Source organism: Eupeodes corollae, chromosome 3 (genome assembly GCF_945859685.1).
Source record: "Eupeodes corollae chromosome 3, idEupCoro1.1, whole genome shotgun sequence".
In the NCBI taxonomy this organism is placed as follows: domain Eukaryota; kingdom Metazoa; phylum Arthropoda; class Insecta; order Diptera; family Syrphidae; genus Eupeodes; species Eupeodes corollae.
The window spans coordinates 22,528,736-22,639,835 of record NC_079149.1 but is presented as its reverse complement, the minus strand read 5'-3'; the positions used below and the strand labels follow the sequence as shown (position 1 = coordinate 22,639,835).

General features: G+C 34.5%; 2 protein-coding genes across 2 annotated transcripts; one reads left to right on the top strand and one right to left on the bottom strand.

The window, feature by feature from the left end:
* Window positions 1–1,727: 1,727 nt before the first annotated feature.
* On the bottom strand, window positions 1,728–85,705 carry LOC129948953 (uncharacterized). Its single transcript, XM_056060108.1, has 3 exons — window positions 83,404–85,705; window positions 5,251–5,337; window positions 1,728–5,154 (listed from the first exon to the last, which is right to left on the bottom strand). Exons 1-3 carry the CDS (start codon window positions 84,670–84,672, stop codon window positions 3,112–3,114), a joined length of 3,399 nt encoding a protein of 1,132 aa, XP_055916083.1. The 5' UTR covers window positions 84,673–85,705; the 3' UTR covers window positions 1,728–3,111.
* Window positions 85,706–90,232: 4,527 nt separating this feature from the next.
* On the top strand, window positions 90,233–100,340 carry LOC129952569 (J domain-containing protein CG6693). The gene is made up of 4 exons (XM_056065204.1): window positions 90,233–90,537; window positions 90,612–90,881; window positions 90,947–91,075; window positions 99,811–100,340. The coding sequence occupies exons 1-4, from the start codon at window positions 90,444–90,446 to the stop codon at window positions 100,209–100,211; spliced, it is 894 nt and encodes a 297-aa protein (XP_055921179.1). The 5' UTR covers window positions 90,233–90,443; the 3' UTR covers window positions 100,212–100,340.
* Window positions 100,341–111,100: the final 10,760 nt, after the last annotated feature.

Here is a 111,100-nt window from a genome sequence, read left to right as displayed (position 1 = left end):
GCGCAAAAATACTTAAAGCTTATTACTTAAAAATAGTAAAGCTTATTACGGGACACATTTTTTTTCATTATAAAGTTTTAAACTTAGTCATGAAGTGTGAAAAAAAAACGTAAATAGTCTCGAAGGGAAGTTTTGTAGCATGCAGTTCTTTTGAGTAAATTCTAGACCACTTTTTCCCACATTTCAAACAGAATCTCGGCCATTTGCAAGTGTAGTTTAAGGGTTATAAGAGTAAATATGTAGGTACATTCTTTTTCGCAACCCTTTTAATCATCGGCCTGGAAAACTGCACTTAAACGTTCAACTTTGGTAAATCGATAAATTCGGTGTATCATCAGTAAAATTTGGAGATGCTTACGATAAGGCAATGTAATTGTCTCTCTTTAAAATTTCCGCAATTGCATGTGCGCAGTCGGCCAGTAATCAAGACAATAATCATTTCATAGAAAAATAAAAACATTTCAAATAACAGCTGAGTTTGATAGGTGTCAAAGATGTAACCTTAAACTTGCGCATGGAATGAGTGCCACTGTATTCTGTACATTATATAAAAGCTTCATGCATTTTGTAGGCGATACAAGTGATTGCCAAAGACACCAATTGTTGAAAGTGAGTTGAGGTCATTGCATTAAATACGAATATTCCTTTTGGGAATCCTGATTCTGATTAGAATTTTGTAGGTGGTTAAAGGTCTGCCCTGCTTTCCTATATCTTATTGAAATATGTATCATTTCAACATTAGGTCCTTAAAGCCTAAAAACATGACCCCTCAAAAAGAGCCCAATTTGAACTCTCTGTAAATTGTAGTTGTTTATGTATAATTTAACATGGCTCTACAAAAAGTATCCCTAACTATCAAGTCACATCTACTTATGTCAAAATGACAGTTGATCATGCACTTTCATTCAAATGAAAGCTGAACTTTATTAATTTATTATAAGAAATATTTAAAATGAAAATCGTGATGGACGATATACGAGTAGCTTGCCTGAGAAGTCTTTTCTAGACAATAATCAGCCCTATCATGAATTCCATCGTAATCGGAAATTTTTACGAATTCCGAAAAACTGTATCATGAAATCCGTTCGTAGTGGAAAATCTCATACAATTTTGAATTACGAACGGATTTCATGATACAGTTTTTCTCGATTCGTACAAATTTCCGATTACGATGCAATTCATGATAGGGCTGAATGTTTTTGATAGATTTTGTACGATGAACTGAAGGTGAAGTAAAGTTCCAAGTATGAAATGTATGACACTTGAAAAAAAAAACTAACTAGTTGCCTTGGTCAAGATTTACTTTCAAGGAATGCAGTTGACTGCAAATTAAGTCTTTTATTTTGTCTGAACATGTCCGTTGTAAAAAATAAAAGTTCTGGAAAATAAGGGAATAGTCTAATGATCCGTATATAGAAATACCAAAATATAAAAGCATCAAAACTACAAATGGAATTTTCAGAATTTAAGTCTAATAAGTATAAAGTTAGAACTTCTTATCCCACCTATACAGTCAACAACAGATTATTTATTTGCAATGATCCCCTCTGAAGTTCAAATTACGAAAATGTAGCCCTCATATAATTTTGAAAGAAATTTGGTTGAAACCAAGAAACTCGAATTCACACGCGGTTCATTTAAACTATTAACAAAAACTTTACATTTCTAGACAATTAATAACACATTCTCTCAAAATTCGAGACATTATGCAATCAAAAAATCAAACATAGTTTTTCTTTCGTCAGCAATAGCGTTTACCTTTACATTTAATACACTTTTCATTTTTATTTTATCATTCTTCTCTATACAAAAACTTAAACAAGACATGTAACTATTATTTTTTTGTTTGTAAAAAATAAAAATCATAATTTTTATTTTATTTATAAAACTAGACTTAAAAAAAAGACGTTAGTTAAAACTTAAAAAAAGAAAATACATTTATTTTTATACAGAGTGTCATGTGGTATTGTGTGATTATTTATTGTATTTTATTTTATTATATTATTATTATTATTAATACACTTATCCATAAATAATTTAATATATATTTTTTATTTATCAAATACATTTAGGCCATGTAAAGTGTGTGTACTTTTTTGTTTTTTTTAATATAAATTTTATTTATTTTAATTCCGTACAAAAGAAAAAAATACAAAATATTAGAAATGTTACATTTCTCTAATTAATTAAATTATAATTATTTTCAAATAATTTGTTTATAATATATATTTACATAAATATTCTCTTATAAAATAAAGAAAATAATATATTTGTGTTTTTTTTTGTTTGTTTGAATGTGATATTAAAGGCAATTTACAAAATATTGCTATGAAAAATAACAAAAAAAACAAAAGAAAAATTGGTGATGGTAATTGTAACACAGTGAATGAAGAGGAATAACAACAACAAAATGTGATATGATTTTTCTATAATATTTATGTCGCAATCAGTCACTCAGTTCCATGTTTTTTTTTATTAAATGTTTTAATTATTAAATTTGGTTGACCAGTGGTACCTTTGTATATCCACAAGTAAAATATTTTGGAGAGTTTTCTCTTTGATTCTGTTTTTTTTTGCTAACAAATAGATAGAAAGTGAGATGTTTGGCTTGGAGTTGCATTGCAGCCTAGAAATCTTAACGATGGCAATGTCAATAAATTACAATTTTATAGTTTCATGATTTTTAAAAAACAATGTTGCTACTATAAATCGCAATGGCGATTAGTAAGTTATTATTAAAAAAAAGTTATACTGAAGATTATCCACATAAAAGATTTTTCTTTTTCTTTACCTATCGAATACTTTAATTTCCATTTAATAAAACAAAAACTAATCTTTCTTCAAATAAATACGCTTGCAAGCCTTTACTCCAATATTTTTCGTGTTATGAATGGCATATTTCAATTATATTGGAAAAACAAAAAACAAGCTCACTTTCTTCAAATCAAACACGACAATCGTTGCAAGATCTAGAAATGCAATATTTGAATTATATTCAACTCTTATGACTCTTCATAGTCCGCAATGCGCATAACATTACTCGCCCTCCCAGAATCAGTTCCAACTATTTTGTTTTCTTAATTTTTTTCCGATCACTTCCATTAGTCTAGCTTATTCAAAAAACTCTTTCAATCTTTTCTTAAAGCTTTTACTTTTACTCTTTTTGAAAATGTTCGAGCCCTTCAAAATCGATTCCATATTCCGTGTCTTAACATTACTCTCACTTTTCTCCATTAACCTGGCATCGAATGTATTATAAAACTCTGTACTAGTATCACATACCACATCACCCAGTTCCGTTTTATATCGATTATTCACATAGCCCCGAAACATTGAAGTTTCCACAAACCATTCTAGGAATAGTTTTGCGTTTTGGGATTTGTGCGATTGGATGAATTGCTCCTTGTCAAAGTATGCAAGTCGATAGTTACCGAATAATTCAATGAAAAAACGAAGGAATGCCTCACTAATCAGCACTGAGGAGAGTTTCTTTTCTTTGTCTATAAGTTCGACCATGGCTAGGGAGACTTTGAGAGATTTTCTCAATGATGGCGGAATTATGGTGCCCTCGTCACCACAAGTCTGTATGATTCGCTTCGTGTCAAGATTCACAACAGCACCGTCCTCGATTTCAAAAGGGAGAGGATCCAGAATCCCGGCTAGCACAGGGAATGGGGCTTGGCAGATTTCCAGCAAATGCGATGGTACAATCGTCACAATCGTGTAAGGCCATTGAAACGGATACAGCATTGTCTGCAGGGCCAGTATTGCTTTAGATAGCAGAGAAATATTACAACTCTGGAGGATAACTTTGCGCTCAAGTAGCAGGTTCGAAAAGACATCAATTAGCAGCTCGGGACCAAGGCAAATAAGCAACTCACTTAATTCTGTATTTTCCAGACGTAAATCAGTCGGTCGCTGGATAAATATTTCATCATAGCGAGGATCCCTGATTAGACTGCGGCCAACCAAAGGATCAAATGGCTGTGTTGGGCCTGCACCTAAAGTTCTTCTGCTATCGTGCGAGAGTGTGGCCGACGAACCTTCTGACAAAGATTCTTGTTGCGTCACCATTAGCGACTCCCTTAGTCCCTTGGAATTGGGTCCCAAACTCATATGCTTCGTCGAGTAAAACATCACAGGTCTTGAGAAAAGTGGAATCTTTATGTGTAAGCACTTGCCAGCGGCTGGAATATCAGCTCTCTGTAGATTGCTGAATAGCACATTCATTTCAGTCTCTGTCTGCCCATGTCGGGACTCGACTTCCTTCAATAGTTTCTGGTAGAATCCCAGAGCTTTACATTCGCTTATAATACAATAACATAATGGAAGACATGTATCTGAATTCTCCGGCAAAACACGCCTACAATAGCCGTAAATCTTGTAGTTTTGGTCGTCGGTCAGAATCAGACAGTACTCTTGATTCTCCTTCCCCGTTCGCACAAGATCGATGTGAGGGAAGACCAACTGTTCAATATTATCGGGAATGGCTTCGTTTGGCGGGTATTTCGATTTCAAATACGCTGTGTTCGTGCTCATATTGTAACCAACCAGCATACAGACTTGAAATAGTTTTGGACTCTGTGACTCGGCTGCCTCTTTTTCTTTCTCAGCTGCGGCAGCTGCTGCTTCAGCGGCTTTTTTTGCAGCTTCTGTCGAATCTACCATATCATCGCCAGGTGGTTTTATAATTTGAGGACTGTCTGTAGACCGTTTGGGACGCATTTTTATGTTATTATTGTTGGTCGTCGTTGTCATTGTTCCTGGTGGTGTCTTATTTTCCTCGATGAGTTTATTGAAATGCTGAATTCGTTGACTAGTCGCCGCCGTTGGTAATGGTGGTATCATTGAAGGCTCGTCGTCATCGTCTTCACTACTGGAATCACTTGATTGGTCATCATCGTCGTCTTCGCCCTCTAATTTAAAAGAACTCAGCACTGGAGCCTTCAAAGTTCGATGCAAGGTTCCGTATTTCGATATCGATGAATAACTATCTGGAATTTCTGATATCCTTCGCACGTAATCCTTTCGTTTTTCGGTTAATGTTCGTGACAGCCTGACTGAAGATTTACCATCAGAGTCAGTACTGCGATTTCCCATTTTTTGTTTAGCCTTGATTTTATTTTGGAAAGCCGCATCGACAAGGATTGTTATCTAGAACACCAAATGAAATCAAACAAACAAAAATGACGTGTGAGTAATATTATGAGCATAAGGAACGAAAGCAAGCTCTAAAAATATCTAAATTACCTCATCGTAGGATTTTCCAAGGGATATATTCGTGCCGTCGGTAGTTGAACCTTCCGAATCTTCAATGCTGTCGTCGATAGCTGTGCACTATGAATGGAAAAATAAAAAAAGGTAATTTAATAAGTAGGTCGATTAGGTTAACATATATACAGATATCGTTTGGTAAATGGTTTATGTTCGGTTTAAGTTAATAGTATACAGTTTTAGGGGAGGACGACATCAATATTTGGTGTTGATGGTAGTAAATGGAAAATATCGATTGTAATTTTGTAGTTTTTCTGTGAAAGGCGGAAAGGACATTAAAAATTTGAATTTTTATATTTGTTTTCTTTTCGTTGACAGACTTTGTTTTAAATAAAATATAAATGCTATTGGGAGAACTTAAATCAAAAAAAGTAAATGATTGATGTGAGTAATGATGGTATTTCCTCTAAGTAGAAGTCTTGTTCGACGTTTGGTATGTCTAAGTCTTAAGTCTTTTCGCTAAAAGCTGTCGCCCAAATTAAAAATGTCATAGTCCCAAAACAATTTTATTAGATTTTAATTTTGTAAGATTTGGGCGATTTTACCGTGCCCTTGGGCGTTAAAACTTGTTTGGGTTTTATGACATTCCAAATAAAATGAACCACTCGGTCTTATTGCTCAATACAATTGCCTAAAAATGTCCGTATCGCTAAAAAAATTTTCAAAAGAAAATGCCACAAAGCCCAACATTAATTTTAAAGTATCATAAACCCCAAATTATTAACTGATTAGGGATTCTAACAAATTTTATAATAATTTTGGAATCACTAACTCGCTCAAGTACAGGCGGAGTCATAACACTCACTGGCAGCATAGAATTGGCGGTGAACTGAAGCGTAGGAACCGATGAAGAGGAAGAATTCGTCATGTTTTTTAGAAGTTACGAAACATTTTTACTGCCTTTGGGACATTGCAGTATTTTTGCCGTAATTTTTGGCCATGTAAAAATTTAGTCCGCCGAATATGGGCGATGCAGGCCTTCCTGGCTTGTTATAACTTTTTCCGGCTTGTTAGAACTTTTTCCGGAACGAAAACTTACCTCTTTGGCTTAATAACCTCTGCGTTTTCCTTGGGTCTGATAATTTTAACCCAGTTCGATATTTACTGATATAACACAATGGTCAGATGTGCCCAAAGGAGATAGAACACTAATAGTGTACTTATCAGGGTCAGAGGTAAGAAACAAGCCAAGCGTGTTTTCTGCTCGACCTTCAACGTCCGATATTCGGGTGGGCTCGTTGACCAGCTGAGTTAGGTGGTTCAACTCATCGAAGATTTCTGCACACGCTCCATCGGGTGTTGTCTGACCTGAATGCCTTGCATAAGAAACAATAAAAATGCCCAAAATAAGTGTCACAAAGCCCAATCCCTATGTCATAAGACCCAAATTAAAAATTTTAGCCGTTCTGGGTTTTTGGAATTTTTTAAAAAACTTTTTAGGCTCAGTGATAAATTTTAGGATTTGGGCGTTATAGTTTTGAGTAAAAAGAACTAACGCCATGTCTATAATAAGATGTCCTGTAGAAAAAAATAGGAAGGAATTCAGTGCCTTAAAAATATCTGTTTAGTTATTTAATTTTATTTTTTGAAAAGCGTATAACTTGTTTAAAAATCTCCTTTCTTGGTTCATAACATAATTTTAAGTAAATAGTGTAGGGTCATTAATTGTTCGATTTCAAGCTGAATTTTTGTAATGCATTATAAAGTTTGGACTTACAGCACGCCCGAAATTGGATACAAAGGGTGAGCTGATGAGCATTTCTAGAAATACGGGTATTACGGTTGAATTGTTTGAGGGGAAAGAAATGAAATTGACTATTTCACTCGAGTATTGCTTATAAAAAAAGTCCATCCAAGAGATTCAAGTGAGTTATTGCGGAACATGACGAAAATATGAGAATTAATCTCGATTTTTGAACGAATAAGGGATTTATTAGTATTTTTCAGTGACAAGTTCAGTCCAACAGTTGATCACAACACAAAAGAGATGTTCTGTGATGCACATACCAAAAATTTGAAAACTGCTTATTTTCCTCGATGCAAGTACAGCACTAAGATTTTGAAGCAATCAATTCTACCTGATTCTTGATTAACAAAGCCCTCAAAATAAAAATTAAACAATCTTATCATACTTTGTTGTCCACATCTGAAGGACAAAGATGTGGCTCCGCTAAACATGGCCGCATGGAGAAGATTCGCAGCATTGTTTGATATAATTTGAACTGCTTATTCCAACATTTCAAGCGATATCTCGGCCATAACTTGACGAAAGTGGACGCATGCAAAGACAAAAGTGGAAACATAATAGCGGAACCGCAGTCAATGCTGAGGATATGGAAGGGTCACTTCTGCAGACTGTATAACAGCGACGACGAACCGAATTGCGGTGTCAGGCAGGATGATCCATTCAACATAGACGACGAAAGCCAACGATTCCGTCCTCCCGACTTAGACGAAGTAAAGATTGCCATATCTAAGCTGAAGTCTAACAAAGCCGCTGGAGCAGATGGCTTGAATGCCGAGTTCCTTAGATCAGCTGGAGATAAGTTGGTTAGGAGTATGCACCAACTTATATGTAAGATATGGTCGTAAGAAAACATGCCCGAAAGTGGAACCTCAGTATTGTTTTCCCGATCCTGAAAAAAGGAGACCCTTAATTGCACCAACTATACAGGAATAAGTCTACTTAACATCACCTATAAAATCTTCTATGCAGTAATATGTGAACGTCTAAGGCCCACCGTCAACAACCTGATCCTTAACAGTGTGGTTTTAGATCAGGAAAGTCAACTATCGATCAAATATTCACATTACGGCAGATCCTGGAAAAACCCAAGAACACCAAATCGACTACCACCATCTTTTCATCGATTTCAAGGCCGCATATCACAGCATCTACAGGCACGAGCTGTTTAAAGCCATATCTAGTTTTGGCATCCCTGCCAAACTCTTTCGTTTGTGAGTGAAGTTTTAAATAAATTAATGTTTCTTCTCAATTTGGCAGCATGTTTTTAGAAAATGGCAATTTGTTATGAGAAAACAGCAGGAAAGGTTATATTTATTCGTTTTATTGATTCAACAACTAGAGTGAAATTTAAAAGTAAGGTTAATCATCTTTACTTTGTAAATGATTGATCATCATTCATCAAATAAAACCGTAGATTTATAGAGTCTAGCGCAAGTCATAAATATTTTCGTGTATGAATCATTCGACTTTCAAACTAGAGTCTTCTAATATTATTCTAGATCTCTAGTAAAATAGATAAATAAATCATTAAGTTCGTAATTTTAATTATTATTGCACAATGACAAATATCGATCGCATCACTAATTTATCTTCTCTAATAGTTTTCTTTATAATATATCATTAAATGTTATTTATAATGTGACCTACTATTTTTACAGCTCAGTGAATATTTATATTTTAATATTTTTTTTTTGTTTTCAACTCACATAGCAACCGTTGATAAAGAAAGAATTAAAATATAATAATGGATAAGAGTACATGTTTTTAAATAATAACAAACTTGTTTATCATCCAAGGGAAAAAAATAAATAAAAACAAACAAATAAAATACAAACTTTTATATAAATACATAAATATATACGTAAATTATACAGATGAAGGGAAGTTAATTTCCAGTTTCAAATTTTAGCTTAATAAGCTTTTATTTAATCGTCACTGTCTTGTGAATTGGGGCGTTTGGTTGTGAATACCTTAAATCTCACTTACTTAAAGTATACACCAATTTAAAATTTTCAAAAATTAATATAAAAAAAAGAACAAAATCTAAAGTTCCGACCAGACTTGATTTGATATCATAGGAATAGATACGTCGATGAAAAAAGGCATATCTATTTTCAAAGAAGAAACAATCAAATTATACTTTTTCCTAGGTTTTTGATGGTCTTAGTTCAAAGACTTACAAACTAATCTATAACGTCAGGTTTTTGAGATATAACTTCTTAAGTCGTGAAAAACCTCATATTAGGTAATAGAATTCGTGGTGATTATTTTAATCCCCTTATTTAATATTTAGTTTTTTTTTATAATAAACACACACTCAAGGGGATATTACTACCCTTATTATGCAGAGGCACGGTGTGAGCACTAGGAAGAGGAGAGAGGGTTTAAAAGGAGATATCGGTGCACATTGGTTTTAAATTCCTGAATATTGCAATGACTTCACATTCGCGTATTACGGCTAAAGAACGAACCTCTGTATTTGGCAGTACAACCGAAGTTGGGCTCGAGGGTAAGTATATTAAGTATATTTGGAATCTTATCTACTTTTCAAATCTCCTTAGCTGTTAGTCTTCAACTACCCGCTGAAGCATTTAAGTTTTAACAGAAAAACACATGGTTTCAAAGTAAAAGAAAGGTTAAAAGAATTTTAAATAAATGTATGTATTGGAAACAAAATATTGGAATAATATTGGAAGCGGGTATTTTTAAAACTGAGCATTTAATACAAATAAATCAATCATAAATTCGGAATCAGAATTAAAAATCAACTCTAAAACGTTCCCATTATCAAAGAAGACTCTTTTCGAAGTCACTACAGCTCAAAGTTGTATTTCGCGCTGCGTGCATCTTTAAATAAAATCAATTTATTGAATTGACAAAGAAAAACGCATGACCACCCGCTTCACTCTGGAGAGCTTGAGGATCCAGCAGAAAATTGATAAGACGATGAACCATCAGGAAGACGTCGACAACATTAGTGCTTTGTATAGTGTTGTTGTATTAGTGTTTTTTTTTTTTTAAAGCTGGAAACAACAGGCGAAACGTAGGGTAAAACCAAGATGGATTAGTTTTAGTTTATTATTAGTCGCATCCAACTGATTGATCATCAAAGCCTAAGAAATAAAAAAATTCTCTAAAACGTATTTTTCAAGACCTTTAAAGCACAAGGTTCATTTATAGTCAAATGAAGGTTCATAATTCATTTCAAAAGTAATGACAATTTTCAAAAACTAAGTGGAACACTAAATTGTTTTGAACTTTATTTAGAAGATAATGAAATTGGATATTTTTAAAATCCTCACACAATTTCAGAACACCGTACTTATTACGTTGTCTACGTTTTAAAATACAGGGTCCGGCAAACCTCCCGTATTTTTAGACGTTTATATTAAAGCTATTTATAGATAAAATGGTATTCCGGGTATAGATAAATTGAGGATCATAATGGCGTGGCACGGTGAGGAGCGCGCATTTGTCGTAGAGGAATATTAACTTCCCATAGGAAGTTATTGTAATGGGTCCGATTTGTCAAATTGAAAATTTTGACATTTCTCGACGTTTCAAGGTCTCTAGAGTCGAAATAAAAGATTTTTAGAGAGATGTCTGTGCGTGCGTGTGTACGTACGTTCGTACGTCCGTACGTCCGTACGTTCGCGACGTTTTTTTCGTCGTCCATAGCTCAAGAACCAGAAGAGATATCGACTTCAAATAAATTTTGTTATACAGATAATAAGGCAGAAAGATGCAGAAAGGGCTCTCAAGAAAATTGCGTGGGTGGTTTTTTTACCATAGCAGTTTGAAAAAAAGGTGAAAATTTTGGTTAACCCTAAATATCTTACGAACCAAAAACGCTAGAGACTTGAATTAAATTTTATATAATATATTGTAACGTGATACCAAACAAGTATATTTTTTGAAAAAAATTAATATAACGGTTTTTTTTATAAATCAATAAAACTGAAAAAAAAAATTTGTCACCTCCAAAATTGTACGACTGAAATATGATTTCATCTCCAAAACAATTTTGTGCAAAGAATAATAATGTTTTTGATATCTGATAAAATTTTGAGAAAAATCTAATTGACAGTTTTTTTATAAAAAATAAAAATCTAAAAAAAAACATTACTCAAAGTTGGTAAAAATTGAATATCTATTCAAATATCTTTTCAAAAACTTAAAGTTTAGGATTCAAACTTATTTTATCTTATGAGGAATATTGTTTTCAACATTTTGAAAAATTTTGAGAAAAATCGAATTGACAATTTTCTTACAAAAAATAAAAACCTAAAAAAAGAATGTATAAAAGTTGGTAAAAATTGATTTTCGACTCAAATATTTTTCCAAAAATTGTAGATATTGGCTTTTAACAACTTTTATCTTTCAACAAATATTTTTGTCAACATTCAATAAAATTTTGAAAAAAATCGAATTGACAGTTTTCGTGCAAAAAATTAAAAACCTAATAAAAATTTACCAAAAGTTGGTGAAAATTGATTTTTGACTCAAATATCTTTTCAAAAACTTGAAATATTTTCTTCAAACTAATTTTATCTTATAAGAAATATTGTTTTTAATATTCGATAAAATTTTGAAAAAAATCGAATTGACAGTTTTTTTTACAAAAAATAAAACTCTAAAAAAAACAATTCTAATACTTGGTAAAAATTTACTTTCAATTTAAATAGGTTTTCAAAAATTATAAATATTGGCTTCAAACTTATTTTATTTCACAGAAAATATTGTTTTCGATATTCAGTAATTTGTATATAAAAATCCAACAGTCCGTTTTTTCATTAAAAAAATCTACAAAAAATAGTACGCAAATTTGGTAAAAATTGGTACGAGTACATATAGACAAACTTAGAAGCAAGACAAATCGACAGACGGGATGGGAAGTTATCAGTGTGGGTCGCATCCCAGCCTCTTTTATCCGTTATGGTGTCTCTGCGATTACTACTCAGCGATCATTTCACATTCGATTTCAACTTGGACGACATGATCCTGTTCCGGATAGAAAAACAATTCAAGTTTGGTTATCAAACTTTAGAGCAACGGATTCTGCGCTAAATAGAAAATCGTCTGGCCGACCTTTAATCGCAAAAACGCCGGATAATGGGGTACGTGTAAGTGCGTCTATCCAGCAATCTCCGAGGCGTTCAGCACTTAAACATGCAGCTGCCCTTGAATTGTCTGATAGAATTGTAAGACGAATTTTGCACACACATCTTCATATGCATCCCTACGAAATGATGATGAGAGATATTTTGAAACTTGCAGAGCTGTTTGTGAAGACATTCTTCAAAACATTCCCGTTGGTGCTGTTTTAATTTCGCCTGACAAGGCCCATTTCCATTCATCGGGTACTTTAAATAAACAAAATTTCCGATACTAGGCAACAGAAAACCCTCAAGAAATTCATCAACGACCACTTCACAGCCCTTACGTGACAGTTTGGTGTGCTGTTGCTGAACTTGGTGTGTTAGGTACGTATTTTTTCGAAGAAAATGGGCAAAAAGTTACAGTTAATGCGGATCGCTACTGTCACATGATTGAGACCTTCCTCCAACCAAACCTAAATCAGTTTACTAGGAACCACAAAGAAGTCTAGTTCCAACAAGATGGAGCCACAGCACACACTTTACGGCGGCGTTCACTAACCATTTTGAGAGAGATGTTTTTAAGGCATTTTCTTTCTTTACGAGGAGACATTACCTGGCTACCAAGGTCCGGCGATTTATCACTTTGTGATTTTTTTCTTTGGGGACATTTAAAGGAACATGTTTACACTCATCGCCCAAAATCTTTGGAAACACAAAATCTTTGGAAACACTCAGGAAGTGGCAGCCATTACACTACAAATGACTAGACGAGCAATGGAAAACTTCCGGGAAAGGCTTCGTAAATGTATTAATAATAGAGAACAATATTTAACGGATATAATGTTTAAAACTAAGTTATTATTTTATTTAAGTTAAAATGGCATAGTATTTAATTTAAAACATTCAATGAAATTTGTCTCTTAAATTGTTTATTTATTTGTCATTGCCTTTTAAAATATGGGAGATCTTTTTGCCGGACCCATTATGTTCATTTCGAAAACCTGTGTCATAGAGATTTTATAAGGTGTGATTTCAGACAAGTACTGTTTGGTTTGATAGGTCAGGTACATTTTTTGACCAGTATTATAAAATTATCTAATATCGACTAAGCAGATTCTAGTAGGCTTTGAAAGTTAGACAAATTAACTGATGTTTTATAGTTTTAAAAGCAAGCTCATGCGACTCATTTGGACTTTTAAATATCGTAAATGAGTACTTTGCCAATATGTATTATGTTGTTTTGTTGTTATTCAAAACATGGTATTAAATAATCGTTCATTGTGTGGCTTATACTTAGTGCAATCTGCTGCAGGGTGTGTTTAGTGAACGTTTTTTTTTTTTCATTTTTTTGTTTTATTTTTCTCAAGCGTCAGACACTGAAATATTTATTAATAGCTTAATACTTGAAGTCGTCGAACTGTAATCACCATATAGTATATAATATATTATAAGAAAGAAAACAAAAATGCGCTATCATATTTCGTTTCATATGGCAATGGAAAAATAATAATAAGTTCTTGACAATTTACATTGATGTTGTGTTAAATTTTGTCCATTTGGGTATTTTTTTTTAATAATATAAAGATTTGTAAACAATTTGTTTCTGAATTTATATAAGTCTAACTGAGAACATGTGATTTTAAAGTCACGTTTTATTTGAATGACCTACGTGCCAATTAAACTTACTTAATTGCATAATTAAAAAAAGATATTTAATAATTTTTGGGATTCGTGAGAATAGTGTACAGCATATTGTACCCTTTCCTGTGTTCCACTGGAACTTAAATATTTAAGTTTTAATCAACGCGTCATAGACATTTTCTTTTTTGCTATTATTCCTCATTTTCGGGTCAAAATATTTTGTGTCTTTATTATTATTATATTTTTTTGTCTTTTTTAAGTTGTAGCAATATCATAGATTTTTTACATTAAAATAAATAAGGCAACGCAACGGCAACAGTCCGTTGAGAACTAGGGCGAAGTGGCTTACAACTCTCAATGGAGGGGATTAACAGTTTTAAGCCGAATCCGTACAACTGATTTGAAAAGACACTTTTCATGACAAGAAATACTTAAAGACGTTTTGTCAATTTTTCACAAAGAGGCAGGGTCCGTGGAAAAAAAACCTTTAAATAGCACAGACAGAGATTGAATCCAAGACCTCTGGCATGACAGTTCTACGTACTAACATTCATCCCCGGGTACATTATCTTATTAAAAATATAATAAAATGAACAAAATTATATATTTTCCATGTATTACTGCAAGAGCAAACAGTCCCCTTACCTATGGACCATAACGTCGTTCAAGTGACAATCTTGACTGGCTTCTCAGTAGCACATTCTGTTATTTCAATGTTTCATGACCATGTTGATGGTTTCGGGGTTTGCTCCCGGATTTTTTTTAATGATATTGGCCTAAGGTGTTTGAATCGTTTCTGGATTGTTGGCATAGTATCGATTCTTCACGATTCACCAACAAAAATCTATAAAGGACAATCCTTGTTCCAGGTCAGCCAATTTACATCGTCATTGCCAAGACGACTAATGACGATTTGGAAATATGTGATATGTATGAACCAAACACATGTCTTCAATTTCAAATTTCGAACATTAAGAATTTCCAAGCACCGTTTGGGCTGTAAACTCACTTTCAGTAAGTATTTTCCAATGTTTTTGAAGCTTTAAGCGACTCATTTCATTCTGCGGGTTCTGAATTTCTATTAAGATTTTCAGGTGAATTAAGAAGAAATCATTAGATGGCCCACCCTATACCATTTTTCAAGTGGTGTGAAAAACATATTGATTCTTTTCACTAGAAAATTACTTTAACGATTTTGATTTTGTTAACACTTATTTATATTCCTTTGGTAAATTGGGTGGGACAAAATTACAGAATTTTCAAAATATGTAGTACTTCGAAAGAAATTAGGAATTTTGTGTATTACATATTTAAATTTTAACAATACTTTTCGTCTAAGTTAAATGATGTTTTTTGCACAGCGCAAGCCCAAAAGTCTACCTTCATTTATGTTTAGAATTGTTAAACATAAAAAAAACTCGCGTGCATTATTGCACCAATTAAGGTTAAGCTGGCTCAAATAAGAATCCCTTAGTATAAAAGTGAAAGCTTTTAAATGAGTAGGTTTTAACTCAAAAAAAAAATCAAAACACGTAACTTTGTCACCTTACTTCCCACTCTCAAAAACTACCTGCACAACACATACTTTGTAATGTAAATTATAAACTTTTGCCATGTGAGCAAGGTTTCATTGAAAAATCCCGAATTAATTAAAATGCAATATGCAAAAATTTCGAACTGTTCTTTTATAATTTGAAAAGATTCATACATATGTACACATGCACATACATTTTGGTATACGTTGGGTTTTAAGAGGTTGGTGTTAAGTATTTAAAAAGAATGTTTGGTATATGTATGTTTTTAAAGGCAAATTGCAAAAAGACGACATTCTCATGAATTGATTGAGCACCAACTCTGATTTATTAATTTATTTGTATGCAAAAAGGATTATTTGAAATAAAACAAAATTAAGTAGGCACTTACATTTATTGGGATTTAAGGTTATCTAACTAAAAAATAAAAGTAAGAACCAAGCATATGTACATTTTTTCAATTCTATAACTAAGGTAGGTAGAAATGGCGATCTCAAAGCAACCTAGCCTGAGATCCAATTAGCGCTGTAATGCGCCGTTTTGATACCAAAAACTCGTTTGACCATTGATTGAAAGGGACAGATTTATAAAGAAGCTTCATAGCGATTATGTTAGAGCCATTTTGTCGCATTGAGAAAAAAGATTAGGTCTTTAATCTTTGTCTCAGATAGCTCACCAAGTTCGTGAAAGAATGCTTTTCCAAAGTATTTCATTCTAGTGTTAGCCAAAGCAGGACATTTGCAGAGGAAATGGATTATCGTTTCACTTTCTCTTTAATCACTACAACTACGGAAAAAGGTGTTGTAAGAGATACCCAACTTCTCTGCATTAACTCCTATAGGCCAATGTCCGGTACAAACCGCAACAATCCTGGCTATGTCTTGCCTTGGCCTGCATAGAAGATCGTTTGTACGGGTTTTATTATAGGTGGGCCATATCTTTCTAGATATAATGCAGTTGGGTAAATTGCTCCACCTTCGGTTTGATTCAGTTTGGTAGATAGAAAAGATTTTACCCTTCATAGCACCAAGAGGAATGTTAACCATTTCCGCAAGTGAGCTATGAAGAGCCGATCCTTGCCTGGCTAGCTCGTCAGCCCGTTCATTTCCCACGATACCACTATGGCCCGGAATCCAGATCAGGAAGACACCGAGGTTAATATTCAGGTTCGCAAGCTTACCGAGACATTGCTGGACCAATTTAGATGAGGATATGGTCGAGTTAATGGCTTTGCCAGCTGCCTGACTGTCTGTGAAGATAGCCGCATTTCGGTTTTGGTTTGGACTTTGTTTAAGTATCTTGCATGCCTCCCTTTTTGCCCGCAGTTCAGCCTGAAAAGCTAGCAAAGTCAGGAAGCCTAAAGAATTTAGCTACATTTAGTGACTCAGAAAAGATCCCAGAACCAACTCAGCACTCCATCTTTGAGCCGTCAGTAAAGATGGTTGTGCCGAAACATATCGACACGATGTCATCCTCCCAATCTTCTCTCGATGGGAAAATAACTTTAAAACCCTTACTAAGGCTCAAAGTAGGAGTGCAGCAGTCAGTGTCTACCGAGATAATATCTGGGGGAATCAATTTCGTTGTGTTGCTGTGACCATAAGGTTTTGACAACCAGCTGTTTGATTCCTTCAGCCTAACAGCGCAGGAAACTATGTATTTAATAAAAAGGTCGATTGGTAGAAGATCCAAAATAACGTTTAAGGCGTCCGTTGGGCAAGTACGCATGGCCCCTGTGGTGCCCACGCAAGATGTTCTCTGAACCTTCTTTAGCTTATCAATATTATAGGCTTTGCTAAGAGCAGGCCACCACACAATCGAACCATATGTTAAGATTGGACGTACTACGGCTGTGTACGTCCATAAAATCATCTTCGACTGAAGTCCCCACTTTTTGCCGAAAGTTTTGCTGCCGGCGTAGAAGACAACACAGGCCTTCTTAACCCGTACTTCAATATTTAGTTTCCAGGGAGTTATACTCGCTCCCAAATATTTTGCACTGGAAGACAATGACAGGATTTGACCGTTGAGTCGAGGTAGCGTGAAGGGCGGTACTTTAGTTTTGGTGGTAAAGAGCAAAAGTTCAGTTTTACTTTGGTTAACTCCTAGTCCACAACTCGTGGCCCAGGTGCTAACTTTCTTCAAAGCTGACTCCGTGATTTCACTAATCACAGAGGTGTACTTTCGTGACACCAATAGCACCAAATCACCGCATAGGCTACCGCCTTCACTCCACATCTCTCTAATTTAACGAGAATTGTATCCATGACCAGAAGCCATAGAAGAGGCGAAAGGACACCACCTTACATTTTCCAAACTATTAACTCAGCTAATGAATGATATTTATTGCAAATATTTTTTAGTGTCTTTGGAATGTAACTTTACAAAGTTTAGTGAAGTAATTTGAAGTATAGCGAAAGGATGATTTCCCTAAATAACGTTATTTGCTGTATTGATTATTATCAGCGCTTAAGTACTTGGAATTATTCAAAAACCATAACGTTACAAATAAACAAAAAAATCTTATTTTTATCTTCACTTTTTTCCTAAATTTTGATTCAATTTCTTTTTTTTTTATAAAATTATTTACCAAACAAATTTACATATAAAACGATATTTTATTTTATTTGCTTATTTACATTCGATTGGGTACATTTCTTTTGATATTATGCCAATATTCACATGACTTTACCATCAAATGAATGGTGGGATGATGACGCTTTTTGTGATAATGATAAAATACATATCGATATTTAAAAATCAATATTATAAAGATTTTTCTCAAAAATTGTTTATTTACATTTTTTATTTTATTTGCATGAAATTCTCTTCAAATAAATAAAAAGCTTTACAAAATATTTGGTTTGATTGTTCAGCTGATGTTATTGAATGATTATACTTTAAAAACTTCGTACAACATGGTGACACTTTGGTTTAAATGAACCTTAAAATTTTAGATGCATAAAATTGAAGATGAACAAATTTGCATTGTAGTCTTTACAACATGGTGAATTTGTTAACAAAATAAGATCCGAATATTCATCAGAGGGGCATTCCCATGGTTAAGAATGAATTAATAATTAACTATAAACAAATTCTCAGTTCACAGATGTTCAGTTGGACCTTGAAAATTCATTAAGTTTTACTTACAACCGATTGACAAAAATTTTCGGGGAATAAATCAGCTTAATAATTTCTTCTCAATCTACAATTGATCGCCTATGCGGGCGACATTGCTATAGCAGTTTCAGAAAAGCATCTAAACACTTCAAAAAAACTCTTACAAAATTCCTTAGACTGATTAATACTTTGTTCTGATCGGTGTGGACACATAAACCGATTAAGTCCAATTTTTGAGGAAATGCAAAATACCATTTGCCAACCCTTCCTATATTAAAGTAATCCAATTAAATTTCTCGGACGGAAAGAGTAAAAAAAACTACTATAGCTCTCTTTTCTTGCAAAAAAGCTATTGGTAAAATATGGGGCTTACAACCCAGAATCATGCACATCGGTAATTGGACCGATTTTAATTTACGGTGTAGCATTATGGTGGACTGCTTTAGAAAAAGCTATAAACCGTGACAAACTAAATAAAATCTAACGTTCAGTTTGCCTATGTATAAGCGGATCGCTTTGCACGACCCCATCTGGGGCACTGGGCACCTTACTCTACCTAACAGCTCTTGACATATTTACCAAACAAATATCTGCAAGCTTTGCTATTCGCCTCAAAGCTTTGTCGCAGTGGACTAACAACAACATTGGCCACTCCGTAATACTTAAGTATTGAGAATCAATTCCAAAGCACACAGACTACACCATCCCCCAACTGGAATTCGACAGAAATTTCCAGATTTCTATACCTCCCAGATTTTTTTTGGGAGGATAGAACATTCCCGGAACATGGGTCCATCCATTTTTATATAGATGGGTCAAAAACAAAAGAAGGGGTTGGTGGAGGTGTGTACTCTGAGCGACTGAAATTAAGTTTCTCATTTCGCCTTCCCAATCATTGTAGCGTGTTCTAGGCGGAACTTCTGGCGATTAAAGAAGTCTTGTCCTGGCTTATAGAAAACGTGATATCAACATCTGATATTCGTATTTTCTCAGATAGTCAGGCCGCTATCAAATCAAACTCTATAACAGTCCATACCTGTCGATCATCTCTAATCGAGATGGCGCAACAGTTTAATATTCATCTTTGCTGGGTGCCGGGCCATAGCGACATTCCAACAGTAAAGCAGATGAACTCGCCAGGAAAGGTACAGTGCAGCCCATCCTCCCACGTTTGGCGCATACTGGTATACCAATTGCTACTTGTAAACTGTTGCTTATGCAAGACGCCGTGAGGAGGGCAGGCACCAGGTGGAACAACATCTCCACGTGTCAAGCCACAAAAAACATCTGGCCAACACTGGATATAAAACGTTCAAGGTGCTTGCTCTCTCTAAGCAGATCGCATATAAGCTGGATAATAGGTGTCATAATCGGACACTGTCTAATAGGAAAGCACGCCACGCGACTAGGCGTATTCTCAAATGACTTTTGCAGAAAATGTATGAACAAGGAAGAGGAGGAAACAGTTCTGCTCTGGCTCGAAAACGCGAGAATTCTTCTTTAACAATCCAAATCATATCAACAAAATCAGGCTCTCACGTTTCGTAAGGGACTCAAGCTGGTTCCATTGAGCTTAGGAGGAAGCCTTAAGATTCATGTGGTATCACAATGGGCCATTAAACTGGCCTAAGTGTGTCCGTTTCCATCTTGGACAGCCACTTTAACCTAACGTAACACAACCTACAATTGAAAATAAAAAAAAGAGGCTGGGATGCGACCCACACTGATAACTTTCCATCCCGTTGTCGAAAATCAATTTTTACCAAATTTTATAAATTTTTTTTTAGGTTTTTATTTTTTGTAAAAAAAACTGTCAATTAGGTATTTCTCAAAATTTGTCCTAATGTTGAAAACAATATTTTTTATAAAATAAAATTAGTTAGAAGCTATTATCTCAAAGTTTTGAAAAGATATTTTAGTCGAAAATCATTTTTTACCAGTTTTTGTTAATTTTTTTTTTTTCGTTTTTTAATTTTTTGTAAAAAATCTATCAATTCGATTTTTTTTCAAACTTTAACTGAATATTGACAACAATATTTTTTGAAAGATAAAAGTAGATTAAAGCCAATATCTCAAACTTTTGAAAAGATATTTGAGTCGAAAATCAATTTTTACCAACTTTTATAAATTTTTTTTAGGTTTTTATTTTTTTGTAAAAAAACTGTCAATTCGATTTTTCTCAACATTTTTCAAAATATTGAAAACAATATTTCTTATAAGATAAATAAGCTTGAAGCCTAGATTTCAAGTTTTTGAAAAGAAATTTGAATCGATATTCAATTTTTACGAACTTTGAGTAATGTTTTTTTTAGATTTTTATTTTTTATAAAAAAACTGTCAATTCGATTTTTCTCAAAATTTTATCAGATGTCAAAAACATTATTTTTCGTTGCACAAAATTGTTTTGGAGATGAAATCATATTTCAGTCGTAAAATTTTGGAGGTGACAATTTTTTTTTTCAGTTTTTTTTTATTTATAAAAAAACCGTTATATTGATTTTTTTTCAAAAAATATACGTGTTTGGTATCGCGTTACAGTATATTATATAAAATTTAATTCAAGTCTCTAGCGTTTTTAGTTCGTAAGATATTTGGGGTTAACCAAAATTTTCACCTTTTTTTCAAACTTCTATGGTAAAAAAACCACCCACGCAATTTTCTTGAGAGCCCTTTCTGCATCTTTCTGCCTTATTATCTGTATAACAAAAATTTATTTGAAGTCGATATCTCTTCTGGTTCTTGAGATATGGACGACGAAAAAAACGTCGCAAACGTACGGACGTACAAACGTACGTACACACGCACGCACAGACATCTTTCTAAAAATCTTTTATTTCGACTCTAGGGACCTTGAAACGTCGAGAAATGTCAAAATTTTCAATTTGACAAATCGGACCCATTACAATAACTTCCTATGGGAAGTTAAAAATAATATAGAATGAGTGGCTAATAAAAAATTTTATCTTAAGAATGAAAATATAGTATAGACACCGATAACTTTTCCATCTCCATCTCAAAAAAATCTTGACAAAAAGTCAGTAGCAATCTCTGTAAAATGCAATTAAGCGCTATATGCTTGGAAAAATTTATTTCCAAAGTTAGTTCTGTGTAGCCAAAACAGTGAGCAAGAAGTGAAGAACTCACCGTTTTGTGAGGCTCAATTCACCCAAAATAAACCTGCCATCGATTTCAACAGCTCACTATTTCATGAACTTTAGTCTGAAGGGAATCCTGCACAAAGATCTCGAATTATTTGTTTTCAAGATCTTATTGATTCAGCAGTTGAAAGCGGATGACCATGAGCTTTTTTATCGATTCGCAGTTTGAATGGGACAACATTTAAAGCTTATTTCCAAAGTGAGTGCTGTGAAGCCCAAATATGGCGTTTTTTTTAAAGAAGTGAAGAGCGCACTGGTTTATGAGATTAAATTCACTCAATATGAACTTGCCATCGATTTCAACAGCTCACTATTTCACGAACTTTAGTCTGAAGGAAATCCTGCACAAAGATCTCCAATTATTTGTTTTTATGATCTTATTGATTCAGCAGTTGAAAACGGTTATCGCTTCGCAGTTTGTCCCTTAGAGCAGTTTGAATGGGACAAAAAATTTTAATCCACAAATTTACTTTTCTAATGAGGAGCATTTTAATTTCAGCAGCTACGTTAACGAACGGAATTGACATTTAAGAGCTTAGAAAGCCAGTACGTTTAAGTCGAAAAACAAATGCATCTACAGGGAAAACAAGTTTGTTGCGGATTATAGAGTGGTAACATGATTGAACCATTTTTATTCGAAATTGCGACTAGACTCATTTGACAGGTTCAGGCAACATCAGGGACTTCATTTGCATTCAACTGCATTCACTGAATGTACATACATTTTGACCAAGGCGACTTGTTAGTTTTTCAAGTGTCATACATTTCAGAACTTTACTTCACTAAAATTTCCCTTCATTTCACCGTGCAAAAACCACCAAAACATTATAATTTACAAAAAACTTCTGAGGTAAGCTACAAGTCGATCGTGACTTGGACATCTGGCCAATCAGATACTAGAAACTTGCTTTACTTTCAAATCACTTATGTCGTCTGAACCTGCTCAATGTTCCTCTTAATCGTTATTTTTGTATTGTTGCTTGATTTCAAGGCACGGATTCTGATGACATTTGTTTCATACAGGATGGCACCTCATGTCACACAATTCATGAATCTTATTATTAATCGTCTTGACGATATCAATTGGCTGCGATTTGAATTCCTTCGATGTTTGATTCAAGCAGTTAAGACCAACATCAAAAAATTAGACAGCTACAACCTTCAACAAGGTTTTTGAAATTTGCAGTGACAGACGACGATGTTGTGTTCCATAATAAATCGGAATGTTTGTCTTTCTAACAAAGCTAAATACAAACAAAAAACTTGAATTTGGAGCACCCTTCTTTCTTATAAGCTGGTCTTATTACTCTGGCGTTAACTGTAGAACAAAATGTACATACATATATGCACAATAATTTTAAGGAATGCATTTGATTTGCTATTGATAAATTTAATGATTGCAGTCTTATTTGTTTGGCATTATCGATTAATGCTCTTTCGTTTATCGGAATGTAAATTAGATCACAGAGGCAAAGCAATTCATTTCGTTATTTTTTATTAGATATGTAGTTAGGTAAAATGAATTTCCACTGAACTGAGAGCTTGTCTGCGTCTTTTAATTGAAAGCGTATTTTTTCAAGAATTTCGATAGCGTCACGCTTGTAATTATAATTAAATTAATCATTGTAGGTATATCAGTCTGAATTAAGCAGAGCAGTCAGCTAAGTCAATTCGGTTTCATCATTGTATTTCATTAGAATTAAGTTGGGAGCTTATTTATTTAGTGCCAAATAAAATAAGACAAAATATACAATGCATTTCTTGAGTGACTTTAATCTCCTTATTGTATCAAAGCTATGGATTTTGTTTTTAAATATGACCATCATTCATTAAACTTTCGCTGCATCAACTAAAAAAGAAAAACAATAAACGTTAAAGAAAAAATGCAATAAACTTTCTTTAAATTTATCTCAAGTTATATACAAAAAGTGTTCAACCGCAAGAAACGCAATTCGAAAATAAAATTACAACAACAAAAAAATTAATAAAGGTACATAATCACGAAATATATTACTAATACAACAATGTCCCAAAAGTAGATCAAATAAACAATAATATGTCGATAATGCTAATTATGATAAGACCTATTAAAAGTAGGTGGATTTTGAAAATGTTATTAATTATTATATTTAATCAATGAACGATGAAGATTATGTCCTCATTTTCATTGGTTTTTTGAAACCCAAGAGTTAGAAGCTTATGTTTAGAAAATCAATCCTTTTAAAATTTAATTTATCCATTAAAATATTTATCAAAGTCAATGAAATGGCAATCAACCCTTTTACAAACGACGACACTCTAAAGTTGTAAACAATTGTAGCTATTGTCTTTGTAACTTTAAACAATAACAACAACAAAAACAAGATTGAAAATAATAAAACCCCTATAGTATGATAAGATTGTTGTTGTTTTTTTATCATCAAAAGGCTTTCAGATGTTTTCTTGGAATTAGAATTTCCAAGACCATCTCATCCATAAATTTATATGCACTCACTGAACATTCTTGACATTAACACTGGGTCTTTGATAAAACTTAAAAAAATAAGAAAGCAAAGAAAAAAACAACAATTAAAAGAAAAAATATGGAACACATTTTTTCCGTTCACTATTTTTTGTTTGTTTTTTATTTTTTAATTTGTTATTCATCATTATTAATTTTTTTTTTAAACAAACAAGTAGCGATGATTCAGTCTAGATTGCGTGATGAAGTCTGTGAACTGCAATTGTTCCGGACTATGAACGGCGGCGTTGAGCGGGAACGATATGGCGCACAGTGGCGACGAATTATTCTTTGTCACATTTGGAATTAATTATTGATTTATGAATTCATTGTTGTGATTAAATAAAATAACTTGGATTAACTTTCAGCTTGTATTAGAGAGTATATGTATTTTTATACAGCTTCAATCAAATCATAACTACTTTTGACGTATGTAGGTACCTATGTACATAAGATATAAGTTCAGTTTGAAGATTTTGCAAGAGAGAATTTTTCATAAGTTTATAATTTTAATAGTTATGTTTCAATTTTTTAGAAGAGACGACAAGTTTCCAAAAATATTATATTGTAGCAAGTCTTAAGATCTTTTTATATTGTGAAAGAGTTAAGGAATACTTTAAAAATAAATAAGGTCATTTCATGGATTTTTACTGCTCTAAAATATATATCCTCAGTTTTTTTTCAACAAAAATCTGAAAAAGTAAGTAGACAAGCTTCATCACAGTGGTTCAAAAATGACATTGGCCACTCAAGTATTTTTAACTCTTTTTAACGATGTAGACTACAACACGACCTCATCCATAATTTAAAAACAACTTTCACGTGTCTATGCCTACCTCTGCTCTGCCACTGTATCATGTTCAAGCAGAAATCCTACTCATAAAGAAGTATTATCTTGCCTCAAAGAAAACGAGCTATCGACTACCGATACTCATTTTCTCGGACAGTCAAGCTCCCACAGAATGCTTGGGCTTTTTCTGCTCCAAATTTACAAATCGTCCTAAATAATTATCGCTCGTCTCTAGGGGAGTTAGCAAAACCGTTCAATTTTAACTTTATTAGGTGCGGTCATGGAGATAAGTTGGTTAGGAGCATGCACCAACTTATCTGTAAGATATGGTCGGAAGAATGGAACCTCTAAACTGCAACCAACTATAAAGGAATCAGTCTACTTAACATCGCCTGCAAAATCTTCTTCGCCGTAATATGTGAATATCTAAAGCCCATCGTCAATAACTTGATAGGTCCTTATGAGTGTGGTTTTAGACCAGGAAAGTCCACAGTCGAACTAATATTCACATTACGGCAGATCCTGGAAAAACCCAAGAACACCAAATCGACACCCACCAGCTTTTCATCGATTTCAAGGCCGCATATGACAGCATCTACAGGGACGAGCTGTATAGAGCCATGTCTAGTTTTGGCATCCCTACCAAACTCGCCCGTTTGTGCAGGATGACCATGGAGAATTCACGCTGCTCCATAAAGGTTGGAAACAACTTAACAGAACCTTCCGATGTCAAAAAAGGTTTTAGACAAGGTGATGCGCTATCACTCGATTTTTTTTTTTTAACATCGTGGTTGAAAGAATAGTGCAGAGCTCACACGTCAACACTAGAAGCACTATCTTTCAAAAGTCTGTCCAATTACTAGCATATGCTGATGACATTGACATAATCGGAAGAACTCAGCGTGATGTCTTTGGGGCTTTAGTGAGTATTGAGGCAAAAGCGGTAAAAATGGGTTTAAAGGTTAATGAGGGCAAAACAAAGTTCATGCTGTCTTCAAGAAAGGACATACAACACCGACGTCTTGGTCAAAACGTCACCATCGACGGACGTAACTTTGAGGTAGTCAAGGACTTCGTCAAGGTCAAGGACTTCGTCAACTACTCTCTCGAAGGACCAAAGTTTCGCAATATAAGAACCTTATCATCCCCTCCCTGGTATACGGTGCAGAAGTATGGACTATGACAAAAGCGGATGAAAGCACCCTGGGTCGGTTAGAGAGAAAAGTTCTTTGTGTGATCTAGTCCCATCGAATGGGAGTGTAGGAGAAGATGGAACGACGAACTGTACGGGCTGCACAGCAACTTAGCCAGATGGTTAAAAGTCCAACGACTAAGATGGCAATGCTCCGGCCCGGAAAGTCTTCGAATCCACACCCACAGGACAGCGCAGTAGAGGAAGACAGCGGATCAGGTGGCGCGCACAAGTGAAAAGTGACCTCACCCAACTTGGAGCGCGAAACTGGAGACATCTAGCTAGGGACCGAGCTAGATGGAGAAGTTTGTTGGGTGAGGCCCTAGTTTACACAGGACTGTAGCGCCACCTTAAGTAAGTAAGTAAGGTGTCGGTCATAGAAAACTGTAGATCTGACGCACTGCAATGGAACTACTTTATCTTTAAAACCTGAGTCGAATATCAGAATACCCTTAGTTACATGTAAACTCATGCTCAAACTCTCTTGGTGGTTTACACATAAATGTCGTAACTTGTAGGCACGCTTTTTGCACTAAACACCCCTGCAAATGATTTTTACAGAAGCTGCATGAATGAAGATAAGGAGAAAACAGTTCTTTACCTTCTGTGTTTATATCTTGCCCGAACTCTACTTAGGAGACTTCTTATGCAGTATCCCCCATAATCTGATAAATTTCGACAATTATTGTCTCTATTGAGTCTATAAGCTCCAAATGGTTTAACTAGTGCGAATGACTCTCAGATTCGTGTGGTATACCAACGGACAACTACTAGTCTCAGTGTGTGCCACTTTAATCTTACATGATCTGAGTAGCAACAAAATTGCTTTTTTGACCTACCTTATTTAAGTCTGGCTGAACCGATTTACTTCAAATTTTGGGTCTTTGATATTCATGAGTCAATGATCTCAAGGCGAACTTTTGTAAAATCGAATCAGTTCTAAAACTTAAATTGGTGAACTTATACGTTCAAATAGAGGATCATTTTTTAACCAAACTTTTACGCCACTTGCGAAATTAGTGAAATCAAAGTTGTTGCATATCAGTTGAATGTTTGATGTGCCATTCATAATGAGAGAGTTGGCAATTTCTTCAAGATTTGAACTCTTTCGATATTTTGCATACATAAACCATTGCCTTAACCTATCTTCACAACTTAGACACATTATAGCCTTGAACTACAAGAGTGAATTAGTGATGAAGATAAGATTAAGTCGTGCATTTGTTCATCACCGTTCCACTAATATGGTATTCCAAAGCCAGTACTTTCGACTTCTCTATCAGCATTTCAGTGTTAATTTTCATCTCGATTTTTGTATTAGCACGAATCAAGCAAAAATTAAGAACCTGATGATGAACAAAATTAACGGTTAAAGGTGTGAAAATTCCATTATTTAAATTCTCAACCACCTGTTTAATTGAATATTTTTCTTTTTGATTTACAGACAAAAAAACCCAAGTTTAATTTCCAAATAAGTTCAGACCAGATAAAATTCGAACGTGTCCACGTGCAAATGTTCAGCTGACCTACATTGAACTTGCTTTAACTGAAATAAAAGTAAATATGTAAAATAAATTATTACGATTTATCAGCGAACTGTGCTTTTGCGCAATAAACTTTAAATTTTATTTTGTTAGTATTCATATTTCGTCTGTAACTAGTTTATATCTTTTATCGACATTTACCTGACTCTGATTTACAATCCACAGTGGATTTTATTGGTGTTTTTCTGCTTCTTTTTTTGTCTGTTAAATCAGTTTCTTGTTGAGTTTTATTTGTATCTCGACGTGGTGCATGCATTTGCACAACTTCTTCAACTTCAAGACTCTTGATTCCCTCTGCGTGACAATTATTATTGAAAACTGATAGCCAGCACAGCCACCAACTATAAAGCTGGGGTAAGTGGCGCATAAAACCGGATAGTTTGAGTTTTGATTGGTAAGAGGTTTGAAAATACAAAAACACAAAATAAACCACAACTTAACTCAAGTCAAGTTATTTTGTTTCTTTTTCTTATTTTTTGCAAAATTGAATCTATGTTCATTAGACTGATTCAAAAAAGACTTAAAAAATCTACAAAAAAGCAATAGCTGCCATTGAAAAAGCTTCTCTACAATTTGTATGGAAAATAGATGAGGAGTGACCTGAAGGTACACATCAATCTAAAGAGCGAAAATTTAGACAGGATTATTATTTCACCAAGTTTTACACTAAAAATCGTAGTTTTGCATTGAAAGTCAAAGACATTTAGTTTTTTTTTTAATCAGTCTAATGTATACTATGTAGACTTATTTCTTCTTTTGTTTGTAATAATTTGCAGTCCATAGGTTGTTTTCTTTTCTTTTTGTATTATTTTTATGTTTTTTTTTTTTTTTTAATTTTTGTTGGCTATGTTACGCATCATGTTTCTTTGAGCCCGGTTTCAGGTTGATGATTCATGAATCATCGTCATATCGGCCTATGATAAACCATTGAATGACGTTATGCTAGGTTAAGAATTAAACTGCGTACTACCTACTTCGAGACTAAGAATGAAAGAAAAATCCATAATTTTATGAAAAGAAAGAAATATGCAAGAAAAAGCAATTAGTTTTCTTAGAAGACAGTAATTTCTGGCTTCCTGGCTTTTTGTTTTTTTATTCAACACGATACCTAACTTTAGAGATAAGTTAGTTAAATTTCTATATTTAATACAATTATCAACTAAAGTTGAATCGGTGATAATTTTGATCTTTCGGAATTGTAAAGAATATTTATATTCTTTTAAGCCCTAAAAAAACAGTAAAACAATATGTAAAAATGTTTACACATTAAAAATAAAAAACTTAAAGGTAAACCTTACATTATTAAAAAATCTAACATTTTAAGCAATTCTAATCAAGATTGAGATAGATTATTATGATTACTTCACCTTTATTCCATTGGTTAAATAAAGTATGAAATAAGAGCTAAACCATCCTTAAAAATGTTTTATTAATAAAAAACAAAATCTTCGTAGAATAGTATAAGTTACGTTTATCGAGAATTCCTTGTTTAGAAGCGTGCAACTTAAAATTGTTGTTTCAAATTGTTGCTGATTGTCAATAATTATAAAAATTTTAAAATTAAATACATTTAGTAATCCTTACTTTTGTGTATTTTCAGTTTACTTAGTAGGTAAGTCGCTATTCTGATCAATTTAGTTATCTCGCCACACTTATAGGCTTTTCACACCAAGTCCAAAACCCGGTTTTCGCGAAATTATCGGTTTTCACCAAAAAACCTACATCGAAAACTCAAGTTTTCCCATACATTTTTGGTAAACCACAAGTTTTCGTAAACCACAAGTTTTATATAAAACCTCTCGAAAACTAGTAGCAATTCAAAGTTGAACTAAACAAACAAACCTTCTTTCCAAACATTCAGCGCTCAAATTAATGTAAAAAAACAGCTGATGGCTGCTGTCAAAACAAATTTTTCATTTTGAAATAAATTTGGTCATGGTAACTAAGTAATATTATTTATACAAATATCTTACAAAATAAGAATTATTGCTTTTTGTTTTTTATTTACAGAATATGGAAGAGAAAAAAAAAAAAAAAACAAGGAAACTTTGGGGGAGCTGAAAAAATTGCGGTAAAATTTGCCAACGTCGAGAACAAAAGCCCCAGTGACTATTTGCGGCACTTGGGGATCTTTCCTGATCCTCCCGAGTTTCAAACGCTCTTTGTTAAGCGAGGAACCGAAATTCACTATGGCTACTGGCGTGACGACCCCAAGAACAAGGAAGGCTTCCTCACACTCGTAACAACAAATATGTTCGACGCTTTCGCATACTACCTGGAGAAAGACTTTCCGGTAACTCCGTTCAATCACAAGGGTTTGGGAGACACGAGAAAGGTAATAAGTTCATTTGTGGAGAAGAAAAAGTATGAAAGAAAAGATGGACAGCGATGCTATCATCAAGATGATCCTTAGATCCTCATAAAAGCTTCAGTGATTGCTGGATGAGTGTGATTTTGGTACGAATCTGGAACTAGGAATTGGCCTTGACCTTTTCTGCTTTGGCCATAAGGACCTATAAGTTACTCGGACGGCCACAATTTATGGCGATTCTGAAGGCACATTTGGCCAACAGAAGCAATAGTCATATGCTCAGTATTTTGGATTGAATTTTTTGTGAAAAAGGAAGAAAATGTTTTAAATAAAATTAGTTTTTATTGTAACAGTTTTGTTTGTTGTTGATTCTATGATATATTTTCTAGACAATTAGCTTAGTGAATTGTTCGGACAGGTTGAAGTGAAGTTGAAGAAGCCGAGCGAGCTTGTAGTTCCTGTTGGTTCATGTCGAGAGCCCATTCCACCCGTCCCCAGAACTTCAGTTGGAACTCTTCTTCTAGAAGAGCTAGTGTTACGGCATTATCTGCGATGATATGCTGCTCTATCATATCACAGGAAAATATTATGGACTAAAGGGTGTCGACGTCAAAGACAAATCCGAGACGACCGACGGGTGGTGATATACTGGGAGTTTTTTGTATGTTAATATCGAAAGGTTTGTTAATCCACAATGTAGATGCCTTGTGATACCCTGAACGTTTTATAACCTCTGTTAAAAGTGAGTGTATAAGCTATGATTCTAGTTGTTGTCATTTTCCAGCCACTTAGAGGCTTGATAAAAACTACAAAGCTTTCAATTTCTTAAAGACAACTCGACGATAATACTTGTCCCAAAATTGATCCAGTCTGAGTTGAATTGACATTGGCCCTGATTGAATTATTCTTTTTAAGATCTACCTTCTAAATTTCTTCGATTTTTTCTTGGATGTGGCCATTTAAAATTTATATTTTAAAATTTTGATTTATAAATCTGATTGCTGAATGAAACAAGAACTTAAGTTTAGGTTAGGTTAGATAATGAGCTGATTGATTGATCAATTTAGTTATCTCGCCACAATTAGATCAATGTAGATGCCTTGTGATACACTGAACGTTTTATAGCCTCCGTTAAAAGTGTATAAGCTATGATTCTAGTTGTTGTCATTTTCCAACCACTAAGCGGCTTTGATAAAAACTAAAAAGTTTTCAATTTCTTAAAGACAATTGAAGAAGTATCTTCCTAAGAATTTGTATCTTGTGTAGCATAATACTGGGAAGTGACATGAAATGTGTAGTGTCCTCGTCTTCTTCTTCATCGTTGCATCCGTTGCATATGCCGTCGTCAACAAGCCACATTTTCTTTCTGTGATATATCAACAGGTAGTGGCCGGTTATTATGCAAACAAGCAATTGTAGAGGTTTTTTGTCAAGGTGCATAATCCAACGACAGGGCCGGATTGGGGGAAGGCAACCGGGTCCTCCACAATAGAGACTTTGGAAATTTTTTGTTTCGAATTCCAACTAATAAACATCTTTTCCTTTGACAGCCTACAGTACTTTGTACATATGTATATGATTATTTACTTTAGGAAATCAGTGAAATATCAAATGATCCTGATAAGAAGCACTTCCAATTCACTACCCATCTTGAGGGAGTACCCTAATCGATTAATGGCTGAGTGGGGTGGTACTTTTTCACAGCCAGTACAAAGCGGCACCGAATTCTGATTGAGAAATTATCGGAGAAGAAAAGCGGCCAGTTTTTAGTCTTGAAAAAGCTCAGCGACACTTGTTGGCCTTTTAAACGGCTATTCTGAAATCGAAGAAGCTCTAACCAGCACATCTTCTAATAAAGAGTAAAAAGACATCGTGAGGAATGAAGCAACGCACCTTCTACAGAAGATGAGTGGTCTCGAAACCGCTTTGTTTACAACATTTTGGAACGATATCTTGGAGCGATTCAATGCTACAAACAAGATGTTGCAGGACCCGAAAATGATTCTTGAATCGGCAATGAGTGCACTAGAATTATTGAAATCATTCGTGGAATCCAAACGAAATTATTTTGATAAATACGAGGAAGCAGCCAAAACAAATATCCCATACTGATGAATATGTACAATCGCGCACCCGCACCCGCACCAGAACGAGAAATGTGAGGTTGAATACCCCCGATTACGGGAAACCACAAGACGCAAATCTGTCACCCAAGAAAAAATACAAAGTATCCGCCTTCATCCCAGTGATTGACAGCTATCCGTTTTTCTCACTGAAAGATTGCATGCCTATGAAGTTGTACGTTCGAGATTTGGATTCCTGAATCACATCGAGAAAATGGATGCTGGAAATTTGCACGCTGCAGCAGAGGCATTGGTAAAAGTTTATTCTAATGATTAAGAACCTAGTCTTGGTAATGAGTTGGTTCAATTTGTGTCTTTGAAGGAAGGAACTATTCTACTACCAAATTCTCAATAACCTACATTTCAGAGCTACATACATTCTCAAGCCTCTTAATTGCATTCATAATGTATTCGGTTTTGATGGTAAGAAATTACACTGGAGAGCGCTCATTTTCAAAAATGAAAACTATAAAAATAGGCTTCGAACCCCTATGGGACAAAACCGTCTTTCGAAGCTTTCTCTCCTGAGCATTGAAAGCGATTTACTCCGAGAACTGGATTCCAACGAAATCATCAACAATTTTTCGTTAACCTTGAAATTTAATTTTAGATAATCCTTTTTTCCGAAATTTGCACGCTGCAGCAGAGGCATTGGTAAAAGTTTATTCTAATGATTTAGAACCTAGTCTTGGTAATGAGTTGGTTCAATTTGTGTCTTTGAAGGAAGGAACTATTTCACTACCCAATTCTGAATAACAAAAATTTCAGAGCTACATTCCCAAACCTCTTAATTGCATCATAATGTATTCGGTTTTGATGGTAACAAATTACACTGTTGAGCGCTCATTTTCAAAAATGAAAATTATAAAAATAGGCTTCTAACCATGATGGGACAAAACCGTCTATCGAAGCTTTCTTTCCTGAGCATTGAAAGCCATTTACCCCGAGAACTGGATTTTAACGAAATCATCAACGATTTTTCAGCGAAAAAAGCTCGACTGGTTCCGTTCGTTATCCTTGAAATTTAGTTTTAGATAATCCTTTTTTCCGATTATATTTATATGTGTTTGTGTAACACTATAGGAATCTACTTGGTTTCACAATAAATTAATTGAAAATAATTTGGGCCTCAGGTTCTTTATTGCCCGAAGCCCTCTAAATCCGGCCTGGCCAACGAGATCTTATTTTTTCATATTTGCGCCATAATTTACTGACGCGACAGTCCGTCAGGCTGCCCTAGAGACTTATAATTCTCAACAAATTCTGTGTGCGAGCAATATTGTCAGGGATGTAGGGAACCTACAGTTTCAAATCCGAATCCGTATTCCTCGCAAGAGGCTCCAACAAAAACTTAAGATTCCACAGGCAGGGATTGAACACAAGACCTCTGGCATGACAGTCCTAAGCACTAACTATCACGCAACGGGTACTACCATTTAAAAAAAACGTGCTTTCCAGATTTTTGTTTGTAATTTTTTAAAAAGTATTTGTAAGTTTTATCCTTTTTTTATATCTTGTAAATTCTGATATTCAATACAAAAATAAGAAATCGTGCAACAATAGGCAGGTAGATGAACACCTATTTAGAAAGCCATTAAATGGACCATGACTATCCTAAGGTACCTTTACCTTCCTATCTTCGCGTCTTGTTGTTTTAAAATTTCAAGTTGAATGTACCAAGAGCCTACCTATTGGACATTGAAATTTCAGAAATAAGAAACTTTTCCAAACCTGAGGCAGATATTCAATTCAATACATTTTAAAATTTAAGCGTTGAGAAAAACAACAATGTAAAAGAAGTAATCTTGAAAGTAGCTACAGGTAAAAAAATATTGTGATGTTAATGACATCTGTTTAACATCTGAAATGTTTCTATAAAAAAAAATATGCAGGTATTTTGATAGCTTTATACTAAGAACACATAAAAGTAGGTACACAGATTAGTGTACTACGGGTAGAAACACCAGGCGTTCTGATATTTGAAGATGTCATTTGCTCTATATGCAAAATACCCAGCTTAGGGTACAAAAAGAATACCCCTACAAAAGTAGGTGTTATATTTACCTACTTTACTCAATGTGAAACAAAGATTTGATAATTTAAAAGGAAATTGTAAAATCAAAGCTGTTAAATCAAAAAAAATAACTGATAGGAACATTTACGTACCTAAATATGGTGCTTGTTTTTTTTAAGTAAATACCAATATAAATAAATACAACTTGTTAAGATAAGCGTTAGAATTATTTGTGTCGTTTTATAGATACCAATATGTCTATAATAATCGTAGGTATTTTTTAATTTGGATACTTATACTAGTTTAGTATTTTAATTTTAATCAAGCTGTCTGTAAAATTATTTTTGATAGAAATGCACCCCACAGGAAAGTGCCGGTTGTATGTACAACAGCCCCGGCAATCCAATGGATAGATACCTACAGCAATTGCATAGCAATAGCAATGTCATGTAGGTTCCTATTTTCATCCTCCTTTGCCTATCCCAATTTACAATTCATTTATTTTGCAAGTCTCTTCTCTCTATTTATAATTTATATAATATACATATATGTATGTACTATGTAGGTACATACAGTGTACAAATAAATAGCATATCGTAGGTCCATTGGGTACAACTGGGTTCTATCTTATATGTAGGTTAAACTGAAAATAGATTTCTTTCTAGAAATGAAGCGATAATCCCTTCCTATGTGCACTTATCTTTAATCAGTATTCAACACCCAACTAAGCTAAAGCTACCAAATCACTTGTTTCAAAGATTACAACAAAATATGTTAAAGAAAAATAAGTGAGTTATTGTCTTTTACTCATCGTGCTGTGGATATAAATGATAATATATTAAACTTATAATGAAACCCATTTAACCATCATCCATACCTATTTCAACTTCGATTTATTATCCAAAATTATAAAAACCAAAATGATATGTCATTTTCTTTTTGTTGTTTAAATGAAAAAAAGCAGGTAGGTATAAAATTTTCACTTAAGTAATCCCTTCACGATCGCCCCTTCCGGTATGCAATTCTTGAATCTCGGTATGTAATGTAATGACAGTTCTTTCTCTTGTCTCGCTCAATAGGATCCACAATTTATTCACTTTTTCACTATTTTTGATACTACTATGAGAAGGCTACGTGGGGAAAATCAATCTTCAATCACAATTTACAACGTATTTCGTTTGTGTATGAGCACTTAATAATTCGTAGGCACTGGTTTTGGGGGTTTCAAATTCGTATTTTGAAGAATTGGGGTTTTTGATATATGTATGCAATTTGCAAAAGGAAAAAGATTCAGTTTTTTTTTTCAAATACGATCCACATTCACTTATGTCAAAATTAACAACACTCAACACTAGTTTAGGTCAAGCAGAGGGTTTAAACGATTTTTTTCACAATAGGTAGGTATGATGATGGTCCATTATATATATATATCTATATGATATGAACACTGTATATATACTATATATTTATAACAACAACAATAATGAAAATAAAAATCGTAACTAAAAACTCAACCTCTCGCAACGACAACGAGGCGACTACAACTTTTTGTTAAACATTTGCTGTTCGCTGACACTGCGTTTGGGTTTGCTACTCGTCGTAGTCGTAGCCGTAGGTACTCACTCCATTGGAAATATGGAATCATGGGATTCGAATTCGAGCGAACAGCAACAGCCACAAGAGTCAAGAAATAATATGAAATGAAGAAAACCAAGGCCGACGAGGAGACAGGAGAAGAGTGAGAAATGACGAGAATCGAATATCGAAGTAGAAAACTAACGAAACGAAGAACAAAAGAAGTATGAGAAACAAGTAGAAGTTAATGAACACAAAAAAAAGTGGATAAAACAAAAAAAAAAAAGATGAGAGAAACAAGGAGGAGGAGGACGGGACGAATAATAAAACAGAAAAAGATTAAACAAATTGTTTAGATTTTGCAAATAAACGAGTACATTCCCATTGCAAAGATAAATGCCACTTTTTTGTTGTTGTTTAATTTTCTGGGATTTTTATGTTTGTTACCTCTTCTTCGGCGCTGGAAGTGGAAGCCGAGGCCGATACTGAGGCAGAAGCTGTTGTCGCCATTTAAAATGTTGTTTCTATTTTTTCTGGACTTCAAATGCTTGTGGTGCCGTGTTTTTCCAGCGAGACCGATACGAGACGAACAGAAACAAGAAAAATTAAGATTATCCAAAAATCCACAAGAGAAAAAATGAAATTTCCCTTTTGTGGGATTTTTTATTTTCACGTTCCACAAGCAAGTATTTTGTATTGTTGTTGTTGTTTTGTTGTGGTTGATGGGCTAAAGGTTTTGTTCACTGATGCTTTGATAATAATTTGTTGTAAGCGCGATTGGTGAAGGTAAATGAAGTGAAGACAATATTTTTTTTTAGTTTTTTCTTTCTTGTCTCGAGTCTGGTCTCACTAAATACAGAGTGCTGACAGACAGACACAACAAAAAAAAAGCTGAGCCCTTGCAATGGACTCTTGCAGTCTTCCTTGCACCACGGCTTTTGCTTCGTTAGGATTCGGATGGAAAAAGATGCGATGCGACCGTATCTGCGAATCAAACTAAAAATTCATTCTTCATTTATCAGGTTTTTCTCTCTTGTATTCTGACTGATGCGGGAGAAGCATCATCATCACAATAATTATTTTCTTTTTTCCCCTTTTTGCTATTGTTATTGGTTATTTTTGTTGTCTTTTTGGGGGATGTAAAGTAAGCGCACAATCATGGTTGCCACTTGGGTAAATTAATAGAATTTTCGGATTCGTAGCATTTCGTTGACACTTCCACTATGGTAGAAATGTCAAAAATGACATTTGATACTCTGTTTGCGGTTTACTTCCTAGATTACGTTTTAGATTTGTTTGATTTAAAATTTTAAGGACTATTCACATGCTAACGAATGAACGAATGTTCGTCCATCATGACATTTCTTTCACATGCCTTGTTTTTTTCGTCAAAAAACACTAGCACATCATTTTTAGGCTAAGAACCGCGCGAACAGTTGACTCGTTAAAGTAAGGATCGTATGTGGAACACGAATTGAGTTTGACAGTTCACTAAAGCATCTTGCGAATTGAGTTTGACAGTTCATTAAAGCATTTTGCACATGAGCTACGAACTGTGGATGTTCGCATATTTTTACTTTTCTTTTGCATGGGCTTTATTTCTATTCGCAGAAGGCGACGAATTGAATTACCCTTTTCTCCATTATTTTGAGACTCACATCCGCGGATGCGGATTTTAGAATTTATTACATAAAAACAATTTTAAGTCCGTAAATAAAGGAAAATTGTATTGATTATCTTTGCGTTTAATAATTAAATTTAAAAATGGGTGAGTTATATCTAATATAAAGCAAGATTGCAGCCTTCTCAGACTGTAATCTGTTTCTTAGTGGATCGTATATTAATCCAGCTCCGCTAAATAGTTGTTCGCTGGAAACGCTGGCTGGTGGAAGTGATAAATACCTCAGTGCAACTTTGGAGAGCCTTTTAAAGTCTGTTTGATGGACTTTCCACCAATCAAATGGATTATTTCCCAATTCTAGTCTTTTTTTATTTCGGTAATATGCTAACTCCCTTCGGAGAAGTACTTCGTGACTATCGTTATCAGATTCTCCTTAACCTTCGTCTTCAGTTGATGAATCTAGCATCATTTCCATATCGCTTCTGAAGCAAGCCTTTGTTTTATGTTTATTAAAAATTATCATGCCTGCATCTCTCTTTTTTTTTAAAGATTTTCATTGTTGACGCACTCAAATAAAACAAACTCTTTTAGGTGGTTTAGCAACGAAGAAGTCGTGCGTCCTTTTCGTGAGTATGTTTTACGACATATTTTGGATTCGGACTTGTCAGGATCATTTTTATTTAAATTAAAATAGATCCAGATGCTGCTTTTTGTTGGTGGCGGCATTTATGTTCTGTATTTGTATCACTTTTTCACTCAATATATATAAATAAACTGTGTCCCCTGGCCACTTAGCAAGAGCTTTTATATCCTCAAATCTGTGACCATTGCATATAACTTGTTGTTGCTTTTGTCGTCGCATACTTGGGACCATGATTTTGATTGGTTTTTTTATAATTTAAATATGTTTTTGTTTAAAATTGACTTTTTGAAATGTCTAAAATTATGTTTGTTCGTCTATTCGTTGTTCGCTTTATGTGCGAAGCCTTTAAGTGCATTTAAACAATTAATTAAATGTTACTTAAGTGTCAAGCAAGTTCTGGAATACGCTTATTTTATTCACATTAGTAAATTCGTTTGGTCGCCGAAGATTGCGAATTGTAAAAATAAATAAATAATCAAAATGAGTGGTAAAAAAATTATATATTTATTTATTAATGTATTCATTTATTTCCAATAATTTTACATTTTTTTTCTAACAATTCGCTTATTTCTTCAATATCAATCGAGCGACAAAATTGAAGTTTTTAATTTGAGGGTAATTTCGAACGAATTTTGTAGTCACTGATTAGTGGAATGCATTCGGTGGTTATCGATTACAAATATACATTTGACAGATCGTAGAAAATTCGTTGTTGGTCGCGTATAAAATATTAAAATTAAATTTTTCGTACTTTAAACTAATTTTATATACTTCACTATTATTTATTTTTAGTAGATGGCATCATTTATTTGCCTTGACAAATGTCCGCTCCAGAAATGTCTTTTAAAAATGTATTTATACTTGGAAGTTGTAGCTCATGCAAATTGCAATTCGCGACGAACAATTTGTTTCTTCAATGTTTCTAATTTTTGCAATGAAAAAGATAATTTTATTACCTAAGGATTAACTAAAGCTATATTTCTACCTTTTTGTTTACTTTTTGCACAAAATTTAGGGTTTTGATTTATTCATCAGTCGTTGGTCTGATGTGAATAGTCCTAGAAAAATGTTCAGATTTTTTTGACACTTACGGTGGTAGAAATGTCAAATGACTTCAACTCCAGGCTTTTCAACAGATTACCTAATAGGTGTACTTGATTTACATTTTAGAGCACAATAAAACGATTATACCTGTTATGGGTTATATATACCTCATAGGTTATAGGTTAAACTATATTGAACACATATTCCAATTTTCGATTTGTTCATTTCTTTAATTATTAATGTAGCACACCTAGAAATCTAGCAACAAAGTGGCAACCATATTATGTACCCTACTGCGAGAGACAGTCAGACTCAGCCATAGACAATGGGAAAAGTTGGAAAACTAAAATGTAATGGCGCATGACCGCCAAACGGTCCGTCGTCGTTGTTGTCGGTGGTGTTACAATAAGATACAAGGGTAACAGAGATAGAATTTGGAACTTATTATGTAGATATAGGTCTTTATAAGGAATTCAGTTCACTTACTAAGCAGCTGGTATTTATTTTTTTTTATTTTAACAGGTAAATAGGCGGGAGGGTTGAAGGGATGATTTTTAATTGCACTCGGTGAACCTTGCACCTTGAGATCTAAATTCATTCTGTTTTTTTTTTGTTGGAATTTATTTTTAAATTCGCTTTTCTTTTTTGGATTTTGTAGATATGTAGTTTATTTTTGTTTGTTGTTATTGGAGATTTTCCGGCGAAAAAATATGTGTAACTTGAAATGTGGATTCAAATACATAGATTATTGGATTGGATTGGAATAGGTAGTAAAAGAAATTACTCAATGAAAGAATTCCATAATGAGTGAGGGTTGATGAGTTTTTATAGGTAGGTTAAATGGGGAATGCTTACTATAGTCTTAATAAGGCAAAGAGTCATTCATTTTTTAAATTTAAAAGTAACACTTAATAAAACACACAAAGTTATACGTTTTAGATGAACATTTTATTGCATTATAGAGTTTGGACTTCTGTCATTAAACGTGAAGATTAGCAGACTCGGTAATAAGCAAGCAATTCTTTTGATGAACGAGCATTGATAATTTTAAAGCATTTTTCGATTGTAAAGCGATTTATTATAAAAATGGCAAACATTTAACTAATATCTGGAATACCACTTTAAATGGCGTTCGAGTTTGACAGGTGTCAAATTCCAACGCTATTTACTTGAGACCACAAAATGAATAATAATATATAACGTATCAGACTTTTAGAGTGGACTTTACACCATAAAAAGGCTTGAACCTCATACATTCGTAGGTATTTATTAAAATTAAAGGTGATTTTTTTGAGGTTAGGATTTTCATGCATTAGTATTTGAAAGATCACGCGGGATTTCAGACATGGTGTCAAAGAGAAAGATGCTCAATATGCTTTGACATTTCATCATAAATAGACTTACTAACGAGCAACAAATCATTGAATTTTATTACCAAAATCAGTGTTCGGTTCGAAATGTGTTTCGAGCTTTACGTCCGATTTATGGTCTACATAATCGACCAAGTGAGCAAACAATTAATGCGATTGTGACCAAGTTTCGCACTCAGTTTACTTTATTGGACATTAAACCAACCACACGAATGCGTACAGTGCGTACAGAAGAGAATATTGCGTCTGTTTCTGAGAGTGTTGCTGAAGACCGTGAAATGTTGATTCGTCGCCGTTCGCAGCAATTGGGTTTGTGTTATTCGACCACATGGAAGATTTTACGCAAAGATCTTGGTGTAAAACCGTATAAAATACAGCTCGTGCAAGAACTGAAGCCGAACGATCTGCCACAACGTCGAATTTTCAGTGAATGGGCCCTAGAAAAGTTGGCAGAAAACCCGCTTTTTTATCGACAAATTTTGTTCAGCGATGAGGCTCATTTCTGGTTCAATGGCTACGTAAATAAGCAAAATTGCCGCATTTGGAGTGAAGAGCAACCAGAAGCCGTTTAAGAACTTCCCATGCATCCCGAAAAATGCACTGTTTGGTGTGGTTTGTACGCTGGTGGAATCATTGGACCGTATTTTTTCAAAGATGCTGTTGGACGCAACGTTACGGTGAATGGCGATCGCTATCGTTCAATGCTAACAAACTTTTTGTTGCCAAAAATGGAAGAACTGAACTTGGTTGACATGTGGTTTCAACAAGATGGCGCTACATGCCACACAGCTCGCGATTCTATGGCAATTTTGGGGGAAACCTTCGGAGAACAATTCATCTCAAGGAATGGACCGGTAAGTTGGCCACCAAGATCATGCGATTTGACGCCTTTAGACTATTTTTTGTGAGGCTACGTCAAGTCTAAAGTCTACACAAATAAGCCAGCAACTATTCCAGCTTTGGAAGACAACATTTCCGAAGAAATTCGGGCTATTCCGGCCGAAATGCTCGAAAAAGTTACCGAAAATTGGACTTTCCGAATGGACCACCTAAGACGCAGCCGCGGTCAACATTTAAATGAAATTATCTTCAAAAAGTAAATGTCATGGACCAATCTAACGTTTTAAATAAAGAATCGATGAGTTTTGCAAATTTTATGCGTTTTTTTTTTTTTTTTAAAGTTCTCAAGCTCTTAAAAAATCACCGTTTAATACGAGAGCTAGTGTTAGTTTGTTTCGTTCCGAAATATACTCGTACATAAAAAGCCAAATAATAATAATAGTTTTACGTATATGTAGATAGGTTTGAGCAAAACTATCGAAAAAGGAGGCTCTATGAGGTTTGTTCTCATACCACGGCAAAAGGCCTATATGCCTGACCAATAGTTTTATAGATTAGGACGTTTAACTTGATATTCTTAACAAAATCATGCTGTATAAGGTAGATAAGGAAATGCCAAGCCAATATGAATTTCATCAACAAAATCAAGACCATGATCGGAAGCGCATCGGTCCAAAATATAAGAGTAGTTTAGAGGCAAAAAGATCTCTTTTATAAACTGGCCTCCCAATGTCCTCTACTGAACACAATAAAGAACCTGAAGGTCACAGTAGAGACTGCACAAAAAATATCACATTACAGTTGCAGACCTTTAAGAGCTTAGTGGATACCATGAAGTGACAGTTATCTATAAGGTGTCAGCAACCAAAAAATAAAATTGTATTTTATTTTATCTTTAACAATGTTTGTATCGCATTTTATTCAAAACTATAATCGAATCTATTTTTCTCATTATTTTGACCGCTACATTGGTGTGGGTTAATAATACACTTTTTATTGGGAACTTTGTATTCCTAATATTTTAGAGATTTATGTATTATCAGAAGCATAAAGATTTTTCAGCGGTCACATTTGAAGCTTTTGACACATATGTAAGCAACGAAACAATGGTCGCATTCACAAAGCTAGTGGCTAAGTGGTCAACAAAAGTAGTTAAAATTTCCCCTCTGACGTAGTGTAAAAAATTCGGCTACAAAGTTAGTGGAGAATAATTTTGACGTTTCACAATCAGCTGCTCGGTAAAGTAACACGAATTCAAATTTAAATAAATTGTTCAATATTTAAATACAAATATAAATAATTCAAATTGTGTCTTAAATTTTATTGAATTTAAAAACCCAAAAGATAAGTTAAAGTTTTCAAATGAAAATTTTTTTCAATAATATGACAGTTCCACATTGACTAGCTTTGTAGTGTAGTTTTGCTTTCACAAAACTATTTGAATTTTGACTACTTAGTCACTAGCTTTGTAAATGCGACCAATTACAATTTTGTTATGTCCCGAAAATGATATCACAATTAAGCTAAGTATTCACCATAAGAAGATCTTCCAATATTGACAAAACTGTCAAAAAAACTCCCAATAGAATCCAATTAGGTGAAAAGTGCCAATTTTCCGTTAATAATATTTGGTTGATTTTATCCAAATATTAGACAATTTTACGGTAGAAAATCGGCAATTTTTTGTTTTCCAATTAATAATTTTCTGCTTACACGGTTGGCAGCATTTAGAAAACAAAAAAAAAATGGTAGACTAATTGGAATACAATTTTCACAACGGATGACAGAGAATATAGTACCCGTGGCATGATGGTTAGTGCGATGGACTGTCATGCGAGAGGTCTTGGGCAAGATCCCTGCCTATGTCACCTAAAGTTTTTCACGGGTACTGCCACTTGCGAGGAATTGACAAATTCTCCAAGAGTAATTCTTGTCATGAAAAGTGCTTTCTCAAATTTGCCGTTCGCATTCGGCTTAAAACTGTAGGTCCCTTCCATCCCTGACAACAGTACTTGCACACAGGAATGGTTGAGAGTTGTCAATAACTAGGTCCTAGTTCCCAAACGGACTGTTGCGCCACCTAATTTAATATTTATTTTTTATTTATAACAGAGAATATCAAAATTTATTCTAGAAGTGAAAGAAACAGGTTGTGCAAACATTTTTTAAAAATATCATGCGTCTAATCATTTTCAAACTTTTTTCGTATAACTTCTTTTTGGTTACTTTGTCAAACAGTGAATTCATATTTTTTTCGATTTTCATTGTTTTAATTTTTTTCAAATCTTGTAAACTTTTGACGTTGTTTGAAAAGAACATCATTCAATATCCAATTAGTTGAAAATACAAGAAAATGGGTGTTTCGACGAGCACGAAGTCGACTAATTGGTTGATAGAAAATTGGCCGACAATCGATTGCTAATTTTTTTTCTGTCACTTTTGACAGGTAAAATTGGATGTTTAAATGGTTGATAGAAAATAGATTAAGATATTTTGCGAAAAATCTGCCAATTTTGTCAAATCTTCCAATCACATGTAAGTTTAAGACTTTTTTTCTTTCGTCGATTCTATGAGATAATTCTCAGAAATCTTTAAAAATAAAATGGCCAATTTACATGAATTAATCCCCGAGAATATTGTCAATCAATGGGTACATATAGTCGAGAGCAAAATAATATCAGTATAATAGGCAAGAACCTATAATTTTTAATAAGTTAAAAATAAAGCCACTTTTTCGCAACTCTACTGTACTTTGGTACTCAAGAGTAATTATGTTTACTGGTGGAAGATAATCTAACGGTAAATTCTCATTGGTTTGTTTAAATAGAGCTTTTCATTATTTTAGGCGATCAAAATAATAGCAGTGATTGAGAAATTTATTTTAAATAATTGTGTTTTGATTTAAATTTTGATTTCAAAAGTGTAAGTCCTCTTATTCTATTATTATAGTTCCATTTAAATTGTAATAAAATTATTGAATTTATGAATTTAAAGTGGGTCGAGGCAAGCACTGTACACTGTAGAGGCGGGAGATTATAAAAAAGCTTGTTTTGGAAGGCAAAACCTAAGAAAAGATTCAAGAATTTCTTGGCTGTTCGGCGAAGATGATACTGAACGCCATAACTTTTGAAGAAAAAGCAGAACCCAGGGGACGGAAACAATCTCTAACACCATCTTTTAAAAAACGTGTGGTTTGCTTTTCAAGAAATAATCCTACAGCAGCAGCTACAGAGATTGCAAACGAGCTTTAGGTTCCGTGCGGTGTGCATACGGTACGGAGATTACTAAGCTCGCAGTCCAAGAAATGTTCCACTTTTAAAGAAGAACCATATAGTTAAAAGGATAAAGTTTGCACGCAAGCATTTAGGATGGGCTTCTGAAAAGTGACTAAATTGGAAACGCAACGTACAGGAAAGAGTCAAAAAAGCTACTGTAGCTCTCTTTTCCAGCAAAAAAGCGATTGGTAATAAATGGGGCATACAACCCAGAATAATGCATTGGCTTTACACATCGGTAATCAGACCGATTTTAACGTACGGTGTTGAGGTATGGTGGACTGCTTTAGAGAAAGGTATAAACAGGGATAAGTTAAATAAAGTCCAACGTTCAGCCTGCCTATGTATAAGCGGATCGCTTCGCACGACCCCGTCTGCGGCACTGGACACCTTGCTCTACCTTACACCTCTTGACATATTTAGCAAACAAATAGCTGCAAGCTCTGCTATTCGCCTTAATGCTTCGTCGCAGTGGATTAACAAATTAAGTCTCTCATTCCGCCTTCCCAATCATTGTAGCGTGTTCCAGGCGGAACTTTTGGCGATGAAAGAAGTCTTGTCTTGGCTCAAAGAAAACGTGATATCAACATCTGATGTCCGTATTTTCTCTGATAGCCAGGCCGCTATCAAATCTCTGGACTCTGTCTCTACAAACTCTATAACAGTCCATAACTGTCGATCATCTCTAAAGGAGATGCCATAGAGACATTCCAAGTAACTGTAAGGCAGATCAACTCGCCAGGAACGGTACAGTACAGCCCATGCTACTACGTTTAGCAAGTACTGGCATACCAATCGCTACTTGTAAATTGCTGCTAATGCAAGACACTGTGAGGAGGGCAGGCACCAGGTTAAACAACATCACCACGTCTCAAGTCATAAAAAACATCTGACCAACACTGGATTTAAAACGTTCAAGATGCTTGCTCTCTCTAAGCAGATCGCATATAAGCTCGATAATAGGGGTCATAACCGGACACTGTCTAATAGGAAAATACTCCACGAGACTTGGCGTATTCTCAAAAGGCTTTTGCAGAAGCTGCATGGACGAGCAAGAGGAAGAAACGGTTCTTAATCTTCTCTGCACATGCCCTGCTATGACTCAAAAACGCAAGAATTACCTAGGAGAATTTTTCTTTAACGATCTTAACGATCTAAATCATATCGGTATAATCAACCTCTCACGTTTCGTAAGGGACTCAAGCTGGTTCCATTGAGCTTAGGAGAAAGCCTCAACATTCATGTGGTATCACAATGGGCCATTAAACTGGCCTAAGTGTGTCCGTTTCCATCTTGGACAGCCACTATAACTTAACCTAACTCTTGTCATGAAAAAGTGATTTCTCAAATTAGCCGTTCGGATTCGGCATAAAATCTGTAGGTCCCCTCCATTCCTGACAACATTGCTTGCACACAGGAATGATTAAGAGTTGTAAGTCAACGGACTGTTGGGCCACCCAATTTTTTTTTTTTTTTTATTTACAATTCTTTAGATTAACCTTTCGACTCTTTCCTTGGATCCTCTGATCCTACCTCCATGGAAAGACCGCCTTCAATTTATTAATTTCAAAGCTGTGGCAGAACGTGGCGAGATATCTGAAAGCTTGTTTATCTTTCTTCTCTTTTCAGGCCACATCTTTACAACTTTTTCTTCTTTAACACGAACTCTCTAAACTTCTTTTCTTCCCACCCACCGTACCACTTATGGCCACAATGAAAGCTATTATGCACATGCAACTTAATGTCAATTTGTTGAAACCCTTTTCGATCTCTACTTAAATATGTACTTTCTAGTTTTTAAAACTTTGTCTTCAAAACCTTCCCTAAAACTAACCTAATCTTTAGCTATAAGTAACTTATTTGTCATCTAGATTAAGTTATTAAGGTTGCTGTAATAAATGCGAGTTTTTTCCCTAATCGAATATTAAAAGCTTTCGGATATTTTAATTTATGAAGAAAAAGATACTCCACCAATAAGTCTTTGATTCACTGTACTCATTCATTAAAAATGTCCCGCTTTTTTACTATAAATTATAAATTACTCATGTCACATGAATCTTGATGCATAGTATTTATTTTCAAATGAAAAGAAACTATTTGCCGTTGTATAAAAGATTGTGTCTCTTTAAGTTTATGACTAAGATAAAGTCTCAAAGGTTACAATTTTATTTTACTTACACTACGTTTCTATACTCCCAATCTTTAAGTTTCTTATATAGAAAACGATATCAGACATTTTTTAATCAAGAATTTCGACTGCAAGCCTTTTATTTTTATAATTTACTATTCATTGAATATTGAGTGGGTGTTTAATTTTATAAACTCATTTGGAAATTAAATCACACGCATTTAAGTGTCGATGAAATCGATAAATGGTTGATTGACTTTTACTCGTTCTGAGCCAAATATCGTCTTGGAGGTGTGACCAAACTGGTTTTCTATTTGCAAAAAGAAAACAAAAATAGCAACCAAAAAGACATGTGACATCTTTAACCATATGTAAATTTATTATTGTTTAGATTTTATTTTTAAATGTTTCTTCAGTAGGTTAACGTTACCTATCCAACTGAATGTTTGTTAAAATATCAACAACGTTAATGATGTTTGAAAAAGAAAATATTTTTTTTTTTATAATAAGCGCACACTCAAGGGGATATATTACCCTTATTATGTAGACACAGTGTGAGCACTAGGAAAGGGAGAGAGGGGTTGAAAGGAGATGTCGGTGCAAATTGGTTTTGAATTCCTGAATATTGCAATAGCTGGGAAAGACAGAGTGTGGCAAGGCATTCCACATTCGCATAGTACGGCTAAAGAAGGAATCTCCGTACTTGACAGTACGACCGAAGTTGGGCTCGAGTGTATATTGATGAGCATTCCTAGAAGCGCGAGTATTACGGTTGAACTGTTTAAGGGGAGGAATGCAGCTGGCTATTTTTCTAGAGCATAAACCATTAAAATAACGGTAAAAGAGGGTGAGACAAGAAACATTTCGACGATGTTCAAGTGACGTAAATGATCTTATGATGGTAATATCACCAATCAGTCTAAATGCTCTACGTTCAATACTGTCCAAGAGGCTTAAGTAAGTTGCAGGAGCACCAGCCCAGATATGGGAGTTATACTCAAGCTTTGGACGTATATAAGTCTTGTAAATAACAGCCAGATCAGAGGGGGAGAAAAACTTCTTGCATCGCCTTAGAAAACCCAAACATCTTGCCGCATTTTTGGCGACATCGCGTATGTGATCGTTCCACAAAAGGTGGTTGGTGATACACATACCAAGAATATCGAGATGTTCAGTTTCCTCGATGCAAGTGCCATTTATGGATAATGGCAGGGGGGGGGGTATATATTCGCTTTAACGATACAAGACAGCATTGCGTTTTCGAAGCATTAAATTCCACGCGGTTTCTTATTCCCCATTGTACAATGCTGTTTAATTCGAAATTTAATGAACTTATCATATTTTGTCGTTGCAGTTCCACATCCGAAGAAGAGGGATGTGAGTCTGAAAACGAATATGAAAAGCTAAGAGTACTATCGTCAGCAAAACAATGTATGGGAATAGATGTTGCAGACAGGAGATCATTAATAAAAATGACAAAGAGTGTTGGAGATAGAACAGAGCCCTGAGGCACACCAGCATTTATTTTGTGGTTTTCAGACCTGAATCCATCCAATACAACTTGTATTGAACGATTCGAAACCGAAAGCACGCATTTTCGATAAGAGAGCCTGATGCCAAACCCTATCAAATGCTTTTGAAATATCTAGTGCAATAATCTTACTTTCTCCAAAACTATGTAAAGATTTGCTCCACTGTTTGGTGAGATGAACCATGAGATCACCAGTGTACCTATTGCTACGAAAACCATGCTGTCGGTCATTAAGAAGCTTCTGTTCCTCAAGATATTTCTTGAGCTGATAATTAATCAGCGTTTCCATGACCTTGGAAAGAAGGGACGTAAGTGCAATCGGTCGATAATTAGACGGTAAGGAAGATTCGCCTTTTTTGGGAATAGGCTGGACAAATGCGGTTTTCCATCCGCTCGGAACGAGACCTGAGGAGTAGGACAGATAAAAAAGCGTACGCAGTTGTTTTGACAGCGATGAAGAACACCTCTTTAGAACAATAGCGGGGATACCATCCGGACCACCAGATTTATGTATGTTAAGATCTTTTAGGACTCTCGCTGCAGTACGAGTGCGAAAAAAGATTTGCCCCCTCGATCAAGTACAGGCGGAGTCATAACACTCACTGGCAGCGTTGAATTGACGGCGAACTGCCTAGCAAAGAGATTTGCTTTCTCTAAAGAGCTAACAAATGGAGTGTCATTCACAACGAGCGTAGGAACCGAGGAAGAGGAAGAATTCCTCATATTTTTTACAAATGACCAAACATTTTTACTGCCTTTGGGACATTGCAATATTTTTTGCCGTAATTTTTGGTCATGTAAAAATTTGGTCCGTCGAATATGGGCGTTGCAGACCTTCCTGGCTTGTTAGAACTTTTTCCGGCTTTCCTCAGTACGGTTGGCTTTATAGCAACGAAAACTTACCTCTTTGGCTTAATAACCTCTTTACAGCTCGCATCAAACCGTGCGTTTTCCTTGGGTCTGATAATTTTAACCCAGTTCGATATAAAAGTTCTCATTCCGAGAAGAATTAAACTTGTGATCATTTCAGCGCTAGCGTCAACGTCACTACCGAGGAAGCATAGTGACCAGTCCCATTTGGCTTTCTCGTATTGCCAAACGGTTCTCTTAGGAGCTCTTTCTTTAACTGAACAGTTTTGACACGAGAGATTTGCTGATATAACACAATGGTCAGATGTGCCTATAGGAGATAGAACACTAATGGTGTACTTACCAGGGTCAGAGGTAAGAAACAAGTCAAGAGTGTTTTCTGCGTCCGATATTCGAGTTCTTGTAAAAAGCGTGTTTTCTTAGACGTGTAGTTTTCAAAAAGAGGGCATATTTATAGATGTTTGCTAAACTACTAAGCAGGTCCAGAGCTAGGCTATTTATAAATAAATTTAAACCTAAGTTTAGAGCTAAACTTGTGGTTTAATTATAAAAATAGGAAATGCTGTGTTTTAGTAGTTATTATCACAGCCAAATGCCATATTTGATTTTTGTTTGTGAAATGAAAAGCTGAAAAGGTAAAGCTACAAAGTTCTTTGTTTGACATTAGCGTTTTATATGTTCCCTTGGTATTCATCTAAAATATTATTGAACGTTTTTTTTTTTGATTTTCTATTTAATTTTGTTTTACTTGCTTTTTTCGACATCAAATTAGGAGAATGACAGCACAAAATAACGAATTTGAAAATATAACAGTATTTTTTTGCTTGGTACTGTCATTTGAAGTAGAATTGTAGTATTTAGAATACAACCTTAAACTGGGGTTTTACTAAACACATCAGGAAAAGAATGTATTGTAAATATAAGGGTTTGCCATTATGTTTAAAAAACGATTTCGGGCAAGTGGCCGAATAAGTAGCACTCGAGATTGCCAATTTCTACCACATTCTTCGTTGGGGCCGTATGTCAGAAGTAAATCTTCGAATATTCTCTTCCAAGGCGTAAAGCGATAGGGGCTTAATATTCATAGACAAGCGACTTCACATAACTTCACAAAAAACAGTTAAGTGGTGTTAAATCGCACGATCTTGAAGACCATGACTCATTACCACGATAAAGCGCTCACCAGAAGTTTCCATCAATAAATTGATTGTTTGATGCATCGCACGAAAGACATCATTGAATTGGTACTAAATTTGCACGTTTTGCAAACGTAAAGAGTAAATCGTTTCCTTTTGAATTGGCAAACTTAACTGATCATTAATAAAGTGACAGCTGTCAAAAAGACCAATTCTGAAAAAAGTGTTGACAGTATTTTCGGGTTTGCGAACCGAACCGCTTGAAACCGCAGAGCTAAACGTAGCTCATGTGGAGCAAGTCAATTCCGATAAAACCAAAGAAAATATTTTGTGGGCCATCAATACTTTTTCTCTGCATACTGCCAGATATGCTTCAAAAGTTGCATAATGTGACAGCTCCATGGCTGGAACAAATTTTCAAAGGATACCTCCTTCTCAAACATGTGCCCATGTCGTGGAGACAGGTCAAAGTAGTTTTTATCCCGAAAGTGGGTAGGCGAGGTCACGAATCTGCGAAGGATTTCAGACCAATAAGCTTAACATCTTTTGTGCTTAAAACCTTGGAGAGAAATCCTAGTTAACCGACCTCTCGAAAGCTTTCAGCATGCTTATCTTAAGGGCAAATCTACGGAGACTGCCCTCCATGAGGTTGTGCGTACTGTAAAACAAACAATCCATTATAAAGAATTTACTCTTGCCACCTTCCTAGACATAGAAGGTGCTTTTAACAACATCCTTACAGAATCCATAAAAGAATCGCTCGTTAAGTTCGTTGTAGAAGACTTCATTCGAGAATGGATTATTTCCATGCTCAGTGGTAGAAAGATTCGAGCCTCTCTAGGCAATACAATCGCAACAAAACACGTGAGTAGGGGAACACCCCAGGGTGGTGTTCTTTCGCCTCTTCTATGGCTTCTGATCATGGATACAATTCTCGTTAAATTAGAGAGATGTGGAGTGAAGGCGGTAGTCTATGCGGATGATTTGGTGATATTGGTGTCAGGAAAGTACACCTCTGTGATTAGTGAAATCACGGAGTCAGCTTTGAACAAAGTTTGAAGCTGGACCACGAGTTGTGGACTATTAGTTAACCAAAGTAAAACTGAACTGTTGCTCTTTACCACCAAAACTAAAGTACCCCTTCACGCTACCTCGACTCAACGGTCAAATCCTATCATTGTCTTCCAGTGCAAAATATTTGGGAGTTATACTCGACCCTAAACTAAACTGGAAACTAAATATTGAAGTAAGGCCTGTGGTGCCTTCTACGCCTTCGGCAAAAAGTGGGGACTTCAGTCGAAGATGATTTTATGGACGTACACAGCCGTAGTACGTCCAATCTTAACATATGGTTTGATTGTGTGGTGGCCTGCTCTTAGCAAAGCTTATAATATTGATAAGCTAAAGAAGGTTCAGAGAACAGCTTGCGTGGGCACCACGTACTTGCCCAACGGACGCCTTAAACGTTATTTTGGATCTTCTAACAATCTACCCTTTTATTAAATACATAGTTTCCTGCAGCACTATTAGGCTGAAGAAATCAAACAGCTGGTTGTTCCCTCAGATATAATCTCGGTAGACACCGACTACTGCACTCCTACTTTGAGCCTTAGTAAGGGTTTTAAGGTTATTTTCCAATTCAGAGAAGATTGGGAGGATGACTTCGTGTCGATAGGTTTCGACACAACCATCTTTACTGACGGCTCAAAGATGCAGTGCGGAGTTGGTTCTGGGATCTTTTCTGAGTCCCTAAATGTAGCTAAATCCTTTAGGCTTCCTGACTTTGCTAGCGTTTTTCAGGCTGAACTGCTGGCAAAAAGGGAGGCATGTAAGGTACTTAAATAAAGCCCAAACCAAAACCGAAATGCGGCTATCTTCAGAGACAGTCAGGCAGCTGGCAAAGCCATTAACTCGACCATATCCTCATCTAAATTGGTCCAGCAATGTCGCGATGAGCTTGCGAGCCTGAATATTAACCTCGGTGTCACCCTGATCTGGGTTCCGGGCCATAGTGGTATCGTGGGAAATGAACGGGCTAACGAGCTATCCAGGCAAAGATCGGCCCTTCATAGCTCACTTGCGGAAATGGTTAACATTCCTCTTGGTTCTATGAAGGGTAAAATCTTTTCTATCTACCAAACTGAATCAAACCGAAGGTGGAGCAATTTACCCAACTGCCTTATATCTAGGAAGATATGGCCCACCTATAATAAAACCCGTACAAACGATCTTCTATGCAGGCCAAGGCAAGACATAGCCAGAATTGTTGCGGTTTGTACCGGACATTGGTCTATAGGAGTTCATGCAGAGAAGTTGGGTATCTCTTACAACACCTCTTAACATTGTAGTGACCAAAGAGAAAGTGAAACGATAATCCATTTCTTCTGCAAATGTCCTGCTTTGGCAAGCACTAGAATGAAATACTTTGGAAAAGCATTCTTTCACGAACTTGATGAGCTATCTGAGACAAAGATTAGAATCCTAATCTTTTTTCTCAATGCGACAAAATGGCTCTAACATAATCGCTATGAAGCTTCTCTATAAATCTTTCTTTTTTTATCACAGGTTAAACGAGTTTTTGGTATCAAAACGGCGCACTACAGCTCTAATTGGATCTCAGGCTAGGTTGCCTCGAGATCGCCATTTCTACCAACCTACCATTGCCAGATTGAAAACTACACGTCTAAAAAAATACCCATTACTTGACGCTTTTGTATTTCCACAAGCAAGGCACGATCTTGATGTATCACCTGTGTTATAGGGTGATTCATTGTTTGAAGCCGAAAAATGAATGACCCTTTTAAAATACAGCAAATTGCTACATATGGTTTGATTTTTCAATTGTTTTTTTTGGCAGATCCTTGGCATCAAGATCATTATTGAACAGTGCGTTGAATATCATTCACCACTACACCTGCTGTTCATCGACTTCGAGAAGGCCTTTGATAGCGTTAACAGGGAGTGTATCTGGTTAGCTTTGCGGAGGAGAGGCATCCCAGAAAAACTAATTGCCATTATTAAAGCAGCATATGATGGATCCAAGTGTCACATTCTGCACGAAGATAGGTTGTCAGATGATTTTGAAATCCGAAGCGGAGTCAGACAGGGCTGTATTCTGTCGATAATATTATCAGGTAGCGGAGGGATCCAATGGACTTTGACATCCTATTTAAAGCCCTTGGATTACTCTCTCATAGAATCATGGATCTCCATCAAATGACAACCAGTGTGGAGAGAGAAGCAGAGTTTGTTGGGCTGAAAATTAATTCTAGACTAAATATTTTCTCGCAACCGGTGGAAAAAGTGGAGAGCTTTCAATACCTTGGAAGTATCGTTTTCATTGAAGGCGGAACAGAACAAGACGTTATCTAACACATCGGCAAAGCAAACGCGGCGATCGGTATGCTGTCAAAAATTTAGAGGAATAACTTTATCAGCTTAAGAATAATGCTACAACTGTTTCGCACAAAAATTTCGAAACTGTGCGTCTTTATGGGTACAGCACTTGGAAGGTTGCTTCAGGCATAACAAGAAAGCTGCAAACCTCCGAGAATAGATGTCTTCTTAACATCCTAAGGATTTTCTGGCCAATCTGTATTTCTTATGAGGTGATGGATTGGTAATACGCTTCGAAAAGGTAACTACTCACACAAGAAGGACGAAGAGCTGGACGACCGAGAAGCACATGGCGCAGGACAGTCGAAGCAGAATCAGCGTCACTAGGCAAGAGTTGGAGGGAGCTGAAACACATCTCCGGAAACCGTACACTATGGCACCTATGCCCCTTAAGGAGCTCCCAGCGGACTTAAATTAACTGACCGCTGTCAAAAAGACCAATTCCGAAAGAAAGTATTGCCAGAGTAAAAATTACACGTCTAAGAAAATACCTATTGAGTCTTTTGTATTTCCTAAGGCAATGCTTAATCGCGATGTATTGCTGTGCAATTAGTACTTTCGAAACCGAAAAATGAATGTTCCTGTATTACTTCAAGAACTTGCTGCATATGGATTCATTTTCCAATCGTTTTTTCTTTTGACAGATTCTTGGCATCAAGATCATCCTCATCACAAGTCAACATTCTTAAAAGTGCTTTATAAATTCAAACAAAATAAACACTCCCAAATGAAAATGTTTATTTGGACAACTTAAGATTGGTCTTCAATTGGCAATTACTTTGAGAAGAGTCATTTTGGCACTTCTAGCAAAAATGATTCTCTATAAATACGTATTTCCTTTTCACTTAATTACTGACGCAATTTTATTTATAAAATCAAATAAAAATATAAAAATAAAACAGATATCAAAACATAGGCGTCAAATCTTTTTGTTTTTGTTTTAATGGCCTTATTATTATTTGTTAGTTTTTCTATATACGTGGTCGTAAACTATGAGAGAGTGACAGTTCAAGGTTAAAAGCCCGCCGCGCCGTTTTGGTTATGAACATAATCATAACTTAGCCAGACATAACAATTTTTACAAGTAACAATTTTACTTTCTTTTTTATGAGAGTTGTTTTCATTTTTAATAAACATTTATTACCATAGACCGCGTTGCATTAAGTTAACTTCTTTTTTCTTTAAACTGGGTTAACTCAAACTGCAAATGGAAAAGTGATGTGAATTACGAGTAAAAGAGTGATAATTAAGAGAGTATAAAACAATAAATAAATAAAGAGTGTGATGTGGATCTTTCTGTAATGTGAGAATTTCTTGGTGTTAATTGATTGTAGTTATATTAATAAATTTTAAAATGCATCAATTTGTTTATGGCATGACAGAGAACTTGTGCGGGTATCGCAAGTTTGGCAAGTCGGGTTTATTTTGAAAGCTTTATTGTTAAATGACGCGAAATAAAAATAAATACAATAAAAAATTGATTCTTTGTTGATTAAAGTATCACAAGAAAACGATGATTTTAATTAAGCTCGCAAAATAATTTCTTTGTTGATTCGATGGAGAGCGCCAATTAACATGGTCACGATTCTTACTTGCTACATATAGGAACTGAATAATGTGGCAAGTATTGCATTCGTAAAAAAATTCGAACTCAAGATTTCAATCAACATGATTACGTTCGTCTTTCAGTATGTCCTTATCTCTACAACCTACACTTGGAACACTCCAAATTTTGACTTTAAAACTATTTTTTTTTTCAAAAACTATGCATAGTTTTGATTTGATTTGAAAACAGGCTAATAGACAAAAATGTTGGCTTTAAAAAAAGGTATAATACTTAGTTGTAAGTATTACCGTTATTTTTTAATTATTTTTTTTCCATTTAATGTACATATTTTTTTAAATGGCCCTACTGCCTAAACGGGGGGAGATAGACCCCCACCCTCTCATAGTAAAAATGCTTGTTTTTAACTGTTCTTATACAAATCCGTCATCAAACTTTGTTGCCAAAGTTATCGTATTCTCTCCGAAATATATATTTAAATGGCAAGTGGCACAATTTTCAAAGACGCGAGATATTTCGTTCACTTAAAGTTTCTTTCAAAAAATTGATCGTTGATTTTCAAACGTTGTTCAGATGGAAGTCTATACTAAATGGCAAACTTAACTAGGCAAAAATCAACTCCGAAAAAGGTATTGCCAGATTGAATCCCACAAGTTATAAAAGAAACACTTCTTACACATAAAAAAATGGGCGTTAGGTCTTTTCGCCCAAGTCCTAAAATGTTAAATATAAAAACGCCCAAGTTATTAGTTGTCATTTTGTTGAAAAGAATTTAAAATTTTAAAATCGGGCTTTGTGATATTTGTTTTGGGCGTTACGACCATTATGATTTCTATCGTTTCTTATGTCTTATTAAAATAACCCTGAATATCAAATAAAAAAAGGCTGGGATGCGACCCATACTGATAACTTCACTACCCGTCTGTGCATTGGTCTTGCTTAAAAGTTTGTCTATATGTTCTCCTATCAATTTTTACCAAATTTGCGTACTATTTTTTGTAGATTTTATTTTTTATGAAAAAACGGACTGCTGGATTTTTATATAAAAATGACTGAACACTAAAACAATATTTTCTGTGAAATAAAATAAGTTTGAAGCCAATATTTTTAATTTATGAAAATCTATTTGAGTCGAAAATCAATTTTTACCAACTTTTGTTAAATTTTTTATGTTTTTATTGTTTTGTACAAAAACTGTCAATTCGATTTATTTTTCAAAATTTTACTGAATTTTAACAACAATATTTTTTGAAAGATAAAAGTAGTTTAAAGCCAATATCTACAAGTTTTGAAAAGATATTTGAGTCGAAAATCAATTTTTACCAACTTTTATACATTTTTTTTTAGGTTTTTATTATTTATAAAAAAACTGTCAATTCGATTTTTCTTAAAATCTTACCAGATGCTAAAAACGTTATTTTTCGTTGCACAAAATTGTTTTGGTGATAAAATAATTTTGTATTTGCATAATTTTCAAGGTGACACATTTTTTTCAGATTGTTTTTTATTTATAAAAAACCGTTAATTGAATTTGTTTCAAAAAATATACTTGTCACGTTACAATATATTATTTAAAATTTAATTAAAGTCTCTAGCATTCATGAGATATTTAGGGATAACCAAAATGTTTACGTTTTTTTTAAACTACTATGGTAAAAAAAAAAACACTGACGCAATTTTGAATAAAAGAACGACAAAGTTATTAGTTGTCATTTTGTTCAAAAGAATTTTAAATTTTTAATTACATTATACTATAAATAATTACGGTTGGGCCTTGTAACATTTATTTTGGGCGTTACGACGATTATGATTTCTATCGTTTTTTACGTCTTATCACCCAACGACATATAACCCTGATTATAAAATGAATAAAAAAGCCCAAAAAGAGAAAGTTCGTCCAAAATATCACTAAGAAAATGTCACAAAGCCCAAATAAAATGCCAAAATTAAACAACTTGAAACAAACATTTTGTCAGAATGAATTTGGGCTTTGAAAAATTTATTTTTGGCGATAGAGCCATTTTTGGGCAATGTGCCATTTTAAATATTTTGGCTTTGTTTTATTGAGCAATAGGACCGAAAGCTTCTTTTTATTTTGTCATAAGACCCAAACAAATTTTAACGGCCATAGGTGTGGGTAATATTGCCCAAATCGTACAACACCAAAATTTTAATAAAATTAGTCGTATTTTGTTGGAAAATCTATCAACAGTATAGTAGGATTTAACACGAATAACAAAAAAAATATCCGCAGTATAAATACTACGGATAAAAGTTAATGTAGAATCTTACTACGGATGGGTTTTTGACATTTATACGAGTCTCGAATGGATCTTATGTGATTTCATTCACATAAGAAATGTTGGTACGATTGATATTGCATTTGTAACTCGATGACTGTGTTCGTTGAGTAGTTGTGCATTCAGAATTATGTACATATGTGTTTTCCATTGGGTAAAAAATCAATCTCTTAATGTTGATATCATTTAGTTTTGTTAATGAAAATGGACTAACTGAGCTTATTTTGCAAGAGAAAACAATAGAAAAGATAATTAAGTTTTACTATGTTTCCACCAAAGTTTTATTTTAGTTAATATTAAATAAATCTTTTTGGTTTTTTTTTACCGCACAAGACGATTTAAAGTTGATTAAGTTTGACAGCACTTTCTAAAATGCAAATGGTGGTTCTATGTTTCTTATGAAGTGCAAGTGAGATAGTTTGATTCGTGTTACACAAAGAAGACCTGAGTAGTTCAGCACCATATAAGACTATGCCACCTACTCCATGTGCATTTTTCTTTATTTGATTAAAACGAAGACCATAATGCATTATCTCTTAAAGCAACTCTTTGTCTGTACAAATGTTGACTCGACTCTGTTCCCCGACGGGAATCAAGTCAAATCAAGCTCATTTCAATTCGATTCAGGTATATAAAGAATTGAGGTGAGGTTCAATCCCGCTTTAACACCACATGTTAATGTAGTAGTCTACGAACAAACCCTCTTCTTGACGTTTTTATTTTATGTCAAAGCAGTGATTGTTAAATGAACATTTTTTATAGAATTTCAATTGCCAGATGTTTTTTTACAATTTTTTCTTGAAAATTGTCCATTTTATTAGTTTTAGTTACTTTTTTTGCTGAAGTTAATTTTAACTTTAGATTTTTACAAAACTTTCTTCATACAGAAATCTGGCTAAAGCCGACTCGTTTTCTTGTGAATTTTCTACTATTTATAGAATGCCAAAAATTGGCGCTATGGCATTTTTAATTTATTTTCGAAATTCTTTAAGATAAAATTATTTTGCAGGTATAATTTTAAACTTAAAAATATAAGCACTATTTCCAAACAGACCCTTTTTATTTAGGAGCAAGTTCGTTCGACAGAAACGTACATTTTATATTTTTTTTTAGAAGTTAGTAAAATGGAAATATACTTCATTGGAGGCTGATTCTAATAAAACAATTGCCGTATTTATTTCTATTACAAAAAATGTCTAGGGTGGTACTCGACAAAATAATAAAGATGGATTCAAACTTAAAATAAAAGGTAGTAATGGGCAGTCTCGGTTAAAGTAGTTTTCATAAATAAGCCTAACAATTCAAACATTGTCTTGAGTGTTTTGTATACTCTTTTAAGAATAGAAACATTTATTTCGTGGTTTTAAGTTGGTAAAGCTGAAATTAGACACCTGTCAAAATCAGTTCCATTTAAGTGTCATTCTATCTGTTGAATGTTTTCCAATTAACTTTACAGATCGCTTAAAAATTTAACATTTCTTACTTTAAAAGTGATGGTGACTGAAACAAAGTAACATTTCGCGCATTACGAGATTGATTGATGCAATTGGCCATCAAGTATGATTGCCAAATTATACACCAAAATTATTCAAGTTATGGTGAAAATACTGCACGTAATGTGGAATAACTATAAAATAATAGTACCCGAAAAAGGGAAAGGACAACTCCAAAACGTCAAATCTTTCTTCGGTCGATAAGTCTTCTTCCGAGTATCAGCAAAGTTTTCGAAAAGATCATCAATAGGGCTGTGACTAAGTGGGCTGCGGATAACAAAATAATTCCGGATAAACAGTTCGGGTTCAAGGCGGGTCATGACACAATTCATGCTGCGTTTAAATTCGTTACTGATATCCAATGGCATCAATCAAAACAACAATGCATAGCTGCTGTTCTGGTAGATTTGGAAAAGGCCTTTGACACCGTATGGTTAGAGGGTCTTTACCTAAAACTGAGCAGGCTTGGCATAAGGAAGCCATTGTTGTTTACAATTCCCCGATTCTGTTCAGCATTTACACCAGCGATCTGATAGGTAGTCTTACAAAAGAAATCGCCTACGCCGACGATCTAATTGCGTACAGAACGGCCCGAACGGTTGAGGTTATTAGAATTCTCTTGCAGCGTGATTTTGGCAACGGTAACGCGACGACTAGAAACTGAAAATAAATGTCCAGAAGTCGGAGACAATTCTGTTCCGGACTCCGTTGGCTAGGGCCACGGGGATACGTCCAAGAATTGGCGGAAGATGGTCATCGTTGATCTTTACGGGTCGGTATCTGGTTAGATCAGTATTTATATTTCGACAGACATATAAATGCTACTCTAATAAGGGCCAGAGCAGCCTTCGCTCTGACAAAACGGCTGTTTTACAGCAGTCGGCTTTACCCTAGAGTGAAGGTAATTTACTACATGGCCCTCATACGGCCGATGATCGTTTATGGTTGTCCTGTGTGGTTCAACGTTGCCCCTTCCCAGATGGAGAAGTTTCGGGTGTTCGAGCGGCAGTGTTTACGACGCTGTACCGGCTTATATCGAACATGTGCATTACTATTCCAACGAGGTTCTATACAAAGGGGCTCGAATCAACAGAATTGACAATTTCGTGATAAAACTCGTCCGAGGTCACATTGCAAAAGCTATGTCTTAGACCAACAATTTAATTTTGAGGCCGACCGACGACTATTTTAAAAGTGCACGCTTGAGCGGCTTCATTCCACCAGAGGCATTCCTCTTTTTAGACTAATGCGGTCTGATACAGGATAGATTGGCTGTTCCGCTAATCTACTACGTCAGACGAACCGTGGAGAGACAACTCCTGTACAATCGAGACGTCATGGCACAAGGCGGAGCAGAGCTCCTTCGGTTCAGTAGGGCTGTGTCCGAACGGGACCGAACTGATAGAGTGAAGCAGGAGAACCAGTTTTGGTGGCTTCAATTGGCACTTGATAGTGGGTAGTCATGGAATAAGAAAAACAAAAGGAAAATACAAAATGAAAAAAGATATTGAAATTCGTTTTTTTTAGTTTTCAAGTTCAAGTTCAATTCTTACCTGTCCTAACTTTTTTTACGGGTACTGCCTCTTGCAAAGGATTGACAAATCTTCCAAGAAGTGAAAAAAAAAATTTGAGATCATACGCGATAATTTTAGATCACTTCTTACGGCGATGAGCTGCTTTAGACATAAAAAGTCCAAGCTAAGGCTGAACTAAGCCCCAAACCAGATGAAACTGTACATTATCCAGCTCCATCTGTTGCGTTCATTTAAGAAACAGATCAAAGATCTGGATCATAATCAGCTAATTCAAGAAACTCTCAATGTTTTGTTAGGGATAGAGACCGTTCTCTGACGCCTATTTCTCACCATTCAAACATTTCTAGTATTCTTAGGAGCATTCAATATTACAACCTTTGGGAGCAATATTTAAATTTAAATGAAAAAAAACACACATATTTGTGTGTTCAGTGCAAAATGATCACAACACCTATAACCTTGAACTCGTTCGTCTGGAATTTGATTTACATCTATTGTATCGGTTGTATAGATCTAGTGATTGACAGTTGGGGTACTGATTTGTACGCAGTATTATCAATTCGAAATTTAAAATAGAAGTAGACTAAACAATTTCAAAAATGAATAAAAAAATCTTTTAATTTGAATGTTACAAAAACTTTGAAAGAAATCTAATAAAAGCGACTTAACAAAGATTGCATCATAAGAAGTTCATTTCTCTTATTTCTTAAATTTTGTTTCCCCTGATCCCTAGTTTTTGCTTCTATCTTATGCGAATCTTGATGATCAAAGTTCATTAACTTCTTAATTAATTCAAACAATTCGTGCAGACTAAAAATCTCAACTTAAGAGCTTATATAACAAATACAACATAAAACATAGCAAATGAATAAGAGATAGAAATTAAGATCAATCTTATATAACGAAGAACAAAAGTTTAAACAAAAAAAAACCATTAAACATTTGACTCACCGTACTTCTGTAAAGTGAACAGGAACACTAGTACGCCGCCCATTTCAGATTCATACAATTGAACCTGACTTGAGCAGATGTTCTTAACAACGAAACTTCGTTCCCTTTATTCTATAAAATTCTTTGCTATATATTGTATGCTCCCCACACCCTATTTCCTGTAAAACGCAGGCGAGTACATCAACTACGACGACGACGTCCGACGAGTCTATATTTTATTATTTCAAACTCCCATCATCCACATTGATGTGTTGTTGATTAATTGCCAAGTATAAATTAGAATTTATGAATACTTCAGCACTTTCCTACTGTTGAAGTTCCGTTCCGTTTTGGTTGTTGTTCAGAAAAAAGCGGTCAGCTTCAGTAGCTTTAGTTTCTGATCAAAGCGGTGGATCCCAGAAAACAATGGCGCCTGAGATGAGCAAACTTACTCACATCACAACACATAACCAAAACATGATCGCAATATAATAAAATCTTCAGCTTCTGCCTTCTGGCCATTTGCCTATGCTTTGGAGAAACTAATAAATTTTATTTTCATTTCCAATATTAATGAGCTGTTATTAGTTTTATGCAAATTTCTTTCTTTCTTCATACTTGAATATGCATATTATGTTAAAAACCTAGCTGCCTATAAATTGAGTTTGAGCGCAGTTTTATGATCTTGATCAGCTTCAGTTGCTCCATCAACAATTTCAGCATCAACCATTACCAACCATCCATCAGCATCGAACTGAATCTAGATTGGAGGCAAGCTTAATTGAATAATCAAGAAAAACTCACTTTACTTTACTTTACTAAGTGATTGTTCCGTGTAACTATGTTATTAAAGAATTATTAAAGAGAGAGAAAAAAAAGAACAAAGGTCTTGAGATTCTTAGACTGTATGAACGAGTAGAAGTAATTGCAAGCCACTTGTCGTGCTTTCTGAATTAGCACAAGCCGCTTACTTTTTTTTATTTTTGTTTAAACAAATACAACAAAAAATAAAATTTTGTTGTGACCTTCGATTAAATGAAACGAAAAGTGTTAGACTGGTCCACCTCGACGAAGACTTGTTGTTAAAGAGTGGGACTTGTTGATTATAAGTTCCATATATAACTACATATACATTTTAGGGTGCTTATTAATTTGTGTTTGAAATTTTAACAAACAGAATTTTATAAGTTTTGAATATTAACGGTTTATTGAAAATGGAAACACTTTCTATTTATTTGGTGATAAAGGGTGTTTTTTTAGCATTATGAAAAGTCAGTCATGGTTGCTGTCAAGGATTTGACAATTGAGAATGGGCAGGTTCAGACGACATAAGTACCTGTTTGTTAAGCTTATAGAAAAATTTACTTCAAAGATAGTCAAGTCAATTTATCTCAAAATAACAGTTGATTATGATTTTAATTCAACTGAAAGCTGAACTTTACTGTAATATTATTTATTTATTTTACTGCACAACTTCATTTACAGCCTTATTACGGTTGTCAAAGATCAATTAATTGACAATTGAAATTAATTGATAAATTGGTATTATGAACGCGAGTTGATCATTTTTTGATCCATTGTGAACAAAGATCAAAAATCTATTGTGAATAGTGCGCCATACCAATGTTAAAATCGTTCCCAACACTCAACTGGTAGCTTTCTTGCGCAAGGAATCTAAAGACAGCTGCAAATTTTAGTATGTTTGGGATGGATTGCTGTCTTTTCGTTGGTTTTAACTTGTCGTTGATATCTAAAAATACATTAAGGAAGGCTTCTTTCGAAAGTCTAAAGTTTTGAATGAATCTAAAAGTGAGCCAAATTAGATTTTGTAATGTAACTAGATAAGATCTTTTATCTACATACATATGTTCAGCCAAATCCATCGGATTTGAAGCATCGCGTAGTTTTCTTCGAATCTTTGCTTGCTCCAAAGTATTTTCTTCTTCAATTTTATTTTCACCGAAAAATAGTTCAATAGTAGACATGCTTTTGGCTTTCGCGATTCGTAAAATATTTTATCAACAAGGAATTTGTGATTGACTGAAAATTTTGATAATTAACAAATATTTGTACTGTAATACCAAGACTGTCAATTTGAATCATTCACAATAGATCTAATTTCTGAAGAGCGTTCACAGTTTATCAAAAATTTCGATTGCTGACAACGATAATACCAATTCATCAATTTCATTGAAAAATGTCAACTAGCGTATTGATAATTGACAACCGTAAAACGGCTGTTAATGTTTTCTGTAAAAGGGTTCCTTGTCAATTTGGAAAAGAAATAAATTATATTTCTTAAAACTACAACATAAAATCGTTATGGACTTGTAGCTTGCCTAAGGAGTTTTTTGTAGATCATATAATGTATTCTTGTAATTTCTGTACGATGAACTTAAAGTAGAATAGAAGTAAAGTTCTAAATTTGAAATGTATGACTATTGAAAAACTTACTAGTTGCATTGGTCAAATTTTACGTTCAAAAATTGCATTTGACTGCAAATGAAGTTCCTTCCTACCTGCTTAATGTCAAACTGTGATGAAATTTCTGTTAACTAAGGTTTAGCAATTCAACATGAATCGAGTTACTTTAGAACAATACTTCGAAAATGTGGAAATTTTCTTTAAACAAAACAAATTTGTTCGCGAAGTTCAAAGATCATTACGTATCTTTCAGCGTGTTTAGTGATGAAGCCCATTTTTGATTAAATGGATGCTTAAATAAGAAAAAATGACGGGTACTAACAAGCTATTAAGAAACCAACATTTGACGCAATAAATTGGATTGTTTGGTGTGGTTTACACGCTACTGGCGGCACCATCGGTACTTTGCTGAATGATTTTTTATCAAAAAATAACTATCGGCAACGTTTGGTTCCGACAAGACTGTGAAATTTTTCATATATCACGCTTAATCATTAAATTTTTTGAAAAATCAATTTAATGGCAACCTTATTTCCAGAAACAATCTTCTGTTACCCATTCTCTTCTTTGAGCGACCTTACGAGCGAATGTTTGGAATTGCGATTTGTTTAAAGGCGTGTTCCATGTTGTTTCCGTTTCTGATTGTACGAAACAATTGTGTTTCTCTGTTAGAGCCTGATTACACGGTCACTTTTTTGATTGTTTCCTTTTTCGCTTTTTTGACTCACTTGTCTCACTGCGCAGTTTTAAAATGATTGATAACAAATGCATTTTTCTACAGTATTTGCTATCAAATCCAATTTATTTTTCAAATTTCAGTAAGTTGTATACAAATTAAAAATAAGTCAATATACTGAACGAACCCAATAATAGAAAAAAACAAGAAATAATTCAATGTGCTGAACGAACCCAATGGCTTGTTTAGAAAAGTAGAAAATTATTCAACAATGGCGACAGCGATCACTGCAGCAACAGCTTCTCATTGGACGCTGTGTACTATTTTCGTATGTTTCAACTTTGACAGCGCGACAAGCAACCGCTAAAGGACTCCATTCTGCTGGGGCTTTAACGATACGTACGTAACAGCGCGTCGACAGTTTTGTTCACACTACGGTTTACAATGGATAAGTTAAGGGGCCAAGTTTGAATTTAATTCGTTTGTAGTTGCAGAGGTTCCGCGCAACTGCATCGGCTATGAACACTCCACGGCCAGGGCCCAGTTCACCATCAAGGACTACCAAAAACATTGAAGTGGTTGAAGAGAGCATTCGTGAAAATCCATGACTTTCGATACAGAAAAGGGCAGCCTCACTGGGACTTCCAAGAGCGATTATTCATGTTATTTAAAAAAAGATTTAAAGTTACATCCATTCAAAATTTAAATCTTTCAAGAATTCAAAGAAATTGATTTTGGTTCACGCAAACTTTTTTACAAGACGATGTTGTAGCCTTTTCGTGATATGAATCCCATTTTTTGGAGCGCCAAGGCTCATTGTCATTTAAACGGACACGTTAATAAACAAAACTGCTACTGGGCTCCTATGAGCAAGTGCTCCATTGCATTGCCCTAGGGAACTATATGGTGCGCCTTATTAGAGCATGGGATTATTGGACCATTTTTTTCGAGAATGCCCGAGGCCAGGAGACAAATGTCAAAAGTGACAATTACCGACGCATAATAACGTATTTCTTTTTGCTGAACATACAGCTCATCTATCGTTTTCATCGCACACGTGGTTCCAACAAGATGATGCGACCACACAGACGGCTAGATATTCGATTAATTTGCTTCGGGAAGCTTTCCTCAAAAACTAATCATTCGCTTTGGAGACATCAAGTGTCCCTCGAGGTCCCCCGACTTAACCCCAATGGATTTCTTTGGATTTGGCTACCTCAAGAAGATAATCTACACCAACAATCCTCGAACTTTAGTGAACGTCTGGAAATCAGCGCATTTGAATCCAGATTACTGCATGGTGCGGCTTGTTGCACGAGGCTCCGTTTTGAATAGTGTGTGCAATTTGGCGACAGAAGACATTTAGATGACATAATATTCAAAAATTGAAGTCCTCATTATTAGTTTGTCTTTAAATATTTCAAATAGAAAAATATATCAAAAAGATTGTATCAAAAAATTAAAAGTTTATCTTCAAAAACTTAAATGCCATTGAATGTCACGATGAAAATGTCACGAAAAACAACTTTCCTACCTAGATTTAAAGGGCTCATGGTGCTTGCAGTTTGCATATATGTAAGCTCAATAATTGGTGTTTTGAACGGGCAACTTGGTTTTCAAGAAGAAATAAAATGCATATAATTTAATATTATGGGTCTATTGTAAAGATACACGTTTGACATATGTTTTATATGGGGCCACTTTGAAGCCATATGTTAGCAATAACGGACTGAATATTCTCTTCCAAGGATTTAATCGTGTCGGGCTCATCTTCCTTGACAATCGATTTCACATGACTCCACGAAAATAATCCAACGGAGTGACATGATCTTGGACACAGGCCCACGGCGACGGCGGAGTTTACTAAATGTGTTCTAAAATAAATTTCTTCGTCGCGTGAATCTTTCCATTATTTTACACACATTGTTTAGGAGTAAGTCTATTCATTGGTTGCGTTCAATCTCAGACAGATAGGGTATCCAAAAACCTTTTTGTAAGTGTTTTACGTGTAAATAACATTTGATCAAAAACAGTTGACAAGTCAAAAAAGTAATCCAAAGGTATCCAAGAATTTCTGGGGTATGAAGGTATCAAACAGAACAGCTGATTCAACACATGGTTGAATTTCATGGAACTTAGAAATTGATTTCAGCTTTTTGTATTTGTTGGTAAACAAAAAGATACAAAATGTTAGTTGATGTTGTATTTGAGGATGTTCTGTACATAATAGACGATGAAGAAGCTATTTGCCTCTGAATTTTAGAAGGTCATTATTATCTAGCAACTTCTGCTCATTCGGAAATGAGATCAAAATTCTTCGAAACCATATCTAGGTATTGTCACTTCTTAATAGTCCTCGTTACTGTTAGGATAGTTTTCTGTTAAACCTAAATTGTTTAAACCAGGAGATTTCGTAAGTAAATTATTACTCGTATAGAATTCCAATTGAGCTAAGAGGAAATTTAACATTATTATTATTATTATTATTTATTGAACTATACATAATAACAAATAAATGTTAAACACTCTGGTGAAGATTTAAAAATTTTAAAATTTTGAGAATATTTTATATGTTTTGTTCGGAAGGAACCAAAAGGAGATTTATTAGATTACAGTTAAAAAGTTTATTACAAATTTCATTGATTTTCGGGCAGTCTGTAGTTAAATGGTTGATGGTCAGCTGGATATTGAGTTGGAAGAGGTGGCAAATGGGTGAGGGATCTTTGTTGAGTAGGTGACTGTGGGTGAGCTGGGTGTGTCCAATCCTCAATCTGGTGAAGCATTCGTTCATGATTGCAGGCGTAGAGGTGGGGTAGATAACTGGGCTGCAATTTTGTTTGATGGAAGAATAGTGGTGATAATAACGAGACCAATCTATTATTTTTTGATTATATAAAATGGAGCAAGTCAATTTTATAATATCGTTTTTGGAAGGTTGGTATATTGATATTGCTAAGTTTCTGTTCCTAGCGGTTATTTTGGCTTCACTGTCTCCGTGCTCATTGCCTTTTACACCGATGTGACCTGGCACCCAAAAAATCTTTATCGCTATTCCAAGTTTGATGACGTTGTCTCTGATTTTTCCGATGTAGGATGATCGATTGTTGACGTTTTCGATGGCGGCTAAAGTTGAAAGACTGTCCGTGCATATCACTGTTTTTTTTCTTCGATTTGCGGGCGAATTGCGTGGCTTTTAAATCCGCTAAGGCTTCGGCTGAGAATACAGAGAAAAATGGTGGTAGCTTTTGTGAAGAGATTAGATTGTTGTTTGAGTCAACAATTGCGAAAGAGGTACCTTCCTCACACTTTGAGCCATCGGTAAAGAGGATATTCCAGTTATTTCTGATGAAAGGATTCATTAATTCATGAAAATGCTGCAGATATACCTCTTTCGGAGTTGAATCTTTTTTAAATCGAGCGAGTGCAGTGTTGATGGATTCCTTCAGGCATAGCCAAGGAGGGTCACACTCGACATCTTTTTTTTAATTTTTGGTTCAATGCCGATTTTTCTCGCATACATTAAAGTTATGTAGAGGGCTGATGGTTTTTTTGGTGTCTTTAAGCGTTTAAGGATTTTCGTTGAGTCCAAAAGAATTGGAGAGTCATAGGATTCAAGTATTTTTCCTACAAGTCTTGATGTAAGGACTTCTTTTCTTTTGTGTAAGTGTTTGCTTTTGTTCAAAGAAATTTGAGCGCCGGATTGAACGCACCAAGAGTTTATTCGAGGAAGGATATCATTGAAGGAATTTTCTGTACGAGAGTTTTCTTTAAACTTTGAAAGAATGTAGAGTTCGTCAGCGTACAGGGTGTGATCAATGTTCTTGGATTGCAAAATTATATCACTTATATCGTTGTAGGCTATAATAAAGATAACCACAGATAGAGGCGATCCCTGAGGTATACCCTTATTCAGGTTGTAGATGTCTGAAAAGGTGTTGTTTACTCTAACTCTAAACTTACGATTCGTTAAGAAGGATTTTACAAAATTGAATATCTTTGGCCCAATTTTCCATTTTTCTAGTTTATTCAACACAACATGGATGCGGTAGAAGGCTAAGAGGAAATTTAACAATTTAGGTTATCTCTTATTTATTAAATTTTTACGCACCTATCAATTCATCAATGTTTGACGAATCAATTGAATTATCCATTAAATGTTTTATCTTACAACAATTTTGACTTAGAAGCTTAAATGTTTCTCTGCCTTTTTCGAACAGCTGATACTCGTTCAACAAGGTATCTAAAAATCCACCTATTCAAGATACCCTATCGAATATGAGATTGAACGCAGCCATTTTGAAATAGCAAACTAAACTGAGCATAAATGAAGTGACAGCTGTCAAAAAGACCAAATACGAAAAAAGTTTTGCAAGAATGAAAACCACACGTTTCAAAAAACACCCTATAGATATACCATTTAATGTTCTCAAATTCATAAAAAAAACTGATATAAATACAGGGCCTAATAAATCCCTTTTATCAACTATTCTTGTTGGCGAGTGATTATACAGAAATAGAGGCTGGAGGCCATACAATTTATTGTGTGACGAACCTGCGAAACACTTTTTTATGACAAGAGCCAATCTTTGAAGGACAGAGCCTGTTAAAAACAAAACTCATCATCAAGCTGAGTTTTACAATCTCTTATAGATTAATACTTATATAATAAATATAATAATAAAATAATAGTACTATAATAATAAGCATGACATATCTTAAAAAATTATCTCTTGAACAGAGTTGAAATATATCAATGGAGTGTAAAATACTATTTGTCACTCTGATGCAACGAGATATGGTTTCATTCCTACTGTAATTGCTTCTAAGAAGTTCATCACGTAGGTAGAAAACCGTACAGAGACTTCTGCAAGGCAAATACAAATTAATACATTCAAGGAAATAAGAATAATTTATGTGGTTACTTAATATATCTTTTACCATCATTACTGAAAAATATCTCCTTCTTAACTCAAGCGTTTGCTTGAGCTGACACCTTACAGGATATGGAGGTCTATCAATACTCCAATTAAGCATATTAAAAGCATATGTAGTGAAGGATTTCTGCACTCTTTCTATTCTTAAGGAATGAGTGTTATAGTACGGTTTCCAAACAACACTACAATACTCAAGATTTGATCTGACAAAGGCTGAGTAAAGGAATTTGAGCGCGTAAGGATCAGTGAATTCTTTGTGTTCTTATAAGCTTTATTAACAACAAAATCAATGTTTAAATTAAAAGAAAGTTTATCATCTAATATGATTCCTAAGTCTTTTTTTTGAGTAACTTTTTCCAAAACAATGTCATTAATTGAGTAATCAAACAAAATGTATGATTTTCTCCTAAAACACGTAAAATTTTGACACTTAGAGACATTCAGAAAGAGTAAATTTTTATTACACCCCAATGCCAATTCATTTAGATCCTCTTGCAATAATAAACAATCATCAACAGATTTAATGGTTTTAAAAATTTAGACATCATCAGCATACAATAAATAATAATTAGAAAATTTTAAAGTATCAGGAATATCATTTATAAAAAGTATAACAAACAAGGGTCCAATATAACTCCCCTGTGGAACACCTGATGTTATTTTGATAGCTTTAGATTTGAATTTATCTATTTTGACGAATTGGGTCCGGTTGCTCAAAGAAAAGCTTATCTATTTTAATAAGTGAGAATGGAATCCCAGCAAAGAAAGCTTATGAACAAGAATTTCATGATTTACCCTATCAAAGGCTTTAGCAAAATCTGTGAAAACTATGTTTGTATGAAAACCTTTATCAAAACCTTTAACTACGGAATTACATAAAACAGCGAGATTAAAAGTTGTTGATCTGCCTGACACGAAACCGTGCTGAAATTCAGAAATTACATTTTTAGTAAAAAAATAAAGTTTATCACAAACAATCTTTTCAAATATTTTGGGAATTACAGATAGCTTACAAATTGGTCTATAGTTACATACTTTTTGTCTCGATCCTGCTTTGAAAATTGGAGTGATGAAAAACGTTTTCCATTCGTCTATGAATTGACCAGTTCGAAGGGAAATATTATTTTTTAATGATCTTAGAAGAAATACCATCCATTCCAGCACTTTTATTTTAATTAATACCTCTTAAGGCTTCAGATACTTCCATTATGCTTAAATTGATGCTACCGGCACCGACAACATTAGGTGGTGAAAACTGTGTAAGTAAACGGTGATTTTTTAAGAGCTTGAGAACTTTAAAAAAAAAAAACGCATAAAATTTGCAAAATCTCATCGATTCTTTATTTGAAACGTTAGATTGGTCCATGACATTTACTTTTTGAAGATAATTTCATTTAAATGTTGACCGCGTTTGCGTCTTAGGTGGTCCATTCGGAAAGGCGTCAAATCGCATGATCTTGGTGGCCAACTTACCGGTCCATTCCTTGAGATGAATTGTTCTCCCAAAATTTCCCTCAAAATGGCCATAGAATCGCGAGCTGTGTGGCATGTAGCGCCATCTTGTTGAAACCACATGTCAACCAAGTTCAGTTCTTCCATTTTTGGCAACAAAAAGTTTGTTAGCATTTAACGATAGCGATCGCCATTCACCGTAACGTTGCGTCCAACAGCATCTTTGAAAAAATACGGTCCAATGATTCCACCAGCGTACAAACCACACCAAACAGTGCATTTTTCGGGATGCATGGGCAGTTCTTGAACGGCTTCTGGCTGCTCTTCACTCCAAATGCGGCAATTTTGATTATTTACGTAGCCATTCAACCAGAAATGAGCCTCATCGCTGAACAAAATTTGACGATAAAAAAGCGGATTTTCTGCCAACTTTTCTAGGGCCCATTCACTGAAAATTCGACGTTGTGGCAGATCGTTCGGCTTCAGTTCTTGCACGAGCTGTATTTTATACGGTTTTACACCAAGATCTTTGCGTAAAATCTTCCATGTGGTCGAATAACACAAACCCAATTGCTGCGAACGGCGACGAATCGACATTTCACGGTCTTCAGCAACACTCTCAGAAACAGACGCAATATTCTCTTCTGTACGCACTGTACGCATTCGTGTGGTTGGTTTAATGTCCAATAAAGTAAACTGAGTGCGAAACTTGGTCACAATCGCATTAATTGTTTGCTCACTTGGTCGATTATGTAGACCATAAATCGGACGTAAAGCGCGAAACACATTTCGAACCGAACACTGATTTCGGTAATAAAATTCAATGATTTGCAAGCGTTGCTCGTTAATAAGTCTATTCATGATGAAATGTCAAAGCATACTGAGCATCTTTCTCTTTGACACCATATCTGAAATCCCGCGTGATCTGTCAAATACTAATGCATGAAAATTCTAACCTCAAAAAAATCACCCTTTACATTAGGTGATGCAGGAGAATATACCGACTCAAAATAATCAGCAAAAAGATTGCATATGGTTGACAAATCACTGGAAGTGCTGCAGCAAAACTCAATGGAATTTGGTAATCCAGTTGATTTTTTCTTTGTGTTAATAAATTTCCAAAAATGTTTACAGTCAATCTTGATTTGTGATTCAGCATTTAAGATAAAGTTATTATATAAAAACTTATTAAGCACATCAAACTCTTTTTGTAAGGTTAAATACTTATGAAGATTAACCAAAATAGTTCAATCCTTTTTATAATTCTTAAAGACTTTATTTTTTCTATTTTTAAGATTTGATAGCCTTTTGTTAAACCAAGGAGGGTTGTAGTTTTTTTTTAACAATTTTTCTTGGAATATAACTATCAGAGGCCTGTTTTAAAAAAGTCAAGCAAAAAAAAAGGACCTTTTTTTCTTCTAAGAACGATTCTGGGCCCAACTGTATAGGGTGCTTTTGAATTCACTTAACAATCTCTTAAAGTTTCTTATGTTGGTTTCTTTCTTTTTTAGTTTTTGTTTGTGTTTGAATAAATGAACTATGGAACTAAGCATAATAGAGCTTATTGCCTTAAATTTAAATAAAGATTATAAACCTCAAGCACGTTGTTGCACAGAAGAAAAAAAAAAAAGAAGTGCCTATAGTATGAGACTTTCTACTAAGCTTAACTTCAACTCTCACGCATGGACATGGAATACTTAATATACTTTTATATATGAAAATGTTGCGATATTTAATTTTGTATTTTGCATTTTTTTTCAGTTGTTTGCTTTAGTTAAGTTTCTTTAACCATAACCAACTTGAGGGGATAGGGAATATGAAAAGAACTAAAAATATACAAACTTATGTACCTACGTATTTTTCTCTCCCATGGGCTAAACAAAATTAAGGCTCCACTGATTTGTGGGGAAAACAAGTTCCCAGAGGGAACAGGTTGTTTGTTAGTTAGATTACATAAAATAAAACTGACCAAAATGATGTTGCTTTTTTGAAGACAGACGGTCCAGGGGAAATAACAGAATTGCGCGCGGCACCGCCACCGGTAGCGTCGACATACATGAATGACGTAATTTCCGTTGGGAATAAATTTAAAATTTATAACTAAACAAGCGGCATCTTTTTCATTTCTAGAAAGACGTGCTTAAGTATTTGTTTACTTCTGAGGGTTGCTTTAGAAAAAGCACGTAACTTACTTACTACAAAAGTTACTCAATGGAGGTGTCTTATGAATCATTCGTCAAGTGATAGGGGTTCGTCGGGTATTTTACAATTCATAGTGTATCGAATTTGCTAATTGTAATCGTAGTCTTTTGTTTTACTTTAAGTCAGGATGTAGATACTTATGTTGTAGGAATATGAGATGCAAAATCTATAGAATGAATTGTTTTTGGGGTAAATGGTTACTCTGCAACCTAAAGATCTGTTGTGTCCTAGAAACCAAAAAGTATTTAAAACAATTTTTAGGTTTGTAAAATTAAAATAATACGTAGCCAATATAAACAATAAATCAGGTTTTGCAAGTTTTAAATTGATTTGAATGGTCTTTGAATTATTTCCAGTAAAGCGGTTAGTTCAAGGCTTGAGTTGCGGTCAAAATAATAGCAGTAAAAAGAGGAATTATGATTGATAATAAAAATACTTAGCCATATTGTTTTTAATTTATAAATTTTATTAAAAAAAAACAGTGAAGAAATCGCGTAAGGTGACTTTCGACACCAAAAATCGTCTAAGGAAAGATTTTTTGTAAAAACCTCTCCATTCTGGGGGTTAGTGTGATTTTGCCTTGCTTATTGGAAATTGAGGATGATATTACTATTAGTGTGGATGTATTGCACTACCGAGCTATGATTTATGATATTTTATGGCCGGGATTGGATGAAATTGATGTTAAGTAAAAAAATGTCCTGATCGTGTTATTTCTTAAAGAGGTGATCACAATTGGCCAACGAGATCTTGTCATTTAACGCCTTTAAATGTGTTTCCTTTGTAGCCATTTGAGGGATAAAGTCAATGCCAATGCGCCAAATAATCGAATCAATACCTAATAAACGGTGATTTTTTAAGAGCTTGAGAACTTTTTTTAAAAAAAACGCATAAAATTTGCAAATTCTCATCGATTCTTTATTTGAAAGGTTAGATTGGTCCATGACATTTACTTTTTGAAGATAATTTCATTTAAATGTTGACCGCGGCTGCGTCTTAGGTGGTCCATTCGGAAAGTCCAATTTTGGGTAACTTTTTCGAGCATTTCGGCCGGAATAGCCCGAATTTCTTCGGAAATGTTATCCAAAGCTGGAATAGTTGCTGGCTTATTTGTGTAGACTTTAGACTTGACGTAGCCCCACAAAAAATAGTCTAAAGGCGTCAAATCGCATGATCTTGGTGGCCAACTTACCGGTCCATTCCTTGAGATGAATTGTTCTCCGAATTTTTCCCTCAAAATGGCCATAGAATCGCGAGCTGTGTGGCATGTAGCGCCATCTTGTTGAAACCACATGTCAACCAAGTTCAGTTCTTCCATTTTTGGCAACAAAAAGTTTGTTAGCATTGAACGATAGCGATCGCCATTCACCGTAACGTTGCGTCCAACAGCATCTTTGAAAAAATACGGTCCAATGATTCCACCAGCGTACAAACCACACCAAACATTGCATTTTTCGGGATGCATGGGCAGTTCTTGAACGGCTTCTGGTTGCTCTTCACTCCAAATGCGGCAATTTTGCTTATTTACGTAGCCATTCAACCAGAAATGAGCCTCATCGCTGAACAAAATTTGTCGATAAAAAAGCGGATTTTCTGCCAACTTTTCTAGGGCCCATTCAATGAAAATTCGACGTTGTGGCAGATCGTTCGGCTTCAGTTCTTGCACGAGCTGTATTTTATACGGTTTTACACCAAGATCTTTGCGTAAAATCTTCCATGTGGTCGAATAACACAAACCCAATTGCTGCGAACGGCGACGAATCGACATTTCACGGTCTTCAGCAACACTCTCAGAAACAGACGCAATATTCTCTTCTGTACGCACTGTAGGCATTCGTGTGGTTGGTTTAATGTCCAATAAAGTAAACTGAGTCGAAACTTGGTCACAATCGCATTAATTGTTTGCTCACTTGGTCGATTATGTAGACCATAAATCGGACGTAAAGCGCGAAACACATTTCGAACCGAACACTGATTTTGGTAATAAAATTCAATGATTTGCAAGCGTTGCTCGTTAGTAAGTCTATTCATGATGAATTGTCAAAGCATACTGAGCATCTTTCTCTTTGACACCATGTCTGAAATCCCGCGTGATCTGTCAAATACTAATGCATGAAAATCATAACCTCAAAAAAATCACCCTTTATATGGAATTAGTGAAGTTATTGAGGACAAATGTGAGAATAGATCTTTGAACGTTGCATGGAAAGGCTATGGTTCTGCAACCGATAATAGTTGTCAATTTGTCTTTTTTACAAAAAAAAGAAACATCAATTTATTTCTTTTTAAAAAATATATCGTTTGTTTTTCCTCAAAAATCTAATGAAACCTCTTATTGGAAATCATTATGCAATATTTCTCTTTCTTTCGAGTTTTCCATTTAATCGAATATTTTTCTTACCTAAAAAGCTTACGGCTGTCGGTAGAAAGAGGGAAAAGTTCTTACCAATGTTACGAAAAAATCTATATTTTTTTTGATTTTTTTTAATTAAAAATTATTAAAAATAATCAAAAATCCAACATGGTCCGGTGGCCCCATTTATCCAATTTTATTGGATCAAAGCCACTCTTATTTTTTACCATAGCGTTTATATTGTTTGGGTTATTGAGTCTTGGAAAAACCCATCTACTCTGGATTTTCTTTTCCGAAAAACGCAGATTATATTTATTTTGGGAACAATTTATTTGGCATAAGAAGTTACTCCAAATAAAATGCAACTCTATTTCAAAAAATTGGTGGATCTCGTGCATATTTATAGGACAACTATATTTTCTTGTTTTCAATATTTCATAAGACTTTTTTTCATTCTTAAATGGGAATTTCAACATGGTTTTTTTTAATCTACAATTAATTAGAAATATGTTTTTCTTATAAGAAAGTGGATTTTAAATATTTGGTCTTCTTCTCTTGTTCTTCTGTTGATTCCACTGTTGCACTTGAATTTAATAGTTGTTATCCACTGTTATTTATTTGGGGGGTTTTCAATTTAAGATCATTTGAAATATTTTTTGTAGACTTTATTTGCAGCTTCTTTGGAGTAACGAGCATATACGAGTATTATGACAAAAATTTGAAGTAATTATACTTAAGTCAAATATTCAGTCAGCTAAAAATATAGGTTCTTTCATTTCGGAATCTCAAGTTCTTAGATGTGGTATTTGACATCTGTCAAACTGAAGGGTTATAAGGCGTTTTTTCTTTTTAATCTCAAACTGTCAAAAAAGATCTGTGCTCCTTTTTTGCTTAGAGATATCAGAGCTCTCGCTTTGTGTTTTTTGTTTCTAATCAGAGAGCCAGTTTGGAGCGCTTTCTATAAGCTCTGGATAAAATGACCAAGCTAATGGAGTAAAAAGCTGAGCGTAGCAGACTTCACGTTTGTTTGGAAAATTCTTAAGCTATTGACAGTTCATTACTCCAGTTCCAGTGTGTTTCATAAATAAGCTCTGATGAAACTTTACTCAGAATGTACTCGATATGCTCAGATTCTGCTCAGTAGTCAGTGGTCTAGGTTTAAAAAGAAAAACGCCTATAATATGAGATTAATTGCCCAATTTAATTAACAGATAACAAGATCTTTAAATTTTTGTTCATTCTTTTTGAATTGTGCGATCAGAATTTTATACAAATCAGTTCTCAGATTTCAAGCAAAAGTGATACATTTTATTTACAGTGAGTGTCTTAATATTCGGTTTTTATTTTTAAATATTTTTTTTTGTGTTTTTCTCGAAATAAAAGTTGAATTTAGGTTTATTATTTGGTTATTTTATAAATAAAGTATATTTTCCCTAAATATTTCATTAAAAAAATGGTACAATCACTTAACTGCATTAAGATATACGATAAACAACACAAAAAGGACACATGTAATCGCTTCATTAATATTTGTTTTTTTTTGTTTTCTTTGCTGAGTTTGACATTTGCCCCGATTAACAGTTTGTCTATTTAAGAGTACCGTTAAAATTAAGTGTTCAATAAACGTTTGCATACATTTTTTAAAAAAATTAGTGTAAGATCGTTTGATTTTATTTAAAAAGTTAGGAAAGGAAAAATTGGAAGCCTTGAAAAAAAAACCTTTTTATTTTTCACCATAATAAAGGTGAAACGTACACAAAAATTGATAATATTTTGGACATGAAGCGAGACACTGTCGGTGATATTTTTCGGAGGTATGAAAGAGAAGGGAGGATCGAAACAAAGAAGCAGATGGGTCAACCAAAAAAGTTAACAACGAAAGAAGAACGGCTTATAGTAAGAAAAATGAAAGCAAAATCTCGTTTAAGTGAACCAAAAATTGTGCAAGAAGTGTGAATGGAATGCAAAAATAAAATATCTGCATCAACGGTACGCCGAACCATAAAGACAAATGGCTACAATGGCCGTGTTGCCCGAAAAGAGCCATTATCAATATGCGCAACAGCAAATTCGGATCAAATTTGCGAGGGAACACAAAAATGCAACTCGGTGGGATGATGTAATATTTGCTGACGAGAGTAAGTACAACTTTTTTGGATCGGATGGAAGAGTTATGGTGTGGCGGAAGCCAAATGAAGAGCCTAAAAGCAGCAACACAAAGCCAATAGTGAAGCATGGAGGCGGGCACATCCTGGTTTGGGGGTGCATTTCGGCAAGAGGCATGGGAAATTTAGTATTCATCGACGGTATATTGAATGAGGAATACTAATTGAGGATCCTAAAAGAAAATTTAAGGCAAAGTGCTGGGAAAATGGGCATTTTAGGGAATTTCAAATTTTACCAGGAAAACGACCCGAAGCATAAGGCGCATGTTGTAATGAAATGGCTTCTGTATAACTGTCCAAAAGTAATCCAAACACCTCCACAATCTCCAGACCCAATCGAGAATCTGTGGGGTGAATTGGACCGTTGAGTTCGAGAAACCCTGTCTCTTCCATTAGTGCACTAAAGCAACGGCTTCAAGAAGAATGGAGCAAAATAGGCATTGAATACCTTCAAAAAATTATTAAAAAAATGCCCAAGCGACTGGACGGAGTTTTATCAAGGGTATCCAACAAAATATTAAAATCAATTGTATAAAAGATTGTTTAAAAAGTTTATATAAGTATGTAAAAGAAACGCATATTATTGAAGTTTTATTTTTTGAGTTGCCGTATTCTTCATTTATTTTATTTTGTTAATGTTGCTTACTTTAATTAAAAAATTTATATATATTGAAATTATTAAATATTTTAAAGAAAAACTGGTTGTTAACATTTTTAAAGTTATTTATGAATCTATTTTACACATTCCTACCATAGTAAGGGGCCGGTTATAGCTATCAGTAAAATCCAACAGTAACCTTTGAAACAGGAGGAATCTGAAATGTTTCACTGATGAGCGTTTATAGCAATCAGTAATGTTTTCTTTCGATAATAACATCGAGCTTCGCTCCTCAGACAATTTATTTAGGCATCAGTTCATGATAATCGATCCAGAAAATTTTTTGAATCGATATTTGACGGTGTTTGATTAAAAATGAAAATTATATACTGATCGATCGGAAATCACACACAAATTTTTTGAGGAAAAAAGTGTAATTGCGCAATAATTTCTTTAAAAATGTTTAATTTATCTTCCAATTTCACACAACTCCAATGACAGATTTCTGTCAGTAAAAATTTGTTGCTGGAATTCAATCAGGAATTTTTTTTCAATGACAGAAATTTTTAATGATATTTAGGTTATAAACGACCAAAAAATCCAATGTTTGTTTTGAATTATGAAAACCAATGATAGCTATAACCGGCCCCTAAAAATGTGGTTTTCTAATTCCCGGACGGAAATTAATTTTCCTGAGTAGCTGATACTTTTATGTTCAAAAGTGAAACGAATGGTTTCACTGATTTATCTTCCAATTTCACACAATTCCAATGACAGATTTCTGTCAGTAAAAATTTTTCGGCGGATGTCAAAAAGGAATTTTTCAATGAGCCTTACCAATAATAAATCGCTCAACATGCGTTTAGGTATCGTTGAGTTAAATTTTAACAGGGAGTTAATTTGCGTGTAAACTAATAACCAAAATAAACACGTCTTTTACTAATAAGCCTTCCTACTACATTCTCTGTCAAAAGGACAGCATTGAGTTGACATTTGTAAAAGTTGCAAACATAAACAAAACAAAAATATATGATTGAAATTAAATTTCGAAATGGATTCTGACGACCAATAATAGAAGGTATAAATATCTTGGAAAATATGGCCAAACCAAGGAGGCAAAATGTATATATAGACAAAATTAAACCATATTCAAAATATGACGATACAAAGTTTTATCGGCCCTACAGGTAAATATTTTTCAGCATAAACTCATAATATTAATTATATATTAAAACATATATTATTCTACTTACTTTTTTATAAAATATTGCCACGAACAATCAGCAGACAACAATCAACAAATTTCAACTCTTGTGACCTGAAAAGTATTTGTTGCGTGTGCTGTCGAAACGACAGTGCAAACCATGGAGTTTAATTTAACTGGTCATTTATAGTTGAATTTCCCAACAACAAATTTAACTGGGCTTAGCCCTTAACCTAACTACTAAAATGTTTATTGGTATGGCAAAATATTTAAAACCCAGTTAATTATTTAAGTGAGCTTTAACTTTGATTATTGATAAGGCCCAATGACAGAAATTTGTAAGGATATCTATAAATGACCTTTCAAAAAAATTCCAATGCTAGTTTTCAATGATAAAAACCAATGATAGCTATAACTGGCGCCTTACTGTTGCTTTCACTAGTAAATTTTTTAATGATGTGATTAGAACAGTAAAAAATTGGAACACAAACAATAAAACGAAATGGAAATTTTTTTGGTTTTTGGCAGTCAGCTGTTCAGTAAAATGAAATTTCATCACTAAAAAAATTAAAATGGATTTATAAATTAAATAAAACTTTAACTGTATTGTTTCTTTTTGAAAAAAATACTTGAATATAGGATTCATCTTTTTGCATCAATCTTTTACTAGAAATAAATCTGTAACATGATCGAAAACTAAAAACAAAAATTTTACTGATGGATTTAACTGATAGCTATAACCGGCCCCTACTCTAAAATCCATCTGCTATTCATTCTTTAGATTTTAAAGTCGGCATTGGAATATTTAAACAAAAAAAACGTTATGCCTTATACTATTTTTCTTACAATATATTAAAAAAGTTGTTAACGGATGCAATTAAGTGCTCATAACTTAGTTGATTCTTTGGTGTCATCATTTGTCTCCTCTTTGAAGGCATACACACCTATTTCGGATCATCTAAGCCAATTTATCTTCCATAGAATACGTCTTGATGTGTATGCTTGCACATATTTCTGTTATTCTATCCATAACTAGACGAATACTCTTTTTTTCTTGGAAAAAACTCACCGTTTGATAGACACATTAACCTTTCTCAAGAAAATCTTATTTTATGTATCTTCAGCTAAATCTTCAATAATTCTATCACAGATCCAGACAATTGTGTAGAGTGAACAATCATTAAAAAACATAAATTACTAAAAAGAAGTGTATGAAAAAAGTGATTAGGCGTTTTCGGAGAAATAAGATTTCAGAGATATTAATTACCTAACAAGATTTATTTTTGTTGTCAACAAAAAGCATATTCACTTTTTTACAAAATAGATTTCTTTTTCACACATTTTTATTTTGTTATAAGAAAAACAATAGTGGTACACTCTTGCGTATTCGCACTATTTTTTAAAATTTTGTATACGTTCTATTTTTTGGTTTTACAAATTTGGTCTGTTCTTTAATTTTAATTTATGTTTTATTTACAGTTGCTCAAAATGGAAAGCGGACAGTTTTTATTTTCCACTTAAAACCGTAAATAAATAATCTTAAACAAACTAAACAAAATATGGTTCATAAAATATAACAAACAAAAATGTTTGAAAAGAATTGAAAAGAATAGTTTCTTAAAATCTAAGTTTAAAAAAAACACCAGCATATTTTGAATCAAAAAAGAAATCGGACACTTCGCAAAAATAACAAAAAACAAAAAAAAAAATGAAGAAAATAACAATAAACTAATATTTTGTAGGCATACCGTTGCTCTTTTTTACTGAATTCAATCCTTTTGTCATTGATTGGACAAGTTTTTCATATAAAGAAGCTGGAATTTTATCCCATTCACATTTTAAGGCCAGTTCTAGGTCTGTTTTGCTTGAAATGGTGTAGTATGACATTTAAGTCTGGAGACCCAGGAAGAGTTTCAAGCACACTGCGACAGTTATAAAAGAGCCGTTGTCTTGGTAAAAACAATATTCATCTCTGATTCCCAATTTGTGTGCACTCTGGTTTAAATTGTCTTTCAAAATCTGAATATATTTGTATTGGTCCATAATTCCGTTTATAAATACAAGATTTCCTGGACCAGCAGCGGACATACAACCCTAAACCATAACTAAGCCTCCTCCATGTTTCACAGTTGGTCGAAGATTTCTTTCTCTGAGCTCTTCATTTGGCTTTGGCTCCATACATATGTTTGTCCACCAAATCGGAATAAATTAAATTTACTCTCGCCTGAGAATGAAACATATTTCCAAAATCTGTACCTTTCTCTTTATTCTCTTTTGCTAGCTAATAAACGACTTCCTCTGGGCAACTCTTTCATAGAAATTGCTTTTTCGTAAAACTATTCTTATGCTTTCCGATTTGACATCCTCATTTTAATATTGTTTTACCTCAGCAGTTAACTTTGGTGCACTTATTAAAGGAAACTTCTGCACTTGCTTAACAATCCAACGCTCATCGGCAACACTTAATCACTTTGGTCTTCGATTTTGAGGAATTTTAAACAGAATTTGCTTCTTTATACCTACCTTTTTATAATCCTCTACAGTAGAGGGACTTCTTTTTACGAACCGATTTTCCTTCTTCAAAATGTTTTATCACAAGTTTTCGCACTTCTATTGATGTGTAACCACGTTTTCTTTTCATCTTGACTTCCGTTTTAAAATTAAATACATTTTGGTTTCGCCTGACATTACAAAAAAGTAACGGCATACTAAAATTGTCATTTAGTTTCGTTTAAATAAAAAGAAAGTGCAGTGCTGCCAAGTGTCCGATTTCTCTCTTGAGCTCAAATCGATGTATGTACTTGGAATAAAAAAATTTAATTATTTTAGTTTTGAATGGAATCATCATCTTTTTTTTCATGCATTTGAAGTTGAAAAAATATCCATATGAACACTTTTGAGCATAATTTTAATGAAATATTTTAAAGAAACGACGAAAACATTAGGTGTCCGCTTTCTTTTTTGAGCAACTGTAGCTCAAATTTGGATTATAATTTGGAACTAGAATTCAAAGTATAGTTTTGTTTTTTTTAAATTTAAATAAATAAATATTCAAACATCCAGCAAGGCAAATATGAAGTAACAGCGGACACTATCTAACTTGCCTAGAACCTCAGGGGTGTGTCTCATAATATTAAATAAAAAACAGACTTATGGCAGCCTACTTAGCTAATTAAAGAAATCTAGCTTTTTCTTCAAAATATATAAATTAACAGGCATACTAAGATCTTTCAAAATGTTTGTAATGAAGTTGTTTACATTTTTAAAGGATTGTTTTTAAAATGTGCTTCAGATCTAAAAAATCAAAGAAATGGGTGGTACTTATCATCCTTAGTTTATTTTTATCAGATCCAATTTAATCTGTGATTATTTTACTAACAATTTGATAAGAAGAATTTATCAAGATATTTTTTTTTCCAGAAAACAAATAAGAACTTGAACAAATGAAAAGCAAATAGGTACTTGATCAGAGCTAAGAAACAATCTAGAACACTGAGTAATCATTTGAATAATAGGTACAAAGCCAACAACGACGATAACAATAATACTAAAAAAAGGCTATTTTAACCCAGTCAAATGACATTTAGTTTTTTTTTTTTTGTTCTTCCAAATGCCTCAGACCAAACTAACAAGATTAATAGTAAAAGGCGAACATTTTATATAAAGTAAAACAAAAATAAAATTAAGAAGCCTTACAAAGAGAAAAAAAGACCCCTTCCATCCAATCTCAACCCATTCACTGCAAAGTAGCTTCCAATAACAAGAACAAAAACAAAAACAACAAAACAATTTATATACGATGTAGACCAACAAAATAATCACATTTTACACTTCTTCTACGTGACCACATTATTCCCTTAAACATCTGAAAAGCTGTAAAATGTAAACTGACTGACTTCATTTCAAAGCCATACCATTTCAGAAAGTCAACAACAATCAATTAAATAAAACCCCCAAGACAACACAAAACAAGAAAACACCGACCAAGACTTAGCCTTTTTGCTATGCCTAGTTAACTTGCAAACAAAAAGAAAGAGAATGAGAAATAAAATCAATACCTACCAAGAACTCATGATGATGATGTCTTGAATCAACTTACCATATAATGCACATCGCTATCTCTGCCATTGCAATGATGTTCCGGGCATGCACACTGCCTGCCACCACTATGCACAGATTCATCACTCGTAGAGCTGTCTTCGGTTGTTGTCGATGAGACACCATCCACATCTCCATTGCTACATGGTTTGAGTAAACGTTCCTCGACTTCATCGATTTTCGTGCATCGATTACTATCCACCGAAGTATTAGTTGAATCTTTATCGACGACTTTCTTCTTTAAATGTGCAAATGGTTCCATGTAAATGGGCTCCTCTTGCTGGTGGTGCTGCACTAATGGCCATACGGAGTTGGAAAATCTTTTGATCACGTTCGAATTTGAGTTCGAGTTTGAATTATTTTGGGTCAGGGGTTTGCGTTCATCGGGCGTAACGGAATCGTAAATATTGGCAACACTCTTGTGGCATGATAAACAGTCTAAGAGATTCGACGAAGAGGTCCTCGTAGTATGGAGGACTAGTTCGGTTTTGGCCTTTTGTAAGAAATTATTCTGCTTTTTGCCAGGTATTAGCTGCTCCTGTTCCTCTTCTGCTTCGGCTTCTTTCAGTTTTTTCTTTAAAGCTAAATGCGACTCCAAAAGGGAGAGTCTCTCGTGAACTTGGCGCTCCTTGGGAGTGCTGGTAGTGGGTATACCACAACTGACAACGCGTGGTGGCTTTTGGGGCGGAGGACCACTGGGCAGTGGCCGCCGCAGAGCTGCTCGTATAGAATCAGATAGACCAGACTGTTGCAGTCGGTCGATATCACTGGCACATTTTCTTACCAAGAAACTTTCGAGGCGGGCGGGCTTCTCGGGCAGTTCCTTGGGTTCTAGGGAGTTCTGCTTGACAAAGACAGCCTTATTGTGTTTGTCACCAACTCGAAATGCCGGACTACGCTTAATGCTGCTCCTCTTGACCGGATCACTGGTGTGTCGAGTCAGTCGCACCTCGGAATCCAGCGAGGCGGACTTGACTTGTTTGAATTGTGTGGCCCGCGATAGCTGAGTGGGAATTCGAGTGGTGGTTGTGCAAGACTTTGGCACGACGGTGATGCATTTCAAGTTCTTTGGCTTCTCTGGTATATCCAGGGATGTGGATTTCCTTTGAAAGAGATTCTTATTATGACTATTTGATGATGAAGACGACGTCGTCGTCGACGATAACAATGGCGAAGTTGTTGTTGTTGTTGTCGAACCATTACCGCTCAGGTTTTCAAATTGTGACTTTATTGCGCTGACTCGGCCGCAAACAGGTGGTTGGCAGGACATTGTTTTTGCTTGTCAGTTGACTTCCAAACAGGATGCCACTCCAAGAAACACAACAAAGAGGAAGGAAACACCGAAAATCACTCAACCGCGACCGAATTGTCAGCATTTCAAGAGCTGAATCACTGGGGTAACCTAAGAGCTTCCTAAACACAGACTTGTTTTTTTTTTTATTTCACTACTTGTAGAACGCGATGGGGCGGGCGATGGATATATTTTTAGATTCCCACTTACGCACTGTTGAAACTTATAGATATTGTGATTATATAAAAACTTATCAAACTAAAAACACACACGTTTTATTTTATTTTTGTTTTGTTGGGAAAGAATTGCGCGACAAAGTACAGAGGAGTCGTCAGTCGATAGATAGAGGTTAATCCAAGCTATGTGTGCCTATAAGACACTATATTCCTTTTGAACTTGTTTTCCACTAGAAACTAGGTACTAAGACCAAACCAGAATCCGTATTAGAATATGAAACCGAACCGAACGCACCATTGCTCGACTTGCAAATGGAAATGGAAAAGTGGACAATGAGGTAAACGAATACGAGGGAGAGCTACAGGCTAAAGCTATGGCTACAAATAGAATATATATTAATTAATTGAATTGCTTTTGCCTTTGCCTTGCTGCCGTAGATATTGTGGTTGTTGTTGCTCTTCTTATTGTTGTTGCGGTCGTCGTCGTCGTCGCCGTAGCTGCCTTCGTCGTCGAGTCGTTGTCGCGTTGCTAAAGCCCCCGATCCGATAATTTCATTCAATCGCGTCAACCTCTGAACTTATTTTTGAAAGGAAAATAAACAAAAATTTCTTCTGCTAAAATATCAACAGTATGGCTTCTGGTTTATTTATTTTTGTTGTTTCTATTTCTACGAATAACGAATCAATCCGCGCTGTGTTCGTTCGTTCGATTTCGATTTTTGATCTTTCAAAAAACAAAAGAACAAAAGTAAATAAATAAATAAGAAAAATGTGTGGCCAAGTATGAGGAGCGAACGAAATAATGGAATAATGAAGAAAAGAAAACTGGGGAAACTCCATTCGAATGAGAAGTGGTGCTAGAATGTGGATTTTGCTTCTCCTTCTTCTTCTTTTGCGCAAGCAGAAGACAAAAACAAAAATTATTTGACAGATATGACAGTTGGTTGAGGGAAGAGAAACACTCGATTAATTTTTGTTGTTGTTGTGTTGCTTGTATGGAAAAATTGTTACAGCGAGGGAGTAGAATAAAGTGTTGCCGTGAGAAGATTTGAAGGGAGGTATTTTTTTGAGCAAAATGATTATTGGTAGCACTTGAAAAATTCAAATTCCAATGGATTATGATAAATTCCATCAGGCCTGTCATTTAATTGTTTAACATAATAGGTATTAGAGAAGCATGAATTTTTACCCTGTATAAATATTTAAATATTATTTATAGTAGTATTAGGCCATGAATTTTTTTTTTTAATCGAAGCCCCCAGTTGAATATTTAAATCAGAAAATTCAAAAATTTTTCTTTCGAATATAATTTTTGAACTAACAACAAAATTATGCCATATATTTTGACAGCGGCCATTCCCAAATGGGCAAGCGTGAGTTTAATAGGTGTAAACACCAAAACTTTACGCAAAAATAAAGTGGATATTTATGTCCGAAACACACAATTTTTGCGAAATATCATTTAGGCAAGGCGCGCACATGCAACTTTTAGTTTCAAAACTATTTGGTTTATAAACTGAGCACTAAAGACTTACTAAGAGTCCGCGCACATGCAGAAAGCATTCTGTCGCCCATTCGAGCAACTTTTTAGTTTGTGTTTTATCACAAACTAGACGATCATCTCAAACCAATTCCTTAGATTGTGTCACAAGGAATTATAGGTAACTGCAGGGACATTCAACTAAATAGTTGAATCATTTTCTGTAAATGCAAGAGAAAGCAAAATTTTGTTTATGTTTATTCTGTATTTGTTTATTTCGTTTTTTACTTTAGGAGTTTTTTATGTGCGCGATGTTTGGGCAACTAACGATCGAACTATTTGGTTTCGAAAAAGTTGCATATGTGCGCCTAGCCTTACTTTTGGGATATGGCAAATTCATTATTTAAATAACCATATTTAAGATGGAGAAAAACTTTTTTAAATACAAAAGTAATTGATTTTTGTTGGGTTAGGACGGCCAAAAAACTGTTTGGCGGTCAGAATTGCATACAAAAATTAATTGTATTGGTAAAAAGAAAAAACATATGTCATGTATTGACTAACTTTCTTACTTAGGTCCTCAGACCTGTTAAGTCCGTTGGGAACCCCTTAAGGGGCTTAGGGCCTTTACTACGCCTACGCGCCATCTTCTGCGGTTTCCGGAGATGTGTTTCAGCTTCCACCAGCTCTTGCTTAGTGACGCTGATTAATCCTCGATTGTCCCTCTTCTCGGTCGTCCAGCTCTTCTTCCTTCTTGTGTGAGCGGATTTTACTGCATTGCTTGGACTGCAATGCAGTAGTTACCTTTTCGAAGCTTATTTTAGATTCTATAGGTTCCTGACCTATCCTTCTTTGAAGGACCTCATTTAAAATACGGTTTAGCCAGAAAATCCTTAGGATGTTACGAAGACATCTATTTACGAAAGTTTGCAGCTTTTTTGTTATGGCTTAAGTAACCTTCCAAGTGCTGCACCCATAAAGAAGCACAGATTCAACATTTGTGCGAAACAGCCGTAGTTTTGTTCTTAAGCTGATAGAGTTATTCCGAATGCCGTTTTTGTTTTGCGCATGCGGCAGATGACGTCTCGTTCGGTTGGAAACGGTTCTTCGATGGTATTGAAAGATCTCCACTTTTTCCACCGATTGCCAGAAAATATTTACTGTAGAGGATGGTCGGGTTCCGAGGCTTATCATTTTTGTTTTGTCGGAATTAATTTTCAGCCCCACAACTTCTACTTCTCTCTCCACACTTGTTATCATTTGATGGAGATCCATGATCCAATGAGAGAGTAAGCAAACATCGTCCGCGTAATCCATAAGCTTAACGCTACCTGACAGAGCTGAGCGCAGTACATCGCTTATCAACAACAAAAACAATATTGGCGACAGAATACAGCCTTGTCTGACTCCGCTTCTGATTTCAAATTCATTTGACACTTGGATTCATCAAGAATGGATATATCCAAGCATTGACTTAGAACAAATTTGACTTTTCTCACAAACTTAAATACTTTATTATGTTTTTGATACCCCTTGGGAATTTCAAATTCGAATAGTTTATGATAAATTCCATTAGACACTTAAAAATAATGGCTTAAATTTTGTTTAGCGCATCACGAATGTGTCACATGTGGATTTTTTTATTATTTAAATATAGATATTCAATATTCCATAGAAAATCTTACATATAAATATTTCCAGCTATTAAGTTATACTTCCCCTCTCGTAGGTTTGGTGATAAAATTAATAAATTAATTTTAAAACGGCATCTTTTGTTTCTAGACATCAACAAGCTTTGTTTTTGAAAGAATTTAAGGGCCTCTATTATTATGAAGTTTGACAAATTAAACGAAATTAAAAGATCAAGTGCAAAAGTTTCTTCATATTCCCGTTGAACCTACCGAAGGTCTAGTTGCTTTAAGGAATAGATAAAACCAACGCCAATTCGGATACTACCAACCCAGAGTTCTTCAACTAATGGTTTATTTTGACTTTTCCGTCTCGTTTTTGTTTTGTTGTTGCATATTTTGTGGGATTCTATTGATTTGTTTTTTTGTATTGTATTGGAAGAAAATTCTTTACATGTGTTCGAGCAAAAGCTGCATTTGCTCAGGAAAGTCATAACGACCTGTTTCACAGGTGACTATGAAGATTTACGTGGGAATAGGCGTAGTAAAGTGGGTACACACCAAATTACTCAAAAAGATAATTTAACGGTAGTTCATAGCCTTAATATTTCAAACCTGTTCTATTGAAACACTAACTGTGAAAAAATCAAAACTATAAGCATTTCTTGCTTATGGAAATTCTCCCAAATATTACTCCCATGGAATTTGGTAAGCAATTCAAGTCTGAGAGTAGAATAATTAACCTTAAAACTTAGAAATATCATAAATATCTCATATATGTAATTAAAATGAAAAAAGTGTATTAAAATTAAAATAACATGATAACAAATCGAGACGAAATAGAAATAATTGCAAGTATTTCTTAAGGATATAGAAATGTGAACGCTTAGCTTAATATGCATAAGAAATGTCAAAATTGACACATGATTCCCTTCGCAGTTTACATATCGCATTCTGTTATCGGTATTAAGCAAAAACGAAATGATACCATATTTCAGCAGGAGCCCTACCGAAAGGGCAAGTTTGAGTTTAAAGTGTATACAGAGCAAACTTTTATATTTTACAAAAGTAAAGTGAACATTTTTTTAACAGAAAGTGATTATTTAAACCCATAGCCACCAGAACTGCTGTTAAAGTACCATATCCTTTTCATAAAGTTACTTATAAGTTATTCGCACATTTGTAGCTGATGGGTGGCCTCAATAACTTTACAAATACCATATTTAGGATCTTAAATCAATTGCAGGACATTGGATCAGTCATTATCTTTTAAGCGGTCTGGAAGAACAAATTCTATATTGATTAAATCATAATATCTCTTGGATTACTTGTGATCAACTAAATGGTCATGCGATTGTATAGTTGCTTGTTCGTGGCCTACTGTAATGTTTGTAAAAATAATGTTGTCCACCTCAATATCTTTTAATTCTAGTCTTAACAAGTTGTGGATTATGCACATCGAGAGTCTTTTTAATAATAATTTTTGGATTTTTTGATTCCCAAATTAAGCAATTTTACTTAAAAATGTAGCCAATCAGCCTAGATCACTAAAAAACGATTTGCCGATGATTATCCGGATAATTTTGATTCATTTTAAAGACCCATAGAGAAAATACTATGTTGCTGTCGATCAATCATCTTGAATTTTTGTGTTAATTTCTTTAAAATCCTATAGACCTTGGTATTAATGGGAAATACAATGTCATTCTGAACATTAATAAGAAATCGACAAACTTACAAACCTAACAACCAATATTCTCAGTTGTTAACTTGCAATGCCTCTGTTTTTGATTCTTCACTTCACTAAAATGTCCCATCAACTCTCAATTTTATATCAGTTGTACTATATCCGACCAAAAGACTGCTTCAGGATGACTCAAAAGTTATTTAGTTTTGCCAATTATGAATGTAAAATGTTTACCATTTTTGTGGTAAATTTTAAAAATGCTCAAGTTCATCATGAATCTAACTAATTTATGTAATGGTGTAATTTTTACTTCTCAATGTCAGAAGCTGACAGAGGGGTAAGGGTAATTTTCTATAGAAATAGAAATCGACTAGCTGCCCATATTGTAGTATTTCAAAGAGTGGTCGATTCAAGATAAAACTTCTTTATTTTTTTTTAAATTCCCTAACTCTTGAAAATTCTGAGTTAAATAAAAAAAGTAGTGTTTTATTCAACATAATACGAATAAATAATAATAAAGGTACTATAAAAGAATTTACCTGGCATCACTTAAAATATTCACTCGCCTTGAGTTTGCAAGAGAGTTCATTCAAGAAAAGAATGAACAAAAAATAAAAAGAAAACTGGCGCGGCGCGGTGTTTGTTTAAAATTCCGGTTGCCAAAAAATTAACAAAACAAAATTTGGCGAAAAAAGCGAAAACGAAAGAATTAAAATTAATTATATTTTCTAAACTAACAATTTTTGTTTATTGTGAAAAATTATACAAAACAGAAAACAATGCCTAGTCTTCTAGAATGTTGTGAAAAGTATTTCAATACTCGAAATCTTTATGAACTTTTGGAGATTCCCAAAGAATCTCTTGAAAAAGACAGTAAGTTCTTTTGCACAATTCTTCAACTTTGTTTTAAACATTTTATTTATTGTTAATCAATTAATTTATTAAAGTAAAAAAAGCCTACTACAAAATATCACTCAAAGTCCATCCCGATCGAGTTCCAGAAGATGAAAAAGAAATTGCCACAGAAAAATTTAAAGTCTTGGGAAAGGTCCATCAAGTTCTTACGGATAAAAACAAAAAGGCACTGTACGATGAACAAGGTGTTATTGAAGATGATGATGAGGAGGGAAGTCTGTCGACTTGGTTGGAATTGTGGAAGAAGATCTTCAAACCCATAACAACTGAAGAGATTGAAAATTATGAGAAGGAATATGTTGGTAAGATAATTATACATAGATTGATTGATAGGTCAACACACAAACTAATGCTTTTATGTTTAAAGGCTCCGAGTTAGAACGGGCAGATATTAAGAAAGCATATGTTGGTGGAAAAGGATGCATAAATCACATCATCAATTCGGTTCCTTTTATAGCGGTGGAAGATGAGCCCCGATTGAAGGAAATTGTTCAAGGTAAGATTTTTAGTTTAAAAGTCCTAAAATATTATTTTATCCTGTTTTTGAGAATTTGAAGCATACCTACAATATTGCGTCTTCTGCTCTTGACTCCAATTGTCTTAAAGTTAATGGTGCATATCATATACATTAAAATGTATATCCTTTATCTTCGTCGTCAGTCTATGTCAAGATTTACCAGGGGTAAAAGATCGCATAAAACTTTGACGATCAGTTAGATTCCCTATACTCTGTTTAATTGAAAAAGTATACTCATTTATAGCCAAAGAGTTTCGGTCATAGGCAAGCTAAGATGTGATGTGAATTCGAAGTAAAGAGTAGTATAAAGAGCTTTTCTGTTTTTCGCCATCTTAAAGCTATTTCTAATAAGGACTCGACATCTTTAAAATTTTAAATAAAGCACAAACCATTTGAAATATTTTAAAAACTTTAGTATATGCTTGAAGTACAATGAAAACATTAAAGAATAAAACTAGACTTCTTTCATATGGCCACCGAGTACCCAATTTGCGATGGTTCGGCCAAATATTTGCGTTCAATGTTTGCTCGGAGCTCCAACGTCTTCGAATTGTTTGCATAAAGCAAAGAAAATAGTATAAAGGCATTAAATTTCTCGAACGAGGTTAAAGTGGCTGTTGGTTTGGAAGTCCAACACACTTAGACCAAAGTATGGTCCGTTGTGATACCACATGGATCAGTTGATCAGCTTAACTCGCTGAAACAATTGGAACTCCGAATGAAGCGTAGGAGACAAATAATGTCAGAGTTTTTTTGTGATAGACAGAACATTTGCACAGAAGATGAGAGATTGTCTCGTCCTCCTCCTCGTCCATGCAACTCCTACAAAAATCATTTGCAGGGGATCCAAGTCCAATAGCATGCCTTCCTATCAAGCAGTCAGGGCACCAATAACGTAGCTAATGTGCAATCTACTCAGAGAGATTAATTGTTTTGAGATCCTGACGCTAAGATTAGGCCAAATTAGTTTAGTCTCTTAACAGGTGGTGGTGTTATTCCACCTGAAGTTTGTTTTCTCTATGGTATCTTGCTTTAGCATGAGTTTACATGTAGCTAAGGGGATACCTATGCTAGCATTGTGAGTCAGCAGAGGTAAAGTTGTTCCGCTTTTTGCAAGTTCGTCAGCTTTGCAATTTCCTGGAATGTCTCTATTGCCCGGCAACTATGTAGCCATCTCCGTAAGAGTGCTGCTAATGAGTTAGTGGAGACAGATTCTAGTGACTTTAACGCAACTTGGCTATCCGAGAAGATGCGTATATCATTAGTAGATATAACGTTTTCTCTAAGCCATGATAGGACTTCTTTTATAGCCAGGATTTCAGCTTGGAACACGCTACAATGATCGGGTAGACGAAAGGAGAGACTTAAGTTTAGTCTATCTGTGTATACGCCTCTACCAACCCCATCCTCCGTTTTTGATCCATCTGTATAAAAGTTTATAGGATCATCGTTCAAAAATGATGTATTCTCTTAAGAACACCTGGAAGGTATAGTCACTTTGAAGCTATAGTTATTAAACTGGGGTATGGTATAGTCAATATTACTGTTTATAGTTCTGAACGAGTTCAAAATAGTGGTGTGGCCAATTTTATTATTGATCCACAGAGATGAGGCTTGAAGCCGTATGGCTGTATTAGCAGCCGTTTGCTTGCTGAAAAAGTCCAGCGGTATTAGATGGAACAGAACATCAAGTGAGGCGGAGGGGGTAGAGCGAAGTGCTCCTCCCATACACAAGCAGGCTGTTCGTTGGACTTTGCTGAGTTTATCGCGATTTGTCGCTATATTTAGCGCCGTCCACCATACCGCTGCAACATAAGGATCGGCCTTTTGACCGAGATATATAGCCAGTGTGTAATGCGGGGCTGTATGCCCTATTTATTACCAATGGCCTTTTTACTTTCTCTTGAATATTAGGTTTCCAACTTAATTTCTTGTCCAAAATGAGTGCAACACCGTTTATGAGGGGAGGATCAATGAGTGGGACTTTGTATTTCCTTGTGAAGAGGACAAGGTCGGTTTTTGTATGTTAACGCCTAGTCCACACCGATTTGCCCATCTGATGAGCTTATTAAAAGCGTTTTGTAAGAGTTCTTTTAGTATATGTATTGGGATGTTTACCCGTTACTGCAATAGCAACATCGTCCGCATAAGCAAACACTCTGTATCCCTCTCGTTCTAGAGTAAATAGTAATCCATTTATTACTAAGTTCCAAAGGAGAGGGGATAGGACAGCACCTTGTGGCGTACCTCAGCTGACACTCCTTTGTGCAGTAAAATCGCCCAGGTTTGAATTGATAATCCTGCTTATCAGCATCTGCTTAATTAATTTGCTGATCGACTTATCTACCTTCAGAGATGTCAATACACGTGCAATTGCAGATGTGTCGACATTGTTTAATGCACCTTCTATATCTAAGAAGGCGACTAAGGTGTAATGATGGAGGGAATATTCGAATGTACGTACTATACTGTGTAGATCCGTTTTCCCTTTGCTGTAGGCGTGTTGAGCCTTTGAAAGAAGGGACTTATCAATACTTGCCCTTAAGTGGATATCGATCTAACGTTCAAAAGTTTTGAGAAAGAATGATGATAAGCTGATAGGTCTTAGGTCTTTAGGGTTAACGTGGCTGGAATTTCCAGCTTTTGGAAATCTACTTTAACTTGTCTTCAAGACATCGGGATGTATGCCAATTTAAGGCATCCCTTGAAGATGTTTTCTAGGATGGGTATTAGAAAACTTGCATTTTCTTACAGTTTAGCTGGAATTATACCATCCAGACCTGCAGATTTATATGGCTTAAAGCTGTTAATAGCCCATTTGAGTTTTTCCCTAGTGACTAGACAATGTGGGGGATATAATATATTGTCACAACTATTTGGTACAATGTTATTAATAATATTAGAGCTACCAGGAAAGTGAACTTCTAGTAGCAAGTTAAGCGATTCTTCGCTTGAATTGGTTCAGAGGCCAGAGGCGTTTTTTCAAGCAGTTTGGCATGATTGGATTTTTGGAGAGGATTTTGCGCAGTCTGGATGGTTCAGAGCAATCTTTTACGTTGCTACAGAAGTTTCTCCCTGTAAGACATGTCTCTAGAAGTTTCGCTCTTCTAAAGAGTTGTATGCATTCTTTTCGAAGTGGATCTAGCCCTAAGTTCTACCAGTGTGGTTTCTTTTTACCTCTTACTTGTATAAGAGGACATGCGGTATCTAGGGCTATATTTAGGGCTAATGTTAGATTATTGACTTAGTCGTCAAGATCTTCAGTGTTGGAGGGGGTATTAAAGAGTCCAGGTTCTACTAAACTATTTAACGTTATCTTGTATATTGACCAATTTGTTCTTTTTGGATTTCGAAAGATCGGTTGGCAAGGTGGTTTATTTATAAAGTTAAATTGGATGTATCTATGATCAGAAAAGGAGTGATCTTTAGATACCTTCAAGTTCAAAATATTATTGTTAATGAAGTCGGAGACAAGAGTTATATCTAAAACTTCTTGTCGATTTTTAGTAATAGGTTTGAGTAGGTTTGTGTTTAGAATATATTCGAAAAGAGACTCACCCCTGTCGTTTATATCTGTGCTATCCCACACTGTATGGTGGGCGTTAGCATCACTTCCGATGATGAGGCCGATGTTGAGCCTTTGCGCTTCAACTGTTAATCTCTCCAGGGTGTCACCCGGGACAGGGCCAAGGTGGTCGTGACCGAGATACGCCGACGCCAGCCAGAATGTTCCTCTGGCTGTTTCCAGACTTGCGGAGGTGATATCTCGATCGCTGAAATTAGGGAGTAAATATACATTTAGGCTACGATTTACTTCAAAATGGTGAAACCAAGTGAATTTTCTGGAGATGGAAGTATACAAGATAATATAACAGGTATGGAGAGTGTTACACATATCCAGCTTTTTCGTTTGTTTTGGTCAGATAATCTTGTTGAACTAATTTGTTTTCAGACAAATTTAACACTATGCAGAAAGAAATGCATTTCATACCTGCTTCTAAAGAAGTAGAAATATTTCTTGGTTTAAATTAAGCCATGGGTAAAAAAAATGCCTAGTTATAAGGATTACTGGTCATCTTCTCCTAATTTGCATGACCCCTATCGTTTATGCCACTCAATCGCTTTGGCTGGTTTCTAAAGAACTTGCATTCGAATGACAACAGCATAATGCCTAATAAAAGTAATTCTTGTTTTGACAAACTCTATAAAGTAAGACCAATGTTAGACATTCAAAACTTGTACTCCTCAAAAAACATTGCTATTGATGAAAGTATGATCAAATTCAAAGCAGTGTATGCCAAAAAAAGCCAATTCAGGCTGATCTCGGTGGCAAGGTGGTTCGAAAATTTTGCGAAACTTTAAAGTCGAAGAATCATAGAGTATTCTTTGATAATTATTTTAATAGCTACGCCCTACAGGTAGACTTACTGAGAGACAATATATTAGCGTGTGGAATTGTAAATTCTAATAGTTAATATCTGCCGAAACTGAAAGAAGACAAAAATTTGATACCTGGCTAATTTGATTATATGGTAAGCGATACGAATGTCGGAGCTATAAAATGGAGAGATTACAGATCTGTTTTAATTCTAACCAACTATTTAGACCCGACAAAAACAGGTGTTGTATGTCGTAGAGAACGCAATGGTGACATGACTGAAGTGACTTGTCCAGGCGCCGTGATGCAATATAATAATTGTATGAACTATGTAAATAAATTTGACCAGCTAAAAAGCACATATGCCATCGACAGGAAGTCCCACAAATTGTGGCATCGAATTTTTTTCCACTTTTTGGACTGCCTTGTCGTAAATGCCTTTTTGCTTTACAAAGAACTCCGAAAGGAACATCACCCAGATTTAGATTTACTAAATACAAGAGACTTCCGCAGAACTGTGTACGAAGGGATCTTATTAACAGCAAAGGCGAAAAGAAATTCGAATTCCAGACGTTCCCTCAAGAATAATGGGTCTTCCTGCCACAAGCCATCAGCTCCGATCGAATTACGGACGGAAATCAATTTACATAAACCAGAACGGTCTACTTCACGAAGATGTGCAAAATGCAGCACAAAAACAAATCCTTCACTTGTAAAGTCCCGCGTTGTATCCGCAAAGATAAAAAATGTTTCTCGGATTTTCATACAAAATTCGTAAGAATCGGACAAGGAAAACCACCTTTTGAACTGATATTGCCATCGCCCGCCTTACCAAAGCTGATCCATTTATGACTGCTCCAAAAATAAAAAAATGCAATTGAACAAGATCTTGGTATTAAAGTGTCTGTGAGTACAGTTAAAAATCGTTTACGTGAAAAAAATTGCTTGGATGAATTGCGAGAAAAAACTACATGTCTCTCTCGTCGAATGCAGTTTTCAAAGGAGCATATTTCAAAAGATCAAAATTAGTGGAGAAATATCTTATGAAGCGATGAGTCCAAATTCAATCGCATCGGGTAAGATGGTAACAAATATGTGCGACGTGGAATCAACCAGGAATGTGACCCAAAATATACCATAAAGAGTGTTAAGAATGGTGTAGCGGTTTTGTTTGGGGATGTTTTTTCTTGGTATCGTGTTATGACCCAGAGTAAATACAATAAAATCCTAAGAGGTACAAAGCTAATGTATGCTGTTAAGAAAATGCCTTTGAAGTGGACATTTCAACAGAATAATGATACCAAACATACGGCTAAGTCTGTAAAGCAATGGCTATCCGCCCAAAAAATCAGTGCTATGGAATGGCAAGCCCAGTCCTCAGATCTCAATCAGAACTTATGGAGTAACGTGGAAAAAGCGATAAATAGATTTAATATTTCAATTGGACAAACTTTGGCAAGAAGTTCAACGAGCTTGGTATTCAGTACCTGTTGAACGATGCCGGAGTCTTGTTTCATCTATGAACCGCCGCACAGTGGTTCGGGTTCTATGAGAGAGCGGACGGTTCAACGGATTTAAATGAAATTTGGCAAACATGTTTAGATTAGGTTAGGTTAGGTTATAGTGGCTGTCCAAGATGGAAACGGACACACTTAGGTCAGTTTAATGGCCCATTGTGATACGACATGAATCTTGAGGCTTCCTCCTAAGCTCAATGGAACCAGCCTGAGTCCCTTACGAAACGTGAGAGGCTGTTATACCGATATGATTTAGATCGTTTAGGTCGTTAAAGAAGAATTCTCCTAGGTAATTCTTGCGTTTTCGAGCTAGAGCAGTGCATGTGCAGAGAATATGAAGAACCGTTTCTTCCTCTTCCTCGTCCATACAGCTTCTGCAAAAGCCATTTAAGAATACGCCTAGTCTCGTGGCGTGCTTTCCTATTAGAGTTCATCTGCCTTACAGTTACCTGGAATGTCTCTATGGCCCGGCACCCAGCAAAAGTGAATATTAAACTGTTGCGCCATCTCCATTAGAGATGATCGACAGTAATGGACTGTTATGGAGTTTGTAGAGACAGAGTCCAGAGATTTGATAGCGGCCTGGATGTCGGAGAAAATACGGATATCAGATGTTGATATCACGTTTTCTTTGAGCCAAGACAAGACTTCCTTAATCGCCAAAAGTTCCGCCTGGAACACGCTACAATGATTGGGAAGGCGCAATGAGAGACTTAATTTCAGTCGTTCAGAGTACACACCTCCACCAACCCCTTCTTTGGTTTTTGAGCCATCTGTGTAAAAATGGATTGACTCATCCTCCAAGAATGTCCTATCCTCCCAAAAAGATCTGGCAGGTATAGAAATCTGGAAGTTTCTGTCGAATTGTAGTTGGGGGATGGTGTAGTCTGTGTGCTTTGGAATTGATTCTAAGTATCTTAGAATTACGGAGTGGCCAATGTTGTTGTTAGTCCACTGCGACGAAGCATTGAGGCGAATAGCAGAGCTTGCAGCTATTTGTTTGCTAAATATGTCAAGAGGTGTAAGATAGAGCAAGGTGTCCAGTGCCGCAGACAGGGTCGTGCGAAGCGATCCGCTTATACATAGGCAGGCTGAACGTTGAACTTTATTTAACTTATCCCTGTTTATACCACACCGTACGTTAAAATCGGTTTGATTACCGATGTGTATAGCCAATGCGTGATTCTGGGTTGTAAACCGCATTTATTACCAATAGCTTTTTTGCAAGAAAAGAGAGCTACAGTAGCTTTTTTGACTCTTTCCTGTACGTTGCGTTTCCAATTTAGTTTTTTGTCTAAGACAAGACCCAGGTATTAAGCCTCGTCTGAGAATTTTAATTGGATTCCTTTAGTACAGGGAGGGTTGACAAATAGAATTTTGTATCTCCTCGAAAATAAGACCAGATCGGTTTTGTGTGGGTTAACACCCAGTCCACACCGATCAGCCCAAAGTATTAGTCTGTCCAAGGCATTTTGTAAGAGTTCTTTTAGGATGTTAAGATGCTTTCCTGAAACTGCTATAGCAACGTCGCCCGCATAGGCTATCACTCAGACTAGTTAGGATTTCATTCACCACTATGTTCCAGAGGAGAGGGGATAGAACACCACCTTGCGGTGTCCCTCTACTAACGAATCGTCTGCTCGAAGAGTTGCCCAGTTTTGAGTTAATTATTCTGCTAGTAAGCATTAAAGAATTAACTCCCGAAGCGAACTCTCTACATTTAGAGATGTCAGCAGAAGTGATTGCAGATGTGTCCACGTTGTTAAAGGCACCTTCGATGTCAAGGAAAGCAACCATAGTGAACTCTTTATGATGGAGGGAATATTCGATGGTGCGTACTAAAGTGTGTAACGCTGTTTCCACCGATTTACCTTTACAATAGGCATGTTGAGACGAAGACAGAAGTCTTGTCTCTACGTGCCCTTAAATGGATATCAATCAATCTTTCGGGGGTCTTAAGAAGGAATGATGATAGACTTATAGGTCGTAGATCTTTAGGATTGACTTGGGAGCATTTACCTGCTTTAATTATAAAAACAACTTTAACTTCTCTCCATGCCGAGGGAACATGGACCAGGTAAAGACAGCTGGTAAAAATTGCCTCAAGGATTGGTGCATATGGTCTTAGAGTACATGTGTTATTTATTTTATCGCCACTGTATATGCTTGAATTAATTAATTCAATTATCAAATTCAAAAATGAATTCTGAACCTCCCGCCTTTTTGTATTAATTAAACGGTCGATTTTGAAATTCTCATTTCATAGATTTATTTTCCATGATACTATGAGTGAAAGGCAAATATCCTGCCTCCTGTACTGCAAATTAAAATAGAACATACTATAATATCAAATTAAAAAATAAATAACGATTATTGAAGAAAAATAGGCCTCAATTTGGTTTTAAAGCCAAAATGAATGAATGCTCACCAATATACCCTCTAATCCAACTTCGGTCGTTCTTTCCAGTACAGAAGTTCGTGCTTTTGCCGCACTACGCGAATGTGAAAGAGACCACCATACTCCTTCTTTTCCTGTAATTGCAATATTCAGGAGTTCAAAAGCAAAGTGCATCAACATCCTCTTTACAGTCCTCTCTTCCTTTCTTAACGCTTGCATTATGTCTTTGGCATAACAAGGGTACTAAAAAACCTTTAATAACATAGTTCGAAATTACATTTAGGCACCATCGTTAAGTTTCTCCTGATTTTGACGTCGATTGCCCCACATTCGACCTATTGAATGACTCCACTGAATAAGATTTCATAAGGCACACATCATAAGACATTAATAAAATACTTTCTTTCTTTATCTTTCATAGAAATGATCGATGCCGAAGAAGTTCCCGAATTCAAAATTTTCACCAATGAACCAGCAGCTAAACGTAAACGTCGTCATCAGAAATATGCCCGTGAAAAAGTCGAATCTGACGAATTAAAGAAAAAAATCAAACAATCTTCCAACTTGACTCTAGAACAACAAATAATGAAAAGACAAGAAAGTCGACAAAATAGTTTCTCATCATTAATGGATAAATTAATTGAGAAATATGGCGACGAGGACGATGATGATATTGTTGATTTTGATGAAATTGTTAAGAAGAACAAAAAGAAGGCCAACAATAACAAGAAGAAGGTAGTTGATAAAGCAAATAAAAAGCCAACAACAAAGCCTAAAGATCGTTTAGTTCAAAATGGCAAAATCAAGAAAAAGAAAAATTGATTAAGAGTACACATACATATACGTATATACATAGATGCTAGGCATAGCAATTAAATCATTCACTTTTGTTAACTTTTAGTTTATAATTTAAATTTTGCATTAAATATATCAAAATATTAATCAAATCCATTATTATGTAAGCATTTGTCGAGCTAATTAGTTGTGATTCTTTTGACCATTTAAGAAAAACAAAAAAGTGTCGTTTTGAAGATTGCAATTAATTTGATCGATGAGTGTGTTTTTATTTACTTCATTTTTGATGCTAGTTGATGTCAATGGTTAGAATTTGTTAATTAGAAAATGATGCACAATCCGAATAAGTAATTTCGATGATGGTGGACGTAAAAATTGCGAAACATTGTTAAACACTAGTCTCATTATTATATTCTATTAGAAATCCATGTACTTTTCAGTAAATAGCCTCAGGTACAGCTATGCTAGGAACGGATAGAAAACGGATATAGGGACGATTAATAAAGGGTGATTTTTTTGAGGTTAGGATTTTCATGTATTAGTATTTGACAGATCACGCGGGATTTCAGACATGGTGTCAAAGAGAAAGATGCTTAGTATGCTTTGACATTTCATCATGAATAGACTTACTAACGAGCAACGCTTGCAAATCATTGAATTTTATTACCAAAATCAGTGTTCGGTTCGAAATGTGTTTCGCGCTTTACGTCCGATTTATGGTCTACATAATCGACCAAGTGAGCAAACAATTAATGCGATTGTGACCAAGTTTCGCACTCAGTTTACTTTATTGGACATTAAACCAACCACACGAATGCGTACAGTGCGTACAGAAGAGAATATTGCGTCTGTTTTTGAGAGTGTTGCTGAAGACCGTGAAATGTCGATTCGTCGCCGTTCGCAGCAATTGGGTTTGTGTTATTCGACCACATGGAAGATTTTACGCAAAGATCTTGGTGTAAAACCGTATAAAATACAGCTCGTGCAAGAACTGAAGCCGAACGATCTGCCACAACGTCGAATTTTCAGTGAATGGGCCCTAGAAAAGATGGCAGAAAACCCGCTTTTTTATCGACAAATTTTGTTTAGCGATGAGGCTCATTTCTGGTTGAATGGCTACGTAAATAAGCAAAATTGCCGCATTTGGAGTGAAGAGCAACCAGAAGCCGTTCAAGAACTGCCCATGCATCCCGAAAAATGCACTATTTGGTGTGGTTTGTACGCTGGTGGAATCATTGGACCGTATTTTTTCAAAGATGCTGTTGGACGCAACGTTACGGTGAATGGCGATTGCTATCGTTCAATGCTAACAAACTTTTTGTTGCCAAAAATGGAAGAACTGAACTTGGTTGACATGTGGTTTCAACAAGATGGCACTAAATGCCACACAGCTCGCGATTCTATGGCCATTTTGAGGGAAAACTTGGGAGCAATTCATCTCAAGGAATGGACCGGTAAGTTGGCCACCAAGATCATGCGATTTGACGCCTTTAGACTATTTTTTGTGGGGCTACGTCAAGTCTAAAGTCTACACAAATAAGCCAGCAACTATTCCAGCTTTGGAAGACAACATTTCCGAAGAAATTCGGGCTATTCCGGCCGAAATGCTCGAAAAAGTTACCCAAAATTGGACTTTCCGAATGGACCACCTAAGACGCAGCCGCGGTCAACATTTAAATGAAATTATCTTCAAAAAGTAAATGTCATGGACCAATCTAACGTTTCAAATAAAGAATCGATGAGATTTTGCAAATTTTATGCGTTTTTTTTTTTTTTTAAGTTCTCAAGCTCTTAAAAAATCACCGTTTAGTTGATTTGGTGAAATAGTTTTATTTTGAATACAATTTTACATTCTTATAAGGAAAATGCAGCTAATTCGTAATATTATATTATTAAGGACTAAGTTTTGAATTAATTTAAGTTGCAATGGTCCTTATATCATTTTTTTTTAAACACATTGCATATTTATCAAACATTAATCGAACTTTACATAGGAAATAGTGATGTATTAGATTGAAGAATGTAACACAATCATCAATGTGTGACAGCAATAATTTGTATCTTGAACTTCTTTTTTGATATTTTAAAATTGTTTGCTTTTCCTTTCGAAATGTTAAATGCTTTTAAGTTTGTTTGTTTGCAGTTAAAATCATAGCAATGTTCCCTAGGTGCTTATTATTTGCAATATTTTTTGATATTGAATTTTTAAGCTATATTTATTTCATGTTTGAAGGCAAACGCTAATAACCACCTTTTTCCATATTAATAATACTCACGTCACTTCAATTATGGGTCGTCAAACTAATATCTTTCAAAGGCAATACAAGTCACTTTCAAATGCTATGTAAACACTGGTCAAAAGGTGTAAGATAATTTTTGATATCCACTGTTGATTTGTTTTTTAATCATTAGTGTTTGAGTATGGGCCGTAACACCCACTGCTCGCCAGAAGAGAGGAAATTAGATCGTCAACTAAGAGATGAGGGCAAGGCCTACAAAGGGGATTGCTCATTTTATAAGGGACATCCGGCCCGGAGTGTACACCAATGAATTTGGTATCAAATTAAAGGTTGTTCTAAGCCGGATATATCTGCAAAAATATTTTGTCCATAACTCATGGGAGATTTGAGATATTTGAGATTGAAGTTCGAAATGTCCAACCATTAAAAATCAGCACTTTTTCGACATAAATGCTAATATCTTTGGATATAGAAAAGCTAGGAAAATCAAAAAGGTATTAAAATAAAGGTGTCAAAAATATCTTTCAAATGAATTTAAAATTACATTTCTATGATTTATATATTTTGAGTTATTTTGAATCAAACCTTTGAAAAACAGCATTTTTTAGGCAAACTTTTGCACAATATTATTTTTTAAAATTCAATGATGATATTAATTTTTTTTGACACCAATAAGTGGCTTAGTTTACAACCTTTATTTTCATATATAATTTTTTAGAGTTTCTTCAACAATTTATTCATTTTGCCAATAATAATTCAAAAATATGCTCCTAATATACAAAAAAAAATCTTATACCTAACACTATAATGTTAGAAGAGTAACATGTGAGCGGTATAAGCTTAAAATACAGGAAAGAGTTAACCACTCACGCTATTAAATATCTGTCAATAAGTTTTTTTCCGTTATATTTTTTGGTTTGATGCAGTTGATATTTGGTTTTTTGATGTGATTTCTTTTTGAAATATGTTTTTTGACAAAAATGGATTACGATTCAACTTTTAATGAAAATCCAAGTAACTTAAATAGTTCCCAAGTGCAAAGAAACGAACGAATGGTTGGATGCTGCTCTCATGTTGTGACCATAATATGGTTTTTAAGTTGGGCAATTTTTAAACAACCATTTAGTGACCTATGATTTAGATTAGAATTATGTTTTGCCAAATCCATTGCCATTAAAATTATTTAGTTTATAATAATTTATTATTTTTCTTTGAATTAATTTAATTTTGTTTTGTCTATATTTTGATAACAACTTCTTTTTTTATTCTAATATTTCCACCACTTTAATAAGAATTATTTATTTTTTGTTTTAATTTTTCCACTATTACTATAAGATCTATTTTTATTTTAGTGTTAGGAATAAGATTTTGTTTGTATTTTAGGAGCATATTTTTGAATTATTATTGGCAAAATGAATAAATTGTTGATGAAACCCTAAAAAATTATATATGAAAATAAAGATTGTGAACTAAGCCACTTATTGGTGCCAACAAAAATTAATATCATCATTGAATTTTAAAAGATATTACTGTACAAAAGTTTGCCTAAAAAATGCTGTTATTCAAAGGTTTGATTAAAAATAACTCAAAATATATAAATCATAGAAATGTAATTTTAGTTTCATTTAAAAGATATTTTTGACACCTTTATTTTAATACCTTTTTGATTTTCCTAGCTTTTCTATATCCAAAGATATTAGCATTTATGTCGAAAAAGTGCTGATTTTTAATGGTTGGACATTTCAAACTTCAATCTCAAATATCTCGGATCTCCCATGAGTTATGGACAAAATATTTTTGCAGATATATCCGGCTTAGAACAACCTTTAATTTGATACCAAATTCATTGTTGTACACTCCAGGCCGAAAATGAGCATACCCCTTTATTGCGGAGGTCCTAGACAGATCTCAAAATTTAATAACAAATGCTCTCAAGCCCAGAGGAGTACGCAAAAATAGAGGCCGACCGAAGGAACATCAGCTACCACTGACCGCCTCATAATATTTCTAGCTAAATCTAATCCTTTTATTTCATTAAGGACAAGGTGCTCAAATTAATAATGCGGTCAGTCCACGCTCGATCCGAAGAAGGTTTTAGAACTCAAATCTCCTAGGAAGAACCGCCGGGAAAGTTCCATGCCTTAGGGCTAGCAACATAAAGTCCAGAAAATGATTTACCTTAAACCATACTGATTGGATCGAACCAGAGGGCGTACAAAAATGGCGAAATATCCTGTGGAGTGATAAAATAAAAGTAAATTTGTTTTTATCGGACTCAATTTACTGCGAGCAAAAGGTAGGGACTACCACCCCCGCTATACACAGAAAACTATTAAACACGCAGGAGGGAATATAATGGTGTGGGACTGTTTTTCCTGGTACGATGTAGGTCCTATATTCCGTTGTAATAACATCTTAACAAAATACGGATATAGGGATATTTTGGAAGATGTCATGTTACCGTTTTCTGAGGAAAACTTGCCCCTGTGATGGCACTTTCAGCAGTACAACAATCCTAAACATACCGCTGGTCTTGGGAAAGATTGGTTTCGAGAGAAACAAGTATCCGTTGTCCCATGGCCAAGTCAATCCCCTGATCTCAATCCTATTGAGAACTTGTGGATTGAGCTTAAGCGTAAGTTGGGGGGTCAATATTTTACTAATGGAAACCAATTGTGAGAAGCGGTTCAAAGATAGTATAATACTCAGGTTTATGAGTAAGTAAAACAAAAATTGTGATAAGATACAGAAATTATTATTAAAAGCGATAATATTGATACTTTAGGAAAACGCACCTATTTTTTTTTAAGTGAAAAAAGTCCATCTGTAGCTTTGGGGCTATATTGTCTATAATTGTAATGTATTTTAAAGCCTTAAAGGGTTTTTCATTTAATTAATATAAGAGTTTTAAAGATATCTACGTAAAATTAATATTTAACATAAAAAAAATAATAACAAATGAATTAATTCAAAAATAATTATCACACCTATTTTTTTGATCAGATGTGTATATGTAAAATACAAAAAGTGTTTGTCCCTGAAATTGAAAGAGATTGTGGAATTCTTAATGGTTTCATTCCACTTATAAATATTTACTTAAAGTTTAAAAAATTCAATATCAACATTTAAATTTTAAGAGCTAATTGCACATTTTTGGTTTGAAGCTACATATATCCTAATTTTAATTAAGAGTACGTTGAGCAGTTACAGAATGTTAACTCTAAAACAAGTGTCCGCAATTTCAAATCCTATTTAACTTAATATAATTTTTTTTTTTTTAAATTTGTAAATCCTCATATCGTTGTTTTATCTCTTGAGATTTTTAATCAACCCTACATATTTCGAATTCGAATGAAAACCATCACTAAATACGATCGTAGTGGTAGATTTCATAGAACTTTGTATTTATAAAAGGAATTGAATATAGTTTTTAAGATTTGCAAACTTTAAACATCGGCTTCACCGCTATCTGTGGTGTTTGACGTTGGCAATTCAACGACACCATTAAAAAATCATTGCAAATATATTGCACATTTTTGGAAGTATCTTACAACTTCTTTTCGTTGATGGGAACCTTTTGCTGATAAGGTTTTATAAAAAGGGGCCTTTGACTGCATCCTTCTTTTTAAGTTGAAAAACTCCATTCACAAGTCCATCTATGAAATTTGAAGCCGCCACAACTCCTTTTTGTCCTTCGGTATATTTTAGGCGCCTGTATTTACTTAAGGTAAAAGTTTTCTTTTAAGAAAGATCTTTTTTTTTTTTAATGGGGCACCAATCCTTAAAGTTAAGTAATTGCTCATTTTTAAGTGATCGCACTTTAAAAGCGCAATAATTTCATTATACTGATCTGGCACATAAATCCGACCATGCTTTCCGACAACTTTACTTATTACTGAAAAGTTTCTATCAACAAAGTTTGTTTTTAAAACTTCAGCTTTTGAAGATTTAAACAGAAAATTTCAAACATAGAGTGGAAAAAGGAAAATATTCCTGGAATGTTTTCTTTTTCCCTCTCAGTGAAATTTTGATGGCTAAATTAAAGCATTGGTTTTATCGGAATGTTTTGGTTTGTAGACTCATTAGGTGTGCTATAGAAATATCTACCGTTCTGCATTTTTAGTTCAATTTCAACAACATTTGGGATGTTTTTTTTTTCTTCTCACCGATTCATTTAAGGTTTTTTCAATGTTGTTACTTTCAATTAAAAAAATGAATGTATCAAACTAGTTAATTGAGCATTTTCTAGACAAAATTGGACCCAATATTAAAACCTATATGAAAAGATTTAAATAGATAAAATAAAAACATAGAGCACTGAGTATTTTTTGAATATAACAAGAACTGCATTGAAGGTGTTTGATTATACAGATTATTTATTTTTTAAGTTTTTCAATTACTTTTCAAAAATTAAGATCAAAAACAACATGCTAAGCATTTTGATTCAATATTTAAATATTCAAAATTCGCATATTACATTATTCTTATTTTTATTAGTTTAACTTTAAACATAGACATAAATGTGATCTTATGTTGTTGACATGGAAAATTCAAAATTGCATATTTTGAATTAAACATTAGGGTGGAGCAAGAATGTATGAACACATTTTTTTTGAGATTGGAAATTCTAATAGGGGGGCATTGGTGCCTTATATTAAAAGAAAAATAAATGTAGTTTTTTCAATTATTTTGGTTAAGATCTTCTGCCTCCGCACTGACTTCAAAAATCAAAAGTCGATGCAAGTTTTAATAAACAGCTATGGCTAAAAATAGTGTAAGATAAATAGATAGAAAACATTGTCCAAAATATAATCCTTATGATTAGAATTTTTATTCAATATAAAGAAAATATAAATTCATTCTCATAACAATATACATACATGAAAGGGCCAAGAAGGACTTTTATAATAAATTATGTATAATTAAAAGGGCTATTAAAATGTCTAGGTCGTATTCCAATCACAAGGACTTGCTTCTAGAAAAGCTACGATGAGAATGCCCCCAATTCTCATCGTTTCACTTTTCTCTAGACGAAAATTATTTATTGTTTTTGTTTCATTTTCAAACAATCCTTAACGACGCTTTCAAAGCTTATCGATCTGCTAATAACAAATTTACAAAGTGTTAATTTTGAATATCATTATCTATCATACATATATATTTACATATTATGTACTTTATAATTAAGATGCTTGAAAATCTCGTTTTGTCTCAAACTAAGGCATTGTCTTCCGTGATTCTATTTTGGCTTTTATTGCTCCTAGTAGGGACTTTTTTGTGTACTGAGAAGTAGCAGCTTCCGTCGTCATCTTTACAGCTCGTTCAACAGCTTGGGTATGGCACGGAAGCCGTAAAAAGAACACTTCACTGGTGTTGAAGACCGAGGCATACTGCAAGCTTTTAATATACGTCGAGCTGCCAGTTCCCTAATATGTTTATTGCTATCTGTTACCATGCCAAGAAGAATGTTTTCTGGATGCGCGAAATAACCATTCCGCTAAATGACAGAATAGATTACTTTCTTAAGTTCTTTTGGAAGATATCTTGAAGCCATAATCATGTTAAAAAGATGTTGTGTACCATCCTTGCACGATGGTTTATTTTTGATGGAGAAGCAACATGGCGCGTAAACCTTAACAACAAATGTGGCCAAAGTGATCAAGTTTTCCGAAGGTTTCTCTGTTACATATAAACGCATTATGCGGTTGGCACGGGTGGGCCAACGGGCATGTGACATTTTTCCTGGAGATTTATTTGACAGATCTTGTCGGAACTCACCTGATAAAACCGCTGATACAATCTTGTGCAATTACTGTTACTTTTAATACGTTGACATTTTTGAACAGGTAATTGTTCGAGGTTTCTAGTGATTTTCCCAAAGGTCCAGACTAAGAGCTAGGTCCCCAAGTACATCCACCAAGATGTTAAAATAAGTGTCTTAATGGTAGTTTATTCATGTGCAATAAACATATTATCCATTGAATTGGTTTTTGAAGGTCTGCCTCAAGTAGTCTGATAATACCGCCGTACTTTCCTGTATTCACATTTGTACCATCACAACCGATAGCCATAAGATGATGTTGAGGAATCTCTTCATCTGATAGGAAACTTCTTATTCAATTTCTACTTCTTTCTGCAGTTGTGTTTTTGTTCATTAACTTTTCACTGGCTTAAGTTTTCTCTCTTCTTATTTTATGTCTGTTGATCACCCTGACTTCAAACCCAATATCATACAAAACAAACTACGCTATCGCTGCTCCTGCTCTATCTGATACTCCATACCTATCACATGCCTTTGATAATGTAGGAAAATCGACGCTTGAAGAAATTATTCTTTTTTTGTCAGGAATATGTTTTTCCTTGGTCTGAATGAAGCTATCGGTACTTTCAGAATTTTCAGACGCTGACGATGAGTATGGAGAAGAAGTACTAAGCTCCAAAACTGCAGGCGTAGAAGTAATACTTAAACCAGTAGTAGTTTAGTATTTCTCTGGAGTCTGTTTTCTTTCCAAACTCTCTCGCAGTCTGTTAGTGACAATAACATCAATTTCACCGATTGCCATACTTCGAACACTTCTTTGATCAATTAAAAATGTTTGTTCTTGTTTCGGAACTTTTTTTTCCTTGAGGCAGGTGCAGTCATTGAATTCTTTGCATGCCGTAATATCAAAAAGAAACTAACCGCTTTCCTGGAAATGTTTTCATTTTTCTGGGGAAAGTCTCTTGACAGATTTTAGTAAATTTTTGTATTTCAAATGATATGCTTTCAACATCTGTATGATTCTGGTTCTTGTTACAGTCGAAATAGATGCAGATCGCCATATATTTTCTATTTTGGATGTTACTGTAGCTGCTACTTCTGGAAATGTGGGCTCTTTTGCATGTTCCTTTCGATCTTTAATTGATGTCTCGTTCATTAATAGCACTTTATTGCATCTTCATAGGTAGGCAGAACGTTTTCTTTTATATCACAAGTATCACCAAAAATAGGGCATTTAAATACACTTCGAGTTCTTTGCATGTTTCTTTTTTTTTTCAAAGAGTTTAATTTATTATTTAAACAATATTTTCTGTGAAATAAAAAAGTTTGAAGACAATATTTTTCCTAAGTTTTATTATTGGTTTTTTTTTACCGAATGTTGAAAACAATTTTTCTTATAAGATAAAATAAATCGGAAGCCAGAATCTCAAATTTTTTAAAAGTTATTTGAGTCAAAATTCCATTTGTAACAAGTTTTAGTAATGTTTTTTTAGGTATTTATTTTTTATAAAAAAAAACGGTCAATTCGATTTTTCTCAAAATTTGTAAAAGATGTTAAAAACGTTATTCTTCGTTGCATAAAATTGTTTTGGAGATAGAAACATTTTATATTCGTACAATTTTCAAAGTGACTCATTTTTTCTTCAGTTTTTTTTATTTATAAAAAAAACGTTAATTGTTTTATTTTTCATAAAATATACTTGTTTGGTATCACGTTACAATATATAATATAAAATTTAATTCAAGTCTCAAGCGTTTTTGGTTCGTGAGATATTTAGGGCTAACCAACATTTTCACCTTTTTTTAAATGCTTTGGTAAGAAAAAACACCCACTAAATTTTCTTGAGATCCCTTTGCGCAACTTTCTGTAATCGATATCTTTACTAGTTTTTAAGCTATGGATGACGAAAAAACGTCGGACGTACGAACGAACGTCCGCACGCACCCACAGGCATCGTTCTTAAAATCTTTTATTTCGACTCTAGGGATCTTGAAACGTCGATAAATGTCAAAATTTTCAATTTTACAAATCGCTCCCATTAATTCTCGCAGAATACGAACTGTATTGGTATTTCACGAGCTTATCTCTGATAGTGGTAAACACATGTGTCCACTTGCGAGTGACTTTCAAAAAGATCGAATGTAGAATATAATTAGTCAACTATCCACGAGCTACTCTTCAGATTATGTCCACTTGCGAGATCGCTCTCGAGAGCAGCTTGAGAGCGAATCACAGCACGTTTACTCTCAAAGGGACACCCACCTTAAGGCAAGTTTCTATTATCTGATTGGCCAGCTGCCAAAAAAAATTGTCTTTCAATTAGGGTAACTTTATTGGAAAGTTGACTGGAAAGTTCGTCGAGAAAAATCTCCCTAAATTCAAGCCAATTCAACTTAATGCAAAATGACAGCTAATCAAATTGATTCATTTATTTTCTTCACAATTTTATTTGATGTTTTTATGACACTTTCAAAACTAACTTGGTCTCAATTTACATTCAAAGAACGCAAATTAATTTAACTTTGTTGGAAATTATCAAGTCAAGTCAACTTATGTCAAAATGACACTTGATGTTTTTTTTTATTCAATTGAAAACTGAACTTTTTTACTTTATGATTTATGTATTTCCTGCACAATTCCATTTAATGTTTTGAGTAAAAGGGTTTCTTGTCAAATTGGAAAAGAAATATGAAAGTAATATAAAATACAAATCTTGCTGGACTTGTAGCTTATGTGAGCAGTGTTTTTTTATACAATAATGTTTTTGATAATTTGTTGTACGATAAACCGAAGTAAAGTTCAAAGTTTATAATGTATGATACTTCAAAACGCAACTAGCTGCCATTGTCAAAATTAACTTCCAAATAATACAGTTGATTGCTAATGAAGTTGTCTGCGTAATGTTTGTGAAAAA

Excerpts from the sequence above, each read along its gene's own strand:
- LOC129948953 (XM_056060108.1), bottom strand. The coding sequence starts at position 84,672 with ATGTCCTGCCAACCACCTGTTTGCGGCCGAGTCAGCGCAATAAAGTCA. Across the intron at positions 5,338-83,403 it reads ATAGCGATGTGCATTATATG|TGCACAGCTATCGACGACAG; the intron begins GTAAGTTGATTC and ends TTCCATTCATAG. Across the intron at positions 5,155-5,250 it reads TTGGAAAATCCTACGATGAG|ATAACAATCCTTGTCGATGC; the intron begins GTAATTTAGATA and ends TTGGTGTTCTAG.
- LOC129952569 (XM_056065204.1), top strand. The coding sequence starts at position 90,444 with ATGCCTAGTCTTCTAGAATGTTGTGAAAAGTATTTCAATACTCGAAAT. Across the intron at positions 90,538-90,611 it reads AGAATCTCTTGAAAAAGACA|TAAAAAAAGCCTACTACAAA; the intron begins GTAAGTTCTTTT and ends AATTTATTAAAG. Across the intron at positions 90,882-90,946 it reads TTATGAGAAGGAATATGTTG|GCTCCGAGTTAGAACGGGCA; the intron begins GTAAGATAATTA and ends TTATGTTTAAAG.